Consider the following 122,038-nt stretch of genomic DNA (forward strand, 5'->3'; position numbering starts at 1 on the left):
TCCAGTTCATGCCACTAGGAAAATAAAAAGTAATTTTAAAGATGCAAAGAATTAACTGTTTCAAGTTGCCCTGTTGTCTTTACATTAGTAAATGTGTGTGTGTGTGTGTGTGTGTGCGCGCGCGCGCGCGCCCGCACGCGCACACACGCACGCACATGACTGCATGCATGCGCTGTCTTATTCATTCTCCAGGGTGCTGCTTAGTTCAGCAGGAATTTTTGTTTCTTGGACTGAAATGAGTCCCTTTGCCTGATTTGTCCAGGGTCTCTGGGGAGGGGCAGAGAGGGGCCAGAGGTCTCAGGGAGTTACTAGAAGACAGCAAATAGTTCCTGTGTTCAAGTATGAGCCCTATGTGCAGGGGAAGTGAGTAGTCCAAGATAAGGCTGATCCTGCGCAAAATATCTGAGGCAGCAAAAGACTCTCCAGCCCCTTCTAGGGATGCTCCTGGCCCCTGCCCTGTCACTATCTCTGCCTTGGCCATCCTTGGCTCTTTGGTCAGGCCATAGTGCCAGGCAGTCCCCTGGTCCAAGGAGCACATTAATCCTGTCTCTCATCCCATCGCAGAAAGTTCTGTGCCTTTCAGTCTGAAAGGTGGCTAAATCTATCCAGGCTGGTTTGACAGTAGAGGGAAGGAAACATTTCTCTCTGCTTGTGGGATCTCTTCTTCACTCTGAGGTACAGGTTATACATTTAACTGGGGCAGTCTGGAGATAATGTGTTCACCTCTGCTTTTGCCCCCAAAGAATGTTTCCTATTTCAGTCCAGGCAGGAGAGAGAGGCAGCGTCATGTCAGGTGAGGGATCCTGGGGGCGGCAGAACAGGCAGGGCACAGAAATTGCGCCATATTGTTACCTGGCTGGGCTGTTCCCTCACACATATGGTGGAGGAAGGGAGAGGAGAGGCACCAAGATCTGGGCCCTCAGCAGGAAGGTGTTCCTTCTGTCTTGCCAGCCTGGTGCTCCTTCAGGGAAGGTACTGACCGTGACCTGAGTCTCAGAGCCTGCCAACCCATCACATCCAAAGAGTGCAGGTGGCTGCCACACGTGGGGACTCCAGCCCACACGTGCGCAGCTGGCCATGCGGGGCGGCAGACTGGAGACTGATGGTGATGGACAAAGACAGACCCTAGTTTGGCGGCCAAGTGTCTGGCGTCTCCCTAGGACATACACCTTGGCGAGTCCATCTACAACACACACGCACCCTTGAGCACATTGACATGCTAGAACCCGGACTGAGGTTGCTGCAGGCTTGGGGCTTACAGAGAAGACGTGGGGGCAGGGCCTAGAGGGAGGGGTTCTGGAGGCCGGAGGGGCGGGGGGAACTCGGGGTCTTAGAGGTAAGGTAGAAACAGTGGGTGGGGCAGGTCCCGGGGGCAGCGAGGGCGAAGGGGGCTGATATTAGGGGGTATCAGGGAGAATGAAAATCGGCAGAGAGAGGGCGTGGCCAGGGGGCCAGGAGTCTGGAGGCGCCAGAACGGGCTCTGGGAGGGTCTGGGGAATGAATGGGGCGACATATGGCGGCTACCGGGAATATCTGGGGCGCGGGTTCTGGGAAGGACTGAGATAGAGCTGGATCTGCGGAACAGTCCGCCCCTACCTGTCCGGGGAGCTGCCTTCTGGGGCCAAAAGCTCCCCCTCGGGCCGCTGCTCCCCTTCCGGACCCGGGCCGGGAACCGGATCGCTGCTGCTGCTGCTGCCGCCACCACCGTCCATGCCCGTGGGCGGCGCCGCTGTCCGGGCGCCGGTGCTGAAGCGGCGGCGGCAGCGGCGGCGGCGGCGGCGGCGGCGGCGGCGGCGGGTTTCTGCGCATGCATCGACGCCAAGCGGGCCGGTCGCTGGGCGGGGCCGAGGAAGAGCTTGGCCAATGGGCGCGTCACTGGGGGGCGGGGACAGAGACTTCCCGCCGCGGCGCTGTAGGAGCTGGGGGCTCCCTGTCTTTAAAATATCCCCCGAACGTTGTTGTGGGCCCCTCTACCCAAGACATGTCTGACAGCTGCTGTTAGGAGTCTGGCCATCTGGCTGTAGCTCGCACACCGGCGTTTCTGCGGGGGATCGGTCTTCCGTGAGGGACCAGGAAAAGCGACCCCGGGCTCCGTGTCGAGAGCCTCATAACTTGTAACCCTGATTCTTCAAGCCCAGAAGAGCAAGCAGCTCCATGCCGGCACTTTACTGCTCAGAATGCTGAGGGGTTGACAATTGGGGCTACGTTTACTCCTAAATTTCTCTGAGCTTCCCTCAGCGGACCCCCACCACTTCCCAGTGAGGCTAGGCACCTGTTCAAGTTGGGTCTTTCTTCAAGTTGGTCTGGACCTGGGTCTGTGCCCCTCAAATGTGGAGCCTCGATTCTGTTACTCAAGTGCGAGTATGACCCGGAAGAGAGAGAAGCGACTCAGAGAATCCCCAGCTCCTTTTCTTATAACTACCCCACTTCAACCTGGAAATGTAATCATTAGCCACTCACTTCCGAGTTCTTGCTGTCTCCCCCATCAAGGAATGGCTGTAAGAGAGGGGCAATGTGTTGGGAGGTAGAGAGGCATGGTTGGAGAGCTGTGGTAGCACTAGAATAGGTAGGGTCCCTATGAGAAGCCTAGGAATTGGGAAGTGGAGAGGCCCCCAAATGTGGAATTTGACTGGGTAGAAGGGGTTTTACAGCAAGTAGGCTGTCTGTATGTTTGGGAGATGCCTTGGCCGAAGAATAGGGCTGGGAAGAGTCAGAACCCAGTAGTGTCTGGACTATGGGTATCCCTAAACTGTGTGCAAATGCCACTCTATGCAAGATGTAGACCAGTAGGGGATGAGGGTGGGAGAGTCTAGAGGTGTAGAAGTGGTGAGTAGCTTAATTTGGTTGGAGAGATAAAAGCTGTCCCATTAGTTGATGCCAACTGGGTAGGGTGTGGTTGGGCCCATGCAATGGTCGATATAAGCTACAGAGAAAGGAGCAATGTGCAAAGACAGAGAGGACCTCACTCATCCTAAAGGCCTTAGGGAAGGCTTCATGTTGATGGTAGAGCTTTGGTTGGCTTGGAAGGAAGGCATTCCTGACCGGGGCTGAGGTGGAGGTGGTAGTGATGGAGAAACTGTGCAAAGTTAAGGAGTCTGAAAAGTTCTATATATTTTCAGGGCATAGTTAGTTCAGGATCCACTGAAGGTGTCTGTGGATCCTTCTAGAAGGAGGCATGCACAGCCCACTGTGTCTGAGTGTATGTGATGTGGTAGAGGTGATGAGACCATCCTTGAGACCCTTTAATGGGGGATGGGGCAGAAGTGAAAACAAAGGAGGGGTGACCTTATTCAACCATGTGCTGTGGACACCACTGAACCAAACTACTGAGTATGCCTGACTGGGTACCAATTTTCATAACTAGGAAATTCAGAGACCACTGGGCCCCCTGAGCGTCAGGTTGGATGTGAAGGAAGATTGGCTCTTTTAAGAATAGAATATGGCCTCTAGAAGGCTGTTTATTAGGAACAGAAGATTCTGGTTCAGGCCCCATGCTAGATCATGCTCCCCATTCTTGGGTCTTGTTTCTTCTGCTTCCTCAGTGATGTGGGCCGGGGGGATGCCCAGGGGGCCCAGGTGGGTGGCCCCCTCCAGGACAGTGCCCTGATCCAGGGTGGGGACATGGAGGGTGAGGGTGCCCAGGACCAGGGTGGTGCCCAGGGCCAGGGTGGTGCCCAGGGCCAGGGGGGTGCCCAGGGCCAGGGGGGTGCCCAGGGCCAGGGGGGTGCCCAGGGCCAGGGTGGTGCCCAGGACCAGGGGGGTGCCCAGGGCCAGGGTGGTGCCCAGGGCCAGGGTGGTGCCCAGGGCCAGGGGGGTGCCCAGGGCCAGGGGGGTGCCCATGGCCATGGCTGTGCCCCTGTGGAAAATCAGATGAACAATATTAGAGTCAGAGGTCAGTGCCAGTCTTACCTGAGATCAACTCCTCCTCTCCCTTCCCCTTGTCTCTCTGCTGCTCCTCCTCTAGAGGACTCAGGATTCCTGGGTACTAGTAGGGGCTCATGGTAGAGGTCTGGGAGGCAGAAATAGCAAGTGACTGCTCCTAGTTTTAGGCCTTTTGCCTTGATGAAACCAGAGCACAGAGCAGACACAATGGGAGGAAACCAGATCAACTGGTTTCTATTCCTTGAGCTGAGATATGACTCCCATCCTCTGGACCTCAGTTTATTTAACTGTGACTAAGAAGCTGAAGTATCTCATCTTCTCCCTTCCTTCACTCAAGAACCCATGAAGAGTGATTAGAGGTTTTGCCATGTTGACTACTTAGAAATGAAGGTAGGGCTGGGGGAGGCTACAGAGGAACTCAGTGAGAACCAGGGGCATGGAAGAGACAGGAGGTACAGTGAGGAGACATGCAGGAGCCAAGGGGAAGGAGGAGTCAGCTGAAGGGTGGGAGGAGACAAAGGTAAGGATGTGCTTGTTCTCTATGTAGGTAGTACATTTGTGCAGGTAAAGATCTGTACTGCCTCTACATAAAAATAGTTATGTCTATATACATGAGCCTATAAAGGCCTTCTGTGTACACAGGTACATGCCTTTGGGTGCATGTGCCTGGCGATGTGTGTACATGTCAACGGGAGTACATGTGAGCCCATACCTGTCCCTGAGCAGGTGCCAGACTCATGAAATCAGGAAGAACAGAGAGTAAAATCAAGGTTTTATTGCTTGAGACAGAAGAGTCCTGGAATGGGTGGTTTAACCTTCTGTCTTGGCTGGAACCACTCTGAGGCCCCAAGGCCAGAGGAGTTTCTTTGCCTCTTGGCACAGGCCCAGGGAAGAGAGGAGACAATTTTTCTTCTGGTGCTGGGCACTGGGGGCCTGGGGCCCCCCCAAGGGAGCAGGCAGTGGAGGGTTATGGCCCTACTCTGTGTGTGTGCATAAGTCGCTTCAGGTGTATCTGACTCTGCGACCTGACTCTTCTCTTGCCAAGAATACTGGAGTGGGTTGCTATGCCCTCCTCCAGGGGATCTTCCTGACCCGGGGATCAAACCATGTCTCTTAAGTCTCCTGCATGGGCAGGCAGATTCTTTACCACTAGCGCCACCTGGGAAGTCCCTAGGGGTTGGATAACTCCCCAGTCTGCTTCTGCTTCCAAGGGCCTGATAATGGCCTATAACCTCTGGGAAAGAGGCAGGCTCCAGGGTTAGGAGTCTTTTCTGTGACAATATCAAGGCAGCTGCTGCCCCATCCAGGCTCAGTGACTCCTGGAAATTGCCACTTCCCACCCTGCTTGCCTCTTCTATGACTCTTTTGTGGTGGGGGCATTCCAGGCCTAGGAGTTGGGTCTGCTAGTGGTGGGGGGCTGGGGGAGGGGAAGCAGGGAGGAGGGCAGGCAGAGGCAGGTCATGGGGGCCCTGCAGTGTGGTTGGGATTTGGGAACAAGCCAGCCATCTGAGAGGGCTGTGGGTAGCCAGGAAAGCAGAGAAGCATGGAACAGGAGGGGAAGCAGCAGGAGAGAGAATGAGCTGCTGAGGCAGGGAGGGGATGTGAGAAAAGAAGAGGGACAGATGGGAAAACTGGGGAGGAGTGGAGAAGGCTGCCGCCAGCAGGGGTTGGACTTGTATTGTGATGCTCTTCCCCTCCCCACCCCACCCCCACCCGTGGGGCTGAGGCCTCCCTACTCTACATTTGGGGGATGTCCGTGGCCATGGCCGCCAGACTGTCTAGGAAGGGGACTGACAGCAGGGAGGGAAAAGGGAGATGGCTGGGAAACTTTCCTACCTGTGGGCCTGTGGGAGAGGAAGGAGAAAAAAAACAAAGAGCTTTGGTTATTTGGTTCTGCAGTGAGAATACTGTCTTCTTCCTGGTGCTGATTGTGTGCCCACCTTCCACTGCCCTCCGCCAACAAGGCTCCTCAGACTTGACCAGTTGCTTGACCATCATTCCTTCGTTCATTCATTCACTCAATACATACGTGTGTGTGTGTGTGTGTGTGTGAATGCAAAGCTCAGTGGTGTGTCCCTGTTTGCTCAAGAGTTGGCTGAGTTCTCCTGGGTGGGGTGCGGCTGGTTAGAAAGTGTGGGTTCTAGTCCTCACTCTGTCAGTTGTCTGCCTCCTTGACCTTTTTTTTTAAATTTTTTTTTTATCTGTCTGCATTAGGTCATAGTTGCAGTGTGTGGACTCTGAGTTGTGGCATGTGGGATCTAGTTCTCTGAACAGGGATCAAACCTTGACTTCCTGCACTGGGAGCACAGTCTTAGCCACCTGGCCCACCAGGGAAGTCCCTCAACCTTTTTTTAAAAAAAATAATTTAATTTTATTATTGGAGTATAATTGTTTTACAATGTTGTGTTAATTTCTGCAACACAGAAACTGTACAAAGTGTACCCTCCCAACCTATGTCAAACTCCATGACGCTAAAGGAGGAGCCCTGGTTCTTTTATTTACACCTTCAGGTGGGCCCCACATAGCCTCCTCCTCTGCTCCCTCCCCCCAGATTCCACTTTTCTCAGGCTGATCTCTGCTCAGATCCTCAGCTGTTTCTTTGCTCCTGCTTATAACCTTCTGGTTCCAGCTCTCAGACTTTGCTCTTGTCTCCTGCCACTTGGAAATCTTTCTTGCTTCACTCTGTGTTACATTCCTGCAGGAAGTTCGCTTGGGTTGGACCATCCTGCCTGCCTTGCCTGCCCAGCTTCGGGTCCAGAGGGCTCATTCTTGCCATAACCTATCTGACTGGTCCTGAGTATTTTGTAGTGCTCTGTTGGTGGGAATCACCTACTTGATGAGATTTATATTGAGGGCCATCATGGTCTTTTGTTCCTTTTGAGGGGAGCCAATGTCATAGCTGCTGAGAGGTGAGTTCTGAGCCCCAGATCCTGCCACACCTCCAGGGCCTCACCCTGAGAAAGACCGATAACTTCCCTGGAGCTCACATGTACAATGGAGGGAGCCCCTGTTTGTTTCATTCCTGAAGTCGAAGACCTAGTGACATGAAGGATGTGTAGGCATGTGTCTTAAACTGTAGAGTGTATTAAAAACATAGGGCTTGTTTTCATTTTGGAACCCTACCACCACACACACACACACACGGCTTGCCGTAGATGTGACTGACTGATTGCCCCTGACTTCACGACCCTCCCTTCCTTCTTATTCCTTCTTCCACGTTATGGCCTCCCACCATAGTACTTACGTGGCTCCATCTTTTTGGAGCAGGCACAGGGAATGACAAAAGGAACACCTATGAGTCAAAGGGTAAAGTTTAGTTTACTGTAATCTAAACCTCAATCTCTCCTTCTTCCTCCCAGGGATGTACACACATAGCCCCTTAAGAGATGAAAGGGATAAACTGCTCCCTCTAGCTTAGCTTGGGACTCCGTATGGAGCTGGGCACTGAGTAGGTGCCAGGCATGGGTGTTGAGTGAATGCAGTGGGTTTATCCATCCGGTATGTAGACAGAGACATGAGAACATTATGTATCCCTGAACCATATACCCTTACATGTGACCTCTCGAGATCCACCCCCAGACTCACAATCATGTATGAACTCATTTCTACTTGGGCCAGTTTCAATCATGTTTGTTATTTGTGTAGCGTGTCTGCCATGCGTCAGGCCATAGTACTCAGTCAGTCCCTAGAGACTTTTGTCCCTGTGTGATGTCTGGCATAAAGGCAGCGTGTGTGGTGGGGTCGGAGTGGGGGAAGCTTGGAGATCAGTGCACCCAAAGCTGGGAGGACTGGGTTAGTGGGTGGGTGCTTCTGGGCGATGCAGAGGATCCTAAGACCTGTGCCTCCAAGCCACAAATGAATGGAAACCTTCCCTGATCCAAGCTGCTTGTTCCTGCCTCTTCCCACTAGGAGTGGAAGCTGGCTTGGTGGTTTGAGTCAATTTGTCATCTGCCAACAAGTGTGCTACCACAGGATGGAGCGTCTGGGCTTCTGAGGTGCTCTGGTGCCAAGGCTGGCATTGTCTTGCATGGGGCTGGTGCATAAGTCATAATGGGCAATTCCAGAATGGACCCAGTGCGAATGCGGTATATTCATTTTTTTTTCTGACCCACAACTCAGAATATAATATGTAACATACAGACCAAATGCCAGGCTACTCTGGTTGTTGAACATAGAAGCACAAATGTTTACATACCACATACACGCACACACGTCTGTACTACAACAGCCCAAGCCTCTTGCAACACAGGACCCTGGCACCTTTTGAGTCACCTATTTTGTTGGCTTTTACTTGGGCCACCAATGTTGAGCTGAGGTCAGCCTTTGAGCTATGCTATGATCCTTCTTGCCCCCTCCTCCTTCCCCTTAATGAGTGATGAGTCTGGAAGAGATTCGTGGGACTAGTTCTGGAGGAGGGAGTGGTAAAGAAAATGTTAGGGCCAGCCAGGATCTGACTTGGAAGAAAGAGAAAAGACTGGCTTTGGAAAAAACCGCATCCCATTAAGAAATGGGCAGAGAACTTGACATTTTTTTTCCAGAGAAGACAAACAGATGGCCAGCAGGTACATGAAAAGGTGCTCAACATCAGTAATCATCAGGGAAATGGAAGCCAAAACCACAATGAGATATCACCTCACACTCGTTAGAATGGCTGTTATCCAAAAAATAAGAAAGATGTTGGCAAGGATGTGGAGAAAAGGGGATGTAAATTGGTACAGCCACTACTGAAAACACTATGAGGTTCCTCAAAAAATTAAAAATAGAACTGCCATATGATCCAGTAATTCCACTGTTGGGTATTCATCCAAAGAAAACAAAAACCCTAACTTGAAAAAATCTATGCACCTTCACATATTCATTGCAGCATTATTTACAACAGCCAAGACATGAAAACAGTCTAAGTGTCCATCAACAGAGGAATGGATAAATAAAATGTAAATTATACACAATGAATATTATTTAGCCATAAGAAAGAATGAAATCTTGCCATTTGTGACAGCATAGATGGATCTTGAGGGCATTATGCTGAATGAAGTTAAGTCGGAGAAAGACAAGTACTATATAATCTCACTAACATGTGGGATCTAAAAAAATCCACAAACAAAACTTTGAGCTCATAGAATCAGAGAACAGATTGGTGGTTGCCAGAGGTGGTGAGTGGAGCTTGGGTGGAGTGGGTGAAGGCAGTCAAATGGTACAAGCTGTTGGACACCTGATATAGACATTGATATCGATAATTATACCTCAATTAAAAAAAAAAGACAGGCCTTAGACTGTCCCTCCCCAGTTCAGACTAAGGTGCTTGAGGGAGAGGAGTTGGTGGCTCTGGAAGGGAACTAATACAATCCCTTCGACCTCAGCTAAACCCCTGTGCCTGGCACATTAGAGGCTGTAAATTCACTTCTAACTCAAGTAGAGAGCAGACCCAGGAGTCAGGGCAGGGCCGGGCAGGGGGCAGACACCTAGACACAGCACACAGGGCTACATTGCATTTATGAGAGAAACAGACCGACACCCACACACGACACCCACATACGACACAGTGACACAGATACCAGTTCAGTACACAGACACACGTACCCAGGGGGACCATGATCACAAAGGCCACAACACGAGCTCACAGAGCCCCTCCTGTCGCCTCCCACAGCCCACAGAGCTGGACCCTTACCTGGGAGTGCAGAACAGGGGGCAATAGGCGATCTAAGGTGCTGGCTGTCCTCAGGAGTATTTGTAAAGGATGGGGAGGGGCTAGCATGGTCAGGTCCACAGGCAGGATCCGGGCAGAGGGTGTGGAGGAATGAACAGGGCTGGGCTAAACTTAAACAGGGCAAAGAGTGGTTGGAAGCAGGATGGGGTGTGTGTGTGTGTGTGCGTGCATGCATGCGTGCAGGGTGTGTGTGTGTGTGTGTGTGTGTAAGGAGGCTGGGTGGGAGGGAGCAGGGAAGAACCCAGTACCCCATCAGTCTGGTAACAAGATGCCACAGAACCAAGGCCGGGGGCCCACACCATGGCAAGGCTGTTTAGCACCCAGGGGCCATCTCTGAACACTTACGAAGCTTCTACTGAATGTCAGGCCACAAGGTGCTTCACACTCTTTAGTTAACCCACTGAGTCATACAGAATAGTGAGATTATCGCCTGTTCCCATGGGTGGAGGAGGAAACGATGCGCCTCGTGGAGGGGCCTGTGGAACCTTTGCTCTGCACAGCAAACCCCAGGCCTGACCTCTCCCATGTGCACCCCAGGTCAGGGAGCTGCCTGGAAGTGGAAACTGAATGAGTCAGGAAAAAAACAAAACAAAGCTTGTTGTCAAAGAGGGGAGGGACACATCAGGGGTATGGGAGTAACAGATACAAAGTACCATATATAAAATAGATAAGCAACAAAGATAAGCAACTATACTCATCATCTTGTAATAACCTCTAATGGAATATAATCTACGAAAATAATTGTCAATCAACTACATTTCAATTTAAAAAAGTGTTTTCAAGCAGGACTAGGGATGAGATTAATCACTTGCCAGGATATAAAAAAAAAGAAAACCAAAACAAAGGCAGGACTTTGGAGATGGAATATCGACAGGAAGGGGTTTTGCAGTCCAGACTGCAGCGGGCCAGCTGTCTGTGCTCTGTAAGCCCCTGGGGCCTGGGCCCCCTGAGCCACTGGCCTCTGCTGTGAGCCACACCCCTTGACCTCCCTTAGGCCCTTTCAGACAGACCAGGTGCCCTGTTACAAGCTCCCCTCTCTCCCTGGGCTCTTTCTTCTCCTGTCTCCTGCTCCACAGGACTGTCTGCTCACCTTTGTATTCCCAGGGACTGGCCTTTTGCAGATCTCCTGGCCCTCAGCAGGTGTCCAGTAACAATCTGGTGAATGAAGGCAAGGTTCAAGTGTAGTTGTGTGCTGTTTGCTCCGTTGCTTAGTCACGTCCGACTCTTTGCGACCCTTGGATTGTGTAGCCTGCCAGGTTCCTCTGTCCACGGGATTTCCCAGGCAAGGATACTGGAATGGGTTGCTATTTTCTCCTCCTGGGGATCTTCCTGACTCAGGGATGGAACCTTCGTCTCCTGAATTTCCTGCATTGGCAGGTGGATTCTTTACCACTTTCACCTGGGAAGCCACTAAATCAATACAGCTGATAATTTAAAAGCTTAACACATGAGGGAAAAGTATCCACTCTATAGTCCTGGAAGCAATCTTTATGTTCATCAATACACACCCATCACTTGAATCTGTTTCATGTAGTTACTGTTGGGTTATAACTGGTCTCGATTTCTGTGCTTATTTTTCTCTCTCTTCTACAAATTTAAGGTGTTTTTTTTTTTTTTCTTCCTAGAGAAAGGAGCAGGAGGATCTCTCCCAGAAAGGCAGCTCCTCAGCTGACCTGAGTTCAGGCTGCCTACACTTGGGCTCACTGTGCTGGATGAAACAGGCCCACTGACACTCCCACCCTCAGGCCAAGGGGCTCGGTCGGGCCCTGTTTCAATCCAGGAGAACAATGATCATGTGAAATCTAGAACACACAGGAGGAAGCAGAGAGGTTAAAGCAGCTGCGGTCTCCAGGTTGGCCTGGAAAAAGCCTGACCTGAACTGCATTAAATTCATTTTAAAAAAGTAACCTAGGACTCCCCTGGTGGTCCAGGGGTTAAGTATCCACCTTTCAATGCAGGGGACACGGGTTTGATCCCTGGTCAGGACACTAAGATCTCACATGTCATAGTGAAAGATTCCATATGACCCAAGTATCCAGAGTACTGCAGCTGAGACCTGATGCAGCCAAAAAAATATTTTAAAAAAGTAAGAAGGGAAAAACTGGGCCTCACTAAAGTTTATACTTGAATGTTCATAGTAACTTTGTTTGGAATAATTAAAATGGCAGGACTTCTCAAACATCCATCAGTACATGAATGAATAAATGGATAATGATACATGAACGCCGTGGAACACCAGAGTAAAAAGGAATGAACTACACAAGAGAACAGGGCGGAACCGCAAAATCACTGCTGGTGAAGAAGGTAAGACATAAAGAATCCACACTATATAATTGTCTATAAAATTCTAGAATGGTGTAAAATTCCAGAAAACGTGAACTAATTGATAATGACGGCAGATCAGTGGTTGCTCAGGGAAAATGAGGTGGGAAGGGGAGGGGCTGGAGGGAGCCGTTAGGAAGGGACACAAGGAAAGTTTTGGGTTTCATGGATGTGTTCATTATCTTGATTGTGGTGATGTTTTCATGGCGTAAACTTATTAAACTGTACAATTTGTGCCGTTTCTGGTATATCATTTTGGCTTCCATCAGAGCCATAAAAACAGAAGCAACATAACCACATCAGAAAACAATTTGAAAAATAGAGAGGCGGAAAATAGTGATTCTCCTTTATTTCCATGGTGGGCAGGCATGGAAAATATTTTGTGTGTCAGCTTCTTTTAAAATACCAATTATCTCACATCAGGTCTTGGGGATATGTGTTATTATTTTCTTTTCTAGATTAGAAAAAGCCAGGATTCAGAGAAGTTAAGACATTTGCCTGAGGTCACCTAGCCCGTGTGTAGTTGGTCCCGGTTGGGGACCATCTGAGTCTAGAGCCTGGACCCCTTTCCCACATTATGTTGTCTCTCTTTTCAGGAATGCTCTTCTGAAAAATTCCAGCCTGCTTTGGTAACACTGTGGACAAAGGGCTTTGGTTTATGGCTGGGTGGGGAGTTATTAATCCATCATGCACACATTTGCTGTGAGCCTTCAGGGATCCAGGGCATGGAGGGCGGGCAGAGGCTCACAAAGGCAGGGGACTGAAATGCTCCACCCTGCAGCCTGGGCTGCCTGAATGGCACCACCTGTGGCCACCACACCCCATCCTCCCCAGCCCTCCCAGCCCCCTCTTTCAGGAACCGTCCTTTTCCCCTTCCGGGACCCTGATGACATGAACTGTCACCTCCAGCCCCAGCCTTTAGCTGGAAGCTGAAAAAAGAGGCCTATGACTTCATGGACCCCCAAGGGGAGAGGGGCTGCAGGGCTGAGGAGGGCAGTAGCAGCTCTGGGTTAGAAGTTCAGTACCCCAGTTTTCTGTGTCTCTGGAGTCAGGGTCTGGGTTCAGGGTCTGGGTCATGACAGGCAGGTAGGTAGTAGGCAGTACCAAGGTCTTGGGCTGAGGAGGGAGACCCATCTTGACGGGGTGGACAGAGAAGTGAGAACCATCTGAGTGGGTCCTCAGACAGGTGGCACACAGGCCTTTGGGAAGCGAGGAGAGTTCCCATAGCAGTGGTGGGCACACTGTAGTCAATTTATAGCAGAGCATGATGTGGGGCTTCCCAGGTGGTGCTAGGGGTAAAGAACTTTTCTGTCAATGCAGATGTAAGAGACATGGGTTCGATCACTGGGTTGGGAAGATCTCCTGGAGGAGGGCGTGGCAACACTCCAGTATTCTTGCCTGGAGAATCCCATGGGCAGAGGAGCCTGGCGGGCTACAGTCCATAAGGTCACAAAGAGTCGGACACGACTGAGCAACTGAGCATGCACGTTGTTCATGGGATCCCCCTTCCCAGTCCTAAGATATTGTGGGTGAGCAGAGCCTAGACCACGTGTGAGTCCCCCCACCCTCTGGCACTGTGCACTACAGATAGGTCAGCTACAAATTGGCACTAGCCAAGAGCATTTGCCAGTGACTGAACAACAGTAGCAAGGGCATTTGCCATCTGTTCTTCGGAGGAGATTGAATCCTGTGCCGCTGCTGACCTTCAGTACCCCCTGAGGGGGATTCAGGGTGGAGACTGAGGCACTCTGTGCTGCAGAGAAACTGGTGGAACAGGTCTTTACATAGTTAGATATTTGCAGGAACTGATGTCAAGATCCCAACCCTCGCATCTCCTCATATCTAGAAAAATCACTAAATCCCTTCATGGTGACATCAGCTCCTCATGGCTAAGAAAACCTTTTGTAAAGTAAGCCTTGACTGCACTAAACTCTGCCATTTGTGGCTCAGATGGTAAAGAATCGGCCTGCAATGTAGAAGACCCAGGTTTGATCCCTGGGTCTGGAAGATTCCCTGGAGAAGAACATGCAACCCACCCTAGTAGTCTTGCTTGGAGAATTCCATGGACAGAGGAGCCTGGTAGCCTACAGTCCATGGGGTCACAAAGAGTTGGACACGACTGAGTAACTAACACTTTTACTTTTCCACCTTCACCAAAATCATTTTACTGACCTTCCCCCACTTACTCTTTGGAACAGTTTCTCAGAGCTATCTGAGGTGCTGTCTCCCAGGCTGCAGCCTTCATTTTGCCCCTAATAAAACTGAACTTGCAACTCTTACGTTGTGCATCTTTTTAGTTGACAGATACTAAGTTCTCACCAAGTGCTCGGGTTTTTTGCCTGGCAGAGAGAGGTGGCCCTTCCCTGCCAGAAAGGCACCAAATGGAGAATAAAGGCACTCAGGGGACAAGAAGAAACATTTCTGGGCTCAGGGAGAAGAGAAGCTGAGAGGCCAAGGGTGGCGGTCCTAGGGAGCATGTGAAGGCCAAAAGGCAGGGTATCGGCCCTTTTTGTGACTCCCTAATCACTTTCAGCAGAGCCAGCAAGGCCCCTGCTCCTGGACTGTCCTATAGGGTGGAGAGGGAGACAGGAGAGCCAGGCACATTTGCAGGGTTTGGGGTGGGAGGGTGGACAAGTTTCCCATGGCAGGAGGGCACAGGTGGCTGGCTCTGGCTTGGGCTGGAGAGAGTGCCGTGGGGACCAGGCAGGTTTGGTGGGAGACCTCCACCTCACTACAGAGACCTCTGGGCAGGTCACTGACCCTGATCTCCAAAAAGTGAAAAACACCAGCACTGACTAATTCACAGATTTCGAAGCCTGATGAGATCAAATGACACAGTGTGTGTGAGGGCTTTGGCAGTACTGGGTGTAACTGCAAGGTGTTATTGTGATGATTGGTAGTATCAGCACTGATGACCCAGGTGTCTTCCTGGCCTCACTGTTCTTCCCCTTGCTCACACTGGGATCTTTCTTCAGGACACATCCCTACCTTTGGCCTCCAGCTTCACTCAGAATATTTCACTCACAGGCTCCTGAGAGGTTCCCTCCTTGCTCCAGCCACTTGCTGCAGCCTCCTTCCCCAGAAAGTGACCAAACAGCCGGGCTCACCTATGACCAAGGGAGCTCTGGACACAGGACTGTCAGTGCTGAGTTGGGTTCCATTCTAGGCAAACCTGGACAACAGGTCACCCTACTGCCCTCCCACCCCCAGGCTGCTTTTTCTTCCCCGTGGTGACCAGGTTCTCTCTCACCCAGTCGCCCTCTCCCGCCTTGAAGCCTCCAGGCTGGGTGACGCCACCCATGCCACGCCCCACCATTCCAAAGGCCCTGTCATCTTCTCAGTGGGACAGGCGGCCTGCTCTCCGAACTGTGCCAGACCTTTTCTCCATCCCTGGAGGGTGTGAACCCACCCACATCTCACCCCCCCGAGAGTCAGCCCTCTGTGGTGTCAAGGTGGGGAGAGCCTTCCAGCCTCTCTGCCTGCTGGGAGGAAGGAGCACCTGGGCATGTGCAGGCAAGCCCGCCTGCTCCCTACAGCCATGAGGGCCCCAGGCTCCAGTCCTTGACACTGTCTTGGCTGCCCTGCCCCATCTCTCACTGAATGCACGCACCCCACCCCCACCCCACCCCAGCCACACACTGATGTTCTGAGGTGCTTCTGCTCACTCTTCCCTGTAAAGTCCCCTGCCCTGCCTGGTGCAGACCCTTCCCTCCAGGATCTGGACTCAGCCTCCTCCCTGGCTTCCTAAACCACTGCATGCACTCCTTGGCCCCCACTGTGAAACCTTCGGTGAGCCCCTCTGGACTCCTCTGCCCCCTTGGTCTGCCCTTCAGTGACCTCCCCTTTAGGACTGCACCCTTCTAAGCTGATGTTCCCTCACTGGTAAGAAGCCACTACCACTTCTCAGGCTGCATTCGTGCAACATTCTCACTGCCAGCCCCTTGCTGAGTCTTGCTCATCCCCCTGGAAGCTTATCTTCTGGAAAACTCCTCAGTTGGTCTGGGTCCCATGTCACCCTGGCCTCAGGCTAAGGCGGCCTGGTATCCTCAAACACCTCTGAGGTGGAGCCTGGATCTTCACTTTTTGTTCCCTGTGCTGAAGGGGGCCAGTGAAGTAGATCAGGAGTTCAGTCCATATCAGAGCTCTCCTCCCACTGCTGGTCTGGAGCTGGAAAGCTCAGGATACCCCAGCCCAGGGTGTGCCCTGGAGAGCAGAATGGAAGAGGGGTCCCTGGACCATCTTTCTGCCACCCGCTGCTTCAAAGGATTTCGGGTCCACCCTGCTCTGGCACCAACATTGCTGGGAGAAATATCAATAACCTCAGATATGCAGATGACACCACCCTTATGGTAGAAAGTGAAGAGGAACTAAAGAGCCTTTAGATGAGGGTGAAAGAGGAGAGTGAAAAAGCTGGCTTCAAACTCAACATTCAAAAACCTAAGATCATTGCTACTGTTCCCATCATTTCATAGCAAATAGATGGGAGAAAAATGCAAATAGTGACAGACTTTATTTCCTTGGGCTCCAAAATCACTGCGGACAGTGACTGCAGCCATGAAATTAAGGGACACTTGCTCCTTGGAAGAAAAGTTATGACAAACCTAGACAGCATGTTTAAAAGCAGAGACATGACTTTGCTGACAAAGGGCCATCTAGTCAAAGCTATAATTTTCCCAGTAGTCATGTATGGATATGAGAGTTGGACCATAAAGAAGGCTGATCACCAAAGAATGGATGCTTTTGAACTGCGATGTTGGAGAATACTTTCCAGATCCCTTGGACAGCAAGGAGATCAAACCAGTCAATCCTGAAGGAAATCAACCCTGAATATTCATTGGAAGGACTGATGCTGAAGCTGAAGCTCCAATACTTTGGCCACCTGATGAGAAGAGCCAACTCATTGGAAAGGTCCCTGATGCTGGGAAAGATTGAAGGCAGGAGGAAAAGGGGGCGACAGAGGATGAGATGGTTGGAGGGCATCACCGACTCAATTGACATGAGTTTGGGCAAATTCCAGGAGATGGTAAAGGATAGGGAAGCCTAGTGTACTGCAGTTCATGGGGTCACAAAGAATCGGACACAACTGGGCAACTAAACAGCAACAACAACAACTTCTCTGGCATGTGTGTGCTTGGAGCCATAGGGCCCCGACTGTCCCTGGCAGCTGGAGCCTGACAAGAGCTCATCCGTCTGCCCTTACATCACGCACTCTGAGTCCTCCTTACCCAGGGCCAGGCCTGGCCTGAGCTGAGAGGCCTAAACTAAAGCCCTAGTCAGTAGGAATTGTAACAGCAGTTTCTTGATCCAAGAAGGTGCTGGAGGTGGGTAGTTATGGCTACAGGCCCAGTTGGCAGGCTGCCTGAGAGGGTGGTGAACCAGCCACAGAAGAAACATGACCTAGACCTGTGGTTGAGGTATTGGGACAATGGGCCTGTTCCTGGGCAAAGAAAGGGAGGGCACAGCATGAAGTGTCAACAGAAACAGTGTTGTTGTAGCAGCCAGGAAGAGTAATGGGCAGGAGGCAGATGTCTAGCTGCTGGTTTCTTCTGAGCCACAAACAGGCTGAACAGCCCAGGTAGTGGGTGCTACCTCTCTGGTCTCATCACCGATAAAATAGGGCTTCTACAGCCTGTGTGGCTTCTCTAGTTTGATGGAGCTGGGAGGTGGGGTTGATTCAGACTTGCTGGAGAGGAGCTGGCGGCAGAAGCTAGGGAAGAGCCATCCCCCACCTCTAACCAGGCTTTTTGAAGCCCTGCTGCCCCCTAGTGGTGACGCAGACTAATAGCGGCGTGGTCCCCATTCCCTACACCGGGGACCATTATGCTGGTCACGCCCTACCTTCACCAGACAGGGAAAGGAAATGCACAGTTAGCGACGTTACCGGCCACCTCCTCCCTCAGCACTGCGAGTATTCTGGGTAGAGGGAACAGCAGCCCCAGTTGAAGCACAGGTACCCAGAGCCATGCGCGGGACAGCATGGGTTACTCACTCATGCATTCATTCTGCAAGCCCCCTCAGGAAGGCACTGTAGTTTTCAGGGACACTGTGCCAGGCCCTGGGGATTTAGAGGCCCTCGATACACCATTCCGGAGAAGGCAATGGCACCCCACTCCAGTACTCTTGCCTGGAAAATCCCATGGACGGAGGAGCCTGGTAGGCTGCAGTCCATGAGGTCACTAAGACTCGGAAACTACTGAACGACTTCACTTTCACTTTCATGCATTGGAGAAGGAAATGGCAACCCACTCCAGTGTTCTTGCCTGGAGAATCCCAGGGACGGGGGAGCCTGGTGGGCTGCCGTCTGTGGGGTCACACAGAGTCCGACACGACTGAAGTCACTTAGCAGCAGCAGCAGCAGCAACAGCAATACACCATTCCTGCCCTTAGAGAGCCTCTCTCCAGTAGGGAGCAGACAGGCACACCACAGACTCTGGAGAAGATAGGACAATGCGGGGGCTGCTCTGAGGCTGACATTGTGTGAGTAGCACTTGGGAAGCACATGGCCTGCAGCCGTGGGGCTGTCTGACTATTCGTCCATCCTGGTCACATGGGCCTTCAGGCTGCTAGATGCAGAGGCCTTTGCCTCGAGGTTAGGGGCGTCTTTTCCTGTAGGCCCTTCTAGAGATCTGGGTCGCCCACCCTGCAGAATGGCTGGATTTCTACCCAGCCTGCTGCTCCTCACTGCTGTCTGGCCCCTACCCTGGCTGGGAACAGGCGCAATGGGGAGAGCAGACCTCGTCTCCTCTATCTCCACTCCTCCTCCCCAGACCTGGGTTCCAAAGATCATGGAGAACATTGGGTCTCAGCTGCATCCTTCACTCCCAGGCTCTAAGGGCCTTCCAGCTCCAACCACAGGGCATGGGGCAGGTGACAGGAGGCCCGACTGCCACCCCACCAGGGCCCTGCTCCGGCTGTCAGAGACTAGACTGGAACTCAGTAGGCAGCACGTGGAGAGGGTTGGAGAAGAAGTGTGTGTGTGTGTGTGTGTGTGTGTGTGTGCGTGTATGTAGCCTGGGTGCGTCACTGTAGCTGGGAATGTAGAGGAGTCTGACTCAGTGGGAACATCCGGCATGAAAGGAAGAGAGAGCTCAGTGGCATTTCCAAGCAGGATGGAACTCTAGGGTGGTGGAGATCGGCTGCTGGGTCAGCGGTGCTGCTCCAAGGCCTGGCCTGGAAAGAGGCTCAGTGTGGTGTGCAGGGGTGGGCAGATAGGAAGGGGTGGTTCAAGGGGAGCACGGGTTGGCTCTCTGGCTGCCTGGGCTGGTCTGGGTAGGAAGGAGAGGGCAGCAGGGCTTTCTGCTTTGGAAACAGGAGGGGACAAGGTGTCCACGGGATTAGGGAAATAGGCCCCGGTCAGTCAAGGCTGAGGGGGAATGCAAGAACCTCTGACCTGTCCTTCAGGGCCTGGAGATCGGGGACCTGTTACTACAGAACCAGACCCCAGGTGCTCCTGATACAGAGACCACCTCTCCCCCTGGCACCCCCAGGGGAGGCACTAGGGGTGCCAGGCAAGCTGCTGTCCAGGGCAGAGACAGCAGCCTCGGGTGTACCAGCAAGATCTGGGGGGAGAATTTCCCAGAAAAGGCTGCTTCCAGTCTCAGGGTCAGAGAGGCTGAGAGGGCCAGCCCTGGGGAGCAAGGCCAGGAAGGGCTCCCAGGTAGGAGCCAAGGGGGAAGGCTGTTGGCCAGGCCTGAGCTGTGGCGGCACGGGCCCTGAGGGAGGCACCCCACACCAAGGGGTGACCTGGACAGTTGAGTGTCCCAGGAGCAAGTGTACTTGAAAGTACAGGGAAGACAACGCTGAACCCAAAGGAATGAATGACTAACGGTGTTATTTTAGGTATGCAGTAGTACTTGATGGCCTAGGGGAGGTGAACTCCTTGATCCCTTCGCATTACTTAAACCAGAACTGATGAGGAGACTGAGGGGCCAGGGGACGCTCATTTGAGTGGAGGCTTTTGGACCAGGGAGGGCAACAGGCTGGACTATAGGCCTCTCTTTACTAATGGGAGGGACAGAGACCTACTCGGCTGCCCATCTGTCTGCAGGCAGGCCCAAGCTGGGGTCCTAGTGGAGCATAAGGCCCCCTGTGTGGGCTCGCCCCGCCAGGCAGAAGTCCCTGCCAGTCTGTCTGGGGACACTGGGGCAGGGCAGGGAGAGGTGCTGGGCAGGGCCAGCTGGCTGCCGGTGCCCTGGTCCTCGCCCTCTGAGAGTGGATGGTGGGGGCGGTGGCCGCGGCGTTCCTGGCTGGGAGCCCAGAGGAGTCTTTTGTAATCACAACATGATCTCGTGTGCTGAGCAGCGAAGCCGGCAGGGAGAGGCCGGCGGAGGGAGGCCCGGCTCCGGTGGCTCCGGCTTCCCTCCCGCTCTAGCTCCCCCCAGGACTGCTCTGGAATTCTCTCCGTGCCCGCTGTTGCCATGCACTCAGCTGTGAGTGGCACCTTGCCTTTGGCGGGGGGCTTCTTGGGGCTGGGACGCCAGGCGGCCACATTCTGAGGGCAGCCGGGGACAGCTGGGCCCAGGAGGAAGAGGGCTGTGCCTAGGCGGGAGGGGAGGGCGCTGGGCAGGGGTGTCGGCCACGACGGAGTCCCTGCAGCCAGATAAGGAGGGTCCCAGGGATCACAGTGTGCCCAGGGGTCTCCTCGGCGGGGCCCACCCACGGAGCTGACTCTTGCCGGCAGCTCTTGCTCTCGGCCTGGAAAGGCTGGGCCTGTGGGAGCGGCTCTTTCCCACAGGCTGGGCGCAGGCCTGAGAAGTGGGGTCCATGGCCTGGGAGCCCAGCACAGAGCAGGGGCCTCTCTTTTCACTGTGGTTCTCGGCCTGGGAGCCCAACAGCTCCCCCCTCGACCTCCCGAATCCCCTGGCAACTTCCCAGTCACGGCAGGTTCCGCTGCCAGAGCCATTTATAACTCCCATTCCGGGCTCTGCTCCGCAGCTGAGCTCCCTGGAGAGCCGGGGGGAGGGGCAGCCACTGCTGGGAGCTGCGGGCCTGGGCATGAAGCTCTGACCTGAGCCCCCAGAGAGGACGCAGGGAGATGGCAAGACGGGCCTAGCAGGGTGGGGGCTTATGGCCTTCCATGGGCCGACTCCCCACGCGACCCTAGCTCTGGGTCTGGGGCTGTTCCTTGGGTGGTAAGAATAGGGTAGAATGGGCGGATGTAGAAGTTGAAGAACTGGTAAGGGATGGGCCCAGCAGTCAGGAGCTTGGGCCCCTGCCCTCCACAGGGGCCTCATGGGGCTGAGTCCCCGATGAGCAGGCAGGAGGAGAAGGACGCAGAGCTGGACCGGAGGATAGTCGCCCTTCGCAAGAAGAACCAGGCCCTGCTGCGCAGGTACCAGGTGAGTGGGCTGTGCCAGGTGGGAGGACCGACCGGGCTGGCACTCCTGGGCTGGCCTGCAGACTCCGGCACGGTGGTCTCTCCCATGCCGGCTTGGGTCTGGGACCAGGGTGAGGGTGGGTGTGTTCCATCTCAGAGGCTCTGCAGGGGTCTTGGGGACTCTGTGACGTGGTGCGCCTGCCCCCTGGTGTCCCACTGGTGTCTCTCTGTGTAGGCCTGTCAGCGTCTGTGTATCTGTGCCTCTGGGGGGCCGTGGCCTGTGCTGACCCCCGGGCCCTCCCACAGGAGATCCAGGAAGACCGACGGCAGGCAGAGCAGGGGGGCATGGCTGTGACCACGCCAGAGCTCCTTCGTCCTGATGGCCTCACTGTCACCGTCAGCCAGGTTCCTGGAGGAGGACCCACCTGGGAGACAGGGTGGGGTGGCAGGGAGGTGGCGGCCCAGCTTGTGCCGGGGGAGCACAGCTGCCCCTGCTCCTCTGCTTCTCCCACTTCTCTTCAGGGGCACACCTACCAACCTCATGCAGCCCAGGCCACTGCTGGCCCCCACCCCAAAGAGCCACAGTTGGAAGGTGACCATGCCCCTTTCCAGCCCCAGAGCTCTGCACCTGTGCCCCCACACACAGGCTGCCCCTAAACCCCAAGTCCCAGGGCACAGAGACGTTGGGGCTGAATGCCAGGAACAGCGTCTGAGAACAGAGCCTCGTTGTCTGAGTGCTTTGGATTTCCCAGCTCAGAGATGGGCCACTGTGGCGTCTTGGGCCCCTGGGTGGCCCCAGGCCTGGATAACCTAATGCCACTGGTATGTGAACGCCTCACAGAGGCAGCTCCTCAGTGGGCATTCCAGGGAGGGCCAGGGCTTGAACCCAGCCTGGGGAAGCACCCAAAGGACCCAACCCCCAACTTCTGCCCAGTGCTGCCCATGTGGTCTCACGGCATGGCACCTCATTCTGCAGGGGAAGCGGGTGGTCAGCCGGAACTGGACAAGGAGTGCCCATGGACCTGGAACAGCCAGTGAGATGCTTGAGGATGAGCAGGCAGAGGCCCACACTGGCACCTTCTGCTTAGGGGAGCGGGTGGATCTGGCCGTGACCATGGAAAACAAAGCTGAGGTGAGCAGGGTGGGTAGGGGAAGCCTATGAGCCAGGAAGCCTCCTCTTCTTCCCTGCCTGTGCCACACTGCCCATCCTCACCTCCCCCAGGCCAAGCGGATCGTAAGTGAGAAGCCCACCAGAGCACGGAACCAGGGAGCAGAAGGGTCACCTGGAGGGGGCTTGGGCCGGAGCCCCTCCATGCCGACGGCCATCAGCTCAGATTCTGTACGGAAGGTACCTTCCCAAGAAGGGATGGGGACATGAATGTGGTGGTCCCCATTTGGGGGAGGCATGGAAGCTGAGTCACATATGTCCCCATCTGGGGGGATGTGGCCCAGGCAGCACCGGCAAGAATTCCCACTCCTTCTTCCCTTCTCTGACCAGTCTTCACATCGGGTGGGTCATGCAGAGACAGTGCAAGTGAGAGATGTGTCCCAGCCCCTAACCCCTCCTGGACCTCTGGTGGCAAGCTGGTGGGGTCTGGAGGTGGGTCTAGGGTGTGAGAGACTGGCCATGTGCCAGGTGTGACCTCTAGATGGCAGCAGTCCCTAGTCTTGGCTCTTGCTCCCAGCAGCTGGGTGTCTCTCCACCCTCGGCCTGACCACACACCCCAGCAACAACCCCGTGAATAGCACTATTATTATCCCCATTTCACAGATGAGGAAATGACCAACAGAGACGTCATCTTGCCCCAAAGACACAGCTAACCCTGGATGGAAACCATGCCTATGGCAAACAGGATTTAACCAACATGGAATGGATCTAATTTTGGGGTGGGGACGTCAAAACCTTCAGAGAGGAAGGGGTTAGCAGACTCTCTGGATCCCCATCCCAAACCCAGGGCTGTTTCTGCTTCCACCCTATGGTGCTTAGTGTCTTCTCCCTGCAGGGTGTCCGGGAGCCTGGGAGTCCAGCCCTGGTCCCAGGCCCAGCTCCCCGCCGGGCACTGGGGGGCCCCCTGGAGGTGAGCTGGGACTATGCCCAGTGGAAGCAGGAGCGGGAGCAGATCGACCAGGCCCGCCTGGCCCGGCACAGAGACGCACAGGGTGACTGGCGCCGCCCGTGGGACCTGGACAAGGCCAAGCCCACGTGGGTGGCAGGGCCCGGCAGCTGCTGGGTTGACATGCTGTGGGGCTGTGTCAGGCTAACTGTGGGCGCCTCTTGGAGGGCGGCTGGGACCCTTCCCAGGGTGGTGAGGATCTGCCTGGGCCCTCCGGTTGGGCCCTGGGCTAAGGGCTCTGTGCAGGCACTGGGTTTCCCATATTTCTTGGGCCCACCCTCTCCCTGCTGTCCTTAGGCCTGGGGCTAGGGTGGGGGAGGGGGTGTTGGCCCACCAGCAGCTCTGCAGCCTCTGTCCTTCCCGCCACCAGCCAGCCTGACTCCCTCTCTCTGCAATGCAGGCGACAGGGCTCCAGCAAGCCTCGGGAAGAGGGCCCAGCCAGGGTGGGCAGCACGAGGGGTGAGCCAAAACCCCACAACCCCACCCCTCCTGGAGTTTTTCACCCCTTGCTCCCTCTTTCTCTCTGTCCTCTGTCTCTTGGCTTACCACCTATTTTCAGAGCTGGAAAGAAGCATGAAAGAACATCTTCCTTCCTCTGCTCCCTATCAGAGGAGGCACCATGACCTTTCTTCGAATCCTCTAAACCTACAAGCCTTGTCCTGGGTTCTGCCCCCAGAAGGTCTGGAGAGAAGGCTCACTAGGAAGTCAGTACTGGGGTCGTTTTGAGGTGTTGGACCCTCCTGGGGGGCAGATGCTCCTTGTCTAATATAGGGATAATTCCACTGCATCGCTGGCCCCTCATTTTACACATGAGGAAGCCAAGGCTGGAGAGGCTGCTCTGCTGGTCACCTAGCCAGAGTGGCAAAGCTAGCACAGGGGCCCAGCTCCCCTGATACTGCCCTAACCGCACCCCCCAACCCCAGCACCCAGGCCAGACATCTTTCTGGGAACCAGAACACTCACAACTGGACCAAGAGAAGGACTGACAACTTCCTGGTCCTGAAAGAGCTGATGTTGCTGCTTTGGCTCTTTTGTGATCCTACCCTTTCCCAATTTCCTCTTCCCCTTTAGGTCCCAGGAGTCAGCGAAAGCTACAGCCCCCACCACTGCCCCCTGAAGGCAAAGGTGAGTTGAGAGAGGAGGAGGATCAGGTCCCAGGAGCTGGTGAAGGAACCGGGCTGCCATGACCCTCTTCTCTCTTGATGTGTACCATCTCTTGCAGGCAGTGCTACTTGGGGTGGGCAACAGGGCAGACCCGTGGTGGCGCTGGCCACACGCAGCAAGGCTCGAGGGACAGAGAGGCTGACTGGCAGGGCCCGCAGGTAACGTGAGACAGGGAGCAAAATCAGGGGAGGTTCTGGGCTCCTGGACTTTCTGGCCCTGCCTTACCTCTGGGAGGTCAGGCCGCCTGGCCCAGGTGCTTGCTCCAGCCCCCAGGGCCTCTGCCTCTTGGCTGACTGCTGCCTGGTGGCGGGTTAATGAGATGCTGGGAGAGGCCATTGGCAAAGGCAGCTGCAGCAAGAGCCTGGTGCCCTGGGAGGCCGGCGGTAATTACAGCAGTTCCTTTCCCCGGGGGAAGTCAGGCGCGCCTTTCCCAGGCAGCACAGGCTGGGACACGCCCATCGTCCCCACAGAACTCAAGGTGCTGCAGGCTTGGCCATAAACAGCAGCTGGGGACCCGCTATAGTGGGCAGTGTTCAGAGGAAATGGCTGGGTTTGGGGCGGAAGGTCAGGCTGGAAGGGAAACATCCTGGGGCCTCGTTGTGGCTCTGACCCTCCTCTGAGACCCCTGGGCTTTCGGTTCCCCCTGGGGGATGTGGGCTGCCGGCTATGGACCAGGTGACATGAGGTGGGGTGGGTTGGGAGTGGGACCTGCCAAGTGCTGTGTTTCTGCAGGTGGGAAATGAAGGAAGACAGGCAGGAGCCAGAGAGCCAGGAGGTGGGTACTCGGACCTAGGATGGGGTGGGCTAGGGACATGAGCCCTAAATTCACCAACCAGTAGAGCCAACCTCTTGTTTTCAGGGAAGCCAAAGCACCAGAAAGACTCCGAATGAGAAGGAACATGAGCAGATTCAGAGCAGGATGGAGCCTGGCGGACCCACCAGTGCCCCGGGTGGCGGAACCACCCCCACCCCAGCATCGGAATCACCAGAGGGGCTGAAAGAGGAGTTGGGAGATTTGGCAGCCAGTCCAGCCAGTCCAGCCAGTCCGGGCTCTCCACCAAACTCAGACTTGGTTCCCCTCGATCTCTCCCTAGGAGGTGCCAGTAGCTCTGGGCCTCAGGAGAGCACGTGTATGCTCAGTTCAAAGCCTGGGGCCCAGGAGAGCGCTGTGTCCCGGCTGGAGGGCCAGGAGCAGCCCCTAGGGTCGACCGAGCCCCAGGCCGGGCCAGAAGCCCAGACTTGTTCTGGGGCTCCCAAAGGGGCAGAGCCCCTGGAGCCCAGAGAAGACAGGCCTGGCAAGGCTGGGGCCCAGCAGGGCCTGACACCTCGGAGCAGGGCCCCTAGAGGAGGCAGCCAAAGGGCGAGGGGTGCAGGAGGTGTGAGGAGCAGGACAGGGGGTCCTGGCCCTGCAGGAAGATGCTGAGAAAAGCTCATGGGAGCAGGGGACCAGGCTGGGGAGAGGAGGGGAGGCGCTGTCCAGAGTCTGTGCCATGGGTGTGTGGTGGCTGGTGGCTGTGGCGGCCTGGCTGAGCAGTTTGGCAAACTCTCCAGGGGAGTGAGACCGTGAAGGCCAGGAGCCAGCCCCCGCCCTCACAGGTGCCCCCTGTGCACGCATGTGCTCTCACCTGCAGGTACAGCCCCTGGTGCACGCCCGCGCCACGCCTGGTCTGTGAGGCTGGTGAGCTCTGTCCCAAGCCTGCTGCTGCCCAGGTCACAGGCTCCCTGCCATGACAAGAGGACGAGGCTTGGAAGCACTCAGCAGCCGGCTCACCTAGCACCCGTCACCCCCAGGGCCTGGCCACCCTCTCCAGCTGCTGGCTCCTGGCTCGTCAGGTACTGCCAACTTGTCAACTGATGCCAGCCGCAGCAGCTGGCATGGCTAGCCCAGGCCTGGGGCCCTTTCCTACACTTTCCCCTGCCTTGCACCCATGTGACTCTCAGTCCCAGAATCACTGGATGACCATTGGGGGAACCTCACAATCGCCTGGCTGCCTACTACCTTTCGGGAAGAGGAGGCTGAGGCCCAGAGGAAGGGAGGCCACAGCCGGCAGGGACGGAGCTGGGGACAGAAGAGCAGAGCTCAGGTCTCCTCTGTGAAAGGAAGGATCTCGAGAAAGTCTCTGAAGCAGGGTGGGGTGAAGAGGGGACAGATGGCTGTCTCTCCCCACAGCAGGGTTGGGGAGCTCATCTTTAGGGATCTCCTCCTCCACCCCCAGGTTAGACCTGAGTGCATCCTGAATGGGGGAGGGGGAGCCTGCCACCTGGGGTCGTTTTCTGCCATCTCCAACTTCCTCTTCCCACCACTTCCCTGCACTGTGTCATGCCAAAGCAAGGTCTCAGGAAGGGACTCAAGAGGCAGAGAAACAGCAACTCTAGCTAAGTACGACATCAGGACTCGTCTTTCCTACTTAGTCCCTGTTCCCCGCCCCCCACCCCAACCACTGAGACCCACGTCTGGTGAATTATCCAGACTCCGCACAAGCTGTGGCTTCCTCTCAATTCAACAAACATTTCCTGAGCACCCACTACCAGCAATGCAGCCGGTGGGCGATGGTAACTTTGCCAGCAAGAGGGAGGGAAGAAGCCTCGTCATCCGGCAGATCCAGGCTGCACAGCAGGAGCTGTTCTTGGCTGTAGGTGCCCGACAGGGGCTGAAGATGGTGGCAGGAGCCCAGAGGGAACCACCCCACCGCTGTGTGCAAAGGTGGGCACGCCTTTCTTTCTCATCGGGTGTCCCCTTTGCCCCCAAACCCCTGCTTGGATCTCCCCACATAGCCCGGCCGTGGCTGTTCCTCTCTGCTGATGGTCCCAGGCTTCACTGGCTTCTCAGGGTTCTCTCTGGAGTGTCCAGATCATCCCCAGCATTTCTCTCCACTGTGAAAAAGAGGTCTGAATTGTGGCTCAACTGTGAGGCCAGGCTTCCTCACTGGCTCCTGCTCCACGAGCCACCCCCTCTATTGAGGAGGAGTGTGGAGGGGATGACTTTTCAGCAGATCAGATTGTTTCGAGTAGTGCTTCTTACACATTAAGGTGCAGATGAATGCAGACTCTAACTCTGGGCTGGGCCTGGGAACCTGCATTTCTCATAGGCTCCAGGTGCTGCCTTTACTGCGGGTTCCTGGACCACACTTTGAGAGGAAGGATTTAGATTAGAATATATGGAGGGCTGAGGACAGAGACAGACTCTAGACTCTTAAGGGCTGGCTGCTGGCTCTACATGGGGTGGTGGCAGGCTGCCCCTGCCAGGTGGGAGCTTCCTGGTCTCAGAGTCGGGTGGGAAGCTGAGGCTTTGGGTTAGAGGCTTGAGAGCTGGTGGTGCCAACTTCCTGTAGTGGGGAGTGAGAAAGTTGATTGGGAATGGGGTGAGGTGAAGGTGGTTGGAAGAGGTGAGGATTGATCAGAGGAATTCCAGAAAGGCTTAGGAACATTCTGTGCATGTAGGGAGAAGACCCCTGTGAGATATGAAAAGGCAAGGGTGAAAAATTCCAAGCTTAAGTTTTCCTCTTGCCATCTGGTCACACATTTGTGACTTCAGAGCATGAAACTGGCCCTGGAACCCATGACTCCCAAGGACGGAGCTGGAGTAGAGCAGGTTCAAGCAGAGCCCTTGAATTCAGATGTCTCCCAAATTGTGAACCAGAATTTGGATTCTAAGAATTACAAACTTCCCCCAACTGCCAATGCTCAACTATACAGATGTGCCTTCATTAAAGGGTATGTGCCAAGTCATGTTTGACTGTGGGCTGGAGATGTAGTTTGGGCAGAGGTCTGCTTGAGGCCTCATGACAAGACCTAAGTGGGAGAGGAAGCTGGGCTAAAGGGCTAAGGAAAAATGGGCTTCTCTCTTTCCGGGTGTTAGGAGAAAGGGATGTCATGGGAGTGAGTCATGAGCAGTTGGAGAGAATGGAGTCTGGCATAGGATATCTTCATTATAGGAAGAACTGTAGCACAAGGCAAGTATCATTGAGCTTTCCTTAGAAAAGGGGAGCCCTCCTTCAGGAGCAATGAGCCAGCACTTCTGGTGGCCACAAACCCTGCTCCAGGATGAAACCAGCTAAGGGGCAGGAGGGAAGGGTAAACATCCCTCCACAAAGCTCGGGGCCATGGAAGGCTGCTCTGCTTCTTCCTGGATCCTTTGGTTAAAGGCCTGGCTGGGAGCCTTCTTGGATGTCCTTCTCCTCTCCAACCAACAGACAAAACTGCTTCTCAAAGGTGGGAAGTTCTTCATGGGACATGGCTTCAGGAGCCCAGGCACAGAGCTGGAGGAATTGATGAGAGTGCAGAGGGCAGTAGGGGGCCAGCAGGGACATGACAGCTTTACCCAAGGTCTCAAAACAAGGCAGAAGAGGTGGAAAGCATCTCTATCCTGGCGCCGATCACCTCACAGAGGGGAGCGGAGACCACACTGTGAGGGAAGTATTTGGGGGATGACAGGCAGTATGGTAGAGCGGAACAAACCCGGGCCTTGGAATCCAAGAGACTGAATCTGAATTCTAGGTCTGTCACCTGCTAGCTGGATGACTCTGGTCAATTTTAATGTCTAAAAGCCTCAGTTTTCTTGTTTGCAAAATGGAGCTAGTAATACCTATGTTGAAGGATTGTTAAGAAAATTAAAGGTGAAAATATGCAAAATACCCCTGGCACTCTATTGCCTGGCATGAAGAAGACACTCAGTACATGTTTGTTGAATAAATGAAGTAGTGATTTGGTGTGATCTTGGTCTACTTTGTCTTCTATCTTTTCCATTGCCTCCTCTTCTAGTCTCATCTTCACTGGGGTCAACGCACTCTCAAAAGAAGGGGCGGTCTGTAAAGGGCACTCCCTTCTAGGACAGTAAGCTGCCTTACTTCCCTGGGGTGGTCTGGGTGAGTTAAAAGCATCACGAAGCGACTCTCCTCTTACAGGAAATGTTCTTTGCCCTCATCCACCCACTGGATCACAAGGATGTCCTCAACTTTTCCCCCTAACTTTGACACTGGCTTTTGCAGTTCAGGCATTTCCTTTTTTCTTCTGTTTACATCAGCCACAATCTCACAAACTCATTCCCCAGAAACAGACTCCTTTGTGAAGTTGGCTTCATGCCTCCCCAAGTTTTACCACCCGAAGGAGTAGCATGTCTGTATTTTCATATAATCAAGGTATGGGTAACTGGGGATCCCTGGAAGTGGAGGATCCCCAGCTATCTAAAAAGGTCCAAGTTTGGAAGGTTTGACCACCAATCAGTTCCAGCCCCAAATCCTAGCCTCAAGGACAGGAATAAAAGGAAAAGATGGCACTGGCCCCAGAAAAGAATAAGGGAAATGCCCCAAATCCCAATATGGCCATATCTTCTTAATTGGGGGATTAAGATAACTCCCGGGTAGGGAGTTCAAGGGAATAGGAGAAACGAAAGGCACCGCTTCACTTCTGCCTCTTGAGTCATTTATCAGTGTCCACAGACCCTACAAGCATCTTGTCCTGAGCGAGGGCTATCAGGGCTTATGCGGAAGAGCAGACACACGGTGACCACAGCCCCACAGGAGGTGGGGGGAGAATGGGAGGCTGGGGAAGGCAGTGAGAGAAGCTGCAGAAAGCACAGTCCGAGGCTGCTTTCTCTCAACGAGTCTGCCGGCCTGCGTCATGGCCTCTCATTAAACATCCACTTGACGCCAGCAAAGTGAAATAGCACAGACCTGGCACCAGAAGGAACAAATGTGGCACCCACTGCTCCTTTTAAGGACTGGCTCGAGGAGCAGCAGGCCCCAAGGCAGGAGGTCAGGCAAACACATCAGTATCTTTGTGGGACAGGGAGAGAGGACTCTTTCAGGCCTGCCTCCTTCTTAACAAGCTTTCCAGGGCAAGTTCTCCTGCAACCTTCAAAAAGAACCAACAATGAAGGCTTTTTCCCTTTTAAAACTCTAGGGACACAGTGCTTCCTCTTCCCCCAGCAGGGCAGCTGGCTTCAACCAAGAAGGAAGGTCAAAAGTCACCTTTGATAACCATCTGTCCAAACAGTAATACCCTAACCCCAACTTACTGAATCAGAGGGAGAGTGGGCTGGTGCTTCTCACATGTTAGTGTGCATCCGAATCACCTGGAAGCCTAGTTAACGCCCTGCCCAGCTCCATCTCCTGACTTTCTCATTCAGTAGTTGTGGGATGGGAGCTAAGCCATGGCATTTCTTATAAGTTCCCAGGTGATGCTGATGTTGATGATCTGGGCTCTGGTGTAATGTTTACTCCTTGCTCCTTCACATTTCTTTCTATGCAGCATTTTTGCCCAAAGGGACAGACACTCCCTTAAAAATATATTAATTACCCCATGTGGATATACTGTACTTTTATTCCCAAGATCTCCAAGCCCTGTCATATCTATTAGCTCCATCTGCCCTCATGAATTCCCATTTGGTGAGAAGGAAAGAGAGGGGTCAAGGGTGATAACTAATGCAATGTTGAGTCTGTAGGTTGTGTCTCTTCCAGTTCAGGGGTCCCTCCCCAGAGCCCGCTGCCGGGTCAGCCTGGGTCCTGGTGATATTGTGAGTTGCCTACAGCTCAGAGACTGGCTGTGACTCAACACTGCCCAGACACCCAGACTACTAGCAGGGAGCTTAAGGGGACAGGTGGCCTCCAGGACGAAGTGAGAGGAGGCCTCAATTCATCCTCTGAACACTGAGCTAGCAGAGAGGGATGGCTAAAAGGAAATCCTTGGTGACCAACAACCAATTTTTTGAACAAGTTGGTTTGGGGACTTCTGAGGCTCGCTTGGCACACTATAAGCGATAAATAAATAGTTCTTGAAATAATGGTAGCAGTTTATGGAAAATGTTCTAAGAAAAATTAGAATCTTATTGCTGGCACTTTCTTGGTGGTCCAATGCATAAAACTCCATACTCCCAAGGCAGGGGGCCCAGGTTTGATCTCTGGTCAGGGAACTAGGTCCCACATGCCACAGTTAAAGATCCCTTATGCTGCAATGAAGACCAAAGATCCGGCAAGCTGCAACTAAAGACCCAGTGAAGCCAAATCAATATTTTTTTAAAAAAGAATCTTGTCATTGATTAACGGATAGGCTATTGCAAAAACAGATAAGTTAAGAAAACAGAGAAGTAACAAGACTAGATTCTTGTTGGAATGACTATACATCCCTTGTGGGCAAACACTGTATGGTAATTTTCTGGTCCCATAGTAGTCTATCAACTGTTTACAGAATGGCACTGGCACGGGAAGCTGGTTTGGTTCTGGTGGTTCACATGCTCGGTGTGCTGCTGGGAGCCATGGCTGTTTCTGCACTCAGGATAGAGGGCCTGGTAGAGTCAGGGTGTGTGGTTGAAAAAAAGAATTTTGTCTTTGTCTTTTAAAATTAGCTACTGGAGGGAAAAAAGAGCATAACACCGGTTTTCTGGTAGTAGAAACCCACAGGCTATGTCCTATGGGACATAATGTGACCAAAAAACTGTCTGTAGAGCAGATATTTTTATAACTCACGATTAGGCCACGGAGCCAGAACAAAGGGGACAATGGAGGGGTTACATAGTTCATGCTGCTCTGTTAACAGCACCACATGGAACCCAACTGTGGACTTCCTGCACCTGGCGAGAAGAGGCAGCCAAGCCCAAGCCCCTCAACTTGGCAGTGAAGAAACTCTGACCAGAGCGGCCAGTGAGGCTGTCATCTAGCAATTCACCCCTGAACCCAGGTTATCGACTGTGGATGCAGGTACACAAGCGGATCACGATGGTGACACCACAATGACACTAGGGCCGGCTCTAGCCAACACACATCAAGCAGATGATCGACAACCCTGAGTGCCTGTTCCTGTGTGCAGGCCCTGTGCTGGTCTTTGAAACGAACAAGGCCACTGTGGTCCCTCCCTCCGCCGAGGGAGACCAACAAAGAGTACCGTGGTGGCCCTTCTGTAAGTGCACTGCAATTCCAGAAATCCCTCCATTCTCTGCACACAGGAAGGGGGGGACAGTTACTACCTCTTTTAAATAGCTGTGGTAGCCCTAAAGCTTGGGACCTGACCTTTCAGTTCCCCTTAAAGAAACATGTAGAAACAAGTTGATGCTCTCCACTCAGCATTTCAAAACAGGATATAAATACTCAATGCAAGAACACACTATCTTAGGACTCCCTAGTGAAAAGCAAAAAACAAGGTAGACAGAAAAAATTCCAAAGCTGTGGTCTCATATGTGTGGAAATCTAGAGCTGTTAGGAAGAAAAATGTTTCTTATACTGGAAACTTCAGAGAAACCCTTCCTCAGCACAATGGGGGACAGAAATGATACCCACACAAGCCCAGTCTAAACGGCTCGGCAAACCCCTCAGCCCTCATTCTCCAAAATACACTTTCATAAGAGGTGGTTATTTCATCAAATTCAGGCTGTCAGGAAATAAATCATACAGTCACTTGTAATATAAGCAAATACCTAGAAATGGTCCAGGTAGTCCTGGTTCAAAGCAGTTAAAAGTAAAGTAATCTTGCCCAGACTTCTTCCTGGCTCAAAACCTGATGGGCAATTTTGCAGCTAATTTCTTACCCTTGAAAATAAACCGATTCTGACCGCTGCTCTCACCACCAGGCCCTGCTCTGGTGGAGCAGTGCCCTTCACTTTGGTCAGCAGGTTCCCGCTGCACACACTGCTATATGTGCCCAATGTGTGAAGCCGTGTTCAACGGCAGAAGCCACATGTTCCTGGCTCCAGAAAGGAGGGGCTGGCTAAACCTTGGAAACTCTTTCACTCCCCTTCTGCTCTGCCTTACCAAGCCCTCTCACAGAAAGCCATTGTGTAGGTTCAAGAAAGAAAGAAAAGAAGGGCGGACTTTTCCTGGCTCCCCTGCGGACTACAAGGTGATATAAAAGCACAGCAGCCACCCCCAACAGCTCTGGAGAAGTGCAGGCCTCAGGGGGCTCCACCGACACTGGCTTCTCACTCTGGTTTGCGCAGGGCAGCATTGTCTAATAATGAGCTGAGCTCAATTGCTTGCTGTGTATTTTGCAGCACAACTAATCCCTCATATTTGTGCTTTTCACCCACAAGTCTTTTATTGTTTGCTCTAGGGAAGAAAAAGCCTCACCTTTGAAGCAACCCACACCTTCTCTCTGCCCTGTGGCTCTCTCGCCTCCTCCTCCTCCGTTGTAGACAACGCTCTGACCAACCACTGCAGATGCATCCATTTGTCTCCCCCAATATTAGCGCTTCTTGAGCTTTCTAGGGGCCAATGGTCTAAAGGTGAGAACAGCGATTCTATCAGGCAGCTGATCTTCTAGGTCTCAGCCAGCTCAGTGTTTATAATAATTCTTAAATGCACGCTTACTGGTCCCTTAGCTTCCTCAGTTAGGCATCTGCTCAGAGTCCTTTAAAAGAACTTTTTCCAACCAGTGTGAGGTTAGCCAAAGGTAGCTGAACTAGATATCACTGTTCTTCCCACCCCGAGATTGCTTCCGGACTAAGAGGATTCCTGCCACCCTTCACTGATCAATTTGGTCAAACCATCAGGCACAGAGAACATTAGAGCAATTTCTTTTCCCTCCTACACTTATTTATCATCACCCATCCACCACACCTTAGACCACTGCCTCTTTCAACCTCTAACTCCTTCCCCAAGAAGTATGAAAAGAGAAACGATCAACTTACACGGGCTGACGTAGAGTTCTTAGAATGTATTTTTGTTCACCTGAAAAATAAAACTTTTAAAAAATATACAGGACTTTTTGAGTACAGGTATATCTTAAATGGCTGAATTATAAATAATGTCTCTGGTCACGCTCACAGCTGGGGCTGGAGCTGATGTCCCAATTCCAGTGAAGGTGTTAAGAGTCTGGAGGCCAACAGCTGAACCCACAAGTGGTCTCTCTAGACGCCGATCCATCCCAAAGTGGATTCAACAGTCCAGAATGCAGGGGTCAGAATGGGGACAGGGGACTGGACTCCCAGATGTTCTCCTGCCAGTTCAAAGGATTCTTGGAATAAGAGATCGATTTACAAATTATTAAAATATAGGACTAAAAATTCACACAATAAATACAAATTACAGGTTATTATTGAAGTTATAAAGTGGCATTCTATGTTTCTTCCTCCAGGCCCTCACCAAAAATTTAAAAAGGTCTCAAAGGCTTCCTGATGACCAAAGTCAAGTGCTCGGAAATCTCCTTCAGCCAAGACACCTTGGGGGTGCTACCAGCCTGCCCCTAGGCAATGACAGCTCAGCTGCTTTTATCTTGCCCACAGCAGGACATGGCTGAAATCGAGGCTGTGGTCCTGTAAACCTGGATCAGAGCTAACTGGAGTATAGGCCAGAAAACTGGAGAGACAAATTGTTTCAGGACTCAGGTGGATAAGTTGTTGTCGTTGTTTTAAAGTGCCTCATTTCCCAAAAAGGAAACATGAAGGGGTTTGATATCTTGTCACTACCCACACTCAATTGCCTAAAAGCAAGTGGCTGAAGGAAATGGAATCCAAATTGAGGATGTAGAATTCTTGTGGCCCCAGAGCTAGCTTTACAAATCTGTCATTTCACCTACTGCTTCTCATCTCAATGAAAGTATAGGCTGTGTGTAAGTAGGGCTTATCAGGAGAGGTAAAGACTAGCCAGTTTAACTTTCCATGGGTGGTCTATTATCTGGCTATCAAAACACAATCCTGAGCTTGAAGCCCATCTTTCAGCCCTTCGAGTTCCATAGTACAACTCAAAACCAGAGGATGTGCTCAAAGCTCTGGATTTACAACAGATTTCATTCTAATCACAGGGCTACACTGTCACCACAGGCTCAGGGCAAGAGGGAAGGTGAAGGTGATTACAGAACAAGACCTAACCTTGAAGAACAGGGAAAAAAAAAAAAAGATAAAACATTTGTGATCCATTCTACTTACAAAAGCTTGCTCTTCCTAACCTCTGTGAGAAGGCCAAGGGTTGAAGCACAGAGACATTGCTCTTTCCCTTCCTTTCTTCCCTGGCGGGTATCCAGATACTTAGGGCTGGAATAGAAAGCCTCTTAGGTGGGGGCACTAGGGTGGGAAGAGGAGGGGACGGGTACATTCCTCACCCTCCCCAAACTGCTTCTACTTCTTCAAAGGTTTTCCATTGTCCTTTCAACAGGTTTGAGAACGATTATACTCTTTTGTGTCATAAACCTCTTTCTGAAATAGGAGGGGGAAAAGGTAAAAAAGTGGGTAATGAAAAAGTGTTTATGCCCTTCTGGCTAGCTGCACTTTGGGGGCCAGCAAATAGCCCTTGCTTAACCCCATCAGTCAGTAGCTACCCAGGGTGTGGGAGGATACATGTAGTTCTATGTAATTATAGCTTCTAGTGCATATGTCAACAACTATATACAGGGATCTATAAATTAAATGCATCTGTGGCCACTGCAACTAGGTTGACGTACCTGAGCTCCACTACTTTCCGTGCCTGCCTCCTTGCAAGAGCTTCGGCTTATTAAAGAAGAGCCCCTACAGCTCCCTCCTTTCTTTAAGTCTTGGGGGAAAGCCCAAGTCACCCCTCCACGTAGGATACATAAGAGCTAGCGGCGCAGAAGGGTTCAGTGCTGGGATCTCCCCACCCCTCCCCCACCCCCCTTATGGCTCAGGGCCCTGGCGCAGCACCGTCCGTAGGAAGACCAAACCCGGAGCCCCCGGGGAATAGTGGTCCCTTGGCTGAAGATGAGCTGCAGGGCCCTCACCCCTGGGGCGAGCCGGCGATCATCGGAGGAAGAGAGGCGTTCACTCCCGTGGGGGTCACTTCCGCGGGCTCCCCGCCCGGTCCTGCTGCAAAGTCCTGCCTCCGGGCTTGGGGAGGATGGTTTCCGGCCGCCCCTGCCACCGAGGGGTTCAACGACTCCCCGGCGCTGCCGCCGCTTCCTCCTCGTCCTCCTCGGCCCCCCGCGGCTGCTCCAGCGGCCCGGCCTGGGGGCTGTCGGCAGAGGGCTCCGGAGACACGGGCCGCGCCGCCTGCAGCGGGGGCGCGTCGCGCGGCGCCTCGCGGCGGGACAATCCCGTGCTGTTGGGCCCCGCCGCCGCCCCCGAAGTCCCGGACGGGCCGGTGGCGTTGGAGCCGCCGGGGGGCGGGCCGGCGGCTCCCCCCGAGGTCCCGGCGCCCACCGGCTGCCAGATGAGGCTGTAGTAGACGGCGAGCACGATGGCGGCCAGCGACACGGAGAGCACGTAGGCGAACACAGTGGCGAGCCGGACCCACTTCTTGTTGGTCTTGGCCGCCATCTTCGCCTTCTTGTCCCCGGTGTAGGTGGCCGGCTTGCCCCGCTCGGCCGGGGTCGCGTCGCGCTCCTTCATGGGGGGGCCCCGGCCTTTGCCCCGGTGCTCCACGGCCCCGGTTGGAGGGGGCCTGGCGGCCTGCAAGGACTGGGCAAGGGGCGGCCCGGCGCCCTCGGTTCCCGGCCGCTCGGCTCTCCGCAGCCGCTCCTCACGCCGCCAGCCCGCAGCCCGCCACTGCGTCGCTGCAGCCGCCGCCGGGGCCTGGACCAGTCACCGTCGCCAGCGCCGCCGCCGCCGCCGGCCCGTCAGTTGCTTCCTCGCTGCTGCCACAGCCACAGCCGCCACAGTCGCCCGACTCCAAGTCCCCATCCGCCGCCGCCGCCGCCTGCCCGGCCGCCGGCCGCCCGGTCTCCAGTGGCCGCGCGGACAGCGCTCTCCACTCCAGCCGGGCTCCCCCGCCTCGCGCGCCGGCAACAAGGGGCGGGGGAAAGCGCTGCTGGGGGCTGCCTCTTAAAAGGGCAACGGCGGGGGTCCGGAAGTGCCGCGCGGGGAGGAGGCTGGCTGCTGGCGGGCGCCGGGAGCCCCCCCCCCCCCGCCGGGACGCCCTGTTAAGAGAGGGTTAACAGAGGCTGTCTCTTAAAAGGGCAACGTCGCCGCAGCCCCGCACGGGCTGACGCGGCGAGGGTGGGAGCCTCCGGCGCTTCTTTAAAAGGGGAACAGCGTCTTTTAGGGCGGAGTGGTGAACTGGGAGCCCGGCGGGGAGGGGCGGTCGGAGCGCGGAGCTGTCAACTCTGGCGCCTCCCCTCTGTGTTCAGACTGCCCGAAGTGACAGGTTATTTAGCAGCAGCGGCTTCCGCTCCCAGGCCTCAGTTTACCTCCAGAGGCGGGGGGTGATTTCACGTTGGTGCTCTCGACTCGCGCCCCGTCCCACGTACCCTCCGGGAGGGTCTTTCAGACCCCTTTACTCCTAGGCAGCCTGGCCCACGTCTGGCGTAGGCAGCCCAGGAACCTGGAGAATGCACTGAGGTTGCAGCTGGTCGGTTCCTTTCCTAGCCCTCACTCCCACTTGCAGCCGCATCCCGCCTGGGCTTCAGGCGCTCTCCCGATTCTCTGTCCTCTTAGATTCCGGAGTCGGGAGAGTACACGTGCTGAGCTGGTTCTCCAGACTCTCCTCCCACCTTAGTCCTGAAGTTTGCAACAGGTCCCAGATCCCGCTTTAGGGGGATTCTGGCTCCCGGGTTTAGGCTTGATCCATGGACTCAAGAGGTTCCACTGAACCGGTGGAGCGGCTTACAGGGCTTTCCCCTCCTCTGACCCAATTCAGGTCTCAGCCTGGGCGGTGTTCCCTTGCCACCCTTCCCATGTGGGGCTTGTCATCCCTCCTTTAGGTGCTGAGGACCCCTCTCTAAGCTCGGACTCTCGGTAGCCACTTCTCTTTTGTCTTCTCTCCGCCCCCGCCTGCATTGCCTGTTTGTGAGATTTTCTAAAATTTCTGGTTCTCTCCTCCTTGAGTTCTGCTTCCTTAGTTCCCAGAGCTGTGTCTATGGACCGCCTGGATATCTCAATGGGTATGGGGGAACTGCCTTGGAGTGGCGGGGGTCGGGTGGGGAGAAGACAGTTCTCATGCGGTTCTGTGGGTGAATCTTTCCTCCTGGCTTCTGGCTTCAGATTCTGTGGAGCTGAACCATCTTTATCTTTTCCATTTCTCCAGCTTCTTAGTTTCAAGACACCATGCCCCCTTACGAAGAAGTCCCACCTCAACGCTGCTTCCCTGCCTCCTCAGCAGCACAGAAGTCAAGTGGCTGCCAGAGTTGAGTGTGCTGTTGAGTGTCTGGAACTGCAGCACCATAGCCAGGTGATTCCTGAAGCTCAGGTGCGAGTCTGCCACTAGCAATGGCCAGCCGGACTTATTTTCTGAGAAATTTTAAGGACATTGAACATGTGGAGTGCTTATTGCCTTCTGCAGGCTGATGGGGAAAAGACAACCACTCCTTCCCCATTCTGCTCCCACGGTGGCCAGAGCCCATCATGCAGGATGACCTGTTAAGTCGAAACCCCTGGATTGTCTCTGGATGTTGAACTCTCTTCTCTCCCTTACTCTCTGACCTTCCTGGTAGGACTGTTCCTATCAGCTATACCAAGGTGAATTATTAGTAAAGATTCCACGTGAGTCCATCCAACCCAAAGCCTCCTTCCAACTGCTTCCTTGAATGCACTCAGTTTCTTCTGTTGCAAATTAAACTTCTTTCTTCTTGCTTGGCTCCCAGTGGAGTAGGAAAACAGCCTGTCACTTTTTTCCATACCGAAGAATAAATATACTTGCAGCCCCTATTCAAATCCTCTCACCCTATTCTTCTCCAAACTAAACAGTGCCAGCTTCTTTAACCTGTCATCAATAAGCTCTATTTATTATCTGGATTTACACAGTGTCTTTTACCCTAGGAACTCAAAATGCTTTCAGATATAATTGAGCCTGATCTCCGCGGTGCCTGAGCCATTAAGAAACCATTAGTGTATTCCTATTGCAGGCAACTAAATGGCCCCCTAGTGGCCTGAAAGTGAATATGCTTCTTTAAGAGCCTCTCTTGGACTAAGGGTAGGCAGAGTCAGAGCAGAGAATCAAAGCAGCTTGGGGACAGAATAGGCCCCAAAGGTCCTCTTTTGTAAATACCCTAGAACCTTGCCCACAGCATTCTATGGAGCACCCTCCAGCATCAACTAAAAGACCCTCCATGTTGGTGTACCTTATTGTCTGCTCCCTAAGGCAGCCCTTTTAGGGTTTGGAAAGTTCTGACCAATTGTAGCAGCAGCGACATGCACATCTTTATTATATGCTCAGCATTATGCTAGGGCTTCCCAGGTGGCTCAGTGGTAAAGAACCCACCTGCCAATGTAAGAGCTTCAGGAGACTAGGGTTCTATCCCTGGGTCAGGAAGATCCCTTGGAGGGGGAAATGGCAACCCACTCCAGTATTTTTGCCTGGAAAATCCTGTGGACAGAGGAGTCTGGTGGGCTACAGTCCATGGGGTCGCAAAGAGTTGGACACAACTGACATGCATGTAGCTGGCACTATGCTAAGCACTCACATTCCTTGTCTCATTTGTCTCACAATAATCTATCAGGTAGTTATTATTTATCTTCATTTTAGAGATGAATAAATTGCCTCCAAAAAAGTTCAACAACTTACCCAAAGTCTCATAACTAGAGAGAATTCAAACCTGAGTCTTTCTGACTCTAGGACCTTAGATCCTGATCTCTGCTCTCTGCCTCATAGGTAGAGCTGAAAGTTGTCTCTGTAATGGACATTGGGAGTACCACCCACATGACCCTCAGGATCAAGGCACTCATTCCTCCAGCTGCTAGGGATGTTGACCTCTGATGGCTCACAGCTGCCACTGTCTCTGGGCATTGCCCGTAGGCACTGAAGGAAGCTGCATCTTCATCTTGGCTCACAAGACCAACAAACAGAGCCAAGTTGCAACAAACCTGGGAAGAGAAGGAGGAGGGCTCCATCTCCAAAATGCTGCAGAAGTAGCCAGTATGTATTGACAGGAGCCAGGAGAGAATGTATAGGCTGAATCAAGGGGGAGCTGAATACTATTAATAAGTTGAATGAGGGGGAGTTTATTGATTTAGGAGCACTCTCCCGTGAAACAGATTTCATATCCTGACAAGGATCCTGGGAGACAGGCCACCAACTGAAATGGAAATGTCAGAAGTATCATGGCAGAAGGTGGAAGGAGGGGTCAAAAAACCCAGAGAAGTGGTCATGCTTTAGTAGATATTCTGTGTAAGGCCAGAAATCCACTTCAGTTCTGCAGGAGGGCCCAGAGGATACTCTTGTTATCAGAGCAGAGGAGTGCACTTACTGAGAAGCTGAGTTTTGGCTGTCCTCTGCAGGTCAGGGCCAACAGCAAGAGACCAAAACAGAACTGGCTCCCTAATAACAGTGGGGATGACAGGACCACAAAATGATGGAAACCGGAGATTGGCACACCATTGTAAGGAGCAGCAAGTTGGACTGGCAATGGGGGGGGGGTGGTCCTGATGGTAGAGCCATGCAGATGGTTAATAGGATGTAACATTACTGGGGCAAATTAGTGCAAAGAGTTCCCTTTTAACAATTTTGCAAGTCTCTTAAATGTGGTTTTATAGGCAACAGCTGGATTCTCATATCAGCTGTGGTTGGCTATATGTTATTTTGGTTAAAATATGTGAAGAAAATCTGGCCTCACAAAGATATGTAGTTGGAAAAGGAGCATTTTAATAGTCTTTTCAACTAATTGTGGGTATTTTTCTTTGATACTACACCAAAACTCAACAAGTGGTATTTTCTTAAATGGTAGTTATAATGTAGAATATGAAACTCTTTCAATGAACTTTTGTACTCAATCGCATTAAAGTATTGATCTATCTTGTATTCTTTTATTTTTTTTTTCAGCATTCACCAGCTTTATTTTTATTTTAGAAGGTAATATATACTCTTGGTAAAAAAATTATCTTGTATTCTGAATGACTTTTCTACCTGTGCAAGATTTTGTTACATCCTTTGGTCATTTGGAAAATATTAGGTCATTGAATTATACAGATCTTTCATGTATTGATACAATTCATTATATAATACTAAAAATCAAATTTGTTATTATCATCAGAAGTATTGGGAATCTGTCAACTTGATGATAGTGCATACAAGTTTCCTAAAATTCTAATTTTCATTTGAAAGCTCAAATTGTATCATTGACAACAGATATTATCAGTTGTTTTCCTCAGAGTTACAGGCTTACTTGGCTTGAATTTGAGAAAATATCTGCCAAATAAGCAAGTCCAATGACCACAGTTTATCTGTCAGTTATTTTTTCAAGTGAAAGTGATGTTTCATGAAAAAAAATGGCTAGTTTAGGTTATTCTTAATTGTGCAAGTACTTTTTTTGAGAGAACCATTCTATTTCTGTGTGCAATACTGTACTTCCTATTTAATTACAGAGAAAATTAAAAAGACATGTATTTAAAGGTTATGATTTAATAAAATTTAACAAATTTCATTGCTTCATTAAGGACATTCTTAACTAAAACTGACTGTTTCCTTCTCTTCCTTGCTTCCCTTTCCTCCCTTCCTGGCCACGACCAGATCAGTTTAGTTCCACTGCCTTGGTTTGATAAGGTGCCAGACATTTTATGCAACATTGCTTTTGTACAATCAGTGCAAATGTCAACACAGTTAAAAAGATAAATAATGTCTTATATGCAAATATTTTGACCTTGTGAAATACCTGAAATGGTTTCAGGAACTCCCAGGGATCTACAGACCACACACAGAATTGCTGAGTTGTACAATGAAAAGAAATCAAGAATGAAAGACCAGGAGACTGGTGATAGTTGCTCTAATAAAAAGTCACAATACCAGGTTTCCCTGGTCGCTCAGTGGTAAAGAATCCACCAGCCAAAGCAGGAGACACAGGTTGAATCCCTGATCCTGGAGGATCCCACATGCTGTGGAGCAACTAAACCCATGAACCGCAACTACTGAGCCTGTGCTCTAGAGCCTGGGAAACTGTGACTACTGAGCCCATGGGCCTCAACTACAGAAGCCCATGCCTGAGAGCCTGTGCTCCACACCAAGGGAAGTGCTGCAAAGAGAAGCCCACACATCACAATGAGAGAGTAGCCACTGCTCTACACAACTAGAGAAAAGCCTGCACAGCAACCAAGAGCCAGCACAGCCAAAATAAATAAATGCAACTTAAATAAATAAATCAAGAAAAGAATTAGAAATATCAACTTAAAAAAAAAAAAAAGGCACAATACCCTGTCTGGTTTCCAGACCTGACTCCATTTTCAGATCCAAAACCCTTTGACTGAAGGAGCGATTGGGTCCCAGGAGGAAGGCTTCTGTAATACTATGGCAATACAGTAATGATTATTCTACTCCTTCCCCAGAGGGACCTGTGGCCATTTACAGGGGGAAAGTGGAATAGCCAAACTTTTTAAGGTCAGTGTCTGAGTTGACACTGATATCTGGAGACCTGAATTATCTTCATGGCTGCCTGGTAGAGTAGCCCTACATAAAAATATGTGCAGGCCCACGGGCTGTAGCAAATGGCTTGATGAGTTGGTTAGAGGCCTAGAAAGAGAAACAATGGAAAACTGGGAAGGAGAAGAGGCACGTGGATGTATCTACAGGAGTGGACACAAGTGTGAAGACCCACACATTGTATGTTAATGGCCACCAGAGGGGACCCACCATGGAGGAGAGGCTAAATAGTCAAGTAGATATAATGGTTTGGCTAGTTGACATTAGTCAGTCTCTGTCACTGACCACTTGTGCTGATCCAATGGGTGCACGGATAAAGTGGCCATGTTGGCATAGGTGGAAGCTACACATATTGTATGGTGGCAGGGATAGGCCTAACAGAATGGGCTCTCATTCACCAAGGCTGACTTTTTATTGTTCCTGCCAAATCTCCAACCTGCCAACATTTGACGGCCAACCAGCTACTTGGTGATGAATTGACTACATTGTACCGGTTTTAATGTAGAAGCGTTGGTGATTTAACCCGACTTGAATCGGCATGTATTCTGGATCGTTTTCTCTTTCTTGCTAAAGGCCTCAAGTAGCACTGCTCTCTGAGAGCTTAAAGAGTGTTTGATTCATAGACATGGGATTTCACACAACATTACATCAGACCAAGAGTCCTACTTCACAGCAAAACAATGGGCACATAGTCACAGAATCTTCTGGTCTTATCACATTCTTTGCTACCTATCTACTGGTGAAAAGAGCTGACAGAGTGAAGGAACAGTCTTTCAAAGGTGCAGCTGAAGCACCATTTTAGAGATGGTGGGACATCATGCTCCAGGATGAAGTATGCACCCTGTTTACTAATTATAATATGGCCCAGCAGTAGGATACAGAAGCCTAATAAACATGGGGTTGAAGTTGGAGCAGCTCCACTCACCATCACTCCCAATGATACTTTGGGAGAATTTATGGTTCCTATTCCTACAGCTGGCACCCCACTCCAGCACTCTTGCCTGGAAAATCCCACGGACAGAGGAGCCTGGTGGGCCGCAGTCCATGGGGTCGCTAAGAGTCAGACACGACTGAGCAACTTCACTTTCACTTTTCACTTTCATGCATTGGAGAAGGAAATGGCAACCCACTCCAGTGTTCTTGCCTGGAGAATCCCAGGGACGGGGGAGCCTGGTGGGCTGCCGTCTATGGGGTCGCACAGAGTCGGACACGACTGAAGCGACTTAGCAGCAGCAGCATTCCTACAGTTCTAGGATCTCTGGGTTCAGAGAACCTAGTTCCTAGAGGTGGAACATTTCCATGAGGGCACAGGAGAAAAAACTCATGAACTTTAAGTGTGGCTGCTTCCTGCCTCTTAGTTTCCTTGTGTCAAGAGACCGGCAGGCAAGAAAAAGGTGTCACTTCCTGCTGGGGGTATTTGACCCTGATCCTTGGGAAGACAATGGCTGCTGCTCTATCATGGGGCCAGGGAAGGATATGTTTGGCACCCAGGCGATCCTCTAGGGTGTCTCTTGATACTCTTTTGCCCAATTTTGATAGGTTTGGCAGCATGGCTTGAAAAGGGCACGGTGATTAGGAGCTCAGACTCCTGAGCCAGGTGGGCCACTTAGATCATGAGAGATACCAACTGAAGGGAAAGAGAATCTAGATGGGGTAATGGAGGGATGCTGAATATCAGCCTGACACCAAGACAAGCTTCAGTAGTGAGGACTATAGTTCATCCTACTTGCCTCCCTGTAAGTTCCCCAGAGGAAACAATCACCAGAATTCTGGAGTGCCTCTTCCCAGGCAGAGGGTGCTTAACATATGATGCAAATATTTCTGAGCTGTGCAAAGGGGAATACTGTCCTAGTTGTTAGGGTGCACCACCCAGATCTTGCCTCTGGGACCAAGAAGCTTATCCCCAAGTTGGTAGGAGTGTTGCTGCTGATGGCTCACAGCTGAGTCTCTCCCTAGGCATTTCCTTCATCTGCAAAAATGAGCTGTCTTTCCTGACTTCATGAAGGATCATCTACCAGGTCAGTGTTGCAGGAGGGTGTTCAACCTCAGTCGGGAGCAACTCTGAAAGGTCCTCCCCACCTTCAAGCTCCCTGTGGAGGAGTCTTTGATTGTGACTGCATCCTTGATCATTTTCTTCCTCTGCTCAATCTTGATTCCTTCACTCCCTCAGATATGTTGTTTCTGAGAGCACTAAATAACTAAATAACTCCCAATAAACTTCCTACAAGCAAATCTTCATTTCATAATATTTCATGAGAAACCTGATCTAAGACACTCACCTAAACCACCTAAAATTCCAATCTTTGGGATCCAAAGGTGAACAGGTCTCATCCGTTTGAAGGTGGACCTCACCATCATTTTCTGTGCTATGGCTCCCTCCACCAGCCCTCACAGCGTCGGGTGCATCCTACATCCTGGCCACCTTCCACCAAATGTCCTCCAGCTTGCTTTCCCCCATGATAAAGCCACAGAGACTGAAGTTCTGGAGTACAGTCAATGTGGTCTGACATGCCAAGAATGAGGATGGGATTGAGTTTTCCTTGGTTCTAGAGCCCTGGCTACACTTTGGAACCAAGGCTGAAGCTCTTTAGAAATCCAAACTTCTCACTACCCCTTCCCCACCCACACATCCCAGGTCCTGATTCAGAAGGCCTGGGTACAGCAAGGAGGAATAGGCAGTGTTTCCAGAGCTTTCCAGGCAATTCTGATTGATATCAAAATGGAGAGTCACTGGGCTCAGTATTCCACTTTAATTCAGCAGCCTAAGAGTCTGTCCGCTTTTTTGGCAGCCTTTTCATTTGACTCATATGGAACTGGCTGTCAGCGAAAACCCTCAGTTTTATTCACACATGCTTCTGCTAAGCCGCTACTTCCCCCCCCCCCGCCCCCCACCACTCCTTGTACAGTCGGTGCCTTGGAGCCAAGCCCAGATCTCTCAGTTAAGCCCTGTTCATTTTACCTTGTGAGGTTCAGGCTATTGCTCCAGCAGGTTAGGATGTTTGGGGATCCTGAGTGTGTATCTCAACACCTTCCCTGTCCTCACTGGCTTCCTGCTACTTGCAAAGTTGAAGGGCTGGTTCACTGTGGCTTTGCCCAGGTCCTGATAAAAAGATGGATCAGGACAGGAGTAAGGATGGAAGCAATCAATCAGTTCTGAGGGCATTCCTTATGCACAAGTCACTATGCCTGCCTGGAGAAGAATGTGTCTAACTTATCTCCATCACACTTAAGAAAACAGGTCCATTTCACAGACAGATAAACTGTGGCAGAGAAAACGAGAAATGTGTCCAAGAACAGCCTATAGGAGGAAGAGGCAATCCTTCTCCTGCTGTCTTCAGCTCTCATCTCTAGGTTTGTCATCTGTCAAAGAAAAGTGACAAGGTTGGCCCTTCTGAATGGAAAGATTTTTGGAGCTGGAATGAATCTTGGAAATGATCAAAAGCTTAAAGATCAGAGAGCTCAGGTAGCTTGCCACGATCTCATAGCAAACCTTTTCTCCAGTTGAGATTGAAATCAACGTTTCTTGAGGATGGATCCAGGCTTCCCCCAGCTATACCTCCATGTAAGTCTGATCCAAAATGACACTTCAAAGGGAAACACACATGAGACTGCTTCTTTTCCACTGTGAAGTCCCAGGTTTCTTCTGTGATTCCAGGAGGGATTGGCATGGGAGGACAGGCAATATCTTCCTCCTGGGTTTCTGCAGAGAACTCTCGATCACCTGCTTTCTTCCCTAAGGGATGAGAAGCTCAGCACCTGCTACCCAGCCTTGTCCCTGCCTCCATTCATACTCAGCTCTCAGCATGCCTTTGGTGGCTGGGTCTGGAGCCACAGCTGGATGTACAGCCAGACTAATGGACAGCCCCTGGTCCTTACTCTCATGCCTGCCTCATCAACTGTGGGTGCTGTGATGATGCTAAGGTGGTGGGAGGTTGCTGCTTGTCCATGATGTGAGCCCTTGTGCTTATGACGTCAGGAGCACAGGCTGCTTGGGGGACAGTCTGCTTCAGGTCTACAACCAGGAGCACCCCTAACTTAATCTGCCCTGGGAAGGGTAGGGTCATACCTTGGAATCAGCCCCTAATCCACACAAACTGCCGAAAAAGAATCCAAAGAGCAAGTCAGTGAAGATGCTTGTGGAAAGGATAGCAATATATACTGAGGAGAGACTAATGAGAAACTGATTTTCTCCTGTCTGTGTCTGCTAACAAGTCATAATATTAACAACAACAATGATAATACTATTGTGCTCATGTGCAGGCCCTGTATGAAGTACTTTACATCCACTATATAATTTAATTCTTATAGAGTCCTGTGAGGCATAGCGATCCCCATTTTACAGGTGAGACAGCTGAGGCACAGGAATAAAGATATCACAAGGCAAACCAGCTAGTAGGTGGCTGGGTTCATAGAGCAGCGATCCCAGCCTGGCTCCCCGTGCCTGACTAGGAAACCGATCTTCAAGGATGCAACATCTGAGCCATTTTCATTTCAAAAGTAAGCTGGCCACTGGCCCAAGACTCACCACAGGCCTCCGGGCTCCTGAACCCCACTGCTTCATCAGGTAAGTCATGGCAGCAGGTGAGAAATCCACCTAATCTGACTCATTTGTCTGGTAAGGGGGCCACCCAAAGATCTAAGTTCAACTTCCACCACTAAACTTCTCTGTTGAACAGGTTGAAAACCCAAAAAGCATGGGGTACTCACGCATAGCTGCCAGGTGAGCAAGTGACCTCAGGACCTGCCTATGGGGCTCCAGGCCACCTGGATCTCCCTGGGAGATAGCACTCTGTTGCAGCTAACTTCTCACAGCCTTCTACCACCCAAAGCCCGGCCATGCCAAACTCTCCAGCATACCCATCGCCACAACTGATATAGACCCTCCGGAGACTTCCCTGAGGATCTGCCCTGCTCAGATTCCCAGCCTTTCCCCAGGAGGCCCGTGCTTCCTAGTGCGCCCAGCAGGGGGCATCCTCACCCTTCCTACTTCTGCCCTGGGGGTGAGATTGGGAGCCGGGGTGAGGCACTCTCTACTCAGCTCAGCCCAGGAGTCAGTTTCCCAAACTGGGTATTCATGTGACCTCTCTGATTTTCTCTATATCCACTCTACCATTGTTTACACAATATTTTTTGTCATTCATATTTTAAAATACCTAAATGTATTTTTGAAGGAAAATAAGCCCTCTTTGGGCTTCCCTGGTGATGCAGACAATAAAGAATCTGCCTGCAATGCAGGATACCCAGGTTCAGTCCCTGGGTCAGGAAGATCCCCTGGAGAAGGAAATGGCAACTTGCTGCAATATTCTTGCCTGGAAAATTCCATGGACAGAAGGGCCTGGCGGGCTACAGTCCATGGGGTTGCAAAGAGTCAAATATGACTGAGCATCTAACACTTTCACTTTCAAACCCTCTATGATGAATGTCTTCCCCCCTCCCTTCGCTGCATGGGTCTCCTGCATTCTGGGGGCTTCCTATGCAGGATGTGGGCAGGAGAGGACAGTTGAAGCTATAGCTGGGGGTCTCAAGAACTGGGTATGTGTGGGGGAGGGAGGGTCAGGAGGGAGGGGAAATATATAATTATAACTGATTCAAGTTGATGTACAGCAGAGACCACCACAACATGGTAAAGCAATTATCCTACAATTAAAAAAAAAAGAACTGGGTCCAGGTAGTGAATGTCATCAATGGGTAAAGATGAGTGAAACTTTATTCTGTGGATTCAGAGCTTCAACATTCAGAGGCTGAGATAGAAAGGGTAAGAGAGTAAAGAGCCCTGAAATCCTTGCCCCAGTCCCATGAAATGAGGGGGTCTGTACAGGGTGGGGATTGTCGTCTTTCCAAATCCGGAGAGAAGGCTTCAGGGTGGACAGGAGGGAGGGACTTGGGTGCAAGAATGGGGTGGCTGCAGGTGACAGGTGCAGGGGCTTTGGGAAGGGACAAGGATTTCCCTTGCAAAATGCATTCAAACAGACAGAGAGGGAACCTGATCCCAGGGAGGGACTCATCGGAAGAACAGGAGACACCAGAGGGGCCCACAGATGGACCCGGGCTGGAGGCATGGGGGAGGAGAGGTGAGAGACAGCAGGACTTAGAGAGAGGGGAGCCTGACTGAGTGCTTCGGCAGAGGGCAGGTCAGCATGGAGGATTCCCAAGCCGATTCCATAGGCTGTCAGGCCTTACTCCACCCCAGTGGTCTTAGAATTGTTCTTCTGGGAGTTATTTTTGTGCTAGGAATCCCCTCAGCTCCAGCCCCCAAAGGGCCCCTCTCCTCCTGCCCTGGGCCAGACTGGCCATCGGAGGCAGTTTTAGGGCCTGGGCAAGGGTCCCGTGGTGGCCAGGGGGTGGCACCAGGGTCCATGATGGGACCTGGGGCAGAAAGTGGGGCCCTGAGAGGGGAAGGAAGTCCTGGTCAGAGCTCTGGCTCCCCCAGCTGGGTTAAGAAGGGTGATAAGAGCAGGTTGGGCAAGAGGAAGTGGGCTGGACTGCCCTGGGCTATGACTGAGCTCGAGGGGCCTGGGCCCTGGGCTGGAGCAGAGTTAGGGTCATGTGCCCTGAGCTGACCGAGCAGAGGCCTCTCTCTGAACAGCCCCCCTGCCCTAAGCGTTCTCCCCGACAGGCCCCAGCGCAGGGCAGAGGAGGGAGCCTGCAGGAGATCACAGTGGAGGGTGATGGCTGAGCTCAGGGCAGTTGTGTGCCGAGTGGCAGCTAGTCAGTGAGGGTCCAGGCCTCGGCCACTCTGGAGGGCTGAGAGGAGGGAGTCATGTGACAGATGAGGGGTGCAGTTGCCTCCCTTGCATCTCATTTTCATGGGGAGGAAGGGTTGAGAAAGAGGAGCTGGGTGTTCAGCAAACTTTGCTTATTCAAAGCACTCAATCCCAGCTGGACCCTGTCCCACCCTCAACTCCCATCTTCAGGGTGGTCCCAGCCTCCCCCTCAGCCTCTGAGAGAGACAGACTCTGGTGCTCAGGACCCCCCGTCTGTGGGGGCCCTTTCCCCCTCAGTGTCCACCAGGGGAACAGTACCCCTAGCTCATGCCCCTGCCGCATCTGACCTGGGACTGAGAGGCCCCTGCTCTGAGGCTACCAGACCTCATGACCTGCCTCTCTGTGCTGAGCAGCACAGAGAAGGAAGCCCTGAACAGGAAGTGCTGAGGCACTGGGTGAGGGCGGGGGCTTTGGGGAGGGAGCCCGGCCTCCATGGGCAGGAGCAGTGACCACAGCCCCCCACTGCAGGCTGGCGGGAGGAGGCTGATTTAAAAGGCAGATGGGCCTCTGGCCGAAGCACTCCGTCCTGCACCCTGTGGGCTGTAAGAGCACCCAGACTTCCGGACTAGCTGGGGCGGGTGCCATGTGAGCCCGGCTAGGCTCTCCTCCTGCCCGCCCTCTTTCCTCCCCTCCTCCCATGCGCTCTGCCTGCCCAGCCTCTCCAAAGAGGGACGCTTGGCACCATGTCTCTTCTCAACCCTGTCCTGCTGCCCCCCATGGTGAAGGCCTATCTGAGCCAAGGGGAGCGCTTCATCAAATGGGATGATGTGAGTGGGGCTGGAGAGGGCTGATGCGGTGATGGGGTGGCGGATGGGCTGCTGTGGGCTTTGCCAGGGGGACTGGGTTGGTTTATGTCTGCCAGGATTCAGGCACCCGTGTGGCTTGGCCAGGCGGCTGATACAGCTGCCCAGATAAACAAACCTGGGGGTGAGGGTGTGTGCCCAAGCCTGTGTCCCTTGGCAGCCAGGGGCTAAGGTTCTGTGTGTAGATGTGAGAGGAGGATGGCTGCTCAGGTGGTCGCAGGAGGAAGCCTCTTTGGGTCTGGGTCTTCCTTTCCCCCTAACTCGCAAGAAGAGCAGGGTGTGTTTCTCCTGGTTTCTCCTGAGGGAGAGAAGAAAGGTGCCCCAGAGCCAAGGCCGGAGCAGAAGCAGAGGTGAGCCAGGCCTCTGCTCCCAGCATAAGCACCTGCTCCTCCGCACCCACCCAGGCCTGTCCCAGGGATGTCCCGCTCCCTGCCAGCGGCTATGGGATGACCCTGAGCCTGAGCGAGTGAGACCTGGAGGCTCTGTTCCCCGGGGCCTGGGAGGGAACTTATAGACTTCTGCTTTTGCCGGCTGCTCTCTGCCTGGCTCCCTGACGCCTGCCTGTCTGCAGGGAATGGGGAAACCACGCTTTGTCCTGCACCTCTGTCTCCAGTGTGTCTGCTCCTTCTCAAACTGGGCCTGCTTCCTAGCTTCTGGTTCTCCTGGACCCTGAAAATGTGTGTGTTGCCACAGGCCAGGGGTTCTCTGGGGGGTGGGGAAGGGGAAGGATTTGGGGTCCTCCTCAGGGAGGGGAGGCTTCTGGGCTGGCCTGGTGTGAGAGTCAGAGCTGGCTGCTCCCAGGGAGGGAACCTGAAGGCTGGGTGGTGGGGCAGGAGGGGTGGGCCCTTAGGGCTGGTTCCTCCTCCTCACAGGCGGGATGAGGGGGCTCAGGGGCCACGAGTTACGGCTCTCAGACCTTTGGGACTGGGCTCGGCTGAGTAATCTGGTTGCCATGACTGTGGGGAGTGGCCTGTGGAAAGGGGCCTTCTGCTTTGACAGGAGTTGTATGGCCACCACGGCATGGTGGAGGTATGTCCCAGAGTCTGCAGGATGAGGGAAGTGGCTCAGAATGAGAAGTGAAGTGGCCTCTCTCAGTTCCTCTGGGAAATGTGTGTAACCTTAGCATCATTATGGATGGGGATGTGCCAGGTGCCCTGCTCTGCAAGCCAGCCTCCGGGTACCCAGCGGGCCCGCTGCCCTCCCTGAGGCAGGGCACTGCAGGTCCTGGAGCTTGCCTCCCACGAGCAGGAAGCACCGGGTCTCAGGGCACATCCCCCTTCCAGATGAGGCTCTGCTCGCAGACTGCCTTTGGTCCAGTTGGCAGATGACCTGGGTCCTGGATAAGCACCGTGCATGGGATGTCATGAGCTCCCAACTTAATTTTGTGTCCCAGAGCTCCTTTACAATGTATTCTGTGGGGGAAGCTCCCCTATAACTCCCGGAAGTACACTCAGCCAGTCATGAGACATTCCATTTGCTCTTGGGGAATAGAGTCCATACAAGCCTATGGACTCTTTTCCTCACAAAGCCCAGTCTAACTTCAGAGACTGCTGCTGCTGCTGCTGCTGCTAAGTCGCTTCAGCCATATCCGACTCTGTGGGACCCCATAGACGGCAGCCCACCAGGCCTCCCCGTCCCTGGGATTCTCCAGGAAAGAACAATGGAGTGGGTTGCCATTTCCTTCTCCAATGTATGAAAGTAAAAAGTGAAAGTGAAGTCGCTCAGTTGTGTCCGACTCTTAGCGACCCCATGGACTGCAGCCTACCAGGCTCCTCCGTTCATGGAATTTTCCAGGCAAGAGTACTGGAGTGGGGTGCCACTGCCTTCTCCCTATGACCAACCTAGACAGCATATTAACTTCAGAGACTAGTTATCTCAAAACTCCAACCTGACTTAGAATGACATCTTCTACCTCACCTCCAAGAATAATTTCAGGTGAGCTACAGACGCTCTGCGAAGGCCTGTTGGGGGATCCCCTGCTCCTCCTCTCTGCCTACTAGGAGTGGGGTGCACGGAGGGATTGGTCAAAGAGGTACTGATGCTCTTAACTGAGCAGCTGCTATCATGGACTGGGCCTGGCAAAAGGGTAACTCTTCTTTTTTTTCTCATGCATATTTTTGAGGATTCTTAGGAGACCCACCAACCACCTTCTCTGAACTGGGAAATCTCTTTTTTTCTTTAATTAAAAAAAATTTTTTTGGCCCACACCACACAGCATGTGGGGGTCTTAATTCCTTGAGCAAGGATGGAACCTCTGCACCCCGACCTTGCAATGAAAGTGCAGAATATTAATCACCAGACCTTCCAGGGAAGCCCCTGGGGATCTCTTACTTAGGGTCCTCCTGGGTTTATGCTAAGTACTTCAGTCGTGAATGACTCTTTGCGACCCCATGGACTGTAGCCTACCAGGCTTCTTTGTCCATGGGATTCTCCAGGCAAGAATTCTGAAATGGGTTACCATACCCTCCTGTAGGGGATCTTCCCTACCCAGGAATTGAACCCATGTCTCCTGCAGCTCCTGCATTGCAGATGGATTCTTTACCCTTGAGCCACCAGGGAAGCCCAGGGTCCTCCTATCATTTCTATTTCAGGAGGTCACTTGAAATTACTTCTTCAGCCCCTCAGAATCCAGTTACCACTTTCGGTTTCTTGCAACTTTGGCTTTGCCCTCTCTCCCACAGGCCCATTTTGGACCCAGAAAATACTCACGGATTCATTGCCCTACAGACTCTGGGGGTTTGGGCTCACTGTCACACCACTATGACTCTCTCTCTCGAATAGTCAGCCCATCTGTCACCCATTCGTTTTCCCAGGCAGGTGTCAGACCCCACAACCTCAGGGGTGACAAAAGCTTTCCAAGTGCAGGAGGTTTAAGGTGAGGGGTCAGGCACCCCAACCCTCCCTTGGGGAGGCAAGGGAACGGAGTTCACAACACAGCTTTTTTCAGAATTAGCAGTGTTCTTTTCCCTCTCATATCCTAACCACCCTGGATTTGAGAACATTTTTCTGGACCATTTCCTTTGTAAGTTTTGCATTGGTTCTGGTTTGGTGTGTAGCAACCACCATGCCTTGTTGGAAACTTCAACTTTAGTATCTTGTTATTTGTGCATACAAAGACCGTTAAGATAAAAGGTAGCCTGTGTGCTCTGTGAGTGGAACAGGAGTTCAGAAGTGAGTTCATTCTTCATTCACTCGCTCCTTCAGCAAACATGGTGCACAGAGCTCACGGTCTAGTAGAGGCTTGTTTCCTGGGAGTCTGTGAGCCCCTGGGGATGTCTTAGATAGGCTTCTAGGTCTGAGAACCGGCTCTTACCCTGTTGTTGCAGCGTGTCTCAGGAAATGCTTTCTAGAAGCTAGTCTTTGGTGATATTTTAGGCAAGAAAGTTTGGGTGCTTATGCTGGGAGGTGGGAAGGCCTGTGGGACAGTTAAGTGGTTGGGATCCACGGATGGGAGGACTGGGCAGGCAGGAAGCTAGGCTGCTTTGCAGGGATTGGGTTCTCGGCTCTCACTGTGTTTAGTTCTCCTGGAGGTAGCATGGAGTCTTGGTGAGGAACATTCTACCCCCTTGGTTGAGTTGTGGGCCTTGAAAACAGGGTAAGGTGGGGGCCAAGACCCTTGCTTGGAGTCTAGAGGGAGAACTTCTATTTGGGATTTAGAGGGGAAACCCTCTTCTCTTCCAGAAATGTCATTTTCAACCCTCTACCCCTTCCCACCCCTGGTTCAGAGCTTTTAAGGCTTATACCCTGCCCTTAGCTCTGGAGAACAAAGAGAAATACCCACAAACCCCTGGGACAGCCACCTCCTAGGCAGACGGTGAGCTCTGAAAGCCCTGGCTGGGGCCAGGAGTGCTCAGCCTGAAGTTTCAGAGCAGGGGGCTGACTCCTTCTCTCTGCAGGAAACGACGATAGCCTCTCCGGTTATCCTCCGTGTGGATCCCAAGGGCTACTACTTGTACTGGACATATCAGAGTAAGGTGAGGCAGCCTCTGTCTACCACGGCCCCGAACTCCTGCCGATCCATCGAATGCAAGCAGCCTCTTGATGACACAGGGGTGAAGGTGTGGATGCCAGCAGTGTAGAGTGACCTGAAAGGGTAGCTCCACGGGACCTCCTGTTGGCAGGGTCTGGCTGCTTTGGGAGGGAGGACCCCAGTGAGGACCATGACTGCCTTGGGCCCCAATGCTCCACCCTTAGCATCCCTTGGAGAGAGAGAATGGAATTAGAATTGCTGCCAAAGGCAGATTCCCTGTCTATGGTTCTGGGTAACCTTGAGGGTCCAGAGAGATCAGAGAAGTCTCAGCACCTGGGCAGAAAGAAGGGTGGAGGAGTATGCAGAGAGTATATCTGGGATGGAGGTGGGGAGATGAGGTCACAGCTCCCCAGTAATTTGAGTGGCCAGGAGAGGCGTGGCTACAGAGGAAGGGAGGAGGGTCGCATGAGGAAGGCGAGCCACTTGCTGAGAAGGGAAGTTTGCAGTCTGGGAGACCCCACAGTCTTGGCATCTAGAAAAGGTAGTTGGCCAAGATGTGAAGGGGTGTAAAGCTTCCTGCCCTTCATCCTCGATCTGATGTCTTGGTCCACATCCCGTCTTTGCTGCTACCAGGAGATGGAGCTCCTGGATATCACCAGCATCCGGGACACCCGCTTTGGGAAGTTTGCCAAGATGCCCAAGGTAAGTGGGCCCAGAGGAGACCAGGCTCAGCACAGACACCAGCTCCATGGGGTAGGGGTCCCTGTGGGGGCGGGGAGCCTGATATCTGGAGCGAGCCGAGGGTCTCTCCCTAAGCCATGATGGGGTGTGGCTGCCCCCTGGCTTGCCGGGGCTTTGGTATCAGGACACAGTGAATGGACACGTTGCATGGTCAGCTCTTGCTCCTAGAGCATGCCAGGCTGGGAGGTATGGCTAGCCCCCTCTCCCCTCCTCTCCAAACACTTGGCCTGTTTTTGCCTAATGCTGGTAAGGAAGTTGGAGGAAGGGATTGGTGGGAAGCAAGATTCCCTGAAACTGGGGACTAAGAATCTGTCTTCAAATGAGAAATGGCAAACAAAATACACAGAACTTGCAAGCCCCACAGCCTTGGTTTGTCTCTTCCTGCGGACCTCTCCTTCCGTGGCTCCCACGATGGGCACAGATGAGATGCCCTCCAGTAGGCTAGACTTCATGTGGCTGAGAAGGAGAGACAGGGGAGCCATGGTGCAGAGGGCCAGGGGCGCACTGCTGATCCCCACCACGTCACCACCTGCTGCAGAGCCAGAAGCTCCGGGAAGTCTTCAACATGAACATCCCCGACAACTTCCTGCTGAAGACGCTCACAGTGGTATCCGGCCCTGACATGGTGGACCTCACCTTCCATAACTTCGTCTCCTATAAGGACAACGTGGGCAAGGTGTGTGGGGGGCACAGGTCTGGGCCCTGGGGACTGCCCAGAAATCCTGAGGGACAGGCCTGGGCTGTGGGGTGTGGTGGCACCTCTGGGGTGAGGGACCTGACCGCTGTGCTCTGGGGTCCTGCAGGACTGGGCTGAAGACGTACTGGCTCTGGCCAAGCACCCGCTGACAGCCAACGCCTCCCGCAGCACCTTCCTGGACAAGATGTAAGTGCCCACCTTCCTGGCCTTAGTGCACGCAGGGTTAAGTGTCTGGGACTGAGCCTTGACAGGCTGCTTTCTGCCCACCAGCCTTGTGAAGCTCAAGATGCAGCTTAACCCTGAGGGGAAGATTCCCGTGAAGAAGTGAGTCTCCCCTATTCCCTCCCCACGTGTCCTCCCCTCCCCTCCCCCAAGCTCTTCAAGGCCTTCCTTCTCCAGGCCCGACACCCCTTCTTTGCCTGATGCCTTTCTCAGCTGGTAAAGAATCCGCCTGCAATGCAGGAGACCTGGGTTCGATCCCTGGGTTGGGAAGATCCCCCGGAGAAGGGAAAGGCTACCTACTCCAGTATTCTGGCCTGGAGAATTCCATGGACTATACAGTCCATGGGGTCGCCAAGAGTCGGATACAACTGAGCAACTTTCACTTTCTCTGCTCTCAGTTTCTTCCAGATGTTCCCTGCTGACCGCAAGCGGGTAGAAGCTGCCCTCAGTGCCTGCCACCTCCCCAAAGGCAAGGTGAGTGGTTCTCCTTCCCCAGCCCACTCCCAGCATTCTCATTCTCACCTGAGTTGCCTCTGGCTGGAGGGCAACTTAGGCAGGCCTCATGGGAGTGGGGAGAGCAGAAATGATGGTACAGTCCTGGCCAACAGCCTGAAAAGCCAGGTAACTCCAGAGCCACCGATTCCTGACATCAGGAGCAGTGACAGAACCAGGGCAGGGGGCTGAGATGCCTGAGTTTAGAGTAGGTTGGCCTCAGCTCAACACATGAAAACATCTTTCTTTCTACTGGCGTGCTTGCATGCTCAGTCATGTCTGACTCTTTGCGACCCCATGGACTATAGCCTATCACGTTCCTCTGTCCATGGGATTTTCCAGGCAAGAATACTAGAGTGAGTTGCCATTTCCTTCTCCAGGGGATCTTTCCAACCCAGTGATTGAACCCAGGTCTCTGTGTCTCCTGCATTGCAGGCAGATGCTTTACCACTTGAGCCATCGGGGAAACCCCTTCTTTTTACTTAAGTAATTAATTTTGAATTACAAGTTGTATGTGGGGTGACCTATGAGGTACCTTACGTGACTTACAGAAAGGAGCTGTCTGGGCAGACACAGCCCTGAGCCAGGGTTCCTGCCTGGCGGGGGTGGATCTCAGGCCCCCATCCTCCCTTGGCCAGTGCCTCAATATAGAGTACCACCCAGAATCCATGGAGTCTTTTCTCCTGATAAGAATTTGGAATGTTATAAATAAATAAAACTGAGGCCTCATTGATCACCTGTCTGCATGAATCCCGGGAGGAATCCTTCCCTGTGGTCAGCTCTACAGAGCTGGGGACCCCTTGGTGCCATGAGTCGCAGAGGATGCAAGCTGGGGGTTGGGGAGAAGGTGCGAGTGGGCTCCTGCCAGGGCACCATGGCTGCTGTCAGTAACATCCACGCTTCTGTGCTCCTACCTCCCGAGCTCCCACCTCGGCCATGTTCTCCTTATCGATCAGTTCTCCAGCACCGCAGTAGGAGCCCCTGAGCCATCTGTGCTTGTAATTGATGGGTCCAAGATTTAATCTAGCTCGTCTGCTCGGAGCCTCTGCTCCAAACTGAGACCGATATTGGCTTTTCAGAGTGAACCTAGAAAACAATTGATGGGTTTTTCTGGAGTGAAATGCAAAGGCACAGAATTCTTGAATGCCACCAAAGCTACTTTCCATTTCTGTTTCTGTAGATTTGTCTCTTCTGGACAATTCATGTAAATGGAATCATACAATATGTGATTTTTGATATCAAGCTTCATTCATTTAGCACAATGTTTTCAAGCTTCATCCATGTTGTAATATCTATCAGTACTTCATTCCTTTTTACTGTGGAATAATATTCCATGGTGTAGATATACCACATTTTACCCATCTGCTCAACAGTTGATGGACATTTGGGTCATTTTCACTTTTTGGCAATTCTGAATAATGCTTCTATGAACGATTTGGTTTGGACATATGTTTTCAAGTCACTTGGGTACATACCTAGGGGTGGAATTTTGGGGTCATATAGTAACTCTATACTTAATATTTTGAGGAAATGCCAGACTGTTTTCCAAAATGACCATACCATTTTACAATCCCACTTGCATTGTACAAGTGTCCCAATTTCTCCACGTCTTCACCAACACTTGTTACTCTCTTTTTTTATTTTTTACTTTAGTCATTCTGTGTATATAGTATCTCATTGTGGTTTTATGCTCTTTTTCCATTTGGCTACACCCTCTGGCTTGTGGGATCTTAGTTCCCTGACCAGGGATAGAACCTGTGCTCCCTGCAGTGGAAGGGTGGAGTCTCAACCACTGGACTTCCAGGGAATTCCCCTCACTGTGGTTTTGATTTGCAATTACCTAAGGCTAATGAGAAGGCATTAGCTTGGAGAAGGCAATGGCTACCCACTCCAGTATTCTTACCTGGAAAATCCCATGGACAGAGGAGCCTGGTGGGCTCCAGTCCATGGCGGTCGCAGAGAGTCAGGCATGACTGAATAACTAAGTTTATCCAGATTTTCTTCAGAATGTTTTTTAAAAGTGCAAAACCCTTTAAAATGTTTACTAGTTGTATTGGTTTCCCTGGGTGCTGTAATAAATTACTGCAAACTAGGTGACCTGACATATCAGAAATTTATTCTCTCATGGTTGTTGTGGCCAGATGTCCAAAATCAAGGGCCATGCTCCCTCCAGAGGCTCTAGAGGAAAATATTCCCTTGCCTCTTCCAGCTTTGGCTGGCTATTGGCATTCTTTGGATTATGGCCACATCTCTCTGTCTGCTCTGTCTTCACATTACCTTCTGCTCTGTGTACTTAATCTCCCTATGCCTCTCTCTTATAAGGACACTTTTGTTGTAATTTCACGTCCACTGAGATAATCCAGGATAATTTCATATGAAAAGCCAAAACTTAATTACATCTGTAAGACCCTTTTTCCAAATAAGGAGACATTCAAAGGTTCTGGGGATTAAGATATGGACATATCTTTTTTGGAGGTGACCTTTAGCCCCCTACAGTCTGCCTTCTGGATCCCCAAATTTATGTCTGTCCCCTGTACAAAATATATTCACCCTACCCTAGTATTCCCCAAAGTCTCAAACCTAAAGTTTAAACTCTCGTCCAAACATCATCAGTTCAAAAGTCCTAAATCTCATCTGTGTGTGTCGTTGCTCAGTCCTGTCTGACTCTTTCTGAACCCATGGACTGGAGCCTATGAGGCTCCTCTGTCCATGGGATTTTCCAGGCAAATCTCATCTAGATCATCTAAATCAGCAACAGGTCAAAATCCTGGGGCAAAATTCCATTACATCTGTGAAAGTTACATCGCTCAGGCATGTCTGACTCTCTGCGACCCCGTGGACTGTAGCCCACCAGGCTCCTCCGTCCCTGGGATTCTCCAGGCAAGAATACTGGGTTGCCATTTGCTTCTCCAGGGGATCTTCCTGACCCAGGGATCGAACCCAGGTCTCCCGCATTAAAGGCAGATGCTTTAACCTCTGAGCCACCAGGGAAGCCCTATTATATCTGTGAATCAGTGAAAAAGACAACAGGGCTCCTGCTTCCAAAATGCAGTGGTGTGATAGGCGTATGATAATAGTTATAGGCATTCCTATTCCAGAAGGAAGAAAATGGAACAGACATAGAAAGGAGTTCCTTGTCCTGATGAGTTTCAGAATTTGGCCCAGCAGAATCCCCTTCCCTGGTGGCTCAGATGGCAAATGCAGGAGACCTGAGTTTGATCCCTGGGTGGGGAAGATCCCCGGGAGGAGGAAACCAGCAACCCACTCCAGTGTTCTTGCCTGGAGAATCCCATGGACAGAGGAGCCTGCAGGGCTGCAGTCCATGGGGTCGCAAAGAGTTGGACACGACTGAGCAACTAAGCACAGCACACAAGGCTAATGATGTTGGGCATCTCTTCATATGCTTGTTGGTGACTAGCTGAGGTCAATTCAGGGGCAAAGCAAACCAGCTAAGATGCTCTCTGCTCAGCAACAAGGGCCTTGAAAAGTAGGGGCTCAAGGTGCCCTTGATGCTCTTCTGTCTGCCCTGAGCTGTCCCTCTCCCCAGGTCCCCTTGCACAGGGCTGGGCCTAGTCTGAGGTCCGTGGACCCAGGAGTCATCAGTGACTCTCTATCTCCCAGAACGATGCCATCAATCCTGAGGACTTCCCAGAGTCCGTGTACAAGAGCTTCCTCATGAGCCTCTGTCCTCGGCCAGAAATAGATGAGATCTTCACTTCCTAGTGAGCTTCTTGGGCTGGGCTGGGCTTGGGGAAGGGGTGGTGGCTGAAACTCCCACCTGCCATGCTGATAATTAGGTGATGTTGCTGGAGAAGGGGGTTGTCTGAGGCCCCTCTCACCCTAGCCCAGGGGATCTAGAGGGGGACCTAGATCTTCTCTCTGGCCTGCAGCCACTCCAAGGCCAAACCCTATATGACTAAGGAGCACCTGGCCAAATTCATCAACCAGAAACAGCGCGACTCCAGGCTCAATTCCCTGCTGTTCCCGCCTGCGCGTCCTGACCAGGTGCAGGGCCTCATCGACAAGTACGAGCCCAGCGGCATCAATGTGCAGCGGGGTGAGGACTGAGGGAAACTTGGGCCCTCCGTGGACCTTTCCCGGCCCTGCAGCTAGGCTGCAACCCTGACAACCACCCCGTCCCCCAGGCCAGCTGTCCCCCGAGGGCATGGTGTGGTTTCTCTGCGGGCCGGAGAACAGTGTGCTGGCCCAGGACAAGCTGCTGCTGCACCACGACATGACCCAGCCGCTCAACCATTACTTCATCAACTCCTCCCACAACACCTACCTGACAGGTGGGCCTTGGTGACCTCACAGCCAACCTCTCTTCTTCTGGGCCCTGTTCCTGTCCCCTGAATCCCCTGCAGGGGCTGCGCACAGGACAGTCCCACGATGGAGAGGGGCGGGGCAGAGCAGGACTGCCCTTGAGTGAAGCCCCTGCCCCTCGCCCCTCCTCCGGCTCAGCCGGCCAGTTCTCAGGCCTCTCCTCTGCTGAGATGTACCGCCAAGTGCTGCTGGCAGGCTGCCGCTGCGTGGAGCTGGACTGCTGGAAGGGGAAGCCCCCCGATGAAGAGCCCATCATCACCCACGGTTTCACCATGACCACAGACATCTATTTCAAGGTGAGACTCGGTATGCAGAGGCTGGTGACACTGGCACTATTGAAGGGCCCTGGGCCAAGAGCCTTTGGGGGTTGGGGGTGGTGAAGCAGGAGAGGAGGGATGGCTGGGAGGCCTTGGACCAGTGTGGGGACTAGAGGGGACCAGAAGGGACAGGGGCCAAGAGTTGCCCTCCAGTTCTATGTATGTGTTGAAGCTGGAGAGTGGACAATGGTGCCTTTGGGGGAGTGGAAGCCTGTAGCATAGCACTGATCTCCTTCTTCCTCCTGGGGTCCCCTTCTCCTCCAGGAAGCAATCGAAGCCATTGCAGAAAGTGCCTTTAAGACCTCCCCTTATCCGGTCATCCTGTCATTTGAAAACCACGTGGACTCGTGTGTATCCAGGCCACCCAGCCTTGTTCTCTACCCTGGCCCCGTCTCCCACCTGCTGCTACCCTCCCCACAGTCATTCCCAGCCTCTTAGCCATGTCTTCAAGCTCCCTCCCAGGTCTCCTCACAATCTCCTTGGGACTGTGGGCTCTCCTGCCTGTGTCCCTGCCTCCCCAAATTCCTAAGCCTCTGATCTGGGTCATCAGGGGGCACAAAAAGATGGATAAGAGGGTAGAGAGGAGCAGCTGAACACCACCCACGTCTGCTCCCTGCAGACCCCGCCAACAGGCTAAGATGGCCGAGTACTGCCGGACGATGTTTGGGGATATGCTGCTCACAGAACCCCTGGAGAAGTTCCCGGTGAGAAGACTTCACTGTGGGGCATCTGGGGCTGAGGGCTGGGGACCCCGGGCAGGGTGCCAGGATGCTGGGGCTCACCTCGAGGATTGTTGGGCCCTATTGTCTACCACATGTCAGACACCATTCTGGGCTTGAGGGACATGTCAGTGGCAAAGGGGCCAGTCTCAGCGCTCAGACTGCTTACCCTCTAGTTGGGAGGCAGACAAGTAACCATGCCATTACAACCAGTGGCTGCTTTAGGAGTACTTGGGGCTCCAGATCTGGTCCTGGGGATTAGGGAAGGCTTCCTGGAGAAGGAGATTATTAAGCTGTAACCTAAGGGAGATAATGGATTTACCTTGATGACAGTGGGCAAGGGTGTTCCAGGCAGACTGAATAAGGTGAGGAAACATCACTGAGGAGCTGGGATAAGTTGGGTCAGACAGAGGGCTGGTGCACTATGTGGAGTAAGGAGACACGAGGCTGGAGAAGTAGGGAGGGGGCAAATGAAGGGCAGCCTGGCCTGAAGGAGTTTATGCTATACCCTGAAGGTGAGGAGATGGCTGAGGCCTCTCTCTCTTCTCCCACAGCTGAAACCTGGCATCCCCCTGCCCAGCCCTGAGGATCTCCGAGGCAAGATCCTAATCAAGAACAAGAAGAACCAGTTTTCTGGCTCTGCATCCCCCAGCAAAGAGCTGGATGGGGAGGCTGAGGGTAGCAGCCCACCCAATGCCCCTGTGGGTGAAGATACAGGTGAGTTGGCCTGGGAGGAGTTGGGGTGGGCGTGGGCATGGGGGAGTATCTGGAATGGGAGAGAGGGGCTGGGCCTGAAGGGGAGAGCCAGCCTGGTGTGGGGTCTCCCGGTGCCCCCAGTACTGACAGAGCTGTATGTGGCAGTGTGGGCTGGTGAGGAAGGGGCTGAGTTGGAGGAGGAGGAGGTAGAAGAGGAAGAGGAGGAGTCGGGAAACCTGGATGAAGAAGAGATAAAGAAGATGCAGTCAGATGAGGTGTGTGGGGAGTCCTCCGATGGGGTGGGTGTGGGGCCCAGCTCTGTTCTGGCCTCTTCTCTATCCTCCCCCTCCTCCCTAGGGCACAGCGGGCCTGGAGGTGACGGCCTACAAGGAGATGTCCAGCCTGGTCAATTACATCCAGCCCACCAAGTTCATCTCCTTCGAGTTCTCTGCCCGTGAGTTAGCACAGGGTGGTGGGAAGCTGGAAGTCAAGATTCGGTGCAGGAGAAGGCCCTTTGGAAGTGTGTCCTGACACCAGAGCAGTCTGATGGGTGGGGGTGAGAGCCAGGCAGGTCCTCCCTTCCCTTGGGCTGGGAGCCCTGTCTATAAATACCCGGCAGGGGAGCCAGGCAAAGGGCATGTTTAAGTGGCAGTGGCTCCCAGTATGCTGTCCCTGTACTGGGAACTTGGCAGCAAGCAGAATGCTCTGGAATGTGTTGGTGACAGGCAGGTCATTTACAACAGGCCACCTCAGCTGGGCGTCCGGGGGCTCCTGTGGTCTCTGGGGCATGAGAACTCCTGGGAGGGGGTAGATGGCAAAGACACCAGCCAGACACAAGCGAAGCCTGTCCCCTTCGCTTTCTGAGCGCACCCGTGCTGTTTACCTTTATCTTCTCCAGACATGCTCACAGTGAGTTCCTCTCACCCTCTATGCACGTCCCCATCACCAACACCTGTTTCTGTGTCCACTCTGCAATGCTTCTCATCCCTGAACCCCCAGCCTGTGCCCTTTCCTGTGCACCACTCTTGCTGCGGGCCCTTAACCTCTGTGCCCTGTACTTCATGGCATGTTCCTGACCTCTGGGGTCATCTCTGTGTGTTCCCCACACCCCCTGTGCATGCCCAGGGCATGCACCCCGCCTCCAGGACTCTGGCACTCACAGTCCACCCCGTGTGTATCCACTGTACATACCCTTTATCCCAGGACACACTGCTACCCACAGAGATCTGCACATTTCCTACCCCGGGGCTGGCCCCTCAACCCTCAAGCCTCACTGGAAGCCATACCAAAGGGGAGGACAGGTCTGTGGGAGGGGACAGCCTGATGTGGACTCTCTGTCATTCTCCATGCAGAAAAGAATCGAAGTTATGTTATCTCCTCCTTCACGGAGCTCAAGGCTTACGACCTGCTCTCCAAGTCCTCAGTGCAGTTTGTGGAGTATCCTTGAGACCTCTGTAGCCAGGGTCCCTGGTGGGGTGGAGGGGCGGGGGGCCTGGGACGAGGCTCGTAGGTCTGTGGTCCTCCCGGTTCCTATACTCCATGGCAGCTACAACAAGCGCCAGATGAGCCGCATCTACCCCAAGGGTACCCGCATGGACTCCTCCAACTACATGCCTCAGATGTTCTGGAATGCTGGTTGTCAGATGGTTGCCCTCAACTTCCAGACGATGGGTAAGGGCATGATCAGGCCCTTAAGAACCTTCCCCTGCCCCTCTCACCTTTACCCCTTCCCTGGGGAGGGGGAGGTCTTTGAAACAGACTTGGGGGAGCTGATGTTCAGTTAGGTGGGTGCACGTGCGGGTGTAGGAGCATTTAGTGCCTCAGCTCATACCTGTGTGACTGCAGGTACATGAGTGTGTGTGTGGTGATGCCAGAGTGCTGGCAAGGGTTCTGGCGTTCTGGCTGCTCAGCCTGAGTGGGGCTGTGGGAACCCCTGCTCCACTGGTCTCAGCTCCCACTCTGAGTGTGAGGTCCGGTCGTGGCTTTGCTCCTGCTGACTTCGGGTTGGGGGCCCTTCCTGAGAGATGAGACCCTCAGGAACCAATATGGGATATGAGAAACCCTCATCCTCACAGCCCTCCCAACCTCCCTGCTCACGAGACAGGAAAGGCGGGGAAATGTGGAAAGAGAGGCTGTGTGCAGACTCAGAGCTGGGGCTCCCTGCCTGACTGCCCCTGTCCCCCCAGACCTGCCCATGCAGCAGAACATGGCGCTTTTCGAGTTCAACGGGCAGAGTGGCTACCTCCTCAAGCATGAGTTCATGCGTCGGTCGGACAAGCAGTTCAATCCCTTCTCAGTGGACCGCATCGACGTGGTGGTAGCCACCACCCTTTCCATTACGGCAAGGCCCTGAGGTGGACAAGTAGCCGGGAGGGCTGGGGTCTTGAGGAGCCCCACCCCTCTGTTCCCAACCCCCTCCCCTGATATCCTGAAAACTTCAGCCCCAGCCAGTTTCGTGCAGTAGCAAGTTGCCTTGGAAACTGCCTCCTCCTCTGCACTGGAGGCTGCCTCTTGGTCCCCATGGAAACCAAGGGGAAGGGCTGAGGCTGGGTTGGGGGAGGGGAGAAGAGTGGGCAGAGTGGGGCAGCAGGAGCCCCAGGCCCTGGGGGAGGGACCTGTTCCTTCCTCACTGGGGAAGGAGGTGGGGAAGCCCACACCTCTTCCCTGAATGCTGGAAACACCCTGGATGCCAGAGCTTAGCTATAACCTTTGAGCCAGATAGCCTCTACTCTGTGGCCAGAATTGAATGGGGCTCTTCCCAGTACCCAAGAATGGATGTTTCAGCCAGGGCGCTGGAGGACTTAGAGCATGGCCTGAGTAGGAAACTGATACTGATCTCCCGTGCCACTCCCTGCCCCTCCAGGTGATTTCTGGGCAGTTCCTGTCAGAACGCAGCGTGCGCACCTATGTGGAAGTGGAGCTGTTTGGCCTTCCGGGAGATCCCAAGAGGCGCTATCGCACCAAGCTATCACCCAGTACCAACTCCATTAATCCGGTCTGGAAGGAGGAGCCCTTTGTCTTTGAGAAGGTGGGGGCGAGGCCCAGGGTAGGCAGGGGCTGGGACGTGCCCCTCCTCTTCGGTCTCTACTTGTAGAAGAGGAAATACATAAAGGGAGTTCTTTGAACTTCCTCCTCTCCCCACCCCTCACCTGTGCCCTCCTGAGTTTTAAGAGTTCAAAAACCAAGTTTTACAGAAATTTACTTGGTGGGCAGGTTTTGTGTGTGTGTATAGGTGTGTATGCACATGCTTGTTCATGTTAGGATTAGAGGCAGAAATGAACACTCCCAGACCAGGGTGCAGGGGCCCAAGGAATCATGGGGGTCTTTTGCCCCCACTGGATACTTGTTGACAAAGCTGCCAAGGGCTGTCTGCAGCAGGCCCCTGGAGCCCAGGCCACATATCCAGCTCTCTGCCCTGTGTGGACCAGTCATGACAGGAGCTGCTAGGATGGCTATGTACGTGGCTTCGAGTGGGCCTTTTGTTCTCAGCAAACCTGGTAACATGTTCTCACACTGACCCTAGATTTCTGGAGCCAGGAAGGGGAAAGCCTGGCCACCCCCTCCAACTCCAGCCTGTCCTGTCCTGAACTCTCCCCAGATCTTGATGCCTGAGCTGGCTTCCCTGAGAGTCGCTGTGATGGAGGAAGGCAACAAGTTTCTTGGACACCGCATCATTCCCATCAGTGCCCTGAATTCTGGTAAGGACAGGGGTACTTCTTTGCTGTTCCCAGTGGGTCTGAGACCAAGACCAGCATCAGGAACCTGTCCACAGGATGGGGCAGCTTCAGAAAGGTAGCCCTGTCATGTTATCAGCCCAAGAAAGTGGGGCAGGAATAGTACCTCTCCAGGAAACTGACAGAGGTTGAGGCCTCTGCCCACCCAACAGAATGTCTCTAATTTTCCGGAATTACTGGGGCAATTTCCCAAGCAGCTGACACTCACTGGGCACTTAAAATGCTTTAATGGCTTATAACACATTCACACTTTATTTTGAGAACAACTACATGAAGTGGGCTTCCCCAGTGGCTCAGTGGTAAAGAATCTGTTTGCAATGCAGGAGCTGGAGGGCATCCCAATCCACTCCAGTAGTCTTGCCTGGGAGTATCCCATGGACAGAGGAGCCTGATGGACTACTGTCCATAGGGTTGCAAAGTCAGACACGACTGACTCCACCTAGCATGCACACAACCACATGAGGTAGACACTGTTACCCCCATTTCACAGATGGGGAAAGTCTCAGAGATTTAAAGTAATCTACTCAAGATCACACAGCCAGGAACCAGACTAAAGGCAGGAGTGTTGAGTATTGGGCTGCTGGTGAGCAGCGCTGGAAGCAGTGGGCTCTGGCTCACTGGCCACCTGGTCATGTCCCACAGGATACCACCATCTCTGTCTGCACAACGAGAGCAACATGCCGCTCACCATGCCTGCGCTCTTCGTCTTCCTGGAGATGAAGGACTATGTGCCTGACACCTGGGCAGGTAGGAGGCCCATGGAATGCCGGGAGCCCCAGGCTGTCCATCCTCTCTCCTTTTTCCTCAAGCCAGCCTCCAGAGGAAGGCAGAACAGGGTATCCTGGGGCAGGCAAGGACGGGAGAGGCTCCGAGGCATATCTTACCAGGCCCCCTATATCCCTGTGCACCCAGATCTCACGGTGGCCCTCGCCAATCCTATCAAGTTCTTCAGTGCCCATGATAAGAAGGCTGTGAAGCTCAAGGAAGCCATGGGAGGCCAGTCCGAGGTCTGTGTTGCTAGGTCTCCTGCCAGAGCCCCCCACAGGCCTGCCCCATCTGCCGGATGATGAGGGTGGGGGCCGACTCCCGGGCTCAGGGTGAGAGGCACCTTCCCAATCCGCTCTCCCTACAGAGTCCCTTCCCTCTTGGGAATCACCCTGCCAGCCAGGTCAACGGGGCATCGGCTCCAACAAGCAACGGGTCAGCAGGTAGGCGCTGGGTGTCCTCCCACCCATCTGAAGGGTCTTGACCCCTCCGCTGCACGCATAGGCACATCCCAGCCTGGCGGCAGCTTTTCATAAAAAGTAAAAATAAAAAAGCGAAGACTTTCACCGGGGAAGGGAACAGCTGCGTGTGAAGCCTCGGGCTGGGCAGTGCTCAGCAGGCGGCCCACACTGTCAGGGGACTGGGCGGGGAGCAGCCGAACCCAGGGGCCCGCAGGACACCCCAAGAGCCTCGTCTTTGGTTCTTGCAGCAGCCGGGGCCAAGAGGGAGGAGGCCACGAAAGAAACTGCGGGTAAGGTCTGCTGAGTCCGAGGGAGACTTTGGGGTCGAGTTTGGGGAGGGTCGGGGACTCTGTGGCGCGGGGCGGTTCCCGGGGGGCGCACGCCTCACCCTGGCCCCCACAGAACCGCAGACCGCCAGCCTGGAGGAGCTGCGGGAGCTGAAGGGCGTCGTGAAGCTGCAGCGGCGCCAGGAGAAGGAGCTTCGGGAACTGGGGCGGCGCGGCGTGCGGCGCTGGGAGGAGCTGCTGCAGAGGGGCGCGGCGCAGCTGGCCGGGCTCGGGCCGCCAGGCTCGGGGGGCAGCGGCGGGTGCCGGGGCCGCAAGCTCGGCCCGGGCAAGGGATCTCGCAAAAAGAGGTAAGGGCGATGGCGGTGGCGACGGCGGCGGCATCCTGCCCTCGGCGGCGCGGGCGGCCTGGGACTCGCGGCCTGTTCCCACGTGGCCGTCTCAGGACCCTGCCGGGCGAGGACACCGCCGGGGCGGCGTCGGCCGAAGGCCCCGAGGGCGAGGACGTGCGCCTGCGAGAGCTGAGGGACAGGCTGGAGCTGGAGCTGCTGCAGCTGGGCGAGGAGCAATGCGAGTGTGTCATGAAGCTCAAGGAGCAGCACGCGGCCCAGGTGCCAGAGTCGGGGAGGGGAGAGGAGGGGAGGGCAGGGGAGGGGAGGGGAGGGGAAGGAGAGGAAGCCACGGCCAGACCCCACACCTTCCGTATATTGCACATCGAAGGGCTTCTCATCTGCTTGGCTTAGCCGGTTCTTCCTTTCCCTCAGCAAATGACCAAGATGATGGAGCTGGCTAGGGAGAAACAGGCTGCAGAACGGAAGACCCTCAAGGAGACCTTGGAGATGTAGGCCTGCCTCCCTTCTACTCCTGACTCTTACCTCCCAGGAAGGCCCAGGCAGCAGGAAATGTCTTCCTGATGCCTGTTTTTCTGCAGTGACACCAAAGAGATGAAGAAGAAGCTGGAGGCCAAGAGGCTGGAGCGGATCCAAGCCATGATGAAGGTCACCACAGACAAGATGGCTCAGGAGAGGTGAGCCCTGGAGGGGAGGCACAGGACTTAACTCCAGGCCTGGTGCTGAGCAGGAACCACTCCAGTGGGAAGGGGCCTCCCTGCAAGGGGATCCTGACTTGCTTCCCGGAGTCTGCTGGTTCCTGAAAGGTGATTCCACTTCTGTCACCTCTGAATCAGAGAATGTCCTCCTTAGGCAAAACACAGATGCCACTACTATTTGAGCAGAGAGGAGAATTTAAGGGAAAATTAAACATGCCAAGAGGGAAGCGAAACCTTGGGACATCTGATTTCCACCTACACTTGCCCATGCATGCCTTGAGGAACAGTGCATTTTAGTGAGGAGGCCCCTTCCCTCAGAAGGCCCGCAGGGCTCCCAAAGGCTCCTCAGGTCCTCCATGGGTCCATCTGCTTACCCCTCTGGCTGGTTCCCAGACCAGACATAGATGTGCCAGCCACAGATGATTCTACAATGAAGTTCTCATTTTGCCTACACCCTGTGGAGACTTTGTCCCACCCAGCTCTTCTCAGCGCCCTCTTACCCCATCTGAAACTCTGATCACCCCAACAGGTTGAAGAGAGAGATTAACAACTCCCACATCCAGGAGGTGGTACAGGTGATCAAGCAGGTGTGTGAGAGCTATGTTCTTCCCAAACACTCTCTCTCTGAGGGAAAAGGTGGTCCCAGGCCTTTACTCTGCCCTTAGGAGATGCACTGTCTCAGTTGGCCCAGGCAGCTAGGGATGGGGCAGGAGGCAGTGGGAGAGGGGCTGCCCCTTGGCCATCCGGGGTTCTAGTATTTGTGCAGAGGTTGGGACACCAGCCTAAAGGGGTCTGTATCTGCCACTTACTCCTGCCCAGATGACGGAGAACCTGGAGAGGCACCAGGAGAAGTTGGAGGAAAAGCAGGCAGCCTGCCTGGAACAGATCCAGGAGATGGAAAAACAGGTGGGGGTGGAGGGGCGTGGACCACTACCCAGGCCCACAGCAGAGCTGGCCTGGCTCCAGGGTGTAAAGGGACCGGGCTCGGGGGAGCTGCCAGTCAGGAGGTGGGAGGAGAGGGACTGGCCCCTCTCCTGGGGGTCAGATGCTCTGAGGCATCTCTGCAGATCTCTTCGCTTGGTTGGCAGACCCTCCCCTGAGAAACCCCCTGATGTGCTCCACCTCCCACCCTGATCTCCTGGGCAGTCTGAACAAACCAGGCATCTCTGGTTCAGTTTCACTGTCATGGGGAGGGAGAGGGGGGCAGGTGGCCCATCCTGAGCCAGGGGGTGCTCTTCACTGTCCCCACAGTTCCAGCAGGAGGCGATGGCAGAGTACGAGGCCAAGATGAAGGGCCTGGAGATGGAAGTGAAGGAGTCAGTGAGGACCTGCCTCCGGGCCTGCTTCCCCTCTGAGGAGGAGGACAAGCCTGAGAGACCCTGCGTAGTCTCCAGGGAGCTGTGTGAGCAGGACACACTCACAGAGCAGGCAGAGACCCAGGAGAGCCACCTCTGATGCCCCCATCCCATGGGGACATCCTGCAAGGACATCCACTCTTTTCTGGGACATGGCTCCAACCCCTGGAGGAGAGGGCCCCTTGCGTTCTGAGGTGCAGGAAGCTGGAGCTCCCTCGGACACTGGAGCCCCTCCCTCAGCTGTAGGCTAAGGTGGAGGCTGGAACCATGTGGGGCCTCTCTGGGGCCTTGAGGCCCTCTCCAAGCTAACATCCTGCTCCTCCTCCCCTCCTCTCTGAATAAGTGTCACATATTTGTGGAGGGAAAAAATATGACCTGGGAGGCAGGAAATGGGGTCCTGGCCCCCCACTCTTGCCTTTCCTAGTGAGCCACTCTGGACTCAGTTTCCTCTCCTGGAGGGTTAGACCTGGCTACCTGGAACCTCCACTCCTGCCCCTGCAGTTCAAGCAGGGCCAAACTCCAAAAGCTCCTGCCCTAAGGCGGGAGGCTCAGCCTGGCTCCTAGCCCCCATCTCCGGCTTGCCCTGAGTTGACCTCATTGTCAGTTCCCGGATACAGAGTCTGGCACTTCCTTCCAGTTCTTTGGGGACGGATGGCTGCTCCCAGAATCCCAGACTGAGATGTCTTTCCCGCCTCCTGCCTGTGGGGGATGGGAGGCTGATGTGGAAAAGTTGCCTCAGCTGTATGACCCTCAGGCCACTGAGACGGCTGGGGGAGAGGGGAGAAAGACGGTCTTTTGTGCTGTCTCCCACCCAAAGGCCCATCGCCCCTTTTCTGAGACCTGGGGGCATTTCCCAGCATGTGCCCCCGACTCAGACTGTCTGACAAGGTCAGCACCATTTTCTCTCCCGACTGTATGAAGTTTATTTATTTTTCTCTAACTCCTACTAAAGAACCCTGTCCCAAGATTTTCTGCCTAAGCCTGGCCTCTGTTCTCTGGCTGAGAAATGGGGGGCAGGCAGCAGAGTAGAGTGCCCCTCAACTGAAGTGTGCTGGGGGAAAAGCCCTTAAGAGTTGAACTGGGCGCGAGGTCCCTTCCAGAGCACAGTGGAAAAGCCCTGCCTCTGGGTTTGAAGGGGATTCACTTCCCCTTCTGCCAGCCCTGATGCCATAACCACTGGAAAATGACATCACCCTTCTGCTCCACTCCCCATCCAAATGTGGCCTCCTTGCCTCTGCCCTCAGGGTTGGGGCAAAAGAGCAAAGGTGTCCCCCACCCTCTTGGGGAATCAGAATATTTCAGGCCAACTGGGCCCCTTGAGACAGATTTAGAGTGGTCAGATTTTTATATGCCTGTGGCAGTTAGGGTTGACCCCACCATGTACCGTAGGAGGCTTTGTGCTTGCATCTGCCAAGTTGCTCAGTTGTCTCTGGCTCTTTGCGACCCTATGGACTGTAGCTCGCCAGGCTCCTCTGTCCGTGGGGATTCATGGGGATTCTCCACGCAAGAATACTGGAGTGAGTTGCCATGCCCTTCTCCAGGGGATCTTCCACACCCAGGGATTGAACCTGAGTCTGCGGCTCCTGAGGCTCTTGTATTGCAGGCAGATTCTTTACTGCTGAGCCACTGGGGAAGCCTAACACCTATGGACACAGTCTCAAATCCCACATGAAGACAGGCCCTGGCTTGGGAAAGGAAGGGGGGGTGGTGTAGATTCTGGGAAGAGGTTGTTTTCTTATTAGAGAATTATAGCAAATGCCATTAGCTATGAGCACCTGTGCCTTTGGTAAATAAACAGGAGCCCCCTCCCCCCATCCCTCTGGGGGCCGATCTCTGGGATGCTAGCAGTCTCTCGTGGCGCGATGAGGCTGGGACCCTGCTCATTCACAGAAGTAAGGCCTGTCATTGCTCAACCTGCATACACGCTGGAGGCAGCTAAGCCTGGGACATCTACATCCCAGGCCAGTGTCCCGTCTTCAGCCCTCCAGCTGAGCACTCAGCTGCCCCTTCTCCTCCTCAACCCAGGGGTAGAACTTCACAGGGATGAGCATCCAGGCCTAAAGGAACTCACTGACCTAGCCAGAGCCAGCACTGGGCAGTTCCCAGCTTTGGTCAATGGCCGCTCACTGGAAGTAGACTTCCTGCTCTCTGCCTCTTAGTCATTTCAGGGCAGCGTCCCTAGGCCTCCAGCCTGGGGCTAAGATGCCCAGGAATGGGGGAGAGGATGCAGTCCTGCTTCCTGGAGAGGCTGGGGGCTTCCCAGAAAGATGGGGCAAATATCCACCTTCCTGCTTTCTGTCCTCTGGAAAAACGGCAGGGTGCCCCTGGGAACATGCCACAGTCCTTGGACCCTGGGGGTGCATTAATCTCTGGCCCCCAGGGATGTGCAGAGGAAGAACTGATGCTCTCTCTCAGGGATCTGGGCCAGGGAAGGGCACCTGAGTTCCACTCCTGTTGCAGATCTAGGGGGCTGGGGCCAGATGCCCCAGCAGCAACATGCCTCAGTTTCACCTTTTTCACAAAGAGAAAGGTCCCTACCCCCTTCCCAGTCCCACTGCTGACTCACTGCCAGAGTCCCCTGCTGACTCACCCCGTCCCCTACACCCCCCTCCCCCCAGCTCTTTGGATCTCCCAGCCACGTGCCACCAGGCCCAACCCTGCTGAGCTGGTGCAACGTGACTGGATGAGGGGGCTGGTGACACTTGAGGAAGAAAGAAGGGAGCCTGCGAGGGGGGCAGCTGCAGACAGAGTGACAGACTGCAGACCCCAGCCGCCTCTGGGAGGAAGCCCTTTGCCAGCCTGGGGCCTGCAGTGGGGGAGGCTCAGCAGGTGGGAGGGGAGGGGAGTGTGGCGTGCCTGCCTGCCCCCTGCCTGCCTCAGCTCCATCGCCTGTCAGCCTTCAGCTCCCTAAGCGACAGCTTCTAATTCCGGCTGTTGGTGCCTCTGTGCTCCAAAGCAAAGTCTCGGCTTTTTTTCATCGTTGCTATTTCTTTTCTGCTCAGAACATACTGAGCCCACAGGGAAGTCAGAGCAAAAAGGCTTTAGGGCACGAGATCTGGCATTGCCCTCGCCACGCCATCCCACCCCCCTCCACCCCATCCTACCCCACCTCTACAGCATCCCACCATAGGCCTCGCTGGGCTGGTAGCACTGGCTGGAGCAATGGAACTGCTGCTCCTCCCTTAGTGTACACAGCACAGCACACCCTGACAGGCCAGACAGAGGTCTTGCCTCAACTCCCCTTCTTCCTTCGAACTCTCTTCATCTACCACAGAGAAAAAGGACATAAATGAGGTTGGGTGGCCCAGGGAGGAGGGGCATGGCTTTTTGGGACCAGTGCCCCTTCTGTGTTCTGGCTGCTTCTCTCCTCCACCTGGGGGTGTCAGGGCCTGGCTTGTCAGGCCGGCCTGCCACACAGACTTCTGGGATACCCCCTCCCTTAGTCCTGGAAACAGAGAAAGAAGAGAAGACAGCAATTTCCTTCATGCTGGGGAAAAGGGAAATTGAGTCCTGAAGAGAGGAATGCCTTTCTTCTAAAGCCTGAGAAAACAGGGAGATGATTCCTGCGTTCTTGCTAGGGTTAGAGAGTCTATTCCTACCCCAGGATGCCTCCTCCCCGCCCCGGTCTAGGGGTGGGATTGGACTTTCTGTCCTCTAACTGAGCAGCTCTTTCCTTGACACTCTAGCTTGCTGCTGTTGCTTGCAGCAGGCAGGGCTGGTGTTATTGGCTTTCTTTTGCAGATGAGAGTATTCCGGCCTGGAGCCACACTGCTAGTGAATGCCTTCAAGCTGGTATTTAACTCTACTGTCAAATACTGTGCCCTTTCTGTGACACCTTGAGAGAAAATCGGCAGATCCCAGAGTAGGGGGGATAAAAAATGCAAAAAGTAAAAGGGGAGGCTTCATGGTGTGCACAGGCATACATCACATGCTCCCCCCAGGCAAGAGGGGAGTTGGGAGCCCCTGCTCCATGCTGCCGTCTATGGGGTCGCATAGAGTCGGACACGACTGAAGCAATTTAGCAGCAGCAGCAGCTCCATGACTGGTCCTTATGCCAGGTGGACATCTTGGAAGCCTGGGAGCTGGAGAGAGGTGAGATGCTTAGGGTGCAGGGCCAGGCATCCACTTTGCTTCTCTGCCATCTGAGCCCACTGGCTTTTCCTAGAGACAAATCTCCCTGCCCATACCTTTCCCCAGGCAGATTCTGCTGCAAAGCTTCTGGTCACTGCTTTGCCCAGGCTGAGGACAGTGCAGTCCTCAGCCTGGACTTCATTCTTCCTTTATTTTCCTGTCTTTCATATAAAAGGACCCCGTAAAGCAGCCCTAAACATTGTCCCCTAAAGGTGTTTTTCCTGTCTCCATTCCCTGGCCTCAGCAACCCCATAGGGATGTCTACCTTGCTTCTTAGCAGCCAGATTCCATCTTGGAAGGCCTATCCTGGGAAGATCCTAGGGCCCGCCCTCCGCTCCACAATTCCCTTTTCTCCTTCAGGGACTGTCTCGGTTTTACAGACCTATTCAGCCCCCAGGCCATAAACTCGGCTTTTTATGTCCTGGTCTTGTCTTCCATCTTGAGAAGGGAGGTCTCTTCTATCCTGGACCAAATTTCTGCCTCTGTATTTCCCACACCTGGGAACACACCATGCCTGGCTCACTAAAAGCCTCAGTGAATTCTGTAGTGGATTCCTGACTCACTTCTTACTTCACAAATATTCATTCCACCCTACACACCGCCACCCCCAGCAGCTCTTGGGCGCTCGGACTCCCCTCCGCCAAGGCCTGCACAACCCTCCCTCGCTGCCCAGGGTGGAGCAGCGGGCCAGAAGGAGAGAGGAAGTGCTGTCTTCCTCTCAGAAGAGGTTGGCGAGTGGTAAAGGTCAGAGTCCTGTGGTCTGGGGGTGGATTTGTGCTCAAGAGGGAGAAGGGGACCCTGGGGCGAGGCTTGCATGTCCCTTGCTCTTTCCGGGGTAGCGACGGGTCCTGAAGCAGCGGGGAGGCAGTGCCGAGGAGTTGCTAACGCGGCTGCCGCACTCTCGGATCTTAAGACGCCCGCTCCGGTCGCCGCGTCTCTGCTCCACCAGCGTCTCAGCCGCCGGGAGCTGGCGGGCCGGCGCTTTGTCGGGGTTGAAACGTCTGAGATTGGAGAGCGCACTCCCCCTCCCACCCCCGCGCCGAATGAGCGTGTGCGGGAGGAACGATTGTGTGTGCGCGCGTGATTCGCTACACTTCCAGTGGCCGTTCCCAGCCAGACCGAGCGGCCCCAGCCCCGCGCAGCGCAGGTACCCCCTCCCCGGATTTGGGGAGTGATTTACTCCCAGTCCGCCTTTCGCCGCCACCCCTAGCTCGCTTATGGTCGGGTTCTGCATTCATGGGGTTCCATTTCCTTCCACCCACACCGCTGGGGGTAGCTCTCTTCTTCCCCGACGGGCTCGGGGTCCCGCCAGTTTCTAAGGAGCCCGGGGAACCAACTCCGGTGGGGGCGGAGGGTGGGGATTGGCCGGGTTGGGTGTACAGAGCCCTCGGCGAGCAGCCCCCGCCCCATCCCCGCTGCCGCAGTCCTAGGGAAGCGCGGAGGAGGAGCTGCTCCCGGACATCGTGGCCCACGAAGGGGTGGGCGGCGGTCAGAGGCGGTCTCCCCCGCCGGGTCCGTTTCGGCCCAGACAGCTCAGCCCGCTTCTAGGGCAGCCATTGTCATGGAGACCCCCGAGTCTATAAAACCAGGTATCCAGGCGGGTGGCAGCTCCCGCGCCGCCGAGCCCCCCAAGTAAGGAGCAAGCGCCCTGGCGTGGCCCGGCCCCCGCGAGAGGGGAGGAGGCGGAGGAGCGGCGCCAGCAGATGAGGAGCGGCGCGCCCCGCCAGGGCTAGAGGCAGGCGCGCACGGCGGGCGCCACCGTCTCATCTGGGGAGCGGGGCTGCCCCGGGTGCGGGTGAGTGGCGCGGCTCCCAGCCACAAGGGACTGAGAGGCGCCGGACATCGGGAAAGCAGCGCGAGTCAGGAGGGGCCTGAGTTTCGGTTCCCGTCGTCTCGTGGCGGGCCAGGCGCGGAGCCCCGAGTAGCAAGCAATCTACACCTTCAGGCGGGAAGCTCAAGAAAGGAGCAGAGAGACACCAGGGGTGCAGCCCAGGAGCGGCGGGGCAACTGGGGACCAAGCCGGAACCTCAGGACCCTCGGCTGCAGCCGCCCACGCAAGGAGGGGGCTATACCGGAGCACTCCCGAGCCCGGCGGGGCGCGGGAACAGGGGCGCCCCCGCGCGGAGCTGCCGGGCCGCCTGGGCGCGGCGGCCGAGGCCATGCTTAAGCCCAAGGACCTGTGCCCCCGAGCGGGTACGCGCACCTTCCTGGAGGCCATGCAAGCGGGCAAAGTGCACCTGGCTCGCTTTGTCCTGGATGCGCTGGACCGTAGCATCATCGACTGCCGGGCGGAGCAGGGCCGCACGCCGCTAATGGTGGCCGTGGGCTTACCAGACCCTGCGCTGCGCGCGCGCTTTGTGCGACTACTGCTGGAGCAGGGTGCGGCAGTGAACCTGCGGGACGAGCGCGGCCGCACAGCGCTCAGCTTGGCGTGCGAGCGCGGCCACCTGGACGCCGTGCAACTGCTGGTGCAGTTCAGCGGCGACCCCGAGGCGGCCGACTCAGCAGGCAACAGCCCGGTGATGTGGGCGGCCGCGTGCGGCCACGGGGCGGTGCTCGAGTTCCTGGTGCGCTCTTTCCGCCGCCTCGGCCTACGCCTCGACCGCACTAATCGGGCGGGCCTCACTGCCCTACAGCTGGCGGCCGCCCGCGGCCACGGGACCTGTGTGCAGGCCCTCACAGGGCCGTGGGGCCGCGCAGCCGCCGCCGCCGCGGCCCGGGGCTCCAACTCTGACAGCCCCCCTGGCCGTCCAGTCCCCGCGCCCAGCCCGGAGCGCCGACGACCCAGCCCCCGCCGCCTACCGCGGCCTCTCCTGGCGCGCTTTGCCCGAGCGGCGGGCGGTCATGGTCACGGCGGCGAGGCTGGCTCAGGGGGTAAGGGCTTCGGTCGGCACCGGGCACAGGGCTGCGAGCGGCCGGAGCTGGGCCGGAGCATGAGCCTGGCGCTGGGCGCCGTGACCGAGGAGGAGGCGGCGCGACTGCGAGCGGGAGCCCTGATGGCCCTACCACATTCGCCCCAGTCCTCGGGGGCTGGGCGGTGGCGGTCGCAGGAGGTGCTGGAGGGAGCACCCCCAACCTTAGTGCAAGCCCCCATTGGTCTTAGCCCCCACCCCGAAGGCGATCCCGGCTCTGGCCGCTTGGGTTTGCGCCGACGCTCCACAGCTCCAGACATCCCCAGCCTGGTCGGGGAGGCATCTGGGCCCGAGAGCGGCCAGGAATTAGAGCCCAATGCTCTGCCACATTCGGTGCCCGGGCCTCAGCCTTGGCAGGGGGGCACGGAGGCCGTGGTGCTGCACGCTCAGCGGTAAATAGCCTCGAGGCTGAGTCCTGCTCTCCCCACCTTCCAATCTCTGCTCTACTGGGATTTCTTTTTCCCAGGCCCCTCACTTTCCTGGCAGTTTCTCACCCCCAGAGCCTAGAACTCGTCCCTACTGCTGAGATGAGACCTCACTCCCTCAGCCCTCTCTCTGAAAGGGACCCCTATCATTTCTTTTTTTGTGCTTGTTGATACTTCCTAAGTCTCACATTCTCTGAAGGCTTGCTGTTCCTGTTGTGAAAGCAAGGAGTAGAAGACTGGATCCATAGGCTACAACCTTCCAGCTGGACTTCCTTCCTTGCTAAGGTGCAGTCCGGCTCCCGCAGGGTTTCCTTCCCCTTGGAGGGTTTTCTCACACCCTCATCAGCCAGGCAGAGATGAGTTGACCTGCAGAACAAAGGCCTAGTCTCCCCCCTCCAACTCCAATGATGCTGACAATAACGCCCCACACCACCTAAATCTCCCTTCCCCTTAAGCGCTGGAGTATTGGAGAAGGGGAGCCCTTCTGGACAGGAGGGAAGGAATCTGGAAGTTTAGTTTTTCTGGGGAGAAACTCCTGCCTCAAGACACTGAAAGCAGCTTTTGGGGGTGGGAGGAATGCCAGTTGTCCCTTGAACCAGGAGCTGAGTAATTCTAGCTCCCTCTGCCTGATCCAAAGATTCAACTTCATTGACAATGTGGGGTCTTCTGCCCCACCCCTCTCCCCTTGCCCAGCCCAGTTCTGGGCTCTTGAGTGATTTCCTCTCACTTTTCCTCTCACTTTCGGAGACCTGAAATGAAAAGAACACAGCCCTTCCCCCGTCCCCACTGCCTCCCAGCTCCCCCGTCCCGCACGTGGGTGCTCCCGCAGGGTGGAACGGTTGCGAAGGCTTTGCTTAATTGTATTTCTTCCAATCCTCAAAGAACTCATGTTTTGAGTCTTTGTATGTGAAGCAGAAAGCAGCGGGTCTGATCCGAGGCTTAAGAACCTGACAATGTCTCTTTAAATAGAAGCTCCGCGAGGGGGATAATTGACTGAAGTGTTTGCCACGGTAAACGGCTGCGGCGCGAGGGAGTCTGAAGCCCACACGAGCCTCAGGTCCGGGTTTAAATTATATCAAACTGGCGAGAGCTAGAAGGGGGCTGTTAAACGGTTCCTGCTTCTTGCTGGGCCGTTAATGGAGGGCAGGGCAGATGATGGATGCTAGAGGTCGAGACCAAGGACCCCTGCCTCTGCTCCAACGCGTGGGACGCAGGCTCGGCCCAGCTTCAATACTGGGCAGATTAGTGAGTCAGAGGCAACTGTGGAGAGGTGGTTAAAGGCCCTTTCCTGGCCTAGCCCTTGGTCCCCTCCTTCCTCGCCCCCGCCCTCTTCTTTGTGTCAGCCAAGCGGGAGGGGGCGGGAGGGGTCGGGAGGGTCCGGCGAATCGCGTGCCCTGCGGAAGCGCCAGCACACGCACCCGCGCGCCCAGCGGTCGTGGTAGCGGTGCGTGGGGGAGTTTTTTGTGAACCCCAGAGGTTGAGTTTGCAGCCCCTTCACCCGCTGGCAGTGGGGTCCTTTCAAGACGTCGATCTGTTCATCTTTGCAGAACGGAGGGGTTCTCGCCAGTAACTCTAAGGAAACTGCCCAGCGCGAGAGTAACCTGTGATGAGAAATCGGGCCTGCGGTGAGGGGTGGGTTATCAGAGGCCGGCCTCGTGTAGGTGTCAGACGCTTGCGCAGGCTTCCACCCCTCCAGGGTCTGCGAGGCCGCCAGGGCCCAGACTCTGGACTTGATCTCTGGTGCCCCCTGGTGGCAACACTGCGCTCTAGTTGCCCCTGGCTCGGAGTTCAGACTTCTGGTTTTGCTTGAAATCACCGCTGTGTACTTCTCCGTTCCTGTGCACTTACCCATGGAATCCTCTTCCTCTTGTAGTATGTTAAATCCGGATACTTGAAGTCATTTCACAGCAGTGAAGTGAGGGACAATGAACAAAAAACTCGCATGAGGAGTAGCAGGAGCCCAGACCCTTCACTTAGGACCCCAAGATCTTCCAAGGCTGCATGTGGAGAGCTCCTGCTGACTTCTGAGAGACTGGGAGCTTCCAACCAGTCCTTTGTGATTTCTGAACCGTGGGGCCTACTGATTCTGCACTGTTTTCTTCTGATGAGATTTGCTTTCGTTTCTGGGGTGTTTTGCCCTTTCCCCACTCTTCTCTCCCTAAATATCTGCCTCTCCTCAGTCCCACTGTCTGAGTGGCGGGTGAACTGAAAAGTTCTGAAAAAGCACCTGGAAAGCCAGAGGGAGAGGATCTGGGGTGGGATGCGGGTGGTAATTGGATGTGCCAAGTGCAAACTCCTTTTTTTCCTGATCCTTGCTTGCTCACTTATCCTTTTCCAACTGTGTTTAATTTTTATGACGTTTTTAATGGTGTAAGAATATAAGTATTTTGGCTTCTTCAAAATACCACATTGAAGACATGGGTCTGGGTTGCATGTTGTGTTGAAGGTGCTGTCATGTTTTACGTGTCACTGACATGGGGATTTCTGGTTGAAGGTCACCTTAGGCCCTCTTTATTGGGTAAACAACTTCAAGCGCTCCTCTCTGTGGAGTTGCCAAGGGTTTGATGGTTGAAAGTGCTGTTTCTAAAAAACCACAGCAGATCTTTCCTGTCTGAACTAAATTGTGTATTTTGACTGCCTTGCTGTTCTTGCAGACTTACCTGGCCCAGCTCTGTGCAAAACTTTGACATTTCACCACAATTCGCTCTCCTGAACTTCCTCTCATTGTCAGCCCCAGAACATTGAGGCTGGGGTCTTCTTGAGCTCACTCTGGTCTAGCAGAGACTTTTCGAAACATTTTGCTTTTCCAAATTCTTGTTGCTTTCATTGTTGTGAAGTCACCTGTGCCACTGGAGCTGATGTAAGCTCAGAACTGGTCTGTGTGTGAAGCTAATGACACAATGCACATGCTTTGGGAATGACACTGCAGTGGAAGGACTCTTAGAACTCAAAGGAAACAGTTAATAAATCCAGTGTTCTTCAGTTAAGAGGACTGGTGTCTTTTTGCCTTGCCAACCACTCCTGACTGTGGGCTCCCGTTGGGAGGGGGAAGGTCCTGCCTTCTCTCAGCCTCCTTCTCTGCCCAGCCCACTGCGGCTGCCTCCTGGAGGTAAGAATCAGGTGCTGCTGAGCTGGTGGGACTGGGACCCTCAGACCAGGGCAGCTGTCTAGGTGGGGTTGCGGTAAGGAGCTGTGGGGAGAAAGTCTGTGGGACTTGCTCCTCCTAGGTAAGAGGTTTCAGTGACCCTTACAGAGAGAGGGTAGGATGAGACCTCAGGAAGGAAGTGCTGGAATCAGTGTCAGAGCTAGAAGTTTAAAGACCCAAGTTTCTTGATTTCCAGTTGTGCTCTTCACAGCTCCTCATGGTCTCCTTCCTTTCTAAGAACCAAAACAGAGACCGCTTTCTCACTAGAGGCATTTCCAGGCCACTTCCTGTAGACATCTTGAGGAGAGCCGCAGCTGACTTTCCGGGGGTGGGAGAAGCAAACGGGGAACGGGAGACGCTGCTCCAGAAAGTGGTCACTATCCCTGGTGGCTGCCCCAGAGCCCCCGTGGTGGCAGCAAGCACGGCCCATGGCTCTGGCTTTCTGGGTTGAGTTCTTCTCCCCTGGGAAGGAGCTTTGTCTATTTTTCAGCTCATTCAGTCCCAAGGGCCTTTCACTTCCTGTTTCCCTCCTTCTCGGCCCTCATTGCCACCAGAGAGTTGGATTTTCTGTGACTCAGGATGGCCATTGGGGAACTCACGTCAGGGAGGAAGGGGGACCATCCTGGACACCCACTACAGTGTGTCTAGTTTGAAGACCGCCTGGCTATACTCCCAGAGACAACAGGGAGGCCAGAGGTTTTGAACACTCAGTTTAATTTAAAACAGGCACAAGTGCAAACAATTCACAAACGGGAAGATGCTTTTGTTTTTTAAAACTCTGACCCTTAAAAAAAAGTTCTTGCAATTTTTTTTTTTTTGCCCCAAAGCAGGGCTCTAGGGACAGAGGAATCTAAAAATATTATCTAGATAGGGTCCAGACACCTGGAGTTCTTCCCTGGGATTCCCTGTCTCACAACAGCCCTGAAGGCTGGGAGGACAAGGAGACAGGTGTATGAGGAGGAGTTAGGGGTGGGTGGTCTGCACAGGTGGGGTGCCCACTCCAGTGACATGATGGCCCCTGGGAGTTGGTTCACCTCCCCCAGACCAGGATTTTGAAATGAACCGGTCCCCCGCGCATACACAAAAAGGAGCGGGTCCCTGATGACCTGGTTGTTGAGATGAAGCTCACAAAGTCTGTTCTCTCACCATTCTGGTCCCTGGCTCTCAGACTCCACGGTACAGGAGAAAACTGCCAAGCACCTGGGATATGTTTGACAATAGAGACCTCTTCATGGTCAGGTAGAAACCTGGGAATTAAGTGATAGGAAGCCAGGCAGGTCACCTTCAGAGCAGAACTTAGTGGGAGAAAAGATGGAGAAGCCTCACCGAAGCCAGCCATGGGTGACCTTCCCCCCCGCCCCGCCACACACACACCCTGTAAAGTGAGACCACCTTTACTGCTAGTTGCCTCCTTCCTCTTTCACCCAGAAAATTCCCCTCCCTCACCCATATCCTCCGAGCAGGCTGTTCACACTCGGGTGCTGGCTGTGCTAGGGGCCTGTTGTCATCACAGGTGGGTCAGGAAGCCAGTGTAGGAGGAACTGCAACTTCAGGAAGTCAGACACAAAGGGAGGAAGATGGATTCGGGCAATAAACGCCTTCCCTGTGGCCCTCTCAGACCCCAGGGTTTGGAGCTGGAGCTGAGAACAGCAAGCATCCTAGTGAAGACAGGCAGTCTGCCTCTTGGGTGACCTGGGATGCTCGTTTACAACTACCATTATATATATATAAAAAAGAACCACAGCAGCCTTTTCTGCTGTGTTGGCCGCCGTGGCCAGAAGCGCTGGTCTCCATGTTTCATAGAAATATCCCTGTGCAAATAACAAAGGGTCATCCCGCAGAAGGGGTCTCCATCATCCCAAAGGCAACTGGGGACTCTTGGGAGGGAGACTGACCGAGGGGCAGGTCCGGCCTGGCCCAGTGGGCTAAGGGGCAGGAGGGTAGGTTGGGGGCTTCACATTCAATCTTTGGAGAGAATACTGAGAGAGTGAGGCAGACAGGCAGGCAGGCCTGTTGGCAAGCTGGCGGCCCAGTGTCCCCTGCCTGTGGGCACAGGTGGCAGGCGCACTCTGGGGTTGGGCTCAGCAGGTGGAGGTCTGCTTGCGGTAGAGCTGGATCAAGGGCACCAGGCACTCGGGCAGCCCGGTCTGTAGCAGGAAGGGGTGGTCCAGGAGCTCCTGGGCTGTGGCTCTCTCCTGGGGGTCCCGCACCAGCATCCGGTCCAGGAAGTCTCGCAGCACCGGGGAGACCTGTGGAGGCAGGGCAGTGAGAGGAAGCCATCGCTGGTAGCCACTTCGGGGTGACCCAATCTACCTGGCTCCACCGTCATATGAAAGCCTTATGTTCTCTTGTTTCTTACTTCCTGGTTCCTCCCAGGCTTAGCACTTTTTGGATTATCAGGTAGGTAAGCCTGGCAAGCTACAGTCCATGAGATCACAAAAGAGTGGGACATGACTTAGCGACTAAACAACAACCAAAGAAAATCAGCATCAGTCCAGGAAAAGTGGCCAGTTCACCTGTAGGAGTGCTGTTGAGCAATGGCATTAGGGTACCTGGAGAGCTGGGCTCCCAATACAGCCCACCTACTATGCTGCTTCTCAGGGCTCTCAGTGTTCAGACTGTGGAAAGGTGCCAGTGATCCAGTTCTGGGTCTATCCCTGATCCCTTGACAAGTTGCACTTTTCTCTACAGCTCAGTTTTCTCATCTGTAGAATAGGCTAATGATAATATCTGCTTGCCTTGTCTTTCACATAGAGCTTTAGTGAAGATTAAAAAAAAAAAAAGATCAGGGATGAAGAAGTGTTTTGAAAACTAGAAAAGAACAAAGTGAGACCTGAAAAGAAGATTCCTTTGTTGCTCGATGCTTGGAGTCTAAGTCAAGGTTCATTGACTTAGTTCATTGACAAGTCAAGGAGTCTTGCCTCGGTTCATTCTGAGAAATATTTTAGGATAAGGATGAGTCTTAGGCTGTTACAGAAAGCTGCATCCTCTGGGGAATTAGCCAATTAGAACTATCTGCTAGTCTAGGGGTCAGGAGTGCAGGCTCTAAGGACCATTTGTCTCAAAGTGTTTCCTGTCTGTCCTCTCATCCAGCTGGGCTGCTGCTGCTGCTGCTGCTAAGTCGCTTCAGTCTATTTTGCCATTTAGGCACCCGGCTTCAACCCTCTGGGACATTTCTTACTCTGGCCACCAGATGGCAGTGCCATTTTGCAGCTCTGTGCTGAGCTGGCCACCAGCAGGGGGTACCCACAGGTAAGGACTGGGGGTTTGGGTGGATTTGGCAGGAAAAGGTTCAACAGACACACACACACACACACACACACACATTGGCTTTAAGGGGAAACTAGTTTAGATGTGGTTAGGATATACACTGCCGGGGAGGGCAAGCCAGTTCTCTGTGATGGATTGGGAACATGTGCTGTGGTATAGCTCCCCAACACATGGGGTAGAGGAGGGTCCTGCTCAGTTAGTTTCTCTAGATTCTTTTCCAGGACATCAGGGTTTGCCACACCTTGCTTCTGTTCTCTTCGGCTCCTGTCATTGCCTGCAGGTGGAAACTTGTCAGAGTGACCATAAGAGTTTGTGACTAGGCTCCACACCCAGGTGCAGCTGGGCCTGAGAGCCAGGCTCTGATCCTTAAAGCCTCAGGAAGAATGGGGCCTGCAGGCTCACACCTGTGTGCTGACTGACCTTGTGGGAGTTCTTCAGCTTGGGTGGGGGGCTGTCCCGAAGCCTCTTCATGGCTTGCACAGGGGAGTCACTGAAGTAAGGTGGTTCTCCATCCACCATCTCAATCACCATGATGCCCAGAGACCAGATATCTACCTGCAAGAGGAGAATGTCCCTGACTCCACTGGCCGGAGTCTGGCCCCTTGGTAGTGAGCAGCAGGCTACAAGCAGAGAGGAGCAGTGGGTCCCAGGTCTCCCTGGTGAGTTGGCTTCCTTCCTGGCCACCTGCCCAGTGCCCTGCTTAAGTGACCACTGGCTGCAAGGTCACAGCTGTCAGCCACTCTCTTAGAAAGGCCATCACACACAGGGAAGTCTGGCTACACCCCGACCTGCCCTTGGGCTTGGGGGAGAGCATTTGGGGGGCCAGCTTGTGGCAGCAAAGTCATAGGCCAGAGAAGAACCATCCAAAAGGGGCCAGTGGAAAGGACTGACTAAGCGGGAACCTAAGAACTGGGGGCAATCTTTGGTGGGAAGCTCTGGGGAGGACCACAAGTAGAAGAACCATGTGTCTCCAAGCCCCTTCTGGGAGGACTGGGGGCTGGAGAGAGTGGTTACCTCAGTTGCATACAGAGACCTGGAGATCACTTCTGGAGCCATCCAGTATGGGGTTCCCACCAGGGACTTCCTCTTAGGGACATCTTTGCTGATCTGTGCACAGAACCCGAAGTCCGAGAGTTTCACCTGGAGTTAGGGCGAGGGGGAGGAAAGGGAATGAGAGGTGAGGGAGCCAGGAAGGGGATGGTGGGTGTGCCAGGGTGGGCAGGGCTTACCCTGCCATCGAGAGTCAGCAGGATGGAGTCACTCTTGATGTCCCGGTGGATGACACCCTGGGCATGCAGGTAAGCCAGGGCCTGCAGCACAGCCTCACACACAGTGGCGATCTGCTCCTCATTCAGCCTGGATGTAGAAGGCATGGCCACCAGCAAAAGAGAATGTTAGCTTTGGCAGGGCGGCCGGGCAGAGGGGCTGAGCAGAGTGGGTGCCCCAATACTGGGCCCCATAGCTCCTGGGCGATGTGTGGGGGAGCCGAGTCAGGTCAGAGCCCTGGTGGAAACAGGCCTGGGCCTAGGCTGGAGACCCAGTGTCTTCCTCACTCCCCTAAGACCCCCCAGGTTGGTTTACCCAAGCCGATGGGCGTGGGGAGGATGGCTCAGGACAATGTGACAGGTACCTCAATCATCTGGGACCCAGGCTATCTGAGCTCAGGGAGCAGTGGGGCAGCCAGTGCCGGGGCCCCGCCCTTCCAGCTGCCCACCTGACTTGGGAGACGATGTCTGTGAGGGCCCCGCCCTGCAGGAACTCCATAAGCACCCACAGCTCCTCGCCCACCAGGTAGCTCTTGTACATCTCCACCACGTTGAGGTGCTGGTAGTCCCGCATGATCACCACCTGGGGGCAGGAGGGGATGCCTGAGTGCCGGCACTTTCCCCCCGCGTCCGTGCTCCCGGAGGTCCATCACTGACCCGCCACATGCCTGCCACACCCTCTCCTCCCACCTCGTTAAAGAGCAGCTCCCTGCGCTGCTGCTTCCTGAGGTCCATCATCTTGACGGCCACCTGGCGGCCCGAGTGCTTCTCCCGGGCCAGGCAGACGATGCCCGTGGAGCCCTCGCCAATCTTCACGTAGCTGTCCAGCAGCAGCCGCGGATCACCCTGGTCCACCACCATTCTGAGCGCAGCCTTGAACTGCTCGTGCGTCACGACGCCCGTGTCCTCGCCAGCCAGGGCGCCCTTGGCCACCGCGGGGTCTTGGGGCAGGTACAGGTTGCTGGTGCTGATCTGGGCATGCCGGGTGCGGGGCGACCCCGCCGGGGAAGACCGGCCTGGAGGAGCGCCGGCGGCTGGGGCCGCGCGGAGGGACTTTTGGGGGCTGCTGGTATCCGAGGCGGTCAGAGGGCTGAAAGGCCCCACAGGCTGGTCTGAGGGCAAGGACTGGGCCTTTGCCACCAGGCTGGAGGGGCCGCCTTTCAGTGCCGGTCTGAAGGAGGAGCTGGGCTGTAGAAAGAAACAGAAGGAAGGTTGGCTGTGAGAGCACTTGGAGCACCCTTCCCAGAAGCAGGGGGTGGCCGCTGTGACCTCTGGACAAGTGTAGGGTCAGGCAGGGCATCAGATGAATGTGGGAGGTGCCTTAAGCAAAGATTTTCAAATGGAACTGAAGTCAAACCACAGTCCTGCTTGAGAAGCCAACCCCCAGTGTTCCCAGGTGAGCAGAAAAAATAACAGCTGTTTATATCCACTCTGCCCCTCCTGGGAAGACAAAGCCAGGTCCCTGGAGTGTTCTGCGCTAGGTATTTCTTCCCTGGGTGATGGACAGTCAGACCCCAGGGAGGCCACCAGGAGGCGATCCCCACTCTGTGCTGTGGGGCTGCACAGGGAATCTGGGTCAGAGGCATTCACAGCTGTGTCTCTCTCACCCAAGGGCTCAGGTGGGCAGAAGAGGCCCTGGGCATGGGGTGGAGGGCGGCAAATGCAGCAGCGCAGCTGTGACTGACTCCCAGGGCAGGGAAGGAAGGCCCCAGTCGAGGTCTGATAGTCCTGCTCATTCCTGACAATGGGGAGTCTGTGTGTCTGTGCTGTGAGCTACACAGCCATGTTACCTGGGGGCGGGGGGCAGTCCTTGGGTGTCCCCTGGACTGAGGATTTGGTACTAGAGAGATGTGGAGTCAGGAGGGTAGGTCTGGCCAAACACAAGCCTTGGGGCTGGGGTGAGAGGGTTTCCTAAGGGCTCCCTGGAGCAGCCCCTCTGGGTGATACATGCAACTCCCATGTATCCCCCAACAAGGAAGAGAGGGCAGCAGGCCCATGTTTCTGATCTCTGGCAGGGAGTGAGGGAGAGAAGGTGGAACTGAGTGCAGACTGGGCCCCCAGTGAGCCCTACACAGCTCCAGCCCTCCTGGCAGCCACAGCAAGAAAGGGTCCCATCCTTGGGTTTTCCTCAAGAAGCTGGTAAAGTACCACACAACATCACCCAAGGGCACCTGGAGAGGGCCATCCCCCAAAGTGACCTATTGGGGGGACACTTGAGGAGCTGCACAGGGACCTTCTGAGAACATCTCAGAGCCCATTTCATAGATGGTTTGTTTAGTGCCTAGAGGGTGCTGGCCCTCCCTCACCCTCACAACTGAATCAGCTTCCAGAGAATCTGCTCAAGCACTCAGCTTGGGCTGGGCTGCATCAGTCTGGGCCTTGGGTCCTACCAGGCTCAGCCAGAGCCTTCTCAACCTCTTCAGCATCCCTTCCCCCTGGACTTCAGAGCCCCCACCCCAATCCCTGGCCTGGCCTGGCCTAGTTGAGCAAGTGCACGATGCCACTGCCGCGGCTGCTCTGCCAGCCCCAGTCCCATGTGCCCGCTGGGCGTGCTCCAGCCTCAGGCAGGCCGTGCCTGGCTTCAGCTCAGTCCTCGAGGTGAGAGAGCAGGAACGCCTCCTGGGACCGCTGAGACCACTCCACCCCTGCCTGGGGAGCACATCTGTGTAGTAGGTAGACTGTCCCATGTCCCCGCCAGTACCCAACCCTCACCTGCCTTTCCCTAGTCTGTTGTGGTGAAGCAGTGGGACCTCCAGCTGAGGGTCAGGAAAGGACCTGGATTCTGGTCTTGCCATGAATCCTATGCCAGTCCCCCTCTCTGAGCCCCAGTTTCCTCTGATCTGGGGAGCTGGATAAAATGCAGAGTCCTGGGCCTTGGGAATGGCCTCAGTAGGTTCTGAGAGCAGGGACTCTGCATTTTAACAAGGCCCTGGAGACCCGGGTTCGATCCCTGGGTAAGGAAGATCTCCTAGAGGAGGAAATGGCAACCCACGCCACTATTCTTGCCTGGAGAATTCCATGAACAGAGAAGCTTGGTCCCTGGGGTTGCATTGAGTCAGACATGACTGAGCAGCTAACACACTAGCACTGGGTTTTGAGGTGGGAGGAGCTTGAACCGTAATTTGAGCTGCTCTGTGATTTCATGGCTGCGGGGAGCCCATGGGAGGGCTGGGTCTAGGGGTAGAGGGAGCGTGGCCACCACTGAGGCTGTGCGGCCACAACCAGGAACACAAGTATCATGCCCTGTCACCCAGAAGCAGCGCCCAAGGCTCTGTAAAAAGGCTGCCTGCTGGCCAAGGCGGATTTAATACAGAAAATGTGCTCTCTGAGCAGCATTGGTGTGGGCGGAGCTTGAGGACGTGAAAAGCTCCTAAAGTTGCCCTCAACGTTATCCTCTTGGCCCTTGACCTCTCTCCACCCTGGATCTCTAAGGAAGGCAGACAATTTCCCATTCCTTCCGGCCTCTCAGCTTCTTGCATGAGCTCTCTGCTCTGAGGATGTGTGGACACGGGGAGGGTGGGGACAGGCCATGCAGAGGGGCTGAGGAGGGGGCTTCATTCCTCTCTGCCATCAAGGCCCCCACGGAGACCCTGAGCTCAGGGCCCGAGGTTACAGGGGGTGGACCCAGTGGAGAGGCCAGCACCCATGTGGTCTAGGACACGGGGGTGGTGGGCCAGGCTTGGTCTTCACCTCTGCAGGGTCTGGTCCCAAGTGTCCCTTTGTGGGCTTTGCTGCCTGTCTCCACAAGGAGGGAGCTTCTACCTCACAGAGCCACCAGAAAGGACCGGGTGAAGTTTGTTAAACCACTCCAAGAAAGCGAAAGGGCAACAAAACGTGGACTTAATTAAGGACTCTGGATTAATTCTGGAGTTACTTGTGTGACTGAGGCCTCTTGCAGGGCAGGAAGCCACTAGAAAGAAAAGTCGTTCGTGGAGTTACAACGCTGCCCCATGTTCCCTTCCTGGGCTGTGGTAACAGGGCCGAGCTCTCCAGCTGTGGGCTCAGGAGGCTGTTCTGTCAGGGCTGCACAGGCAGAGGCCATCTCATAATATTTAAGAAATAATAAAGCCATTTACAGAGGGCTTACCACTTTAACAAGGGCATTAAGTGCCTTATCTCATTTAATGCTCATGGCCCTGTGGATTGTTTTATTAAGCCATGGGTAATATTATTATCTACGTTTGTAGATGAGGAAATAGGCTCGGAGAGGTTAAGTAACTTGCTCAGAGTCACTCAGTAGGAAGCAGACTTCAGCCCCGGTCAGGTCAGCCTGACCTCTCACCTCTATGCAGTGGTCTGACTGGGAGTTCTTGGCATATTAATGGAGTACATGATACACAGCAGGTATTTAACCCAGGTTTGCAGATTGCTGAGGTCTTTCTGACTCAGCCTTTCTGCCACTAAGTGGGGCCATTTCTAAATCCCTCAAGCTCTGTCTTACCTCCTTGGCCTTCCTGTCCCTCCTTGGGTCCTCTTTTGCTCTTTGGTCAAAGTGAGTGACTGCAGACCAAGTGGCACAAGAGCCGAGGGCAGTAGTTCTCAACTGGGGATGATTTTTTCCCTTGAGGAACACTTGGCAATGTCTGGAGGAATTTGGGGTTGTCCCATCTGAGGGGTGCTACTAGCATCTAGAGGGTAGCAGTCAGAGATGCTTTTGAATATCCTTCAATACACAGGAGAGTCCTTACCGTAGAGGATTATCTACAGACGTCAGCGGTACAAGGTTGAGAAGCCTGGACCCAGAGTGGCTAAGGGGCAGTCTTGGCCCTGCCTTTTAGGAGCCTGGCTGAGAACATCTGTCCAGAAGGGTGTGCCCAGGGGGCCAGATTGCAAACTGTGGTGTCTCTGAGTGCCAGACAAGTGCCACCTGCCTCCACAGGTACAGGGGAGACGCTGCACCCCTTGCAGCAGCAGCCCACAGTAGGTGCCTGGTGAAGTGTGCAGAGATGGGGGATGGCCTGGCCCCCTGCTGTGGGGTGCAGGAGGAAGCTCTGGGCCATGCGTGCCAGTTTTGACACCCCCTTTTTTCCAAATCCCTGAAACCACCTCCCTGCTCCATCAAGACCCTCTAAGTGCACTTTCTGGTGGTATGCACTGTCCTGCTCCTTCCTTAGTTTTCTGGGGAATGTCTCCCCAGGGACACAGCCTTCCAAACCCCTCCACCCGCTCACAGGCACTCATGTTTTCACACATGACATATCAAGCCACGTCTCATCTATTCCTCCCCAAAACCGAGCCCTGTAGGGGATCCCAGCCCACTGTCCTTTGTCCCAGTGGGGGCTGGAGGGCACGAAGCCCAGACCTCCTCTGGCTGGCAGCAACTTAGAAGGGGTTGAGGGTCCAGGTCACTCCCAACCCCGCTGTCCCCCACGCTCAGGCGGGACACAGAGGCACCATCTGGGAGGGGAGACTCTGTCACTCAGGCTGCTGTGCTGGTTATTTCTTAGATCTGACCTATAACCCTCGTGGGCTTCGCTAGTGGCTCAGTGCTAAAGAACATGCCTGCCAAGCAGGAGACACGTCGATCCCTGGGTCTGGAAGATTCTCTGGAGAAGAAAATGGCAACCCACTCCAGTATTCTTGCCTGGTTTGAAATCCCATGGACAGAGGAGCCTGGTGGGCTGCAGTCCACAGGGTCGCAAAGAGTCGGACACGATTTAGCAAGTAAACAGCAACAAGCTCATGCTGCGGCCTAAGCTCATTTCTGCCTGTCCCTTAGGAAGAAGCTAAAAGATGCCTTTGTGAAAAGGCCTTCATGAGCAGGAGGTGTGAGCCCAGAGGGCCCCCCACCCCTAGCTGACTCTTTGAGTCAGTCTTCTCATCTGCCAAATGGGAAAGGATGTTACTGTCACCATGGACGGCGTGTCATACGGTATGGAAGAAGCCAAAGCTTTCTCTGCCTGCCAAGAAATGTCACCATTAGGGCTCCATTCACTGTTTCCTTTTTAACAAGAAAAATGTGTGCATTTGATACTGTCACACATGCTGAACGCTGGTTCTCCTGATGCTCCCAGACCCAGGCAAATTCAATCCTCTAACTTTTCACAGGGCACACAATATGAGAAAAAAATAATTATAGAAATGTTAAACAGAGCAGCAACCACTAGAAAAAGGGTAGGCAGGAAGGAGGGGAGGAAGGGAGGGAGTGAGGAGGAAGAAGTCCTCACTAGAGAAGGGCATTTCTGAATGCCTATGGGAGAAGTAGTGCAGGGAGGCTGTGCCTGACCTCAGGAGAGCCCTGGGAGAAGCAGGGGTTGAGGCCAAAAGAAGATCTGAGAAGAGAGAGAGCCAGAGAGACCTTGCCCCCTAAGTCCTAGAGCACCTACTTCTTCTGGGGCCTGGGTAGGGGTTGCTGGTCACTGGAGGCAGGGGAGGGTCTGGGCTTGTGGTTAAAAGTGCTGCTTTTTCAGGGGGCATACCTGCCTCCCTGTGTGGTCTGCCTAGACACATTCCAGAAAGCAGGAGTATCAGCTGGGGCATACTGGAGCCCCTCAGAAGCCCCTGCAAAGTGACCTGGCTTGCAACCTCTGACGCACATGTGCTAAGCCTTTGGAGAAGGAGCACTCAGCTGGTTCAGGGTAGAATCCTCAGTTGATGATCTGTTGCCTTCCCCCAACCTGACCATGTAAGCAGGAAAGGCGGGCAGGGCCTGTGTCCCCAGTGGATGCAGTGGGCCCAGCTGCCTACCCTGGTGAGAGTAGGGGCCCCGGCCTGACCTACCTTGCTCTGTGCTGGAGGGCCTGGCTTGCTGCTGCTTGGAGGGGCCGTGGCAGGAGCAGACAGGAACATGCTTCGGAACAGCCTGCGCTTCAGGCTGCTCTCCTGGGTCTTAGGGCTGGGGCTGCCCTCCCCGCCAGGCCTGCCCGCGGCCGAGCCCACCAGGCAGGACTGTGGCCGGGCCTCCTCGGGGCCATGCCTGGCAGTCTTGGTCCCACGCCTGCCCGTGGCTGTAGGGGGTGAGGTCCCAGTTGGGGAACTCTGCAAACAGGTGCCCAGCTGCAGGCAGCGCTGTGTGGCACCCTGGAACTCGGCAGGGCCCAGGGACTGTGCTTTGGCGGCCAGTCCATTGGGAAGGACCCGTGGGCTTTGCAGCTCGGGCCACGGCACCTGCCTGCGTCCTGCTGGTGCGCCCCCGTTGCAGCTGAGGTAGAGTCCATGGGGGTCGCTGCGCTCAGACTGGGGGCTCTGAAGGTACATGTCCGGGTCAGCGGCCCACTGCTCATCCCCCAGCAGCCCCAGGGACTGTGCCCGCCGCCGGCTGGTGGGGCTGCGGCCGCGCAGGGTGTTGGAACTGATGACTGACAACTTCTGGATGTCGTTGAGCAGCCCGGAGATGTAGCCGTCCGTAGGCACTGAGCTGCCCCGCACCACCGTCTGCGGGAGGGGTGGAGGAAGAGTGTGGTGAGCCTCCTGTTCATGGTGGAGGGTGGGGGTCAGGTCAGAGAGGGGGGCCTGGAGGAGGAGGAACACCTGAGGACCTTGCTTGCTGCATCATCTACCTGTTCCTTAATTTTTCAGTCCCTTACCAGGGCTCACAGAGGGCCAGGTCTGTGCTGGGGTGGGCATAAAAGAAGAAGCTTCATTCTCATGGGCTCAAGAGCTCCACACTCTGGCAGGGCAGACAGGTGAGTAACCACAGTGTTTAATCCAGCATGCCTGATGGTGTGGGTGGCTGAGCCTGGGGAGCTGGTGGGACTTCAGACCCTGCCTGGAGCTCACTGCCATTCTCCAGCTCTATCTGTGGTCTTCTTAGGGGGCATGCAGAGTTCTCTGTGGGGAGAGGCTCCAGGCCAACGCTTTCCTCCACATACATGGGCTTTGTGCCCTCCAAACCCCGCCAGGGCCCTGACCCCAATCCCTGTGAGGATCTTCATCACACTGTGTCCTGACCTACACAACGTAATCCCCCTGGTCTGTGAGAGCCCCAGGTCCAAATATTGCTTTGGGACATACTTAAAGATTGTTCATTGTTATCTGAAACTCAAATTTTATTGGGCCTCCTGTATCTTTATTTGCTAAATCTGGCAACCCTCCCACCCTGTGGGTTGGGATACCCCTCCCCCTTCAAACCAGACTCCTTCTCCCTAGGGAGAAGAGAAGAGGCTGATTAGCAGGGAAAGAAAACAAGGTAACTGATAGCTGGTTGTCACGTTTCCTCAGGTGCCTGGGTGGTCCTGCCAGCTGCCCTCCCTGGAGAGGGATGGTCTGAACCCCACCCTCCGCCCTCCCGCCCGCCTCACCTTCATGGGCTGGAGCTGCACCCGGGTGATGCGTGAAGGGTCCACCACGGGCTTGGGTCGCCGCAGCGTGTCCAGGATGTTCTGCCATTGTGGGGGGAGGCCCACGAACTTGCCTTCTTTGGGGTCGAAGGAGGTGTGCACGCGGTGCTGGAAGTTCTGTGGGGCCGAGATCTCGGGGCGTTTCTTCTTTTTCTTGCGGAACATGGTGCCTGCATGGGGAGGCTCAGGCTGAGCTCTGGCTCCACAGGGGCCTGGCCCCAGGGAAGCACAGGGGGCTGCAGCGCGTGCTGGGGGCCCAGGCTCCCTTCCCGGGCACACCCCCACCCCTACCAGCCCAGGCTCCCTTCCTGGGCACACACCCCCCGCCCATACCAGCCCAGGCTCCCCCTACCCCACCTCGCAGGCCTCTTCCTTGGGGGAATGGGCTAGCTCCCCACAGAGAGGTCCCAGAAGTAGCAAGAGCCCCATAAATAAGCCAACACAGACTACAAACATGGAAAAGAGGTGTCTGTTTTCTTGTCTGCGCCAAGTCCCCTGCCGAGCACGCAGACTCTGGGGGTGTGTTTTTATAAGATCCAAAGACAGGACAAATATCATTCCACCGTCAAAGAGCTAAAAGGGGGGTGGGGGAAGAGGGAGGAAAGCCCACAAACGCATTTATGAAGTAAGCATGATCTTGATTCTTAAAGCAGATAAGACTAGTACAAGAAAAGGAAAATGTGAACCAACTTCATTTATGAACATAAAAGAAAATCCTAAATAAAATTAGCAAATTGAATCCAACTGTGCATTAAAGGTTTTTGTTTGTTTTTTCTTTTATATCACAGTCAACTCGGGTTTGTCCCAGGATGGTTCTAAAACAAACCTGTCAATGTGACATGCACCTTCACAGAAAGGCAAGCTGCTGATTCACAGGCACGCTGCCCAGTCAGGGACCAAGCTAAAAGGACCCTCGTGGTCCCCAGGTGCTTGGCCCTAATTCTGGAAAGGCCCTGAGCCAAGGGCACTGCTGGGGAGGGTGAGGGCCACTATCTTAGGGGGAAAAGACAGCCCAGCTCCGCCTGGGCTCCTTTCTCTCTGGTCTCAGAACTCTGACTATACAAAACATCCCCTGCAGTCAAACCTCCATCCCTTACTTTGCAGTTGGGGGTTTGCCTAAGGCCTTAAGGGGCTTCCCTCATAGCTCAGTCAGTAAAGAATCTGCCTGCAATGCAGGAGATCTGGGTTCGATTCCTGGGTTGGGAAGATGCTCTGGAGAAGGAAATGGCAACCCACTCCAGTATTCTCACCTGGTGAATCCCATAGACAGAGGAGCCTGGCAGGCTACAGTTCATGGGATCGCAAGAGTCAGACACAACTTAGCAACTAAACCACCACCACCTAAAGCCCTACTAAGCTCCATCAACAGCTCTGAGTGACATGGGCATGCAGATCTGAGTGAGAGAGACTGGAGACCCAAGAGGCAAAGCGCTGACCCTTCCAAGTGCTGCTCTGGCCTTGCCTTCAGGGAGCCCTAGGCTGGGACCACATGTGATGGAAGACACAGTTGGGGTACCCACTCAAATACTTTTATATCTGATGTGACTCAAAATAGCTCAATGGGTTTGTGTGTGTATGTGGGTGGGGGGTGTGTGTGCAAAAGACACTCAGTAGGCTCTTGTGTCAGCTATAAAGGTCACTTTCAACAAGACACGTTTTGTGTCTTGAATGCTTGGATCATTCATCTATCCACAGAACTGAATATGTTCATGGCATCAGAACATGGCATTCTCTTTTTTGCTTCTGCTCTGGAAGCAGAATTTTCCTGGTTACTTTCACAGGTTCTGGAGTAGGTCACAGATCTAGGAGGGAGCTGGTGCCCACTTGGAGGGAAGGGGGCTCAAACAGCCACAGCCTCTCCACATTCACCAAGAATGAATCAATCTGAATCCAGGTCATACCTCTTGGAATGGCCATCACTTTGGGGACCTTGAAATTCAGGAATCTATCAAACATTCCCATCAGGCAAAGCCACATGTGCAGAAGCTCCAAGAACCAAGGACTTTAGAATGAAATATACCTTTGAGTTATAGAAGAGAGGCAGGAAGTCTGCCACCAATTTGGGGAAATTCTGAGCAAGCTACATAAATTCTGTAACCCTCAGCACTCTTCATCTTTAAAGTGGGGTTAATAAAAGATAAAACACAGGTTTAGGGAGTGTTAAGTGAGCAGATTCCCATGAAACAGGGGCTTTTTCTCTTGCTCTGTTACCTCTCTGAGCATCCTCTCAGTTCAGGGCCCTGCAGACAGCAGAACTTGAGCAGATACAAGTCTGGAAGTGATGCCCAACCCCTATCCTTCGGAGTCACCTGGCAGGGGTTATGCGTGATTTCTGGTACTAGGGCCCTTGCTACTTCTCCACAATGTAGACTCTTCATGGTTTGGTAAAACTTGACCTCCTCCTGGTGGTCTTTGGCTACAGAAGAATCTCAGTTCTGCAATTCTGTTCTCAGAGCGTCTCAGACCCTCTGGATCTGTCCAGACATCTCTGGATTAGCTCAGCTGACAGTTTCACTCTCCTCCCTACTCTGTGAACTCTTCTAGAGGTGCAGGGAACAGCCAAGAGTTGAAAAAGAGCTGGCTAATACTCCCTCCTGCAAGGAGATCAAATCAGTCAATCCTAAAGGAAATTAACTGAATATTTATTGGAAGGATTGATGCTGAAGCTGAAGCTCCAATACTTTGGCCACCTGATAGGAAGAGCCAACTCTTTAGAAAAGGCCCTGATGCTGGGAAAGATTGAAGGCAGGAGGAGAAGGGGGCGACAGAGGATGAGATGGTTGGAGGGCATCACCGACTTGATGGACATGAGTTTGAGCAAGCTCTGGGAGATAGTGAAGGACAGGAAGCCTGGTGTGCTGCAGTCCATGGGGTCACAAAGAGTCGGACAACGACTTAACAACAATACTCCCCCCAACCCCACCCAGAACACCCCACACCCTAACTTCTTGGCCCCACTCAAGGGCCCAGCATTTGCTGCAGGAATGTGCAGAGATGGCATCTTTAGTAAATGGTCTGTGTGACTCCGAAATCACCCTAACAACTACTCCAGAATAAAGTTCTTCCCACGGGTATCAGGAAGGGCCTGAGGAAAGGAAGACAGTGCAGGGTCCTAGGGCCCAGGAGTTGGGGTGGGAGGTCAGGAGCTGACAGAAGCAGTGAACTGAGCTCAGGCTTCAGGGGAGGGGAAGCAGAGATTTAGGAATTGGAGCCAGTCACTTAGTGAGTGGGAAATCCACACCTAAAGGGAGGCTTCCAGGACTCATCCAAAATGGTGGTAAGGCCAACACTGCTTGAGACAACATGATTTTGCACAGAGAAAAATCTACACATAATCTTTTGGGATTAAATGTGAATTTTAAAAGTCCCTAATTCAAGATTGGTATAAAAAAAATCAATTGTATTTTTGCATACCTGCAACAAACAAATAGAAAAGGAAATAAAAAAAAAAATTCTATGGTACAATGGGAAATAGACCTTTGTGCTTTGTCCCCCAACCCTACCCCCTACCCCCATACCTGGTACAGAGCTCTTAAAACTCCTGGAATCCCCAGAGTGATAAAACTGTTGTAACTTTCAGCCTCACCCTCTCCTACTTCTGCAAAGGGAAGAGGGGCCTGGAGACTGAGTTATTCATTAGGTCCAGTGGTAAAGAATCTGCCTTCCAATGTAGGGGATGAGGGTTTGATCCCTGGGAGGGAAAACAAGATCCCACATGCTACAGGGCAACTAGCCACAACTGGAAAGTGTGCATGCGGCAAGGAAGACCTAGCACAGCACCCCCCTCCAAAGTCATCAATAGCCAACGATTTAATCGATTGTGCCTACTTAATGAAACTGCCATTCAACCCCTCCGGGATAGGTTTCAGGGCTGATGAACCCAGGTGCTGAAAGGCTGATGTGCATGGAAGCTCTATGCCCTTCCCCTCTCCAGTCCAGAATCTCTTCTTCCCTTTGGCTGTTCCTGTCTCTTTTCTAGTGAACTAGTTATAGTAACGTAATTTCTTGACTTCCACCAGCCATCTCAGCAAATTATCAAATGTGAGAAGAGGGCTGTGGGAAACTTAATTTATAGCCAGCTGTTCAGAAGTACTGGCTTTGGAGCGGGAGTCCAAAATAGGGGGCAGTTTGTAGGGCTGAGCCTGAGGGGTCTGTGCTATTTCAGGAGTTAATGTCAGAATCAAACTGCATTATGGAACACCCAGTTGATCCCAGAGAGTTGGAGAAGTGATTTTAGGAAGAAAAAAAAAACTTCTCATTTGATGTCAGAGGTGTTGTTAGGTAAAACCCTTCAGACATCCTTTCCCATTTTACATTAAAAATATCAGATTTTTATGAATAAATCTAATTGAAGAGGTGCAAGGTCTCTACATGGAAAAATATCAAACATTAAAGATAATAAAGAATGTTCATAGGTTAGAAAACTCAATATTATAAAATTATCAATTATTCCCAAATTAACCTACAGAGTTATTGCAATATCAATCAAAATCACAGCATAATTCTGTTGATAGAAATTGACAAACTGTTCTATATTCTATCAATGAAAAATCAGAAAGAGAAATTAAGGAATCAATCCCATTCACCACTGCAACAAAAACAATTAAGTATCTAGGAATAAACTTACTTAAGGAGACAAAAGAACTGTACACAGAAAATTATAAGACACTAATGAAAGAAATCAAAGATAATATAAATAGATGGAGAGATATTCTATGTTCCTGGGTAGAAAGAATCAATATTGTGAAAATGACTATACTACCAAATGCAATCTACAGATTCAATGCGATCCCTATCAAATTAACAACAGTGTTTTTCACAGAACTAGAACAAAAAATTTCACAGTTCATATGGAAACGCAGAAGACCCCGAATAGCCAAAGCAGTCTTTTTTTTTTCAATTTTTTAATTTTATTTTATTTTTAAACTTTACAATATTGTATTAGTTTTGCCAAATATCGAAATGAATCCGCCACACACTAGGAAACCAAAGCAGTCTTGAGAAAGAACGATGGAGCTGGAGGAATCAACCTTCCTGACTTCAGATTATACTACAAAGCTACAGTCCTCAAGACACTATGGTACTGGCACAAAAATAGAAACATAAACCAATGGAAAAAGAAAGAAAGCCCAGAAATAAACCCATGCACCTATGGGTACCTTATATTTGACAAACGAGGCAAGAATATGCAATGGGGCAAACACAGCCTCTTCAATAGATGGTGCTGGGAAAACTGGACAGCTACATATAAAAGAATGAAATTAGAACACTTCCTAACACCATATCGGAGAAGGCAATGGCACCCCACTCCAGCACTCTTGCCTGGAAAATCCCATGGACGGAGGAGCACGGTAGGCTGCAGTCCATGGGGTCGCGAAGAGTCGGACACGACTGAGCGACTTCACTTTCACTTTTCACTTTCATGCACTGGAGAAGGAAATGGCAACCCACTCCAGTGTTCTTGCCTGGAGAATCTCAGGGACGGAGGAGACTGGTGGGCTGCCATCTATGGGGTCACACAGAGTCGGACACGACTGAAGTGACTTAGCAGTAGCAGTAACACCATACACAAAGATAAACTCAAAATGGATTAAAGACCTAACTGTAAGACCAGAAACTATAAAACCCTTAGAGGAAAACATAGGCAGAACACTCAATGACATAAATCAAAGCAAGATCCTCTATGACCCACCTCCTAGAGCAATGGAAATAAAAACAAAAGTAAACAAGTGGGACCTGATTAAACTTAAAAGCTTTTGCACAGCAAAGGAAACTATAAGCAAGGTAAAAAGACAACTCTCAGAATGGGAGAAAATAATAGCAAATGAAACATCTGACAAAGGTTTAATTTCCAAAATACACAAGCAGCTCATACAACTCAATACCAGAAAAACAAACAACCCAATCAAAAAGTGGGGAAAAGGCCTAAACAGACATTTCTCCAAAGAAGACCTACAAATGGCTAACAAACACATGAAAAGATGCTCAACATCACTCATTATTAGCGAAATGCAAATCAAAATGACAATGAGATATCACCCCACTGGTCAGAATGGCCATCATCAAAAAGTCTACAAACAATAAATGCTGGAGAGGGTGTGGAGAAAAGGGAATGTTCTTGCGCTGTTGGTAGGAATGTAAATTGATACAACCACTATGGAAGATGGTATAGAGATTCCTTAAAAAAACTAGGAATAAAACCACCATATGACCCAGCAATCCCACTCCTAGGCATATACCCTGAGAAAACCAAAATTGAAAAAGACACACGTATCCCATTGTTCACTGCAGCACTATTTACAATAGCTAGAACATGGAAGCAACCTAGGTGTCCATCGACAGATGAATGGATAAAGAAGCTGTGGTACGTATACACAATGGAATATTACTCAGCCATAATAAGGAACACCTTTGAGTCAGTTCTAATGGGGTGGATGAACCTAGAACCTATTAAACAGTGAAGTAAGTCAGAAACAGAAAGATAAATATTGTATTCTAATGCATATATATGGAATCTAGAAAAATGGTACTGAAGAATTTACTTACAGTGCAGCAATGCAGAAATAGACACAGAGAATAGACTTATAGACATGGGGAGAGGGGAGGTGGGGTGAGATGTATGGAAAGAATAACATGGAAACTTACATTACCACATGTAAAATAGATAGCCGATGGGAATTTGCTGTATGGCTAACAAACTCAAACAGGGGCTCTGTAGAGGGGTGGGATGGGGAGGGAGATGGGAGGGAAGTCCAAAGGGAGGGGATATATGTATACCTATGGCTGATTCAAAGAATAGCAAGAAGAGATAAGAAAGCCTTCTTCAGCGTTCAATGAAAAGAAATAGAGGAAAACAACAGAATGGGAAAGACTAGAGATTTCTTCAAGAAAATCAGAGATACCAAAGGAACATTTCATGCAAAGATGGGCTCGATAAAGGACAGAAATGGTATGGACCTAACAGAAGCAGAAGATATTAAGAAGAGATGGCAAGAATACACAGAAGAACTGTACAAAAAAGATCTTCATGACCCAGATAATCACGATGGTGTGATCACTGACCTAGAGCCAGACATCCTGGAATGTGAAGTCCAGTGGGCCTTAGAAAGCATCACTACGAACAAAGCTAGTGGAGGTGATGGAATTCCAGTTGAGCTCTTTCAAATCCTGAAAGATGATACTGTGAAAGTGCTGCACTCAATATGCCAGCAAATTTGGAAAACTCAGCAGTGGCCACAGGACTGGAAAAGGTCAGTTTTCATTCCAATCCCAAAGAAAGGCAATGCCAAAGAATGCTCAAACTACCACACAATTGCACTCATCTCACACACTAGTAAAGTAATGCTCAAAATTCTCCAAGCCAGGCTTCAGCAATATGTGAACCGTGAACTTCCTGATGTTCAAGCTGGTTTTAGAAAAGGAAGAGGAACCAGAGATCAAATTGCCAATATCCACTGGATCATGGAAAAAGCAAGAGAGTTCCAGAAAAACATCTGTTTCTGCTTTATTGACTATGCCAAAGCCTTTTACTGTGTGGATCACAATAAACTGGAAAATTCTGAAAGAGATGGGAATACCAGACCACCTGACCTGCCTCTTGAGAAATCTGTATGCAGGTCAGGAAGCAACAGTTAGAACTGGACATGGAACAACAGACTGGTTCCAAATAGGAAAAGGAGTACGTCAAGGCTGTATATTGTCACCCTGCTTATTTAACTTATATGCAGAGTACATCATGAGAAACGCTGGACTGGAAGAAACACAAGCTGGAATCAAGATTGCCGGGAGAAATATCAATAACCTCAGATATGCAGATGACACCACCCTTATGGCAGAAAGTGAAGAGGAACTCAGAAGCCTCTTGATGAAAGTGAAAGTGGAGAGTGAAAAAGTTGGCTTAAAGCTCAAGATTCAGAAAATGAAGATCATGGCATCCGGTCCCATCACTTCATGGGAAATGGATGGGGAAACAGTGGAAACAGTGTCAGACTTTATTTTTCTGGGCTCCAAAATCACTACAGATGGTGACTGCAGCCATGAAATTAAAAGACGCTTACTCCTTAGAAGGAAAGTTATGACCAACCTAGATAGCATATTCAAAGGCAGAGACATTACTTTGCCAACAAAGGTTCGTCTAGTCAAGGCTCTGGTTTTTCCTGTGGTCATGTATGGATGTGAGAGTTGGACTGTGAAGAAGGCTGAGCGCCGAAGAATTGATGCTTTTGAACTGTGGTGTTGGAGAAGACTCTTGAGAGTCCCTTGGACTGCAAGGAGATCCAACCAGTCCATTCTGAAGGAGACCAGCCCTGGGATTTCTTTGGAAAGAATGATGCTAAAGCTGAAACTCCAGTACTTTGGCCACGTCATGCGAAGAGTTGACTCATTGGAAAAGACTCTGATGCTGGGAGGGATTGGGGGCAAGAGGAGAAGGGGACGACAGAGGATGAGATGGCTGGATGGCATCAATGACTCGATGGACGTGAGTCTGAGTGAACTCTGGGAGTTGGTGATGGACAGGGAGGCCTGGCGTCCTGCGATTCATGGGGTTGCAAAGAGTCGGACACGACTGAGTGACTGATCTGATCTGATCTGATCTGATGGCTGATTCAGGTTGAGGTTTGACAGAAAACAACAAAATTCTGTAAAGCAACTATCCTTCAATTAAAAAAAAAGAAATTGACAAACTGATTCTAAAAGGTACAGAGAAACTAAGCATCAGGAATAGCCAAGACAGTCTTGAACAAGAACAAAGTTAGAGAGTTACGTTACTAGATATCAAGACTGATTATAAAGCTACCATAATTAATGCAGTGTGGAACTGGCACACAGATTGATGAGTCGACCAGTGGAACAGAAGAGAGCATCCAGAAATAGACTCACTCACATAAGGTCATTTAATTTACGACAGAGGTGACAGTGCAATATGGTGGGAACTGAAGGTCTTTTCCATAAATGTAGCTGAAGCAATTAGATATTCATATGAAAAAAAAGAATCCGGAAAAACGAATTCGTATCATATCCCCAAACTAACTGGCTCTAAATGTGAAAGGTAAAATAATAAAGTGATGGTAGGGGGTTGGAGGGGGAAACCTATAGTCTGGCCATCTCCTGCCCTAGGTCTGCTGTGAGTGACTATGGGGGCCTCTCCTGGAGGCCCTGACCTGCTGGGGCCCAAACCTATCCATACCCATGGGTCCCAAGGACAAATTAAACCTCCAAGGTTTTCTTTGTCCAAAGCAGGCCTAGGTTAGCAATAGTAATTTCTTTCTAAAGATTTCACAAGGATTTTTGTAAAGATTTTACAAAGATTAATTTGTAAATGCAGTATGAACACAATGACTGTCTGAAGGGAAATGTAGCAAAATATTCATTATCGTTGCGTTTGACTGGTGGGGTCCCAGGTGATTTCCTCCTACTCCATCTTTGTACTCTTCTGAATTTTCCGTAAAGACAATGGGCTGCTTTTTAAGTCGCTTCAGTCATGTCCAACTCTGTGCGACCCCATAGATGGCAGCCCACCAGGCGCCCCCATCTCTGGGAATCTCCAGGCAAGAACACTGGAATGGGTTGCCATTTCCTTCTCCAATGCATGAAAGTGAAAAGTCAAAGTGATGTTGCTCAGTCGTGTCCGACTCTTAGCGACCTCATGGACTGCAGCCTACCGTGCTCCTCCGTCCATGGGATTTTCCAGGCAAGAGTACTGCAGTGGGGTGCCATTGCCTTCTCCAAAAGAAAACAACATATTTTTAAATAAAGAAGAGTGATCCCTAAGGACTGAGTTCCTAAGAGATAAGCACCCACTTAAGTCTCTGATGTGGCCAGGTCACTGGGTATCAATCACCTGAGTGCCTCTCTCCAGTTCTGTGTCCTAGACACACACACGAATGCCCAGACAGGGGCCCTCCCTTGCCATTCCTAGGTCTCCATCTTCCATGCAGTTTCCCACCTTCTGGCAAGCCCAGGAGTCTCTGGGCTGAGGGAGGGCGGGTGCTGAGTCAGCCTTGAGGTTAAATCAAACCAGGCCACGCCCACGTTTAAAACTGTCACCCAGCAGCTCCAGCGCTTTGAGTCCACACCCCAGTGGAAGAAGATACTCTGGAGGGGGACGCAGGAAGAACGGTGCTGTCCCCTCAGAGAGCCAGTCCCGGCCTTGCCTCCTGCCCAGCCTGACAGAAACTATGTGGGCTTCAGTGGCAGAAGAAAGTGGGCAGAGGCAGGGCGCCGCTCTGGTTCAGGGTGAACTCCGCTGCCCCGGCCCCTCCCTTCTGGTCTGACACCTCGCCAGACCAGGGGAGGGAGGGGTTAGGAGTCTTCCTTAGGCTGGGATGCGTTTCTAGCCCGAGGAATGCTTTGCACATTCCTCTTCTGAATGGCCAAGGAAGTCACCATCCAGCCAGCAGGCTGGCCCATGACTGGGTGGGAGAAGAATGACCATCGCCAGAGAGGGGAGGGAAGGGGAGGGGAAGGGAGAGGAGGGGAGAGCCCTGCCCCAACCAGTCTGAGAAGGAAGCTCTGGGCACAGCTCCTGAGGCGGCTGCTCCCTCCAGTGCGAGCGGAGCCTGGCACTTGGGGAGCCGGTCAGCTCCTGGCAGAGCCTTCTGGAGGAAGAGCTGCCACACCCAGTAACACTGAGGGTGGAGTTGGTGGGAGAGTTCAGGGAGCCACAGGCCCAGGGTCACTGAGGGGTGGGACTCTCATGTCAGAGGAGCAGGAGACTCCAGAGAGAAAGGGAAGTAACTTTTCTTGAACATCTACTATGTGTTAGGCACTTTTCAAGCACCAACTAATTGAATCCTCACAACAACCCTGGGAGGCAGGCATTATTATTATCATCTGCAAATCCAGATGGGGTTCAGGGAGGCTGAATAACTTGCCCAGGGTCCCAGAACCAGGAAATGACCGAGTTGGGGTTTGAACCCAGATCTGATTCCCAAGTCCTGCTCCATCCACCATGCCCACCCGGAAGGACTCGGGCTGTTGTTAGTCTCCTTCCCAGAGGTCTCTGTGAACAGGAAGGGGCCTGCACAGCCTGTGTAGAAGGGGGTGGGCCAGGGCCCGCTTCCTCAACCAAGATTGCTGGGTTCTTTCCTGTTCTGATCTGTGAGTCAGAGGCCAAGGGAGATGGATGCTGTCCTGACTTGTAAGCTGACCCTTACTTTGGAACCAGGATTTGTTTTTGTTTTGCTTTGCAATGGTGGCGGTGCGGGTGTTCTAAAGAGCTCGCCTTGGCAGCTGTGATGCAGGGCCTGGCACATGCGAAAAGACTGCAGAAATAGCAGGAGAGTATTTTCTCCAGCACAGGTCACGTCCCCTCAGTAGGGTCTCAGCCTAAAGTCAGGCAACTGGCAAGCCTGGCTCAAGGAGGGTGGGCAGAGCTTTGTGGCTGATACTAGGGTTCTATGGTGACGGGTGTGAGGGGAGGTCGGGTGGTGGAGCCCCCGGACTAGGGGCTGTGGCTCAGCTGGTCCGGGGTCCATAACAGGGACGGCAGACAGCTGCACTGGGTGGGTCACTCTCTCAAGCTGCTCTTCCTCTGAGTGAGGAGACATCTGTCTGCCAGGCCTGGGGTGCCAGCACCACCAACCCACCAACCCAAGGCAGAGCCACGAAGGCATGAGTCTGCGCTTAAACCACAAAGCAGAGCATAGGCTTCCCAGTGAGCACTGCCATTTGAGGCAGACCCTGGGGAGTGAAACTGCCCGCTCCAGATGTGCTCCAAGACTGCCTTCCTGCCAGAAGTCCTCTTGGGATGTAACTCTGGGGCCCGTCTAGAGCCAGTGTCAACTGTTTTCTTAACCCTTGGTCTCTGCTTTTCACCAGAAGAGCTGGTGTCCAATGTGGCTGCCTCACCCCCAGACCTGGCTTCCAGTGGGCTCTGGTTGTTCCCATATGTTGAATTCTTTTCAAGGAAAGGACACTACCCCCACCGAAGGGATTCACAAGAGCACACTACAGGCTGGGAAGGTGCTTTCCAGAAAGCGAGCCTGAAGGAGTTTGCAGCCACTCGTAGGGAACAGGATTTGGTTGGCTATATAAGCTTTGGGATGTTGTAAGCTCTCTGTTAGGATGAGGCTGGTGGGATTCCCCTCCACCTACAGACGACTGGGAAAAGAGATGGCAACTGCCCCCGGGGCCCCACTCCCTCCGAGGGCTAGGGAGTGAGAGTAGGGTGCACACTTAGACCCCGTGAGGGAGGCCTGGGGCTGGTTTGTCAGGGCTGTGTGCTGGCTCAGCGTGGACCGGGGTGTGCAGTCCCTAAGTTCGGCTTGTGATCCTGACCCCCTCTTCCATTCTAGGACTCAGCATTTCTGGAGGTGATAGGGGAATGGATTTATTCACCTCTGCCAGCTTCTCTAGGTACAGTGAGGCGAGAAACACCATCTGTCCCAGTTGGAGGGGCCGTTTGGGGTATTTTTAGTAATCATCCCTCAGGGAGTGCCTGGTGTAAGCACCAGGCTCTGGGCTGAGCATTTCACACACAGAATCCTCGCCACAAGCCCGTGAGATGGGCCTATTATTGTACCCATTCTGCAGATGAGGAAGCCCTTGCTCAGAGATTGATCTGCCCCAGTGAAGCAGCCAAGAAGGGAAAGATCTCTGTCAATTGGACCCAGACCCTGATGTGAATGCAGCTGCAGTCAGCTGTCACCTCCTACCACCCCACCCGTGTCATTCTCAGAGTCACGCAAGAGGCTCTGTGACCTGGAGGAGAGGTAAGGCCCTGAGTCCTAGAGCATGTACAAAGGTGCCCCACTGCTGCCTCCGTCCAGCCACAGAAGGGCCTACGGGGGACCTTGTTACCTCCAGAGCTGGGCCCTTCACCCTGAGGTCTGCTGCCCGGCCTCTTCATCATGCTCTGTGGGAACTGTCACCCCCCCCAACCCTTCCATGACAAGGAATGTGCCTCACCAGCCCCCTGGTTGAGAATACCCTGGACAGAAGCCAGTCTTTCACTGGAGTATTCTCATCTGTCAGCAAGATTATTCTCAAAATTTTATAAAATTGTATTATTCGTTCATTTATTCAATAAATTTCATTTGTTGGGCATCTGCTCTGCTCAAGGCTCTGGGGATCGTGGTGAACAAAACAGAATCCTTGCTCTTGTGCGTTTAGCTGGCTTTTCCAAATAGATGTTGCTAGTCCCCTGACCTGCACGGCCTGCCTGTAGGACTTGCTGGGGTCTGGCTTCCCCTGAGCCCCTGCCTCATTTTCCATCCCTTGCTGGCATTCTCTGTAGGAGCTTGCCCACACTCTGCTGGCCTGTGCCAATGCATTCAGTGATGGGGATGTCCCCCTTCCTAAGGCCCCTGCCCTCTGTCCCCTCAGAGCTCGTCGTCCTTCGTGTAGGGCTGAGCTCTGTCCCCCCTCAGCTTACCAGGAGTCTGGGCCTCAAACTTCCCTCTGCATGTGACAAGAGAGGTGGCACCCCAGCACCCTTTCTGGTCCCTAGAAATGCACCAGGCAAAGGGCCTGAAGACAATTTCATTTGCTCTTCTGCCCAATTGTCCCCTGCAGTGTAGGTGAGTCCTAGACGCAGGCTGTGCCCCTTACTGCCCCTGCTCACAGGCTCTGAAAGATCTGCCCAGGGCGCTGTGCAGAAATGTGGACAGAGCATCCCCAGGATACAAAGCAGTACTCTGAGGTTCTTCTGCCCCACCAGAGTGGCCCAGAGAGAAGCCCAGTGTGCAGGACAGACGGCCTGTGCACAGAATGCACCAGAATGTCTGGGTTCCCCACCCCTGGCATCCTACCCACACTACAGGTCTTAGTGAATCCCCAAGGGAAAGATAATGGGGCTGCTGTTGAAAAGAATATGATAATAAGTCTCATTCAATCACTTGTGTCAACACTCCAGCTAAATGAGAGGCCGAAGAGTCAGGCTGGTCAGCCAGGGAAGGTCAATATTGACTCAGGCCTGCCTCCTGGGCCCGGCTCCAGCCTGCAAGTGCCGTGTTGCGGTCCAGCCACAGCTCAAGCCAGAGCAGCCATCTGACCTCTGTTCACACACTTAGAATCTCAACCGCTTCCCCAGTCGGCAGTGCTGGGATTTCCTGGGCACAGGATTGTCTCCAAGGGCAGAGGGAAGCATGGCAGGGCTGCAGGCCTGGCCCCTCTTTGCTGTTCGATTTTCATCAGCTTCCACATAGACAGGCCCAAATTGTCATCACAAGCCTAGTGTGATGCCTCGCCCAAAGAACCTCCAGAGTCCCCTAGTCACAAAAAGACTGTTTTTACAGTTATTGTTTTAACTTTATCTCTATGTTGCTCCCTTCCTCACTCCAAGTTCACAAAACTGCAGTGAGATGGGCCAAACCTGTTGACTGAGTATATTTTTTAGGACGACCGGTGACCAAGGAGAGGAAGGCAGAGCCGAGAAAGGGAATCTACACATACACGTGTATTACATGCCCAGCATGTGTCAGACACTGTGATCATGACAGTGATGATTTTACAAGGTAGATTTTAAGAGCTAAGTCTACAGGTGGAGAAACTGAGGCTTAGAGGGAAGTCATTGTCTGAGATGGTGAGTGTGCAGCTAGGATTCAAGCCCAACTCCCAAGCTCTTCCACGATGCCTGATACACCCGGAAAAGCCAACTGACCTGCCCCAGATCACACAGCTCCTCTAGGCAGAGGTAGGACCAGAAGCCTCAAGCCAGAGTCTCTCTCTGGCCCAGTCTGCACTGGTGGTAACAGCATGTCCAGAGTCACCTATGAACAGGTGAAGCCCTGCAAGGCTTCACAGAGCATGCTGTTGTTTCTGCCTCCAAAGCCAATTCCCTTCCAGAAATGCCCCTGCCCAGGGGCGCCTCACTACCCACCCTCCACAGACCCTCGGCCTTGACTCTATTCCCACTGCTTGGCTCTAACATCCTCCACAGTCTCTTGCCACACAGCCAGACCATTCTTCAAGTTCTCCAAGAGAGGGCTCAGGTGGCTTAACCTTTTCCAAAACTGGAGGCAAGGCAGGTAGGCTCCTGCTGGGGCTGTCCTCCTGTATCAATTATTATTGTCACTTCACCAGCTGCCTTGTGAGGAAGACATGATCACCCCCATGTTATAGATAACTACATTAAAGTTAGGAGAGAAACAAAGTAACTTGCCTAAGGAATCAAAGGCAAGTCAGACTTTGAACCCAGCTCTTTCTGAGTTCCAAATGCTGTGCCCGCCACTGCAGTCCTACATATGACCGGGAAGAGCTCACAGCAGAACTCACACCATGGGCTTCCCTGGTGGTCCAGTGGCTGGGAATCCACCTTGCACTGCAGGACACACAGGTTCAATCCCTGATCTGGGAAGACCCCGCATGTCACAGAGAAACTAAGCCCATGTGTCACAACTACTAAACCCATATTCTAGAGCCCCCAAGCCATAACTACTTAAGTCCACACCCCCTTGAGCCTGTGCTTCGACAAGAGAAGCCACCGCAGTGAGAAACCCGCACACCACGATGAAGGGTAGCCCCTGCTTTCTGTAAGTAGAAAAAGCCTGAGTGCAGCAACAAAGTCAACAAATAAATAAATATATCTTTAAAAAAAAAAAACCACACACACCAGAATGAGGCAAGGTAGAGAAAATGCAGCCTACACACTGGAAATCTTCATGTCTTGGCCCTTGGTGTCCTCAGCGGCATCTCCCTCCCAATTGGAATCCACTCACTGGGTGTGGGTGAAGTTGGAGAGATTTTAGCAGGTTGGAGAGCTGGGGAGTGATCTGGCAGGCTGGGATATGCGGACAAGCACCTCTGGCTGGGGCTCTTTCCTGACCTACTCAGCCCAAAGGCTGGGCCTGCTTCACTCCTCCTGTTTGGGAACCTCTTTCCCAAACAAGAATTCAGTGCACTGGCCTTGGTGACATTGCCTCTCCCCAGACAGGCATCAGACCTGGGCCAGGAACAAGGGCGGGCCATTTGAAGCCCTGTGCCTGCTGCGGGTGCAGGTGGTTGAAGTAACAATGCACGCCCACTAAGGACTGGGAGGGACCACTGCCTAACAGTACCGAAAACGAGCCAGCACAGGAGGGCCACCTGCCTGCCCACTGTCCCAGCCTCTGCCTCCCGCAGATCCCGAGAAGTCCCCTGGACACCCTTCCGGGGCTCACTCACCTCTGGGCCGCCTTCCCGGCCTCTTCTTTCTCCCAACTCCTCACTCTTTAGAGGGCAGAGCTTTCAGGCACCGAGGAAGGGGAAGGCCTGACACCTTCCAGGGCCAGTCCTCCGAGGCCTGGGTGTAAACAGATCAGAAATTCATTGTGACCGAGGTAGTAAGTATCCCCGCGGATTTTGCGACTGGCCGGAATTCAAAGGCTTCGGAACCGCCCCCCATCCCCCTCTGCCCGGCCTCAGACTGAGCCACCTTCTCAGGTGCGAGGGCAGGCGGCGGGCTCCCCGCGGAGCGCACGGGGACAGGGGGCGGTAGGCTCAGCGCTCCCTCTGGCCGCCTAGCTCCGACCCAGCGCGGCCGCCGGCCCCGCCTCGCCAGCACTAGCGAGGCGCTCTCTGGACGAAGCCCGCCCCCGCCAGCCTGGGCGCGAGCGCCGGGCGCACAAGCGGAGGGAGGTCGGCTCCCGGCGCAGCCGAGTCCCCTCTGCCCGCGCCGGCGGCCCCGCACTTCGGGGAAGGAAAACCCGGGGACCCGAAGCCTCGCGCGCGGGGAGGCCGGTCCCCGCCCCGGCGGGGCTCACAGCCCCTTGGCGGTCAGGACACCCACCTGCCGAGCGGGAAGCCCCCAGAGCCCTCCGAAAGGCCGCGGCAGTCCGGCCCACCCTCCGCCGGGAGGCGCCGGGAACGACGAGGAGAGGCCGGGCTTACATGTTTGTGCCGCGCCGGCTTCACCTGCCCGGAGTTTGATTTCGGGGTGTGGCCTCAGGTAGGACGCGGCGAACGCAGAGCCCGGGAGAAGTCGCCGAGGCGTGCAGGGGCAGCGGCCAGGGGGCCTCTTCTCCCGAGGAGCGCCCTTCTGCTCAACGCCAGCCCTTTGCCTTCCTGTACTGGTCCCGGCCGCTGCCTACCGTGACCTATACATTTCCCTTCGGACCCTGGGCTGCCGCGTAGAGGACCGACCTGGACTGTCCACCGAGCGCCTCTCTGTAATTAACTCCCTGATTTGCATTGAAGACGCACGCCCAGGCGGCGTGTACCCACCCCCCACCCGCACACCGTGGAGCGCCCTGAAACCTGCCACCTTGGCCTGTCCTGTCCCATCGGGACAAGGTTCCACGACTGCCTTGGGGTAGCCCCCTTGTGTGGGCAGGAAAGCGGAAATTATAGAGATCCCAATGCCTTTGTCAGATCTTGCTCAGTTTTGAGAACCCTCTGGTTTCAGGATTGTAGGGAACCTCTGTGGAAAGAAAGCTTCCGGGAGCCCTGGATCCCCACCCCACCCCCAGCCCCACCCCCGCCAAACAGAGGAGAAGATATGGTTCTAGAGCCAGTATCTCCTAGTTGTCCCCAGCAGTGCCCTGGCGGAGGGTTAGGATGGCTATCCCAAGTGGCTCACTCTGGGCTGCCCTTTGCCCTGCCCCTGGATTGGAGGATGGTTTGTCCTGTGTTTATATGTGTGGGAGAAGGGCAGGGGCCATCTGTCTCTTCCCTAAACAAGGAAGTGAGAAGACTCCTGCTGTCCTTGGGTCCAGAGAGAGGGCTGTGTCCAACTGAATATCCAGGGGATTCTAGCTTAGAAATTCAGTATATCTGGACCCCAGATGGCTGCCCCCCAAAGCAGTGGCAGGCACTGGGGACAATGCAGGGATTTTCATCACTTTGAGCACCTCAAAATTTATCATTGAGGTCACTGTTGCCATGTACAGTTTTGCTCACTGATTCTTCAGACATCGTGCAATTTATGAATAAAGAATCTGCATTTTAGGCTCAGTTGCTATGCACAGTTTACTGTAGGCTCCCACCAAACACAGCTGAGATGGCCAGTGGGAATTCATCACTCCAAACAGGCCTGCACCCTGTCTGGCTGCATGTCCGTCCTTAGCCTCCCTGGGGAAGGCATGGTGATGCCAGGTGGACAGGCTGGCTATGGGAAGCTGGTTGTGCTGGGTGGGAGAAGGAGGGAGAGGGGAAAATGGTTGTTGAGGATTTGAAATGAAGCAGGAACCAAAGCTAGAATGAAATGCATTACACCATTGAACCTAGAATCAACACCCTAAATTATTTTTTTAATTGACACACATGAATTATTTTCTTTTAATTAAAATACCTTATATACCAAAACCACAGTTCTAAGCAGGACTTTTGAACTGTTAAGCTACACTAAAGTGTGAACATTATAGTATTATCAGAAATGAACTGGTATTTAATTTGGTTGGATCCAGGCTTGGGTATCCCAGAAAGGCTACAAGCCAAGTCCCATCCTTACCCCATAGGGAGAAAGTCTAGGGAAACTTGGGGGGCCTCTCATCTTTGAGATCTTTGGGGCCTTAAGAGAGACAGGACTCCTACTTAAGTAAGACTGACTGAGAAAGTAATGAATCCCCCATCTCTGGGGGTATTCAAGAAGCAGATAAAATCTGTCAGATGTGCTAGAGTAAAGGTTCCCATAGTGAATACCAGACTAGACTAGGGGGCCTCTTGGGCCCATCATAGCTCCACATTTCTGCGCTTCCAGGTGGGGTACAGATGGGTCTTCTGCGGTGGGTTGGATGACCCTCTGCTTATCTGGATGGCTGGGAGGTACAGAATGGATCCTGAGTGAGTAACTTCTGTGTGCGACTCTCTCCACTTCCCCATCTTCCTCTCATCCACTCCCAACTCAGCCCTGCCCAGGAGGAGGAGGCAGAATAACAGTGCCGGAAGTGGCGGGGACAGTCTAGGGACAGCTTCTTCTCCAGCATCTACAAGCCTCCTTCTGGCCTATTGCCAGGTTGCCACCCCAAGCACAGGGAGAGGGCCCGGGCACACCCTCCTTTGAAGAGCCTTGGCAGCTGGCATAGGCCTTCTGGTCGAGGGAGTTGTCCATGTACTGCCATTCCACAGATTGGGCAGGAGTGCTGGACTAGGGCACTGAAAGCTGGCATTTCCCCATGGGCTGTGGTTCTCAGAGCCCTACCAGCTCTGGGGCACTGGTCAACCAGCCTGGTCTGGGAGGGTGTCAGGGAGGGCACATGGGCAGGGCAGGCACTCCCTGGCTCTCAGCCTGTGGCTGTCAGGGCCTGTTGAAACATCTGAGCTGAGAGCCCGGGTTAGGGCCAAGGAGGAGAGATACAGATCAACTTGTGGTTTGGAAACACAAACACATTATCTTTCCCGGGCACCTTTCTGCTCCGTGACTTGAAAAGCTTCCTCAGGGTCCTTTCTCTGGGTGACTGCCCTTCTCTAATAATAATGCCTACCGATTATTGAATGCTTCTGATGGGCCAGGCCCCATGCTAAGCTATTTACATATATCATCACTCAAGTCTTCACAACAACCCTGAGACAGAAGGACTGTACTGTTGTTATTCTCATTTTATGGATGAGGAAACAGATGAGGCCCAGACTGGTTAAGCAGCCGGCTCAGGGTCTTGTAGTTACTGAGTGGTGGAGCCAGAATTTCAACCCAAGAGTATCTGTCCCCAGTCCATTCTTATAACTCAGTACTGCTCAGAGTTCTCTGGTTGCAGACTGTCAGATATGATTGACCATGCGGGGTCAGGTCCATGGCAGCAGTCGGTTGGAGAAGCACTGGTAATTTGCCTCTTGGTGCTGGCCCTGACTACCACCCAGGAAGGGCAAGTCATGTGACACAGAGAAGTGTGTGGGGTAATCTCTCCTCCATTTCTGGTGAGGGGATGAGGAACCCCACATGGCCCTGGGTACGAGGGGCAGAGAGGGCCTCAGTTTCTGCCATCTCTTACTGAGTCATGAGCCAGCACTCTGCTTGAAATCCCTGCATCAAGCCATCTGTCCTTCACAGACCCAGAATGTGCCAGGTACCCTCAGGCCACATGGGGAGGTGGGGCCTTGCACCTGCTTGCTACCTGGCTGGAGAAACCCCTTGGGGCCGGCCTCTAGGAGGAGTAGCAGCCCATTCACCCTGAGCCCCTAGTCTGAGGAGAGGAGGCATTCTTTGGAGAAGATCTCTTCCTCCCCTTCTCTTGTAGGCTGCCTACGCCTGTCCCTTCCTGCTCTTGGGGTGGTCTGGATCAGTGCCCCTCACCCTGATAAAACTATCCATCTCTCTCCTGATGGACCTGGGAGGCAACCTCTGAGGGTTTGGGAGAATGAATTGAGAAAGCTGAGGTTGCCAAACCCTTGGGGTCTTCAGGCAGGAGGGAGGTTGAATCTAGCCACAGAGACCATGAGTTCCGACAGGATTGGAGCCCTTCTGCCTTTCTAGACTTCCAGCTTGTCTCAGCATTAGTTTCTTGATGTGTATAAGGGGGGAGAGGGTTCCCTTCTTAGGGGGATTCCCTGATGGCTCAGTGGGTAAAGAATATGCTTGCAATGCAGGAGACACAGGAGACGTGGGTTTGATCCCTAGGTCCGGAAGACCCCCTGAAGTAGGAAATGGCCACCCACTCCAGTATTCTTGCCTGGGAAATGCCATGGACAGAGAACTCTGGAGGCCTACAGTCCATAGGGGAGCAAAGAGTCTGACATAGCTGAGCAACTGAGCATGCATACATGTACCCTTCTTCCTCGGGAAGATGGTAGAATAATGAGGTCTAGAGCATTGGGGTACAGGGGCCTCAAAGGACCAGCACCCCCAAACAGGGTGAGAGTTCTTGGCTCTTGGCCCTCACAGCTGCTGAAGGGTCCAAGGAGAAAACACCCCTCCCACACATCATGTATGCACAAGCTGCCACTGGGAGCAATGGAGCCCAGTTTAGTGTACCACCAGGGCAGAATCCCAGGGTTCTTCCAGGAGACCTAGATACTAAATCACTCCAAATCCCAGAGAGAGAACCCCAGCCCCATCTGGCAGCACCACCGGGGCCCAGTTAGGTTTGGGGAAAGTCCATAGGACTCCCCTGCCTGGTCACTGCCACTCTGCACCTCAGCTGAAGGAAATGACCACACCCTGCCTTTCCTCAAGCATGCATCTGTACTGGGCTTCCTTTGCCAACTAGAATACATAGGCCCATCTTCTCTAAATGAAAGTTGACACTGAGGCTGAGCTTCCTGAAAGTCCCAAAGGGACCTGGTGACCTGGACGAATCACCCAGATGCAGGGGCCACTGTCCACCCACCTCAAGGGGCTGGAGCAGGGTCAGGGTAGACTGCAGCACCCTTCCTGGGTACATGGGGGCATGAGCTACCCTGGAGCGGGTGGCACCAGAAAGAGCCACCTCTGTGCTAAGGACACTCATTTTAGAGACATGATGAATTCCTTTAATATCTTCTCACTATGATCACTTTGCAGCCCCTGCTCTTAATGGGCTCCAAAGTTCCATCCAAATGTCTGTTGTTGGCAGTTTAGTTCTCTAGCTGGCATTTTTGCTGGCAGCACTAACAGCTGGAAGCTTCCTGAATGGAAACCCTTCATTGTCATTGCCTCTCTCCCAGGAACCTCCAGGAGCTGCCCCCAGTCTAAGGTCAGGGCAGGGTTCTGATGGGCACCCATGTCCTGGAGCCAAGGGCCTGACTTTCAGGAAGGACAAGTGAGTTGGAGCAGCAGAAGGCTTGTGCTCCAAGTAGGTACGAACTCCGGCCAGATCCAGGGAAGGAAAGAGTGAGGAAGCATGATGTTGGCTGCCTAAGCCACATCTACAACCTTCTGGGGGACACCTTAGCTCTAAATGCACGAAGGTCACAGACTCTGGCCCATGTGGCCTCTTGGGAGCATTAACCATCTTGCTATAAAGCTTGGGGCACTCCACCTTCTGCATCCGCCTTGGGTCAGTGTGAGAACATGACTTGCCACTTGGCTGGGCTGGGCTATGCTTAGAGGGTGCTAGGATGGGGTGTGGGCAGACAGCTACCATCATCAGTTCTCAGGGTGTTTCATTCTTTAGTCTCCGGACCACACCTCAACCGCCCTGGGAGGGCCTGTGGGACCTTTATGTGAACACTGACATGAAGGGTCCTGGTGTGCACTGCCCTACCCGCCTCTCCTCCCAGCGGTTCTTGCTAAGAGACAGCTCCACCTCCTGTCTGACCAACCTCTCCTCTATAGGAGGCCTGCATGCTTGTTAACTCCTGGCCTTGCATTCATGTCCCTGGGTCTGAGATCTCCACCTTTCCTGATCCCTGACATACCATCTCCCAGAAAAACCCACTATCGTGGGATATAAAAGCCAGCTTGGGCCTGGTGTCAGGGAGACAAATGACAGATGACAGGCCGCCTGCTCCTGGAATCTGACCTTTGATGGTGGACGCTTAAATTCCTGCCCAGGATCATGGCATATAACCGGGGAAAAGACCACCTGAAGCAGAGGATCTCCTGTGTGCCTCCCGGTCACAGAGTCAGCTCCAGAATCTCTTTCCTTCCTAGATGCTATCACCATTACCCTGTCCTTTGGCTTCAGACATTAACAGGCTTATGTTCAAAATAGAAAATGCTTCCTGGGACAAGTAGAGCTGAGTCTATCTATTTACAAATTAGCTGAATCTGTTTATCAGAGAGTGGCTTGGTCCAAGGAGGGGGTCAAGCCTGTCTCCTTGTGGGGAGCTGGCGAAAGAGCACGGGCTGAGCTGGGGCTCCAGGTCAAGTAAGAAGTAGGGGCTGGGGAAGGGCAGGGCCCAACCCTGTTAGGGCAGGATGCACAGAGGAGCAAGGGAACCTGTCTGGCCTCCTACTGTGTCAGGCTGGCTGCCTCTCCCAACCATTGAGTTACCTGGCAGCTCTCATCTGGCCCTGCTTGGGGGCGCCTTTACCGATGCTCCTAATGGAAAGGCTGGGACCCCCAGGCCCGAAACTGACTCTGCTGCCAGTCAGTTCTGTGATCTCAGGACCCCGCTTTCCTTCTCTGGGTTCTGTTTCACTCTGTGAAATGATAAGGGCTACGTTACACAGTTTTGGGGCTTCCCTTTGGCTTGATGCTCTACAGCGATCCATCCAGGGTGGCCAGCTCCTATCTGGGGCAGCCCTTCCCTCCTCTGCACTCCTGCCCACTGGCCTGGGATTGTGCTCTGCATGCACAGCTGGTCCCTGTCTCTCTGCACCCTCTGGGTCTTCTTGCACAACTCCCTAGGGAACCTCATTCGAAGCCGAAAGGAAATGGAGGTTGGAGGCGCCGGGCCAGGACTGAACCAGACAACTAGTCCTCCCGGTTTTAAGGTTTTAACCCTGCCACAGCAGCAGCACTCAGGGGCGGGGTGGCGAGCAGGCAGTGGGGGCCTTGAGCAAGGTGACTGGTTCCTTGCTATTTGCCCTGCAGTGGGTGAGCGGGCTGGGCTCCTGCCGCATGGGATTCAGAGACCAGAATTGGGAACCAGCAGACCTGAGCTTCCTGGTCAGGCTTCTCTGAGCACGTGGAGCCCCTCCCCGTCCCCAGTCCTGGGCAGCCTGAGTGTGCAAGAGAACACAGCCTTGCCTCCCTCCCCCCTGCCCATTAGCCAGAGGCCTGAGGCCCCCCAAGTCTTGGTGAACTTGGGAAAACCAGAGCCAAGCAGAAAGGTGTCAGCATCGCTGACCAAGCACTTCAAGGGTGAAAGGTCACCACAGAGAGCCCATGGGTGTACAAAAAGCCATCATTGTCCCTCTGTAAAGTCTCTGCCCTGCGTGGTGAGTCGTGATGAGGTTTTATAGAAAATGCTGGCCAGCGTGAGTGTCCCTTTGTTGGGGTGGGTATGTTGTCATGGAGTTGTAAGGGAACCTGTCCCCTGCCCCACCCCTTCCTGTGCTAACTACCCCCAGGGTATGAAAATCCATCCTGTTCAGCTTTCCTCTCCCCTGTCTGTTGAAGGGCTGTAAGCTCCCCAGGGCAAGGGTTCTGTCCTGCTCACTCTTCAGCACTCCCATCCCTCACCCTGTCCTGCCACCAGAGTTGGCTCCCTGCAGTCAGGCCATCTCTCCTCACTGCCTGCGAGCCAGTGAGCCAGCACAAGGGGCCAGTGGCCATCCTCCAGTGCCGCCTACAGCCCACACCTCACCCAGAAAAGACAAGTCCCCTCCTTTATCCCACCCCTCACACCTCTCACCTTAGCTCCTCATGGGCCCTCGGACTGAGCTTGGAAAGGGCAGCTTCCAGGACCAGTGGGCCTGTTAATCCCAGACAGGAGGGCCAGCCCGCCTTGAGGAAGTCAGAGCTCTTCCGGATTCCGAAGCTTCCATTTTCCATGATCTAGTCCAACCTGTCGGCTAGTTCTTTTAGGGACAGGCTGCAGAGGGCCCGTTATGAGGTTTGCTAGCAAGCTTCGCACCAACTGAGTCTCCTTCCCACTCAGGTGTGGGGGGCATCCAGCAGGAAGGACTCTGCTTCTGGCCACAGGTCATCTTCCCCCAAGTCCTTCTGGCCTTCTGAACCCAGGACAGAGTGCACAGAGGACCTCTGGGGCCATTTGGGTGAGCAGTGTGGTCTCTCAGGGTCTGTGCCTCCTCCCTGTCCGGGCCTCCCACCCAGCCCAGCCAGCTACCACCCTGCTGGCCTGCTGTTTGTCTGGTGCTCCCCAGCTGCTGCCTCTCTGCCCCTAGCCAGACACCAGATGCTGCTCAGCTCTGCATACATAGGGCACTGCCAGGCGTGGAGTGGCCTTTTCCCAGGCAGTGGGAATACCCCTCAGATGGTAATGCCACAGCTAGTAAAGACTCCCTTTTTCCTTGCCCTGGAACCAGGTATGGGGATTAAATGAGTGGGAGACACTTGTGTTCATCCTGACTCTGGTCCCTTGAGCTCCTCCAGGATAGGAGCATTCCTGGTCATTTTGGGGGATTCTGTGCAGAGTGGGTTTGCCCTGGCTGGAGGCCGCTGACCTGACTGCACCTCTCCCTGTGCCTGGCATGTTCCAGATTGCTCAGCTCACCAAGAATGTCTGTCCTTGGGGGACTGAAAGGTCCATGCAGCCCCCATCTTCCTCCCTTGTAGCCACTGCAGGGTGCACGGAGCTTTCCACCCAAATCAGGGGCTCCCAGGCCTGCTCCTGGGGCCAACTCCTCTTCACAAGGCACCCTGGTCACCAGGGCTCCCAGGTTTGTCACTCCTGAGCTGCAAAGAGGACCCCTTGCTTAGCCCAGAGGCCTTATTCTTGGCTAGGTGAGCTTCTGTGAGGCTGAGTCCCAGGCCCACCAGGCCTGGGGACCATGCAGTCCAGAGCTCATCCTCAACTTCAGAAACCTGGTTCCCACCAAAATCACTTAAGGAGAGACCCGAAGCAGGACCCTCCGACCTTGGTGTGTGATATCAGGGAAAAAGCAAACTACACCATATGAGCCTTGCTTCTTGCGGGGTGGGGTGGGGGCGGGATGTAGGGGGTCCCTAGTGCTTTATAAACTGGAGCTCAATGGGCCTGGTGTCCCTAAAGCTCTGACTAGGTCATTAACCCTGGGGCCTGCTCTCAGCCCAGCAGTCCCCTGAACTGGGCTGATGCCAAGTTTCAGAGTCAGAATCTGTGCCAAGTCAAGCTCAGCATGAGGGTGTGACTTGGATCCCAGGCCCCAGTGGATGCTCCATAAATATTTGTGGGATGAACACATGAGGGGAGTGTCCCAGAGGTGGTGGGGCCTCCCGGAGGGGCGTCCTGATGGCAGTGCGTGCACCACCCAGCAGGAAGGGGAGGTGAAGGCAGGAGCAGTGGAAACAAGCATTTCTCTCTCTGGCTGGGGAGCCAGAGGCCAGCTTGGACAGGGTTGCTTCCAAATCCATCTTGGAAGGGGGGCAGATGGGGTGGGGTGTGGGCGTGGGGCTCCTGAGCCCAGAAACCCACAACTGCCGCTCCTGTTCCAGATGGTGGGCAACCTGAACACCTCGGTACCCCCACCCTGCCTGGGAGCCGCAGGGACCTTACCTGAGCTGTCCTTGGCAGCTGGGCCCCGAGCTCCCCACTGCAGGCCTCCGCTTGTCTCTAGCTCAGGAAGCGGCACTCCCTTCAGGAAAAGAAAAAGAAAACCTCAGTGCTTTTCTCACTCATCTGCTTCTCCCGAAGGCTCCTGGTTGGTGTCGTCCTGCCTCTGTGGGCACACAGCCTCCTCCCTCCCGGCGGCTTACTCACCGGTGTGCTTGTGAGGCTGCCAGCTGTGTGGGGGAGGCGGGGGCCCACGCCCCTTGGCCTGACATATACCGGAGCATGCCGTGTGGGGTCGAGGGCCCGAGGGGCTGGCCCTCTGGGTCCTGAGTATGGGGGACCGGAGCCCTGGGCAACATCTTCCCCAGGGGTGTCCCCAAACGAGCTCGGTGGGAGACACACTGGAGAGGGATGAATTCCTGTAGGAAGCTGAGTGCCCAGGGCTGCCAGAAGACGGGGCAGCCCAAGCGCTGTCCGGCACTCTGGGGGGTTGGTTTCCAACCTTGGCCCACTCCCTACCCTGGCATCCTGTGTGTCTCTGTCCCGTGGACTCAGTGGGTCCTGGGCCCATCTGAGCTGGAACTGCGCCTCACCTGCTCAGGCCGGGTGCCTGGCATCCTTTTCAACAGCACCCATCTTGGGCAGGCCCAGTATCGGTCAGGGTGAATGGATGCTGGATCCCCCGCCCCCAACTCTCACTGGCTCCCCGTGGTCTGCTCTCACACATTTGCTCCTCTCTCTCGCGCGCTCTCTCTCTCTCTCTCTCTCTCTCTCACACACACACACACACACACACACACACACACACACGTGGAGCCACACCCAGCAGAGCCACCTACCTTCCCCAGGCCAGCCTAAGCCAATCCAGCCTTGATCTCCAAGTGCCACTCTGACCCTAGGAGCCACTCATTTATAGAAATATCTTGTAGGAGGTGTGTTCAAAGCCAGGCAGGAGGACTCCGGTCGGCTGGACCAGACTCCCCTTCTCTCCCGACACCTCCAGAGGATAGGCCGCCTCATCACCTTATCTGCTATTGCACTTTGGCGACTGACATCTCTCCCGGGCACCTCGGGCCCCCACGGCATCTTCCATATCCTTAGGGGGTGGCGGCAGGCTTGTGGCAGGTCCCATCTTCCGTGGAGCCCCAGGTAGGGAGGGGAGAGCAGGAAGGGGCGGGACCCAGGTGCAGCTCCAAGTTTCCAGCTCCCAAAATAATCAGATGCAAAAGGGAAGGAAGAAATCTCCAGGCCAGTGGGTGACTCAGTGTCCGTGGGCCGGCTTAGTCACCTGGATAGCTGCTCCTGGCTCCCAGCACCTCAGGCTGGGAGCGATGCCCTGCCCCCTGCAGCCGGCAGCAGCAGGCTGTCAAAGGGAGTGCGGCCACGGAGCCCCAGCTGGCCCAGGGCTCCCGGCAGGCGGGCTCCGGTTTCCTCCCCAGCCGCCTGTCCCTCCTCCACCGAGCACCCCGGCTCACTTTGGGATTTCTCCATTAAATCCTCAGGCAGCGACCTGCTCGTTTGGGGCTCCGAGCTGCTCCAATGTTGCTTGGCAATTTTGATATCGTCGGGGGTTGCCATGGGGAGGAGGGTGATGTCATTGACACAAAAAAAAACCCACTGAATTTACAAATCAGCTGGGGCTGGAGCTATTTATAAAAACACGTTTTTCCCTGCCTTCCTTTACTGAGGGGGAGGCGGGGGGAAGGGCTGCCTGTGCTCTCAGGGCGAGCCTCCCCCCTGCAGCCCTGGACCTCCTGGGCTCCCCGCCCCCAGGGCTGCAAGACCTGGCTGCCGGGCCACAGCTGGCTGAGCCCCGCTTTTGGGGTCTCGGTTGGTTTTGCTGTGAAGAGTGAGAAAGCGGCACATAGAGGGTGCTGGGCAGCATGGGCATCAGCTTCAGGGCTTGGCAGGGACCCTTTGTTTCCCAGCCCCTGATCTGAAGTATCGGCCTTTGCAAGTGGGTGCTTGAGCTCCCCTGGGGCCAGGGAGAGCTCAGCCTTGCACAGTGCCCTCCGGGTCCCCGAATCCATCCATCCCCTCACTGGTTCTTTATCTTCTCCCAGTGCCCAAGCCCAATCTCGGCCCCCTGCTCCTCTCTCCCATACTCGCCCACGGTCCTGTTGGAAAACCATCCTATCCGTGGTTTTGACCATCAACCTGGAAATGCTCACTCCAGAGCCCAAGTCACAGCTGCCAACACGGGCACCACCTTCACCAGCCAGTTCCCACCCCAGTGCCCACTGCTGCTGATGGCCAGATGGAAACCCACCATTCCCCTCGATGCTTCCCCACCCCCGCCCCTTACATCCAAGGTGGCACTAGGCTGCTCGTGTTATTTTTGAAAACTCCTTCATAAATTTTCTTCCATAAATAAACAGCGTGGTGTTTGGTTAAAAGCCCAGGTTCCGAGCTTTCTGTCCCGAGTTCACATCCCAGCTTTACCGTTCATCAGCTGAGTGAATTTTGGCATGTTATGTAACCACCTGGACCTTGATTTCCTCGTCTGTAAAATGGGGATGATTTCACCTGCCTACAGGGTTGTGGGAAATAAGTGAACAAAGCTCCTGGCCCAGGAACTGCTCACCCTGAGAGCTCAGAAAACATGAATCTTCTCAGCTTTCCGCT

At 53.7% G+C, this 122,038-nt stretch overlaps 6 protein-coding genes and 1 long non-coding RNA gene across 62 annotated transcripts in view; 4 read left to right on the top strand and 3 right to left on the bottom strand.

The window, feature by feature from the left end:
- Positions 1–10,922, bottom strand: part of DISP2 (dispatched RND transporter family member 2) — a 23,924-nt gene extending 13,002 nt beyond the window's left edge. The window contains exons 1-4 of the mRNA XM_086321923.1: positions 10,680–10,922; positions 9,935–10,152; positions 9,551–9,699; positions 1,597–7,174 (exon numbers count right to left, since the gene is read on the bottom strand). Coding sequence (XP_086178049.1) covers positions 1,597–1,712 — 116 coding nt within the window. The 5' untranslated portion in view covers positions 1,713–7,174; positions 9,551–9,699; positions 9,935–10,152; positions 10,680–10,922. The remainder of the gene's footprint in view (positions 1–1,596; positions 7,175–9,550; positions 9,700–9,934; positions 10,153–10,679) is intronic.
- A 9,284-nt stretch (positions 10,923–20,206) lies between these two features.
- CCDC9B (coiled-coil domain containing 9B) lies at positions 20,207–34,187 on the top strand. 50 transcript variants are annotated; one of them, XR_015133678.1, is made up of 13 exons: positions 20,207–20,340; positions 21,136–21,249; positions 21,534–21,632; positions 22,204–22,359; positions 22,450–22,575; positions 23,231–23,430; positions 23,742–23,800; positions 24,413–24,466; positions 24,564–24,663; positions 25,238–25,280; positions 25,365–26,338; positions 26,976–27,209; positions 32,039–34,187. XR_015133678.1 is itself a non-coding variant. In XM_086318941.1 (11 exons), exons 3-11 carry the CDS (start codon positions 21,573–21,575, stop codon positions 25,926–25,928), a joined length of 1,362 nt encoding a protein of 453 aa, XP_086175067.1. In that variant the 5' UTR covers positions 20,207–20,340; positions 21,136–21,249; positions 21,463–21,572; the 3' UTR covers positions 25,929–29,219. The 50 variants fall into 50 exon arrangements, 20 of the variants coding, with proteins under 20 accessions (XP_086175067.1, XP_086175070.1, XP_086175063.1 ...); XR_015133687.1 differs by lacking the exon at positions 32,039–34,187 and adding an exon at positions 28,699–29,219 and having other exon boundaries at positions 21,463–22,049; XR_015133689.1 differs by lacking the exon at positions 32,039–34,187 and adding an exon at positions 28,699–29,219 and having other exon boundaries at positions 21,463–22,049; positions 22,450–22,566.
- Positions 34,133–37,366, bottom strand: INAFM2 (InaF motif containing 2). Its single transcript, XM_086318952.1, has one exon. The coding sequence runs from the start codon at positions 36,768–36,770 to the stop codon at positions 36,312–36,314; it is 459 nt and encodes a 152-aa protein (XP_086175078.1). The 5' UTR covers positions 36,771–37,366; the 3' UTR covers positions 34,133–36,311.
- A 335-nt stretch (positions 37,367–37,701) lies between these two features.
- On the top strand, positions 37,702–39,023 carry LOC147364762 (uncharacterized). Its single transcript, XR_015133702.1, has 3 exons — positions 37,702–38,260; positions 38,404–38,565; positions 38,659–39,023. It is a non-coding gene; the product is annotated as an uncharacterized LOC147364762 (long non-coding RNA).
- Positions 39,024–49,868: 10,845 nt separating this feature from the next.
- Positions 49,869–71,081, top strand: PLCB2 (phospholipase C beta 2). 2 transcript variants are annotated; one of them, XM_086321924.1, is made up of 32 exons: positions 49,869–50,254; positions 54,187–54,264; positions 54,894–54,962; positions 55,540–55,677; positions 55,805–55,884; positions 55,969–56,022; positions 56,319–56,394; positions 60,034–60,134; positions 60,303–60,469; positions 60,558–60,704; positions 60,874–61,031; positions 61,317–61,399; positions 61,672–61,756; positions 62,326–62,488; positions 62,633–62,742; positions 62,825–62,921; positions 63,820–63,904; positions 64,014–64,138; positions 64,654–64,808; positions 65,331–65,495; positions 66,066–66,165; positions 66,844–66,948; positions 67,114–67,208; positions 67,334–67,409; positions 67,676–67,717; positions 67,830–68,061; positions 68,157–68,322; positions 68,476–68,552; positions 68,643–68,738; positions 69,289–69,346; positions 69,579–69,665; positions 70,011–71,081. In XM_086321924.1, exons 1-32 carry the CDS (start codon positions 50,171–50,173, stop codon positions 70,212–70,214), a joined length of 3,558 nt encoding a protein of 1,185 aa, XP_086178050.1. In that variant the 5' UTR covers positions 49,869–50,170; the 3' UTR covers positions 70,215–71,081. The 2 variants fall into 2 exon arrangements, with proteins under 2 accessions (XP_086178050.1, XP_086178051.1); XM_086321925.1 differs by having other exon boundaries at positions 67,679–67,717.
- A 3,332-nt stretch (positions 71,082–74,413) lies between these two features.
- Positions 74,414–80,569, top strand: ANKRD63 (ankyrin repeat domain 63). Its single transcript, XM_086321935.1, has one exon. The coding sequence runs from the start codon at positions 76,405–76,407 to the stop codon at positions 77,551–77,553; it is 1,149 nt and encodes a 382-aa protein (XP_086178061.1). The 5' UTR covers positions 74,414–76,404; the 3' UTR covers positions 77,554–80,569.
- An 855-nt stretch (positions 80,570–81,424) lies between these two features.
- Positions 81,425–120,575, bottom strand: PAK6 (p21 (RAC1) activated kinase 6). Of its 6 annotated transcripts, none has more exons than XM_086321931.1 (11): positions 120,437–120,575; positions 119,417–119,495; positions 109,646–109,763; positions 93,503–93,711; positions 91,983–92,636; positions 85,953–86,450; positions 85,712–85,845; positions 85,227–85,353; positions 85,012–85,137; positions 84,418–84,552; positions 81,425–82,976 (listed from the first exon to the last, which is right to left on the bottom strand). In XM_086321931.1, the coding sequence occupies exons 4-11, from the start codon at positions 93,704–93,706 to the stop codon at positions 82,809–82,811; spliced, it is 2,046 nt and encodes a 681-aa protein (XP_086178057.1). In that variant the 5' UTR covers positions 93,707–93,711; positions 109,646–109,763; positions 119,417–119,495; positions 120,437–120,575; the 3' UTR covers positions 81,425–82,808. The 6 variants fall into 6 exon arrangements, with proteins under 6 accessions (XP_086178057.1, XP_086178056.1, XP_086178058.1 ...); XM_086321930.1 differs by lacking the exon at positions 120,437–120,575 and adding an exon at positions 120,253–120,391; XM_086321932.1 differs by lacking the exon at positions 120,437–120,575 and adding an exon at positions 120,007–120,209.
- Between the last annotated feature and the right edge of the window lie 1,463 nt (positions 120,576–122,038).

Source organism: Bos grunniens, chromosome 10, assembly GCF_055505025.1.
Source record: "Bos grunniens cultivar Pamir isolate PY7600 chromosome 10, Bosgru_T2T1.0, whole genome shotgun sequence".
In the NCBI taxonomy this organism is placed as follows: Eukaryota; Metazoa; Chordata; class Mammalia; order Artiodactyla; family Bovidae; genus Bos; species Bos grunniens.

Excerpts from the sequence above, each read along its gene's own strand:
- PAK6 (XM_086321931.1), bottom strand. The coding sequence starts at position 93,706 with ATGTTCCGCAAGAAAAAGAAGAAACGCCCCGAGATCTCGGCCCCACAG. Across the intron at positions 92,637-93,502 it reads TGCAGCTCCAGCCCATGAAG|ACGGTGGTGCGGGGCAGCTC; the intron begins GTGAGGCGGGCG and ends CCCCTCCCGCAG. Across the intron at positions 85,138-85,226 it reads TGCTGACTCTCGATGGCAGG|GTGAAACTCTCGGACTTCGG; the intron begins GTAAGCCCTGCC and ends CCCTAACTCCAG.
- ANKRD63 (XM_086321935.1), top strand. The coding sequence starts at position 76,405 with ATGCTTAAGCCCAAGGACCTGTGCCCCCGAGCGGGTACGCGCACCTTC.
- CCDC9B (XM_086318951.1), top strand. The coding sequence starts at position 21,094 with ATGGGCCCAGCAGTCAGGAGCTTGGGCCCCTGCCCTCCACAGGGGCCT. Across the intron at positions 21,250-21,533 it reads CCCTGCTGCGCAGGTACCAG|GAGATCCAGGAAGACCGACG; the intron begins GTGAGTGGGCTG and ends GCCCTCCCACAG. Across the intron at positions 22,360-22,449 it reads CCATGGAAAACAAAGCTGAG|GCCAAGCGGATCGTAAGTGA; the intron begins GTGAGCAGGGTG and ends CACCTCCCCCAG.
- INAFM2 (XM_086318952.1), bottom strand. The coding sequence starts at position 36,770 with ATGAAGGAGCGCGACGCGACCCCGGCCGAGCGGGGCAAGCCGGCCACC.
- PLCB2 (XM_086321924.1), top strand. The coding sequence starts at position 50,171 with ATGTCTCTTCTCAACCCTGTCCTGCTGCCCCCCATGGTGAAGGCCTAT. Across the intron at positions 60,135-60,302 it reads GATGAGATCTTCACTTCCTA|CCACTCCAAGGCCAAACCCT; the intron begins GTGAGCTTCTTG and ends TCTGGCCTGCAG. Across the intron at positions 62,743-62,824 it reads AGAAGATGCAGTCAGATGAG|GGCACAGCGGGCCTGGAGGT; the intron begins GTGTGTGGGGAG and ends CCTCCTCCCTAG.